Source organism: Ambystoma mexicanum, chromosome 6p, assembly GCF_040938575.1.
Source record: "Ambystoma mexicanum isolate Mex_15411 chromosome 6p, UKY_AmexF1_1, whole genome shotgun sequence".
Classification (NCBI taxonomy): domain Eukaryota; kingdom Metazoa; phylum Chordata; class Amphibia; order Caudata; family Ambystomatidae; genus Ambystoma; species Ambystoma mexicanum.
In genome coordinates this window covers 644,697,511-644,841,689 of record NC_090935.1, presented here as the reverse complement: position 1 = coordinate 644,841,689, position 144,179 = coordinate 644,697,511, and the positions used below count along the sequence as shown (strand labels likewise).

The window sequence follows — 144,179 nt, the reverse complement described above, 5'->3', positions numbered from 1 at the left end:
TGGAGGGTGCCCCTGGATGCTGGGGCTTGGGGGTGATGGGAGACATGAGTGGGGGCCTGGTGGAGGCAGCCCCTGGATGCTGGGGGGTGGGGGTGCTGGGAGACATGAGTGGGGGCCTGGTCGAGGGTGCCCTGCACTGCTGGGGGGTGGGGTGGTGGGAGACATGAGTTGGACATGAGTGGGGGCCTGGTGGAGGGTGCCCTGCACTGCTGGGGGTTGGGGGTGCTGGGAGACATGAGTTGGACATGAGTGGGGGCCTGGTGGAGGGTGCCCCTGGATGCTGGGGGGTGGGGGGGATGGGAGACATGAGTGGGGGCCTGGTGGAGGGTGCCCCTGGATGCTGGGGGGTGGGGTGATGGGAGACATGAGTTGGACATGAGTGGGGGCCTGGTGGAGGCTGCCCCTGGATGCTGGGGGGTGCGGGTGCTGGGAGACATGAGTGTGGGCCTGGTGGAGGGTGCCCTGCACTGCTGGGGGGGTGCTGGGAGACATGAGTTGGACATGAGTGGGGGCCTGGTGGAGGGTGCCCTGCACTGCTGGGGGGGTGCTGGGAGACATGAGTTGGACATGAGTGGGGGCCTGGTGGAGGGTGCCCCTGGCTGCTGGTGGGTGGGGGTGCAGGGGGACATGAGTGGGGGCATGGTGGAGGGTGCCCCTTGCTGCTGGGGGGTGGGGGTGCAGGGAGACATGAGTGGGGGCCTGGTGGAGGGTGCCCCTGGCTGCTGGGGGGTCAGGGTGAAGGGGGACATGAGTGGGGGCCTGGTGGAGGGTGCCCCTGACTGCTGGGGGTTGGGGGTGCAGGGGGACATGAGTGGGGGCCTGGTGGAGGGTGCCCCTGGATGCTGGGGGGTGGGGTGATGGGAGACATGAGTGGGGGCCTGGTGGAGGGTGCCCTGCACTGCTGGGGGGTGGGGTGATGGGAGACATGAGTTGGACATGAGTGGGGGCCTGGTGGGGGCTGCCCCTGGATGCTGGGGGGTGCGGGTACTGGGAGACATGAGTGGGGGCCTGGTGGAGGGTGCCCTGCACTGCTGGGGGGTGGGGGCGATGGGAGACATGAGTGGGGGCCTGGTGGAGGGTGCCCCTGGATGCTGGGGGGTGGGGATGCAGGGGGACATGGGTGGGGGCCTGGTGGAGGGTGCCCTGCACTGCTGGGGGGTGAGGGTGCTGGGAGACATGAGTTGGACATGAGTGGGGGCCTGGTGGAGGGTGCCCCTGGATGCTGGGGGGTGGGGGTGATGGGAGACATGAGTTGGACATGAGTGGGGGCCTGGTTGAGGCTGCCCCTGGATGCTGGGGGGTGAGGGTGCTGGGAGACATGAGTGGGGGCCTGGTGGAGGGTGCCCTGCACTGCTGGGGGGTGGGGGTGATGGGAGACATGAGTGGGGGCCTGGTGGAGGGTGCCCCTGGATGCTGGGGGGCGGGAGTGCAGGGGGACATGAGTGGGGTCCTGATGGAGGGTGCCCTGCACTGCTGGGGGTGGGGGTGCTGGGAGACATGAGTTGGACATGAGTGGGGGCCTGGTGGAGACTGCCCCTGGATGCTGGGGGGTGGGGTGATGGGAGACATGAGTGGGGGCCTGGTGGAGGGTGCCCAGCACTGCTGGGGGGTGGGGGTGATGGGAGACATGAGTTGGACATGAGTGGGGGCCTGGTGGTGGCTGCCCCTGGATGCTGGGGGGTGGGGGTGATGGGAGACATGAGTGGGGGTCTGGTGGAGGGTGCCCTGCACTGCTGGGGGGTGGGGGTGCTGGGAGACATGAGTTGGACATGAGTGGGGGCCTGGTGGAGGGTGCCCTGCACTGCTGGGGGGTGGGGGTGATGGGAGACATGAGTGGGGGCCTGGTGGAGGGTGCCCTGCACTGCCTGGGGGTGGGGGTGCTGGGAGACATGAGTTGGACATGTGTGGGGGCCTGGTGGAGGGTGCCCTGCACTGCTGGGGGGGTGGGGGTGCTGGGAGACATGAGTGGGGGCCTGGTGGAGGGTGCCCTGCATTGCTGGGGGGTGGGGGTGATGGGAGACATGAGTGGGTGCCTGGTGGAGGTTGTCCTTGGATGCTGGGGGGTGGGGGTGCAGAGGGACATGAGTGGGGGCCTGGTGGAGGGTGCCCTGCACTGCTGGTGGGTGGGGGTGCTGGGGGTCATGAGTTGGACATGAGTGGGGGCCTGGTGGAGGGTGCCCCTGGATGCTGGGGGGTGGGGGTGATGGGAGACATGAGTTGGACATGAGTGGGGGCCTGGTGGAGGCTGCCCCTGGATGCTGGGGGGTGGGAATGCTGGGAGACATGAGTGGGGGCCTGGTGGAGGGTGCCCTGCACTGCTGGGGGGTGGGGGTGATGGGAGACATGAGTTGGACATGAGTGGGGGCCTGGTGGAGGGTGCCCTTGGATGCTGGGGGGTGGGGTTGCAGGGGGACATGCGTTGGTGGGCAGTAGTGCAAGGTGACATGTGGGTTGGCTGGGGGGCATGGGCATGGTGGATGAGCTGCCTGCGGGACATGTGCAGAGTAGTCCCCTGTGGTGTGGGCCGCCTGCAGGGGCCGTGGAGGGTGTAGAGGGAACACCTGGGTGGACCCACACGTGCAATTCACGTGTGGTGCTCCCCGCGCACCCCTGGAATACACGTACCCTGATGGAATTGCGTGTGATACTTCCTGCGCACCCCTGAAATGCACGTACCCTGCTGCTTTTGCGTGTGATACTTCCCACGCACCCCTGGAATACACGTACCCTGATGGAATCGCGTGTGATACTTCCCGTGCACCCCTGAAATGCACGTACCCTGCTGTTTTTGCGTGTGATACTTCCTGCGCACCCCTAGAATACACGTACCCTGATGGAATCGCATGTGATACTTCCCGCGCACCCCTGAAATGCACGTACCCTGCTGTTTTTGCGTGTGATACTTCCCGCGCACCCCTGGAATACATGTGCCCTGATGGAATCGCGTTTGTTACTTCCCACGCACCCCTGATGTACACGTACCCAGGACAATCGCGTGTGAAACTTCCCGAGAACCACTGAAATACACGTTCCCCACTTGGTGTTTGCTGTTTGGCAGCCCTGTGAACTGGTCCAGGGTTAGCGCAGCCCTTTGCGATGATTTGGGAATTTTGAAGGCTTTTCCTTGCGCGAGGGCGTTCTTGGAGGCGTAACTGGCGCTGCTGCAGGGTCGCTGCGCCACTCTGCGCCACGGCTGGTTTCGGAGGCTAAAATCCATGAATACGCTGTGCGATGAAAAGGATTTTTTCGCACGCGGCTGGCGCAGTGTATCGCACGGGGACACTGTGCGCCAGCTGCGTGCGCCACTTTTGTGCGAATTTCTATGAATTACCCTCTTAGTCCATTCCCTAGTGCAGCCTATAGTCATTTTCAATTGGGTTTCAGTTTTCTGGTCAATTTACCAGAGTATTTTGCCAATCCTCTTATCATAGCATTGTATCCTTGGTAAACGCATGCTTATGTGTTAAGATACTTCGTTTCTGTGTTCTGTTATTGGAAGATGCTTGCCTATGTTATCTGCACAATTATATTTCTGTTGATTGGTCAAGTGAAGAGCCACAATGTCCTCATTTTTGCAATCCGATTATACTTGGTGTAAATATCATATACATTTGAAAGCAATAGACTGGATATGAAAGAATTCGATATATTATTTACCCTTAATCACACTAAGCAAATGGAATAAGTGTTCCTCTTTGGTTGAATATATCCATCAAGAAGCTGATTTTTATTTTGGATATTATACCGGAATGGGTATAGATATGTTACTATATTGTCATAATATGCAGTATACAAATGGGAGCCACGGGTTCTCTGTTGAGTAGATGATGTAATATCTAATCTTTCCACAATGCAAAGCTTTTTCGCTGGTTAGATGGGCTTACTTTTTATTTATGAATCGCGCATTAATCGCACACAATACCGATACAGCTGAGAATGGCAGGATTAAGAGTTTCTAGGAGCTAAACATTATCCAAACAGGGCTCTGATACTCAAATTACTATTCATGGATTGCTGATACAAGGACTTCATTTCAATTTGGTCAACTTGTCAATTTTGTTTCATTATCTCTCAAATGGTTATCACGCCATAGTTACTAATGTGGTGAGTGGGGGGATCAAGAGCCCTTGAGATATAATTCTATAGATTGAAGACATGTCAACGAATATAGACATAAGCGTTTTCAACCGGGGGCACAAGCTACATGCACGACACGTCAACTATGACTAATTACTTGGGCAATCAGGCTTTGGCTATAGTTATCATATATGCATATAATAGCTCTGGCACTGACAGATACTACAATAGGCGCTTAACAAGTCGTTTTCTAAGGCGTTGTTTGCTGGTGAAACACGCTGCTGGACTTTCCTGGAGACGATTGCATCGGCCTAAGTGTGGGAGATTTTGGAATTTGTTTATTTATTTATTTATTCACATTTGTTTAGCGCACAGGCAGCCCAGAGCCATCGTGGCGCTTGTTTGAAAATGACTTATTAGGCATACAGTGAAGTCATTACTTAGTTACAAGAGGCGTACTGCAGTTGCAGATGAGAAGGAGGGAAAAAGAGCAACCCAAGAGAGGGAAGAAAGTGTTAGTTGAATTGTGGTAAGGACCAGCAGTTACAGTTCATGGACCTTGTGAACTCATTCAAAGTGTATGACTTACGCTATCTTACGATAGCGTCAGCTAACCCCAGCTTTTGCTTCTTGTTTGTTTAGGGCTTGTTCTCTTTGAGCCCGTCTGAGCCCGCCTGTGCTCCCGTCCTCTTTCTGGGCCAGCCCTCATTAACCAAGTGAACACGCTTCAGCGCGCACTTCACAAGTCGCTTTCTAAGGCGCTGTTTGCTGCTCGCGCACAACCACAGCACCTTTATTTTCCAATGTTCTATCTTTTTATTTTTCTGTTGGTGTCGAACTAAGGATGAGCAGGGACTCTGTGCTTGTTCTGTGTTTAGTACGTTTATAAGAGTTTGCTGAATCAGGCGAACTTTGTATCTCATTTTTCACGCATGTACGTAAATTGACTGCATTCTGGTTGTGTACCGGCTCTGTTTACAAACACTTTAGATTGATTGCGAATTGTTTGTGAAGCTAAAGTCCTGTATATTTAACCAAGTTAAATAAAAAGCTATTTTTTTCCGTTTTGGATTTATTATGACGTTTGATACCCTTGTTTGATGCAATTTGGGCCGCATACCTTAGAATCGAACATGCCGTACCCCATTAGTCCTGCAGTATTCCATCCAAAACAGTAACAGATGGACAGCACTCCACCCAAGCGTGGTGCAGCCAGGACTCAGAATACGAAGATGAATCTTTTTAAACAAACCATTCATCATGGAAAAACCAAGTTATTACTAAATAAGGATATCAGACCCTTTTGAAGTCCCTCAGTAGCTGTGGCGTCTGAAACAAACTATAAGCGCCTGAAGCCCGAGACCATATAGTTCACATAAACTCTGCCTGTGTATCTGACATCACCTTGATTAACGGCTGGGGACTGCTGCCGTGTGCACCGAAAAAAGAGGCTTTGGAAAGGTCCGAGGCTGCTGAGGACGGTCCGTCCTTAGAAAAAGATAACTTCTGTCCAGTGTATGTTAGATTCTGCCCCGTCCACAATGAACAACGGACAGTCACCTATTTCTGATGTGGTTGAGAGCCCGTGTGATCTGCCCTCATTGTCCACTCCAGTTGAGATGGAAATAGGGACTTCCCCGCAGGGTTCCTCGATTGAACACGCTATTATAGAACTTGATTCAAATTCTTCCTTTGATCAGAATGATGAGGAGAGACAAAATTCCTTACAATTGCCTGAAGTTTCAAATATATTATCAGACTCTGTGGTCCCAGTGACATCCTCATATGCTGCTCCGACCCCAAGAAAAATTCCCTTGTGTTCCCCCACGTGACCAGACCTCGAAATCTAACATCTCTTCTGAGATTCTTATAGAAACTACGCTGCTTGCCATGCATTTGGCCATTTCATCACTTTTCAAACTTTTTGAAAGCTTGGATTATAAACTGAATATCCAAGCCAAACAGATTGAGAAACTACATACTTGGCAAGCCAGGCTTTCTGAATATATTTCAAGTCAGAAAATTGAGTCTGATAAAGAAGTTGTAACTTGGGGTAAGCTTCTGATTCTAAAGCAACCTAACAACTTAGATCTTACACAAGTTAAAGTTGAACCCTCTATTCCGGTTTTCGAGTGAATAATCTATGCTGACCCCTTGAATTTAGATCAAGGAATAGGAAGCTTATCTTCTTTAAAGGTTGTGAACAGTACAGTTGATTTAACAGCTGTAATTGTTCCGGAAGTTAAGAAACAAGCTTACACAATAGACTCTTACTAAAAAAAAGAAACAGCCATGCATGAATCGAGAGAAAAAACCAAAAATCGTTGTAGTGTCTCAAAAACCGTTGCAGTCGTTGACAAAATGCTTTTTCAAATCTTTAACTCTTTCTAAGAGAAATATCACCATGACCGCTGAAGCAGTTCAGAAAAAATATTTGCACTTTGCACAAAACAAAGCGAATCACCTCAGGGAGGTGATTACACCATATGCCCCATTAGATGAGCTAATTGAAGCTGCAGAGACTATTGAAAACACCCCCAAAAAAGTGATGATTGCTTTATGGACCAGCCCCCTGCCTCCAGACTCGAAGAGGATCCTAATATGACAGCTAGACGATCTGAAATCCAAAAAGAGGTAGATAGGTATATGGCAGCTCAAAGGACTCACTTTCCTCAGACAAACATGAATACAATGCCGTCTCAAACGAGAAAGTGAAGATTATTAAAGAAGTGAAATCTAGCAACTCTGAAAGAGAATGTATTTCCGATTCTGTTGACAAAGGAAAAACTAAAATATATACCACTATGGTCAAACCAACAAGTAATTCTAATACAAATCATATAATGGAGGTTCCAGTTTATCCAAAAGTGACAACTTTCACACTAGAACATGCAGTACAGTTAGCTGTGGAACAATTTATGTTCAGTCAACAATCAAAAAGGCAAACATATCAATCACGAAATGAGGAAACCAAGGGTCCGGTCTCTCTCTTAAGAGAGGTCCACTATCTGTTCCACAGACCTCTGCAGCTCTAACTGACTCCAAGGTGAAACAACCCATACATTCAAATGAGGTAAGTCTAAAACAATCAAATACACATAGCATCCCTCAGCAAACAAATAAGGCAAATCCAATACAAACAGCTCTCTACTCCTTGATCATTAGATATAGACCATTTCCTTATTTAAAATATGACCTTAATAGAAAGAGTGTGCTTGCAATTTTGGATGAAATACTTGCGTTGGAAGATATAGAATCTACCGACCTTGAGCAAATTGAATTCATTGATGGAAAGGATCTATCTAGCGTGAGAATTTGGACGCGATCTAGAGTCATATTAAACACTTGATGGTTCGCAAAAACAGAATTATATGACTTAGGATTCGATCTCCAAATTGATGATAAGGGCTCCTATTGGACTACCTTTTCTTAAAATAATCCATTCTCAGGTAGAACTAATCCATCACTGGACTCGTCGGAAAAAACAATACCTAAAGAACAACAAGTCTGCAAATGCATTTGCTCTCGACCATAACTAATGCAACAATCTCCCAAACTTCAGCTATCTTTGGTGAGTTGCATTACTGAAGGCTTTTCTCATTTAATAAAGAACTCAATAAATGGCCTAGAACGGCAGGATGTAGTTCTTTTACAAGAGACTTGGCTAACGGACAGTCCCTCATGGGGCAATTTCCACATAATTATGAATCCGGCCATTCGCTCTTCTAAAGGCCGGCCAAGGTCTGGCCTGTTGATTGCTCTGAAAACAAGTTCTAATATCAGTCATGAAACTCATTTTGCTCCTAATCCTTACATGCAACTATCGCAGATTAAGATTGAGAATATTGGATTTGCTATTATTAACATTTATTGGAATCCAGTGGAACTCTCAAATGACGCATTTTTCAATGATCTGGAGTCACTGTGGCAGATGATCATAAAGATGTCTATATACCCCCACATTATACTAGCTGCCGATCTAAATCTGCATTGCTTAACTAATTTGAATAATCATACAGATACCAGATTGATGCAGTGGAATAGTTTTATAAAAGCAAAGAATTTGATCATGACAAATGGATCCTTTTGTGAGGACATCCCCCCTCAACACTTGGAAACGAGGACAATCAGGGGCAATTATAGACTACATTTATGTCAGTACAGAATTATTGGTTGCAGTAACACAATTTAAAGTTTTCCCTACCAAGGAGAGCGATCATGAAATGTTGAATCTCAAATGGCAAATGAATAATACCCCAGAGAGAAATGTGTCTACCAGACTTTCAGGATTTGTGGTGATCAATAATGGATACAATAGATTGCAGTGGATTTAAAATAATGTAATTCAATTTGGCTGCTTGTTAAATAAAAACAATACAAATCTCCAAGAATGCTAACACTCATAACTATTTTGAATATAGTGAATTGTTACAATTGTTTCAAACAAAGCATAAACATAAGAGAAATTACATAGTCCCTCATATATTTGATAGTAATGCTCAGAATCAAAAGTCTATGTACAGACGGGAGAAAAAAGGGCACTATAATTGCCAGTAGAGTCAAGGTGGCCTGCTTTGAAATGGAGCAAAACAAGGTATAGAAATTGGAGGAGAGCATATCAATCTGCCCTCTTCCAAAAGGACAGTGAAGGCATGTAAAATGGAATTGTTAAGAAAAATTCTTCGCAAATGTGGGCGCTAATAAACAAGAGTACTGTGGCCTCCCAGAACTCTTTACGAATTAATGATGTTTCGGGAAGTCAATGAGCTACACACTTTTCACAATTGTATGCAAAACAAGAGCCAGATACTCAATCCTGTTCTGAAGAAAGTGATCTGCCTTTTACTTTAAAATTTACTGAGGAGGACATATTGCATTTTATTAACAAATCCAGCCGATCGAGGGCACCAAGCCCTGATGGGTTGTCAAATTTAATCCTCAAACAATTCCCCAAACAATGGGCCTCAATTCTTTTTCAACTTTTTTTACAGATATTACATACTCAAAGAATACCAATTGCTTGGCTTCACTCCATTGTCATCCCTATTTTCAAGAAGGGCGATAGGCAAAATCCGTCTAACTATAGGCCTATTGCCCTTCTTGACACTCTGGGAAAATCTTTACCAGAATACTCTTGAGAGATCTGCGCCAATTAATTGACGCCTCTAAGAATCAGGACATATTTCAAACGGGTTTTGTCACCGAGAAAGGCACAGTTATTAACATTACAACTATTAATGTAATAAAATCACTTTGCCAGCAACAAAAACAACCTTTATTTTTGGCATTCATCGATTTCAGACAGGCTTTCGACTCTATTGACAGAGCCTTATTGTTAACTAAACTCCAGAAGTTGGGCTGCCCCTTTTCTCTACGCAAATTAATTGCCCTTTTGCACACTGACACTTCCATGCAAGTGGGACTTACTTTAGATGGCCATATGACACCGAGTTTCCCCACATTTCGCGGTCTTAAACGTGGGTGTATTCTCGCTTAAACGTTTTTTAATTTATTTATATTGGATATGGGACAAAGATTTGTAAATATTAACTCTGAAGCTCACAAGCCGGGTATACACCAAACGCCATAGATTCTCTATGCTGATGATCTTATTTTATTTTCTAAAATACAAGGGGGCTTCCAAAGACTAATTGATGGTCTATCTGTTTACGTATTGGAGAACCACATGTCTGTTAATTTACAGAGAACACAGATTATGGAATGTGTCAAATCAAAATGCTATAAGCGCAAACTATTTTTGTGGACATTTCAGTAAAAGGTGATGTCAACCACTACATATTACAAGTATTTGGGAGTCAACATTAATGATTCCATGAATGATGCCCCATACATTACTGACATAAAGTGTAAATTACAATCTATGATTTCACAGGCTAAAGTTTTATTGTATAAGTTCGGCAAATTTACATGCTGCCCGTTGATGACGCTTTATCCGCAAAAAGTGGTGCCTATCTTGACTTATGGCACTGAAACAAAAGAATCAAAACAAAGACTGTTCTGGGACCGTATGGAGGGTAAATTTTGGCGCAATGTGCTGAATCTACCTAATTCCTCTCCAATAGCTTTGATTAGTTTTGAGTTAGGGGCTACCTCACTATTTGCCACCTATGCTTGGAAATTGTGCTCATTTTTTAGAAATTGTTTGTTATCTGTACAATATCAGGACCTATCCCATATTTTGGCCATGTATCTGATCCAATCACAACATCGATTTCCAGTATTTTGGAGAAATGTTATATTTAATTTGCTTGCCACGGCAGACATTTCAATATAGACATTGATTGAAAATCCAAGGCGAGCTCAAGTGAAATTGTACCAGCAAGACTGGATTTACACTATAGATTGCTGCCAAAGTTATAAAGATTTTAATGTAACCATCTTTGGTCATAAAAGATTTAGATCTATGACAGCTTATCTAATGAAATATCCATCGCCTCAGTTTAGGAATCTCTTCTTGAGATTTAGACTCAACTTGTGGTTTACAAGGGACATCATGTGTAGACGAGGCACACTGCAAAAGAAAGCCAGTATATGTCGATTCTGTAACTTATTACAATATAAAGAAACTTTAAAACATCTAATTGCGGTCTTCCCGGCATTGATAGAGAGCCGTCATAGATATTTTAGATACCTATTTGATCAAAACATTCCTATGAATATCAATGTTTTTTGGATCAGAATATTTGGTGCTAGGCGGCCAACAATCAGAATTGCTACCATCCAATTTTTGCAAGCATTGTTGCTGAATGAAATAGAATTAATAACTTGTCTTTGTCTTTAAATGCAAAAACAACATGATATGTACTGCTCAAAAACATAATAGATTTAAACTAGAGTAAGTGCACTGATTTTTTTAGATTTAAATATAATTTTGTATTTGTTTGATTCTAAATATGCTCATTTTAATGTTATTCCGTTTAATCAAATGAATTTAACTATTTCTCTTAATGTTGTATGAATACAGTGTTATGCATTTTAAGGATTTGTTTAAAAATGTCAGATTGTAAAAAAAAATGGTATTATTGTCAGAATGATAATGTGAATCATAAATTGAAAGGTTGATTAATCAGCCAAACAATTAATAATAAAAACAAAACAATAGGCGAGAATAGAGGCTGATAGCCGAGGCACAGCAGTAACTGGGGGGTGCGAGGGGGAGAACTATTGTCCATTAAGAGGTGTGAATGGAGAGTGGGAATAATGGAAGGGGAGCATAGCATTGGATTCTGTGTGAAATAAAGACTCTCGCAGATGACATTACATAGCGTTGCATTTTCTTTCACTGCGAATAGTTTTAAAAACTCATACATTTTTTAGTCCTTTACTGCAATCATCTGCGGGATGGGTGATATGAAGCTATAATCCTATTTCCACTCGACATGTTTCTAAAAAGATGTATATAATGTCAGGTTAGTGTCTTATGTAATGTGTGTACTTTTAAATGCATTGCTATAAAACTATTTTTTACTCTTTTGAACCCCAAACACTTATGACAACTACGGATAGGAAGATATGGGGATGTGTGATTAAATCGCCGACCGGGCCCAAATCCTGGTTTCACCACATAAGCAAAGAGTGTGATCCTGGACAAATCGATTCATGGAATAATTAGCGCGGCGCAAGTGGCCAAAAACGTGCGAATCGCAGTGGAATTGCAAAAATCGCAGTGCAAGTGCGAAAATCGCACGAAAAGCAGCGCACATCGATTCATGGAAGGGCGTGCGTGAAAAAACCATCTGATGTGCGCTAAAAAAGTGCGCGGCGCACGTTGCCGCACAGGCCATCTAACGGCGTGCGCCAGGTCACAGCGAAAATCGCACAGGCCACAGCGAAAATCGCACATAGCGCGGCGCACGCAACAATAGTAGGCGGAACACGGGGCGTAACACTCGGAATGGGGATCAACTTGCCAAAATGTGGGCGTCACGGGGGAAGTACATGGTGCAAGTGCGCGGAACGCCCACACGCTCGCCTACAACACGTATTCATGGAATCGAATAGGGCAAAACAGCGCACGGTCAAACCAGCGCACAGGCACAAACACGACCGCCACAAGAAAGCAGGCGGTAGCATCCCTGCGCCTGTAAAAAATGTGCGCCAAAAGGTGCGCCAACAAATAGCACCTATATACAGCTATGATGAATGTCCTATACTGTGGCCCTCCAGGACAAATGACGTGCAAAGGGGTACCCACAAACACGGACACCCGCTGACTGAAAAATAACGTGTGCGTGTATTTCGGGGTGCGTGGGAAGTTTCACACGCAAATTGGCTGGGTACGTGGATTCCAGGGGTGCGCGGGAAGTTCCACACGCGATTTGGCTGGGTACGTGGATTTCAGGGGTGCGCGGGAAGTTCCACACGCGATTTGGCTGGGTACGTGGATTTCAGGGGTGCGTGGAAAGTTCCACACGCGATTTGGCCGGGTACGTGGATTTCAGGGGTGCGCGGGAAGTTCAACACGCGATTTGGCCAGGTACGTGGATTTCAGGGGTGCGCGGGAAGTTCAACACGCGATTTGGCTGGGTACGTGGATTTCAGGGGTGCGCGGGAAGTTCCACACGCGATTTGGCCGGGTACGTGGATTTCAGGGGTGCGCGGGAAGTTCAACACGCGATTTTGCCGGGTACGTGGATTTCAGGGGTGCGCGGGAAGTTCAACACAGGATTTGGCTGGGTACGTGGATTTCAGGGGTGCGCGGGAAGTTCAACACGCGATTTGGCCGGGTACATGGATTTCAGGGGTGCGCAGGAAGTTCAACACGCGATTTGGCTGGGTACGTGGACTTCAGGGGTGCGCGGGAAGTTTCACACGCGATTTGGCTGGTTACGTGGATTCCAGGGGTGCGCGGGAAGTTTCACACGCGATTTGGCTGGGTACGTGTATTTCGGTGTTGCGGGGGAATGCTACACGTGATATGGCCATGTGGGTCCCCCCAGGTGTTCCCTCTACACCCTCCACGTCCCCTGCAGGCAGCCCACACCACAGGGTACTACCCTGCACCGCTGCTCATGTCCCACAGGCAACCCATCCACCATGGCCATGCCCACCAGCCAACCCACATGTCACCTTGCACCACTGATCACCAACACATGTCTCCCACCACCCCCACCCCCCAGCCACCAGGGGCAGCCTCCACCAGGCCCCCACTCATGTCTCCCACCACCCCCACGCCCCAGCCAACAGAGGCAGCCTCCACCAGGCCCCCACTCATGTCCCCTATTACTCCCACCCCCCCGCAATGCAGGGGCAGCCTCCACCAGGCCCCCACCCATGTCTCCCACCACCCCATACCCCCCAGCAGTCAGGGGCAGCCTCCACCAGGCCCCCACTCATGTCTCCCACCACCCCCACCCCCCAGCCACCAGGGGCAGCCTCCACCAGGCCCCCACTCATGTCCCCTATTACCCCCACCCCCCCCGCAGTGCAGGGGCACCCTCCACCAGGCCCCCACTCATGTCTCCCACCACCCCCAACCCCCAGCCACCAGGGGCAGCCTCCACCAGGCCCCCACTCATGTCTCCCACCACCCCCACCCCCCAGCCACCAGGGGCAGCCTCCACCAGGCCCCCACTCATGTCCCCTATTACCCCCACCCCCCGCAGTGCAGGGGCACCCTCCACTAGGCCCCCACTCATGTCTCCCACCACCCCCACCCCCCAGCCACCAGGGGCAGCCTCCACCAGGCCCCCACTCATGTCCCCTATTACCGCCACCCCCCCGCAGTGCAGGGGCACCCTCCACCAGGCCCCCACTCATGTCTCCCACCACCCCCACCCCCCAGCAGTCAGGGGCACCCTCCACCAGGCCCCCACTCATGTCCCCCTGCACCCACACCCCCCAGCAGCCAGGGGCACCCTCCACCAGGCCCCCACACATGTCTCCCACCACCCCCCACCCCCCAGCCACCAGGGGCACCCTCCACCAGGCCCCCACCCATGTCTCCCACCACCCCCACCCCCCGCAGTGCAGGGGCACCCTCCACCAGGCCCCCACTCATGTCTCCCACCACCCCCACCCCCCAGCAGTCAGGGGCAGCCTCCACCAGGCCCCCACTCATGTCTCCCACCACCCCCCACCCCCCAGCCACCAGGGGCACCCTCCACCAGGCCCCCACCCATGTCTCCCACCACCCCCACCCCCCAGCAGTCAGGGGCAGCCTCCACCAGGCCCCCACTCATGTCCCCTATTACCCCCACCCCCCTGCAGTGCAGGGGCACCCTCCACCAGGCCCCCACTCATGCCTCCCACCACCCCCCCCACCCCCCAGCCACCAGGGGCACCCTCCACCAGGCCTCCACCCATGTCTCCCACCACCCCCACCCCCCAGCAGTCAGTGGCAGCCTCCACCAGGCCCCCACTCATGTCTCCCACCACCCCCCACCCCCCAGCCACCAGGGGCACCCTCCACCAGGCCCCCACCCATGTCTCCCACCACCTCCACCCCCCAGCAGTCAGGGGCAGCCTCCACCAGGCCCCCACTCATGTCTCCCACCACCCCCCACCCCCGAGCCACTAGGGGCACCCTCCACCAGGCCCCCACCCATGTCTCCCACCACCCCCACCCCCCAGCAGTCAGGGGCAGCCTCCACCAGGCCCCCACTCATGTCTCCCACCACCCCCCACCCCCCAGCCACGAGGGGCACCCTCCACCAGGCCCCCACCCATGTCTCCCACCACCCCCTACCCCCCAGCAGTGAGGGGCAGCCTCCACCAGGCCCCCACTCATGTCTCCCACCACCCCCACCCCCCAGCCACCAGGGGCACCAACCACCAGGCCCCCACCCATGTCTCCCACCACCCCCACCCCCCAGCAGTCAGGGGCAGCCTCCACCAGGCCCCCACTCATGTCTCCCACCACCCCCCACCCCCCAGCCACCAGGGGCAGCCTCCACCAGGCCCCCACTCATGTCCCCTATTACCCCCACCCCCCCGCAGTGCAGGGGCAGCCTCCACCAGGCCCCCACTCATGTCCCCTATTACCCCCACACCCCAGCCACCAGGGGCAGCCTCCACCAGGCCCCCACTCATGTCCCCTATTACCCCCACCCCCCCGCAGTGCACGGGCAGCCTCCACCAGGCCCCCACTCATGTCCCCTATTACCCCCACCCCCCCGCAGTGCAGGGGCAGCCTGCACCAGGCCCCCACTCATGTCCCCTATTACCCCCACCCCCCAGCCACCAGGGGCAGCCTCCACCAGGCCCCCACTCATGTCCCCTATTACCCCCACCCCCCCGCAGTGCAGGGGCACCCTCCACCAGGCCCCCACTCATGTCCCCTATTACCCCCACCCCCCTGCAGTGCAGGGGCACCCTCCACCAGGCCCCCACTCATGTTTCCCACCACCCCCACCCCCCAGCCACCAGGGGCAGCCTCCACCAGGCCCCCACTCATGTCTCCCACCACCCCCATCCCCCAGCCACCAGGTGTAGCCTCCACCAGGCCCCCTCTCATGTCCCCTATTACCCCCTCCCCCCCGCAGTGCAGGGGCAGCCTCCACCAGGCCCCCACCCATGTCTCCCACCACCCCCACCCCCCAGCAGTCAGGGGCAGCCTCCACCAGGCCCCCACCCATGTCTCCCACCACCCCCACCCCCCAGCAGTCAGGGGCACCCTCCACCAGGCCCCCACCCATGTCTCCCACCACCCCCACGGCGTGCAATTTGCCTGGGTACGTGTACTTCGTAGTGCGTGCGAAGTTCCACACGCGATTGTACGTGTAATTCGGGGTGCGCGTGAACTTCCACATGCGATTTGCCTGGGTACGTGTATTACTGGGGGTGCGCGTGAACTTCCACACGTGATTTGCCTGGGTACGTATACTTCGGGGTGCGCGTGAACTTCCACACGGGATTGGGCCTGTGAGAGTGGGTCACATGTATTCCAGGGGTGGGCGGGAATATTTACCCGCGACTGTGCCTGTGAGAGCGTGCTACGTGTATTCCTTGTGTGGGCGGGAAGATTCACACGTTCGCCTACGACATGCCGAAAAAGTGTCCAATCCTGACACACGTACGCCAGCATGAAGCAGGCGTACGTCGACCCGCGCAGCATAAAAGTGCGCGAAAACCACAAACAAGCTCATACGCCAGGATGAATATACCATTCCTAGCAGCAGTGGCCGTGGGTTACCAAAGGAGGAGGAGGAGGATAGTGAGGGCCCGAATTTTCACTCCCAGAACAAGCCTTTTTGGGATGCCTGATGACCAGGTGTATGGGAGGTACAGGTTTCCCCCACACATAATACTGGACCTGGTCAGTGAGTGGGAGGATGACCTCACATCACCCACCCTGTGCTCCCAAGCACTCAGCCCCCTGGAGAAGGTCCTCAATGTACTGCACTTCTTGGTCAGAGGATCATTTCAGCGGACAAGTGCCATAGTGGGTGGGGTGTCACAGGCCACGCAGTCACGCTGCCTACACCAGGTCTTGAACATCATCACTGCACGCCCATCAGTCCGTAGGCACATATACCTGCCCAGAACACCTGCAGAAAGGCAGGCTGCCACCCTCGATTTCTACAGTGTGGCACAATTTCCAAAAGTGCTAGGTGCCATTGACTGCACCCATGTGGCACTATGTCCCCCCAGGGCATCTGAGCACATCTATAGGAACCGCAAGCACTGGCATTCCATCAACGTGCAGGTAGTATGTAATGCTAAGGGAATCATCACCTCATTATATGCCAACTATCCAGGGTCCACCCACGACAGCTTCATTTACCGAATGTCTACCCTAAACCGGGTGTCATGGGCGCTACTCCCGAGGGGCCAGGACTGGCCCAGCCCCCTCGGAAGCAGACCCGTCTTCCACTACTCCGGACCCAGCAGACCCCTACAGGGGCCCTTTGGACCGTGTCCTGGCGCCTTTGGCGCCAGGCTCATGAAGGGTTACAGTCCCGGCGCCATAGGCGCCGGGCTCATATTGATAAACAGTGTAATAATGCTTGGGTGGACTTACCTGAGGCAGACCATGCTGCATATTTACCCAGAACAATCCAGTCTGGTTGAAGTCCCCAGCCATCAGGGCTGGGAGGAACTATTCCCTCCATTCAGGAACTCTTTTCTTACCTGGGTGGAACCGGTGGAAGAACACACGCTGGAAGCACTTCTCTGCTATTTAAACCACGCCCGATGGAAAACACGTGCTTCGTGTTATTCTGCAGCAGCAGCAGGACGCTCACCGAGTTGGCTCCTGCATTCCAGGTCCAGAGTCATCTTCAGCTTCCGCGCAGCAACCTGTGGATGAAGAAAGACACAGAACAATACTTACCAGATCCCGGAATCCAGTCACCGGCAAAACCTGCAAAGAATAAACATAAGGTTAGAAAAGTGCAACTCGCTCGCAGCTGCGCCCGCTTACCTGATCCATCCGTGATTGCAACGGAGCTAACCACGGCCTTCTCTTCGGCAGCTTCTCTGCACCTGAAAGGCAAAGGACATAATTAAAAAGGGGTTCGGGTGAAGGCAGTCGCATTCATCTTAACTTACCAGTTTTTGCACGCGCAGTAGCGGCCGCATCAACCTCAGCATCCCGGCACCTGAAAAACAGGAAAAAGACATTATTTGAGGTGCCATTAAAAGCGGCCAACGATCATTATACTTCCGTGCATCGGCACGTGCAGTGGCAACGGATATAAAGCCTGCAGCATCCCGGCACCTGAAAACTAGAAAAAGGACATTATTAGAGGTGCCATTAAAAGCGGCCAACGATCATTATACCTACGTGCATCGGCACGTGCAGTGGCAACGGATATAATGCCCGCAGCATTCCGGCACCTGAAAAATAGAAAAAGGACATTATTAGAGGTGCCATTAAAAGCGGCCAACGAACATTATACTTACGTGCATCGGCACGTGCAGCGGCAACGGAAAACTACACCCACAGCATCCGAGGCCTGAAACAAAGGAAAAGGGACATTATTGAGGTGCCCATCTTTTGAAGCCTAAAGACTACAGTATACTTACAGGCATCCGCTCGTGCAGTAACGGCGGCATCGCTCTTCGGCATCCCAGCACCAGTGCCACAACTAAGGCCGCAAAAGACTTGAGCCTCAACACTGAACTCATCCAGTGACGTAACTGAAATCCACGCACCCCTGCACCAGACGCAGGATGGAGAGCTCAGCATTTATACGCCTAAGGTGAGAGCTCGCCGAGACAAGTAGAAGGCTAGGCTGTGGGAGAAACTGGCGATTGGTGGGAGAAGGAATCCCATCAAACGGTGATTAACTCTTTTTCTTCCACCTGCAGAAAACTTACCCTGCAAGTCAGACATTCGATAAGAGGAAACCCAGTCCTGAGAGTCGTCCGAGCTCTACGCTTCTCAATTGAAGAAACGATAGCAGCCCAGCCGGGATCAGCGCCTCCCTGGGAATCAGGTGAGCGTTACAGAACGCAAAGCCCACCAATAACCTCCTACCCAGGCGCTATGGAAACTTCCGACACAGACCAACTGGCCCAGTTATTAGGGGAATTAAGAGCTGAAGTTCATGCTGCCCGCCAGGAAACGAATGCCCTTAGGAGGGAATTGATAATATCAAAAGAACGAACTGATGATCTCGCCAGACAGTTATTACAGACACAAGCGGGGCAAACCCCGCTACCTAATTCAGGAGAGAGCTATATCCCAGCGGCTTCAGCCAATCCTATTCAAATCAACCTACCCGGAAATGTGCCATTGGCACCGCCTGAACGCTTCTCTGGTGACCCTAAAAGGTTTGCGGTGTTTATAAATCAATGCCGATTGCACTTTCTTTGTAGACCTGCAGCCTTTCCGACTGACCAGACTAAGGTAGCCTTTGTGCTTTCGTATCTTAGCGGCAGTGCCGCTGATTGGTCGATCCCTCTGGTTACACAGGATGACCCGATCCTTCGTGATTTCCCGACCTTCCAGGCAAATATGGAAAGACTTTTTGCAAGGCATTCCCAGGGGCAGGCCCTGGACAACAAACTCCTTTCCCTACGACAGGGCAATCAAGATCTTTTGGCCTCCATTGCATCATTCAATAGGCTAATCGTGGAAACCAGATGGCCTGAGGACAAAAGAATCACGCTTTTTCACAGGGGTTTGCGTGGCAAACTCAAAGACGTCCTTGCCCAGGTAGTGAATCCTCCTCAGGATTGTTCAGAGTACATTGATTTGGTGGTCCAATTGGATCACAGACTAGAAAACAGAAAGGCGGATCGATCCAGGTTTGAAACACGAGTGTTCCCTAAGCCTCAAAGTCACACCAAAGGAGTTGAAGCCGTCGAACCTATGCAAATTGGGGTTGTAAAGGGTCCCCTAACCCAGAAAGAACGCAACAGGAGACGACAAATGCAACTATGTCTCTATTGTGGAAATTCAGGACATTTTCTTCGAGATTGCCCGGTGAAACCACCTAAGAAGACAGTGGGAGCTTCTGATAAGAGTTCTGAAAAGCCTGAGCCGGGAAACGACCTCGCCCGACAAGTGTAGAGGTCCGCTTGCTGAGCGTAAAAACCAGTTCTTTGACCATGCACTTCATAATGCCAATGGTCCTCGTAAACCCAGAGCAACTGGATCCTTTACATGCAATTAAGGCATACATTGATAGCGGAGCAGTTGGAAATTATGTGGACCGCGAATTGGCTTCCAGGATGAACTTACCTCTTTGTCCAAAGATGGTTAAAGACGTCATTACCACGGTGGATGGGACGGAAATCGCCTCCGGACCAGTGACCCATACCACTACTGAAGTGACGATACTAGGCCAAGACGGGCATCAGGAGGTAATTGTGTTCCACGTGATCAAGGCTCCTCAATTCCAAGTAATTCTAGGGATTCCTTGGTTGGAGAAACACAATCCTCAGATTGATTGGCGAGCAAAGACGATAAAGTTCCCAGAGTGCACACCAACTTGTTATCCACGACCCAACATTGGCCTAGCGTCAGTAACGGCTGACGGTCCACAATTACCTCTAGAGTTTCGAGAGTTCCAAGATGTTTTTCAAAAGTAACAGGCTAACACCTTGCCACCCCACAGATCATACGATTGTCAGATAGATTTGCTACCCGGTGCAACTCCCCCTTGCAGTAGGATTTACGCCCTTACCGAGCCTGAGAACCTTCATCTGCGACAGTATTTAGACCAGTACCTGGCCAATGGCTTTATCTGTCCGTCGAAGTCCCCTGCATCCTCGGCTCTGTTCTTCGTACCAAAAAAAGAAGGTGACCTCAGAACCTGTATAGATTATCGTGCTCTGAACCAGATAACAGTAAAAAACCGGTACCCCTAACCTCTGATCCCGGAACTCCTTGACCAGGTAAAAAACGCCTGTATTTATACTAAGCTTGATCTCCGGGGAGCTTATCACTTGGTAGGGGTCAAGGAAGGAGATGAATGGAAGACGGCCTTTCGCACCAAGTATGGGCTATTTGAATACCAAGTGATGCCCTTTGGACTATGCAATGCACCGGCCGCCTTCCAATATTTTATGAATGATGTCCTCAGAGAGCTCATTGATGTCTGCGTTGTCGTCTACATAGATGACATTCTTGTGTACTCATCTTCAGAAGCTGACCATCGAAATCATGTTAGGGCGGTCCTTGAAAAACTTCGCCAACTTAAACTTTTTGCCAAGCTCGAAAAATGTGTTTTTCATGTCACTGAGGTCGAATTTTTGGGATTTATTCTGACACCCAAAGGAGTCCACATGGACTCGAGAAAAGTAGACGCTATCCTCAAATGGCCGTCTCCTACTTCCGTGAAAGGCGTTCAAAGCATGCTAGGCTTTGCCAATTTTTACCGTAGATTTATTCCAGAGTTTTCACGAGTGGTACAACACATCACCGCCCTCTTAAGAAAAAATAAACGCTTTGAATGGTCCGCAGAAGCAGAACAAGCCTTCCAAGAGCTAAAGGCTAAATTCACCTCGGCGCCAATACTGAAACACCCACGCCCGGACCTCCTTTACATCGTTGAAACCGACGCCTCCAGCTTAGCAATGGGAGCAGTCCTATCACAAAGAGATCCAGAGACTAACCAACTGCATCCTGTGGCATTCTGGTCTCGGAAGTTCTCGGCGCCTGAGATCAACTACACCATCACAGACAAAGAGCTTATAGCGATTAAATCAGCCTTTAAGGCATGGCAGCATTATCTCCTCGGGGCCAGACACACCGTCACAGTGATCACCAATCATCGAAATCTGCAGTATCTGAAAACCGCCAAGGCTCAATCCTCCAGACAGCTTCGCTGGGCTCTATTCTTTGCTGAATTTGACTTCTTGATCACTTATCGCCCCGGCAACAAGAACGGCAAAGCGGATGCTCTTTCCCGAATTGGAATGGGAGATAACGTTGCCAATCCAGAACCTGTACCAATAATTCCTGAACAAAGGATCGTGGGTCTGATTTCTTCACAATCCATTGAGGATATTGAAGAAAAAACTAAACAACTTGTAACCTCACCAGACTTACTGAACTGGTTACAAAAAGGAAAAGATTTCACCGTAAGCAATGACTTGCCTTATTTCCAAGGACGATTGTTCCTACCACACGCCAATTTACAAAGACAGGTAATCTCCTGCTATCATGATTCATTAATTGAGGGTCACCCTGGCATTGCCAAAACCACAGAAAAGGTGAAGAGACACTTCTGGTGGCCTTCGTGGAGAAAAGACATAAAGGAATTTGTGATGTCCTGCGGTGTGTGCGCTCAAAACAAGGGTCAGAAGAAGAGGCCGGCTGGTCTTCTGCAACCATTAAACATCCCACCGTGTCCTTGGCATACCCTTTCCATGGACTTCATCACAGACTTACCCTCCTGTTCCGGGTACAACACCATTCTTGTTATTGTGGACCTGTTTTCTAAAATGGCCCACTTCATTCCGCTAAAAGGCTTACCTTCAGCAGCAGTCCTAGCCAAAGTATTTCTTGAAAACATCGTCCGGCTACACGGCTTCCCGTCAGTACTAATCTCAGATAGGGGGAGCCAGTTTATTTCCCACTTTTGGCATAGCTGTTGTCGATTAGCTCAAATCGATGTAAGACTTTCGACCAGCCATCATCCCCAGACCGACGGGCAAACCGAGAGAACAAACCAGACTCTCGAGCAATATTTACGACGCATGCTACAACAGTCGGAGAGTAACTGGAAGGACATCCTTTGGATAGCTGAATATGCTTACAACAATTCAGTTCATTCGGGTACCGGGAAGAGTCCCTTCTACATCTTGTATGGGATTCATCCTCGAACCTCCAACCTTGATCCACCTCAAGATCTTGGAACACCCGCCGTGGATCAATTGCACACTGTTATTACCCAAGCTTTTGAGGAAGCGACTGCACATCTACAACAAGCTAAAGAGAGGTACAAAAAAGGAGCAGATCAACACCGAAGCAATGCCCCTCAATACCAGGTTGGGGATTAAGTCTGGCTGTCCACCTAACATTTATCGCTTAAAGGGCCTCGCACCTTCAACCCCAAATACCTGGGACCATATCCAATTACGGCCATAATTAATCCAGTGGCCGTTAAATTAGAATTGCCAACCCATATGAGAATACATCCTGTATTTCACGTATCTCTTTTGAAACCCATGCAACCTGGAACCAGATTGACCAATCCTCCAGAGCCCATTCAAGTGAATGGGGAGCCCGAATTTGAAGTAAAAGACATTTTGGACTCTAAAATCATCAGATCAAAGCTATTCTACCTAATCGACTGGAAAGGCTACGGACCTCAGGAAAGGTCATGGGAACCCTATGACCTTGTCCATGCTCCTCGTCTAGTCCAGAAATTTCACTGAACCTTTCCCGATAAACCAAAACCCCCGGGGAGGACAAGTTTGGGAGGGGCCTTGAGGGGGGGTGCTGTCATGGGCGCTACTCCCGAAGGGCCAGGACTGGCCCAGTGCCCTCGGAAGCAGACCCGTCTTCCACTACTTCGGACTCAGCAGACCCCTACAGGGGCCCTTTGGACCATGTCCTGACGCCTTTGGCGCCAGGCTCATGAAGGGTTTCAGTCCCGGCGCCATAGGCGCCGGGCTCATATTGATAAACAGTGTAATAATGCTTGGGTGGACTTACCTGAGGCAGACCATGCTGCATATTTACCCAGAACAATCCAGTCTGGTTGAAGTCCCCAGCCATCAGGGCTGGGAGGAACTATTCCCTCCATTCAGGAACTCTTTTCTTACCTGGGTGGAACCGGTGGAAGAACACACGCTGGAAGCACTTCTCTGCTATTTAAACCACGCCCGATGGAAAACACGTGCTTCGCGTTATTCTGCAGCAGCAGCAGGACGCTCACCGAGTCGGCTCCTGCATTCCAGGTCCAGAGTCATCTTCAGCTTCCGCACAGCAACCTGTGGATGAAGAAAGACACAGAACAATACTTACCAGATCCCGGAATCCAGTCACCGGCAAAACCTGCAAAGAATAAACATAAGGTTAGAAAAGTGCAACTCGCTCGCAGCCGCGCCCGCTTACCTGATCCATCCGTGATTGCAACGGAGCTAACCGCGGCATTCTCTTCGGCAGCTTCTCTGCACCTGAAAGGCAAAGGACATAATTAAAAAGGGGTTCGGGTGAAGGCAGTCGCATTCATCTTAGCTTACCAGTTGATGCACGCGCAGTAGCGGCCGCATCAACCTCAGCATCCCGGCACCTGAAAAACAGGAAAAAGACATTATTTGAGGTGCCATTAAAAGCGGCCAACGATCATTATACTTACGTGCAGTGGCAACGGATATAAAGGCCACAGCATCCCGGCACCTGAAAACTAGAAAAAGGACATTATTAGAGGTGCCATTAAAAGCGGCCAACGAACATTATACTTACGTGCATCGGCACGTGCAGCGGCAACGGAAAACTACGCCCACAGCATCCCGAGGCCTGAAACAAAGGAAAAGGGACATTTTTGAGGTGCCCATCTTTTAAAGCCTAAAGACTACAGTATACTTACAGGCATCCGCTCGTGCAGTAACGGCGGCATCGCTCTTCGGCATCCCAGCACCAGTGCCACAACTAAGGCCGCAAAAGACTTGAGCCTCAACACTGAACTCATCCAGTGACGTAACTGGAATCCACGCATCCCTGCACCAGGCGCAGGATGGAGAGCTCAGCATTTATACGCCTAAGGTGAGAGCTCGCCGAGACAAGTAGAAAGCTAGGCTGTGGGAGAAACTGGCGATTGGTGGGAGAAGGAATCCCATCAAACGGTGATTAACCCTTTTTCTTCCACCTGCAGAAAACTTACCCTGCAAGTCAGACATTTGATAAGAGGAAGCCCAGTCCTGAGAGTCGTCCGAGCTCTACGCTTCTCAATTGAAGAAACGATAGCAGCCCAGCCGGGATCAGCGCCTCCGTGGGAATCAGGTGAGCGTTACACCGGGACCTCGAAGCTGGGCGGCATGGTGACACATGGCTGCTTGGTGAGTATGAATGCCACTGCACATGCATGCATGTCAGATGCAGAGTTATGTCACTACCCCACTAATGATACCCATCCCCTCCTCACCAGGGGACAGTGCCTACCCTCTGAGCACCCACATGATGACGCCAATTCGGAACCCCATCACGCCTCCAGAGGTAAGATACAACACAGCCCATATTGCAACCCGGGGCATAGTGGAGCGCACATTCGGAGTGCTCAAGTCACGCTTTCGCTCCCTTGACCGGTCTGGCGGGCAGCTGTTATATGCGCCCCCAGTAGTGTGCAGGATCATAGTGGCAGCATGTGTCCTGCACAATGTTGGAACACGCCGGGGCCTGGCCGTGGACATGGTGGTGCCCCCACATCCCCAACCACATGCACGCCCGCTGCGCATGGGAGGGGAGAGGGCACGGGGTGAGGCAGCCCGTACGCAGCTGGTGGCTAATTACTTCACATAGAAATCACACCCCAGTGGAGTGCACACAGGCCTGGCACATACCATCTGATAAGCAATGATGACTCGACCTGACAATTAAGACGAACAAAGGGACTGTCAACTGTCAGAACCATAGCAGCCTGAGATTGTTCATGTGGAAGTGTCACAATGTGTGCATCCCTACCTACACAAACACCACCAATGCAGTATCATGAAAAGACACTTCCATGCTGCAGAAATGAATACCCACTTGCAAAATACTACATGAAAACAGTGCCATGTCACCCACCCCCTCCACGGCACGGCCACACAACACACCATGGCATGTCATGCAATGTGAGAGGAAAGAAATGAATCCCCACAACATGCCCCACGTGTCAGCAGCTACAGTGTCCCTAATGGAAACCTGTCCACACATGAAATGCTCACAGTAATGCAGGACCTACAGCCCACATTACCAAATACTTACCAATAATACCAATCACCTACACAACCTCCAACCCACCTTAAACATGACATTACAGACTTAAAAATTAGCTAGCCTCACCAGCTGATGATGACAGCCCTCCAAACACTTGCAAGTATACAGTGTTAGCGCCACGCAAGAGTGTAGGTGCACTGCTTACAACATGGGCTCCAGTTCCAAGGTGGACCGCATTGTGAAGACATGAGGAATGGACCTGCAAATATGGAGGATGAGATGGATGCAGAGGCACATATAAATACACCACGCAGTGTACAATACAACAACAATATGCACTATGAATGTATACACAGTACTGACTACAGACTGCCCACACAGCTCATGGGAGTCCAATGTCACCATGTACGTCAATGTCACTTGGGCACACCCTTTGCAAGCCCATGGAAACGGGAAGCAGGAGGGGTGTGTGTGACAAAAACCCAAGCATCTGAACCAAATCCATGACAAGCCTGCATGTGCCCAGCCACAATGCAGCGTATGCCCACGGGAGCCACACAAGGCAACACACTGTCCCAAAAAAAATAAAAAAAAAAATAAAAAAAATATCAAAAATGGCCATTAATGGCCCGGGGGGGGGGTTGGGGAGGCCACCCAGGAGGTCCGAGGACAGGGTGAACACCAAAACCCACCTGTGTGGATCTTGCCAAAAAAAAAACACCTCCATGGGCTCATGGCCCACACGGCTACCCTATTGTGGGAGTATCACTGCTGTCGCTATTCTCACCCTGTGCAGCTGCATCCGGAGGTGGTGGCACTATGGGAGGCAGCCCATGCAAGGCCCTAGTCTGTTCCTCCATGGCTGCAAGCATGCGGGTGTGTTAGGTCTCGTTCTGGAGGATGAGTGTGCGGAGGTCCCCATGCAACAACTCACGGGATGACCGGACCTCCGCCCTAGTTGCCTGCATCTCAGCTCAAAGCGTACGGGTGAGATGCTCCAGCTGCTGTTCTATCCTTCGGTCTGTTGAAGCCTCAAGCTCAACAAGAGTTGTCCTGAGGTGAAGGAGTTCCAGCCTCAGGGCTTCCCTGTGGCCCTGGGACTCTATGGAGATGGCTTCCTGCAGAGTCGCCAGTGCCGCCCGACTGTCCCTGTTGGACGCCAACATGTCCTCCCTGTGTGACTGGCAGATGGAGTCGGTTGCCTGCTGTAGTCGCTCCATCAGCCTTTCGGGGGGGACAATGGAAGTGGCCACCCTATCCATGGCCTGAGCCATCATCTCTGATGATGCTGCCTCTTGGGTTGCCATACCGTAAATGGATTGCTCCCATGCGGTATTGCCAGGTGGCGTACGGCCACCACGTCGGCGGGCACCACACCTGTCTGGGGCAAGGCGAACTGCGCCTTGCTGTGCCGGCACTGCCTGAGGCTGCAGGACTGCATTCCCCCTCTGATCTGCTGGCCCAGGAACAGGATCAGATGTCGCGAAGTGTGACCCTGCATCCGTAACCACCAACGGCGTACCTGCCAACACTGACATCCCCATTGAGGGTTCTAACCCTGGTGCAGGTGGGTCAGACAGAACAGAATCCCTCCCAGGAACACTCATCTGCGACGGCACGTAGGTCTCATTATCCGAATCAACACCTGAGTACAGCTCGGGGGAGGTGCAGCCAGAGACACCCCTTGAGAGCACGACCTGCAGCAGTTGTGGGTTCTCACCCACCACCACACCACGTCCCTCACTGGTGGTCGGTCGGCCCTCAGACCCCTTCTGGGTCTGCACCATCTCCACAACCCCAGCAGTATCAGGTGCGTCTTCCCCTGCAAAGACATAAAAGAAAACAAATGGAAAAAGGCATTAGCACCATGGCACACAATGAGGGCTGAGAGGCTACAGAAACAGTACTTGATTGACACATGTCCCACATGACTAAAACACTCCCATGCATGCACCGTCACTGCGTGTGATGGGGAGGCAGATGGCACACATTGATGACACCAAGATGGAAGATGAACACATTTGCTGCATGCTGCCTAGCAGTGCCATCACACATTGGCCAGTGATTGGCAGGTCAAATACACATGCCATCACACAGATGGCATGTATCCTAGCCATGAAGTGAAGAAGGAGAGGAGGTCACCAATTGTTCATTCAGTCCAGTTTGTTCATATGATTGATTATTTTCATTGTAACGGTTCTAATGTTTAACATGCAGCTGCCAGTCAAAAATGGTCCTATAGCACAGGGACATGTCCAAACTAATCATGTCCACGAAACTGAGCCAGTCCACTGTACCATAGCCATGTCAGACATGTGACAATAGGACTGAGAAATCCCGAGTAAAAGTGGTGGTATGCAAACAATCTGCCTGAATAAGCAGAGGTAAATAAGCAACAGTGTAGTGGCAAGATGACACTCCAAGGGCAACTGGCGTGGTGTTGGGCTGGATGTGTAATGTTGGCCGAAGGGATGCTGCTATACCCAAATGCTGGTGCCAAGAATGTTTAGGAAGAGGCACTTCGGTGAGCCGAACCACTCAGGCACATACACCCTTCCCTGGCACACAAACAGAAGCCCTCCCACACACAATATGCACATGGATGACACACACATGCATGTGCACTCACCGGACAATGCCTCGTAATCTGCCACTACTCCCACGCCTTGGATCTGTTCCTCTGTGACGTAGGTCCCAGCAACCTGCTCATGTGGAGTGAGTTCTATGTCGTCTGCTGGAGACCCACCTCCAGTCACTAGAGTTGCGGCATGACTTGAGGCCAGCTTATTCTTTGCCCTGCGCTTCAGGTCATTCCAGCGCTTGTAGCAATCATTAGCTGTGCGCCTCATGATTCCAAGGGCACTTATGATGTCCCAAATGGTCTGCCAGTGTGCCTGACATTGTGCAGGTGTGGTCTTGGATCCTGCAACAATCACCATTTCGCGGTCATGTGCGGACACATACTCTACAAGTGCATTCAGTTCGGCCTCATTGAAGCTGGGCTTCCTTGACGGGCCGGACTGTGTAGCCGTGTCTGGGGCATCAGCCTCTACTGGACGAGCACTCTTCCTCTTCGAAGGTGGTGGGGATCCGGAGTGTCCTGCGCCGCTCTGGACACTAGGGGCAGGAGCGTGGGATTGCACACTCAGCATGGGAGTTGGTGCAGGCATTATCTCAAGTGTGATGGTGTCAGGGGGAATGTCAGCATGATGGACTTGGACCGACACTGTCCTGGCTGGGTGTGTGAGAGGTGGGGTGGATGGAGCCGCAGCTGCCCCTGCAGCCTCCCCAGCCTGCCTACGCGGGGCAGCAGATGACCTAGCTGCCCCTGATCCACGTGGCCTGATGACACCAACGTTCACCGGCGCACGTGGCCTAGACCTGCTGACCTGGAAGTCAGCCATGGAGTCACCCAGTGCCAGGTCTGGTTCCACAGTGGGCTGGTCCAACAAGGGCTGAGCATGGATGGTGTCAGCCACGGTAACCTCAACCAGGGGGGGGGGGCATGGGTGTCCCTGACTGCTCCTCCACACATGGGGGGCTAGGGGCACCCTGCAAGTCACGGCCACGTCCCCTACCGGATCCACCACGGCCACCACTTGGGGCTCGGCCACCTTTGCCACCCTTACGGCTTGTTCGCCTCCCAGCAATGGCACTGATGTTATTGTGCATATGGGAGTTGATGTGAACTATTGTCCTGGGCAATTGGGGGTCAAAGGGCTTGGGTACCAGATGGTAATCGTACCCTAGTGCTCTAGCAAGGCTGTATGTCACCCCTGGGGAAAGATCACGGGTCACGCAACGCACAGGCAGCCCAAAAAAGGGAAGTAAGGTGCACGCAACCCCTCCTAGACCCCGTGCGTGGAAAAAAAAACCTGCACTACGCTGTGGCACCCAGGAACACAAGAATGAACCTATGCGTGTCACACGCAGCCTAGAATGACCTCTGAAGGGGTACGCGACACACGGGGCAAGCACAGATGTTAGATACGTGCGCGACTCACCGTCTGCCAGGAACAAAAGCGTGAAAAATATGCGCGTGTGCGCGTTGGCAACACCCCCGCCAAAAGAAGAATTGTACGCTGTCTGAGGAGACAGGACAACAGTAGTAGGGAAGCTGTTTGAGGAGACAGGCCCAGGAAAAAGAGGAAAAGAGAAAAAACTGTCAGAGGTAACAGGGAGTACGAACTGGAAACGCTGTGAAGTAAATCGCGTGTGAACCGACAAGAAGTACAGATTTCACCCACTCGCTCTCCACGAAAAGCACGTACAAGGAAATGGCGTCCTACACGTACCTTTTATACACACGTCACAGACGCGCATACACAATGAAGCCATTTCCACCAATTACGCGCTTTGACACTCGGACGTGTATCTCTTCATTTTTACACGCGCCATTCTCTACGGCCATGCGCGTGACGTCACAGCTGCGCATGGTGGCCTTTCGGCCAATGAAATGAAACTGCACGTCCGAGTGTCATCGCGTGTAATCAGAGGGAAGTGAGCGTACACGCGATTGGCCTGGGTACGTGTATTTCTGGGGTGCGCAGGAAGTTCCACACGCGATTGGTGGAAATCCACGTGTGCTCTGTCATCACGTGTAATGAGGGAAACACCCGCGCGCCTCACGTCACAGATGCGCTCACACGCTAAGGGCCTTTGGTCCAATGAAATCGCATATGCGTGCTGACGTGCATACGCGCTAAGGGCCTTTCCTCGATTTACACGCAGACGTGCAGGATTTTCACGTGCCAAATCACTCCGTATCAAGCTGGCCACGCGTAAGCACACGGAAGACCACGCTCCTGCCCAAAAGGCCGAATTACTGCCCCCCAGAGCCCCGAGCAGCCTCCCACAAGCCATCTGCTGCTGCCTGCCTGCCTGCCTGCCTGCCTGCTGCCACCGTGCCCTGCCATTTGGTGCCTGCACATCAGCCATCTGCAGGGGTCCGTTTGCTGTGTCCACCCCTGCTGGAACAGAAGACTCCCGACTGGGATACCATTGCCCCACAGCCCAGGACCCAGTTGCCCACCCACTCCTGCCTCTGGGGTTGCCATGTCGGGCACTGCTACATCTGGCACCACTGGCAACCCCCGGCCAGAGAGGCAGAGGGGCACCAGCTTCAGTGCCACCGAAGTTGGTGTCCTGGTGGAGCAAGTCCTGGGGCAGTATGATGCCCTCTTCGGAAGTAAGCGCGCCAACAAGGAAGGACGGACTCGGACCTGGACGGACATCGTGACTGCCATCAACGCGGAGGGGGTGGCAGTCCGCGACTACCAACATGTCAAGAAGCGCTGGGATGACTGCAGGTCCAGGACCCTCTTGAAGGCCCGGCGCCTCGTGGAGGGGGGCCGGGGCCGCATGAGTACCATCCAGATGAGGGTCCTGGAATGCGTAGGCCCAGCGCTCCACGGACAGATCCTTGAGAGGCAGACCCGTCTGGAGTTGAGCGGTAAGTGGCCAAGCATTGCTGTGTGAGACAGGGCATGTCGCAGTGTGCTGGTTGTCTGATACTTGCCTGTATGTGTGACATAGCCCATGTATGCATGTGTGTGTGCAGGGACGTCATGCATGTGAGACCAGTAATGTGTGAACCACACGGTTGGTGCAGGTGTTCAAATGCAACATGGGTTGCCCTATGCGGAATGGCCACATGAAAGCATGCCAGTCTCTGTTCCTGGACATGGGTGAGGGATGGGTGCTGATGCCATGTACATATATGCTGTCCATGTCTGTGTGTCTGACCAGCGTGTCTGTGACTTGTGGATGCCTGGGATGCATGACACATGTCTGTGGCAATGTTCCGGTTCACTGATGCAGCCTAGTCATCCTTGTATCCACTGTGTCTGTGGTGTACGAGGCCAGATGGATGAAACTAGGGTGAAGTGTGTGCATGTGATAGGCATGGCACATGATGCATGTGAGTTCCAAAACAACAGTGCATGTTTAAAGAATAACTTGGACATGTATGCTTATGTCCATAGCATGCGCCATGCCTGTTACTGCATGTGTTTTACCTGCACTGAGCCATGTGTTGTGGAGGGACATGATGAAAGTGATCTTTGACAGTGCCACTCATCTGCTATTGCTTCCTGTCTAGGGGACCATTGTACAGTACCCTGATGCTTGTGTTCTATGTCTCCCTCTACACAGCGCCACATGAAGAAGAGGGCGGAGACGGCTCTGTGGAGCAAAGCGGCAGGGATGCCCCCACGGCTGCAGCGGAAGGGGTGGGTGAGCCCCCACAGGGGCTTGCAACGGCGGAAGACGGGGTGGAGCCATCCAGGTTGGTAGTTTCCACAGAGGAGGAGGAGGCCGCTACTGAGGCGCACATGGGGCCTGGTGGGGCATCCCTGCTGGTGCAAGTGTTGCAGTCCAGGGGCAGGGGCAGGGGCAGGAGGCAGCACAGGTCGCCGTGGAGGGGCCTGTGCATGTCACTGTCCCTGACACTGTGACTGCACCACCATGCACCAGCAGGGATGCCCCATCCCAGGCCCGTCCGCAGGTAGGGGGGATGTCCATGTCATCTGACTCCCCTCCACCTGCGTACGAGGGGACCCCTGGCCGTATGGAGAAGGTCCTGATTGGTGTCGCGTTGCGCACAGGTGCAATTCGTGATGAGGTGCGTGCCTCCCGGGAGGAGCATGCACGTCATCATCGGCCAATCTGGCGACCCTCTCCTCCTCTGTGGAGACTATGCACCAGTCGTTCTCCATGCCGTCTTCCGGCCCAGATGCCACCAGGGCCCCCTGTGGACCTGCCCCGACCAATGCAGCCGGCTCGGTGGGGATCCCATCCCTGCCACAGTCGGGAGTCGGAGGTCCAGCAGGGGTGGACACACCAGCAGATGGAGGATGTGACGGCATCATCGGGCAGGGCACGTGCACGACGGCGTCGGTGGATACCATCAGCCTGGGTGCCGTCGTGCTGGCACAGGCAGTTGCGTCGGAGGCAGCGGCAGGCTCGACGTGGGAGGCATCATGGCTCGGGGCCATCAACATCAGGGGTGCAGGCATCGGCCGGAGGGCAGGAGAACCCTGGAATGGGAGTGGCTTCTGTATGGGAGCGGTTGGGCCAGCGGATAGGTGCGGAGCGGCAGCGGGCAGAGGAGGAACGGCTCACAATGGTCAGGGCGGAGAACTCCATGCGGAGGGCGCTGAGGCAGGCTGAGTGCCTCGAGGGTCTTCGCAGGGAGTTGGAGCTGGACACTGCTTTATCCCTGCGAGACCTCGGGGCCAGGGAACATGCCTGCCTCCAAGCCATTGAACAGGAGTTCGATGATGCCCTGGCCCATGACAACTTCCAGTGAGCCGTTGGACTAGCCCGCTGCCCAAGTAAATAGTTATGTAGTTAGTGTTAGGTTTCCTTTGTTTTTGCTTTTTCTTTGGACCTTTTGGACAATGGGCCACATTTTTGTATATAGTTATTTTTTATTAGGTAGTGTTGTTAGATAGGTTTCATTTCTTTTGTTGGGATCATGGACCCTGGCTTGTTCACCTGTACATAGTTCACTGTTGGATTTTCGTTTCTTTTTACCATTTACCCATGGAGCAATGGCTTTCTATTATAATTTCACATTGGATTTTCTTTTCTGGACTGTGACTTTGGACACCATTCCTTTGGATTCTGATTTTTGGTTTTGCATTTTTTCATGGGCATGCTTCTTTTTACTTTTTTTACATTCCCATTTCTGTTATTTTTGATTCAATTCTTGTTTTCTTTAATACATATTTTTAGATCAAACTTCAATGTGTAGTATCATCTCATTGGTTTCATGCATATCATGATACGGGTTTGGAGATTCAATGACACCCATTGGGTGTATGTGAGGGACATGTGTTCGTTTCCAAACTTGCAATTGCAGTTCTATCATGTTATTTCCATTTCTGAGTGGGTGGATGCAATACTCGGGTGGGTGTTTTGCATTTGGAGGCTGACCATGGGGACCGGGGATCTAGATTGTGATGACATGTTGGCTGGGGAACATGAGTTGGACATGAGTGGGGGCCTGCTGGCAGATGCCCCACGGTGCTGGGGGGTGGGGGTGCAGGGGAACATGAGTTGGACATGAGTGGGGGCCTGCTGGCAGGTGCCCCACGGTGCTGGGGGGTGGGGGTGCATGGGAACATGAGTTGGACATGTGTGGGGGCCTGCTGGCAGGTGCCCCACGGTGCTGGGGGGTGGGGTGCAGGGGAACATGAGTTGGACATGAGTGGGGGCCTGCTGGCAGGTGCCCCACGGTGCTGGGGGGTGGGGGTGCATGGGAACATGAGTTGGACATGTGTGGGGGCCTGCTGGCAGGTGCCCCACGGTGCTGGGGGGTGGGGTGCAGGGGAACATGAGTTGGACATGAGTGGGGGCCTGCTGGCAGGTGCCCCACGGTGCTGGGGGGTGGGGGTGCAGGGGAACATGAGTTGGACATGAGTGGGGGCCTGCTGGCAGGTGCCCCACAGTGCTGGGGGGTGGGGGTGCAGGGGAACATGAGTTGGACATGAGTGGAGGCCTGGTGGAGGCTGCCCCTTCACTGCTGGGGGGGTGGGGTTGCAGGGGGACATGAGTGGGGGCCTGGTGGAATCTGCCCCTGGTGGCTGGGGGGTGGGGGTGGTGGTAGACATGAGTGGGGGCCTGGTGGAATCTGCCCCTGGTGGCTGGGGGGTGGGGGTGGTGGTAGACATGGGTGGGGGCCTGGTGGAGGCTGCCCCTGGTGGCTGGGGGGTGGGGGTGGTGGTGGACATCGGTGGGGGCCTGGTGGTGGCTGCCCCTGCACTGCCGGGGGTGGGGGTGGTGGGAGACATGAGTGGGGGCCTGGTGGAGGCTGCCCCTGGGGGTGGGGGTGGTGGTAGACATGGGTGGGGGCCTGTTGGAGGCTGCCCCTGCACTGCTGGGGGGTGGGGGTGGTGGGAGACATGAGTGGGGGCCTGGTGGAGGCTGCCCCTGGTGGCAGGGGGTGGGGGTGGTGGTAGACATGAGTGGGGACCTGGTGGAATCTGCCCCTGGTGGCTGGGGGGTGGGGGTGGTGGTAGTCATGGGTGGGTGCCTGGTGGAGGCTGCCCCTGGTGGCTGGGGGGTGGGGGTAATAGGGGACATGAGTGGGGGCCTGTTGGAAGCTGCCCCTACACTGCTGGGGGGTGGGGGTGGTGGGAGACATGAGTGGGGGTCTCGTGGAATCTGCCCCTGGTGGCTGGGGGCTGGGGGTGGTGGTAGACATGGGTGGGGGCCTAGTGGAGGCTGCCCCTGGTGGCTGGGGGGTGGGGCTGGTGGTAGACATGGGTGGGGGCCTGGTGGAGGCTGCCCCTGCACTGCTGGTGGGTGGGGGTGGTGGGAGACATGAGTGGGGGCCTGGTGGTATCTGCCCATGGTCGCTGGGGGGTGGGGGTGGTGGGAGACATGAGTGGGGGCCTGGTGGAGGCTGCCCCTGCACCGCTGGGGGTGGGGGTGGTGGGAGACATGAGTGGGGGCCTGGTGGAGGCTGCCGCTGCACTGCTGGGGGATGGGCGTGGTGGGAGACATGAGTGGGGGCCTGGTGGAGGCTGCCCCTGGTGGCTGGGGGGTGGGGGTGGTAGACATGGGTGGGGGCCTGGTGGAGGCTGCCCCTGGTGGCTGGGGGTTGGGGGTGGTGGTAGACATGAGTGGGGGCCTGGTGGAATCTGCCCCTGGTGGCTGGGGGGTGGGGGTGGTGGTAGACATGGGTGGGGGCCTGGTAGAGGCTGCCCTTGGTGGCTGGGGGGTGGGGGTGGTGGTAGACATGGGTGGGGGCCTGGTGGTGGCTGCCCCTGCACTGCTGGGGGGTGGGGGTGGTGGGAGACATGAGTGGGGGCCTGTTGGAGGCTGCCCCTGCACTGCTTGGGGGTGGGGGTAATAGGGGACATGAGTGGGGGCCTGTTGGAGGCTGCCCCTGCACTGCTGGGGGGTGGGGGTGGTGGGAGACATGAGTGGGGGCCTGGTGGAATCTGCCCCTGGTGGCTGGGGGGCGGGGGTGGTGGTCGACATGGGTGGGGGCCTGGTGGAGGCTGCCCCTGGTGGCTGGGGGGTGGGGGTGGTGGTAGACATGGGTGGGGGCCTGGTGGAGGCTGCCCCTGCACTGCTGGGGGATGGGGGTGGTGGGAGACATGAGTGGGGGCCTGGTGGTATCTGCCCCTGGTGGCTGGGGGGTGGGGGTGGTGGTAGACATGGGTGGGGGCCTGGTGGAGGCTGCCCCTGCATTGCTGGGGGGTGGTGGGAGACATGGGTGGGGGCCTGGTGGAGGCTGCCCCTGGTGGCTGGGGGGTGGGGGTGGTGGTAGACATGAGTGGGGGCCTGGTGGAATCTGCCCCTGGTGGCTGGGGGGTGGGGGTGGTGGTAGACATGGGTGGGGGCCTGGTGGAGGCTGCCCCTGGTGGCTGGGGTGGTGGTAGACATGGGTGGGGGCCTGGTGGTGGCTGCCCCTGCACTGCTGGGGGTTGGGGGTAATGGGGACATGAGTGGGGGCCTGTTGGAGGCTGCCCCTGCACTGCTGGGCGGTGGGGGTAATAGGGGTCATGATTGGGGGCCTGTTGGAGGCTGCCCCTGCACTGCTCAGGGGTGGGGTAATAGGGGACATGAGTGGGGGCCTGTTGGAGGCTGCCCCTGCACTGCTGGGGGGTGGGGGTGGTGGGAGACATGAGTGGGGGCCTGGTGGAGGCTGCCCCTGGTGGCTGGGGGGTGGGGGTGGTGGTAGACATGGGTAGGGGCCTGGTGGTGGCTGCCCCTGCACTGCTGGGGGTGGGGGTGGTGGGAGACATGAGTGTGGGCCTGTTGGAGGCTGCCCCTGCACTGCTGGGGGATGGGGGTAATAGGGGACATGAGTGGGGGCCTGTTGGAGGCTGCCCCTGCACTGCTGGGGGGTGGGGGTAATAGGGGACATGAGTGGGGGCCTGTTGGAGGCTGCCCCTGGTGGCTGGGGGGTGGGGGTGGTGGGAGACATGAGTGGGGGCCTGGTGGAATCTGCCCCTGGTGGCTGGGGGGTGGGGGTGGTGGTAGACATGGGTGGGGGCCTGGTGGAGGCTGCCCCTGGTGGCTGGGGGGTGGGGGTGGTGGTAGACATGGGTGGGGGCCTGGTGGTATCTGCCCCTGGTGGCTGGGGGGTGGGGGTGGTGGGAGACATGAGTGGGGGCCTGGTGGAGGCTGCACTGCTGAGGGGTGGGGGTGGTGGGAGACATGAGTGGGGGCATGAGTGGGGGCCTGCTGGCAGATGCCCCACGGTGCTGGGGGGTGGGGGTGCAGGGGAACATGAGTTGGACATGAGTGGGGGCCTGCTGGCAGGTGCCCCACGGTGCTGGGGGGTGGGGGTGCATGGGAACATGAGTTGGACATGTGTGGGGGCCTGCTGGCAGGTGCCCCACGGTGCTGGGGGGTGGGGTGCAGGGGAACATGAGTTGGACATGAGTGGGGGCCTGCTGGCAGGTGCCCCACGGTGCTGGGGGGTGGGGGTGCAGGGGAACATGAGTTGGACATGAGTGGGGGCCTGCTGGCAGGTGCCCCATAGTGCTGGGGGGTGGGGGTGCAGGGGAACATGAGTTGGACATGAGTGGAGGCCTGGTGGAGGCTGCCCCTGCACTGCAGGGAGGTGGGGTTGCAGGGGGACATAAGTGGGGGCCTGGTGGAATCTGCCCCTGGTGGCTGGGGGGTGGGGGTGGTGGTAGACATGGGTGGGGGCCTGGTGGAGGCTGCCCCTGGTGGCTGGGGGGTGGGGGTGGTGGTAGACATGGGTGGGGGCCTGGTGGTATCTGCCCCTGGTGGCTGGGGGGTGGGGGTGGTGGGAGACATGAGTGGGGGCCTGGTGGAGGCTGCACTGCTGAGGGGTGGGGGTGGTGGGAGACATGAGTGGGGGTATGAGTGGGGGCCTGCTGGCAGATGCCCCACGGTGCTGGGGGGTGGGGGTGCAGGGGAACATGAGTTGGACATGAGTGGGGGCCTGCTGGCAGGTGCCCCACGGTGCTGGGGGGTGGGGGTGCATGGGAACATGAGTTGGACATGTGTGGGGGCCTGCTGGCAGGTGCCCCACGGTGCTGGGGGGTGGGGTGCAGGGGAACATGAGTTGGACATGAGTGCGGGCCTGCTGGCAGGTGCCCCACGGTGCTGGGGGGTGGGGGTGCAGGGGAACATGAGTTGGACATGAGTAGGGGCCTGCTGGCAGGTGCCCCACAGTGCTGGGGGGTGGGGGTGCAGGGGAACATGAGTTGGACATGAGTGGAGGCCTGGTGGAGGCTGCCCCTGCACTGCTGGGAGGTGGGGTTGCAGGGGGACATGAGTGGGGGCCTGGTGGAATCTGCCCCTGGTGGCTGGGGGGTGGGGGTGGTGGTAGACATGAGTGGGGGCCTGGTGGAATCTGCCCCTGGTGGCTGGGGGGTGGGGGTGGTGGTAGACATGGGTGGGGGCCTGGTGGAGGCTGCCCCTGGTGGCTGGGGGGTGGGGGTGGTGGTGGACATCGGTGGGGGCCTGGTGGTGGCTGCCCCTGCACTGCCGGGGGGTGGGGGTGGTGGTAGACATGGGTGGGGGCCTAGTGGAGGCTGCCCCTGGTGGCTGGGGGGTGGGGCTGGTGGTAGACATGGGTGGGGGCCTGGTGGAGGCTGCCCCTGCACTGCTGGTGGGTGGGGGTGGTGGGAGACATGAGTGGGGGCCTGGTGGTATCTGCCCCTGGTCGCTGGGGGGTGGGGGTGGTGGGAGACATGAGTGGGGGCCTGGTGGAGGCTGCCCCTGCACCGCTGGGGGTGGGGGTGGTGGGAGACATGAGTGGGGGCCTGGTGGAGGCTGCCGCTGCACTGCTGTGGGGTGGGGGTGGTGGGAGACATGTGTGGGGGCCTGGTGGAGGCTGCCCCTGGTGGCTGGGGGGTGGGGGTGGTGGTAGACATGGGTGGGGGCCTGGTGGAGGCTGCCCCTGCACTGCTGGGGGATGGGGGTGGTGGGAGACATGAGTGGGGGCCTGGTGGTATCTGCCCCTGGTGGCTGGGGGGTGGGGGTGGTGGGAGACATGAGTGGGGGCCTGGTGGAATCTGCCCCTGGTGGCTGGGGGGTGGGGGTGGTGGTAGACATGGGTGGGGGCCTGGTAGAGGCTGCCCCTGGTGGCTGGGGGGTGGGGGTGGTGGTAGACATGGGTGGTGGCCTGGTGGTGGCTGCCCCTGCACTGCTGGGGGGTGGGGGTGGTGGGAGACATGAGTGGGGGCCTGTTGGAGGCTGCCCCTGCACTGCTTGGGGGTGGGGGTAATAGGGGACATGAGTGGGGGCCTTTTGGAGGCTGCCCCTGCACTGCTGGGGGGTGGGGGTAATAGGGGACATGAGTGGGGGCCTGTTGGAGGCTGCCCCTGCACTGCTGGGGGGTGGGGGTGGTGGGAGACATGAGTGGGGGCCTGGTGGAATCTGCCCCTGGTGGCTGGGGGGCGGGGGTGGTGGTAGACATGGGTGGGGGCCTGGTGGAGGCTGCCCCTGGTGGCTGGGGGGTGGGGGTGGTGGTAGACATGGGTGGGGGCCTGGTGGAGGCTGCCCCTGCACTGCTGGGGGATGGGGGTGGTGGGAGACATGAGTGGGGGCCTGGTGGTATCTGCCCCTGGTGGCTGGGGGGTGGGGGTGGTGGGAGACATGAGTGGGGGCCTGGTGGAGGCTGCCCCTGCACTGCTGGGGGGTGGGGGTGGTGGGAGACATGAGTGGGGGCCTGGTGGAGGCTGCCCCTGCACTGCTCGGGGGTGGGGGTGGTGGGAGACATGCGTGGGGGCCTAGTGGAGGCTGCCCCTGGTGGCTGGGGGGTGGGGGTGGTGGTAGACATGGGTGGGGGCCTGGTGGAGGCTGCCCCTGCATTGCTGGGGGGTGGTGGGAGACATGGGTGGGGGCCTGGTGGAGGCTGCCCCTGGTGGCTGGGGGGTGGGGGTGGTGGTAGACATGAGTGGGGGCCTGGTGGAATCTGCCCCTGGTCTTTGGGGGTGGGGGTGGTGGTAGACATGGGTGGGGGCCTGGTGGAGGCTGCCCCTGGTGGCTGGGGTGGTGGTAGACATGGGTGGGGGCCTGGTGGTGGCTGCCCCTGCACTGCTGGGGGGTGGGGGTGGTGGGAGACATGAGTGGGGGCCTGTTGGAGGCTGCCCCTGCACTGCTGGAGGTTGGGGGTAATGGGGGACATGAGTGGGGGCCTGTTGGAGGATGCCCCTGCACTGCTGGGCGGTGGGGGTAATAGGGGTCATGAGTGGGGGCCTGTTGGAGGCTGCCCCTGCACTGCTAAGGGGTGGGGTAATAGGAGACATGAGTGGGGGCCTGTTGGAGGCGGCCCCTGCACTGCTGGGGGGTGGGGGTGGTGGGAGACATGAGTGGGGGCCTGGTGGAGGCTGCCCCTGGTGGCTGGGGGGTGGGGGTGGTGGGAGACATGGGCGGGGGCCTGGTGGTGGCTGCCCCTGCACTGCTGGGGGTGGGGGTGGTGGGAGACATGAGTGGGGGCCTGTTGGAGGCTGCCCCTGCACTGCTGGGGGATGGGGGTAATAGGGGACATGAGTGGGGGCCTGTTGGAGGCTGCCCCTGCACTGCTGGGGGTTGGGGGTAATAGGGGACATGAGTGGGGACCTGTTGGAGGCTGCCCCTGCACTGCTGGGGGGTGGGGGTGGTGGGAGACATGAGTGGGGGCCTGGTGGAATCTGCCCCTGGTGGCTGGGGGGTGGGGGTGGTGGTAGACATGGGTGGGGGCCTGGTGGAGGCTGCCCCTGGTGGCTGGGGGGTGGGGGTAGACATGGGTGGGGGCCTGGTGGAGGCTGCCCCTGCACTGCTGGGGGTTGGGGGTGGTGGGAGACATGAGTGGGGGCCTGGTGGTATCTGCCCCTGGTGGCTGGGGGGGTGGGGGTGGTGGGAGACATGAGTGGGGGCCTGGTGGAGGCTGCACTGCTGAGGGGTGGGGGTGGTGGGAGACATGAGTGGGGCCTGGTGGAGGCTGTCCCTGCACTGCTGGGGGGTGGGGTGGTGGGAGACATGGGTGGGGGCCTGGTGGAGGCTGCCCCTGGTGGCTGGGGGGTGGGGGTGGTGGTAGACATGAGTGGGGGCCTGGTGGAATCTGCCCCTGGTGGCTGGGGGGTGGGGGTGGTGGTAGACATGGATGGGGGCCTGGTGGTGGCTGCCCCTGCACTGCTGGGGGGTGGGGGTGGTGGGAGACATGAGTGGGGGCCTGTTGGAGGCTGCCCCTGCACTGCTGGAGGGTGGGGGTAATAGGGGACATGAGTGGGGGCCTGGTGGAATCTGCCCCTGGTGGCTGGGGGGTGGAGGTGGTGGTAGACATGGATGGGGGCCTGGTGGTGGCTGCCCCTGCACTGCTGGGGGGTGGGGGTAATAGGGGACATGAGTGGGGGCCTGTTGGAGGCTGCCCCTGCACTGCTGCGGGGTGGGGGTAATAGGGGACATGAGTTGGGGCTGTTGGAGGCTGCCCCTGCACTGCTGGGGGTGGGGGTAATAGGGGACATGAGTGGGGGCCTGTTGGAGGCTGCCCCTGCACTGCTGGGGGGTGAGGGTGGTGGGAGACATGAGTGGGGGCCTGGTGGAGGCTGCCCCTGGTGGCTGGGGGGTGGGGGTGGTGGTAGACATGGGTGGGGGCCTGGTGGTGGCTGCCCCTGCACTGCTGGGTGGTGGGGGTGGTGGGAGACATGAGTGGGGGCCTGTTGGAGGCTGCCCCTGCACTGCTGGGGGGTGAGGGTAATAGGGGACATGAGTGGGGGCCTGTTGGAGGCTGCCCCTGCACTCCTGGGGGGTGGGGGTAATAGGGGACATGAGTGGGGGCCTGTTGGAGGCTGCCCCTGGTGGCTGGGGGGTGGGGGTGGTGGTAGACATGGGTGGGGGCCTGGTGGAGGCAGCCCCTGCACTGCTGGGGGGTGGGGGTGGTGGGAGACATGGGTGGGGACCTGGTGGAGGCTGCCCCTGGTGGCTGGGGGGTGGTGGTAGACATGGGTGGGGGCCTGGTGGAGGCTGCCCCTGCACTGCTGGGGGTGGGGGTGGTGGGAGACATGAATTGTTGATCAGTAGTGCAAGGTGACATGTGGGTTGGCTGCGGGGCATGCCCATGGTGGATGGGCTGCGTGCGGGACATGAGCAGGGGTGCAGGGTAGTCCCCCGTGATGTGGGCTGCCTGCAGGGGCCGTGGAGGTTGTAGAGTGAACACCTGGGAGGACCCACACGGCCAATTCACGTGTAGTACTCCCCAGAACCCCTGAAATACACGTACCCTGCTGAAATCGTGTGTGGAACTTCCTGTGCACCCCTGAAATACACGTACCCTGCTCGCACGGGGCCAATCGCGTGTGGAACTTCCCGCGCACCCCTGAAGTACACGTACCCTGCTCGCACGGGGCCAATCGCGTGTGGAACTTCCCTCGCACCCCTGAAATACACGTAACCTGCTGAAATTGCGTGTGGAACTTCCCGCGCACCCCTGGAATACACGTACCCTGCTCGCACGGGGCCAATCGCGTGTGGAACTTCCCGCGCACCCCTGGAATACACGTACCCTGCTCGCACGGGGCCAATCGCGTGTGGAACTTCCCGCGCACCCCTGAAATACACATACCCTGCTGAAATCGCGTGTGGAACTTCCCGCGCACCCCTGAAATACACGTACCCTGCTGGAATCGCGTGTGATACTTCCCACGAACCCCTGTAATACACGTTCCCCGCTTGGCGTTTGCTGTTTGCCAGCCCTGTGAACTGGTCCAGGGTTAGCGCAGCCCTTTGCGATTATTTGGGGATTTTGAAGGCTTTTCCTTGCGCGAGGGCGTTCTTGGGGGCGTAACTGGTGCTGATGCAGGGTCGCTGCGCCACGCTGCGTCACGGCTGGTTTTGGATGTGAAAATCCATGAATACGCTGTGCGCGGAAATCGATTTTAGCGCACGCGGCTGGCGCAGACATTCGCACGGGCATGCCGTGCGCCAGTCGCGTGCGCCACTTTTGTGCGATTTTCTATGAATTACCCTGTCAATCTCACTATGCCTTATCTGCCAACATAGGGAGTCCTGACAAAAAATCCTCTGTGAGAATGGGACAGATTTCGGGAGTCGTTTTCTAATTTCCGAGAACCATAAGAGAAATGTAAATAACCATGTGCAAAACATTTACACTTGGTTTTTGACCTAATTTGCCACGCCAGTGGTTTTCCAAGGTTTTCACTGTCTCGGGAGCGGTCCCAGAAAGAAGCTTATGTGCCCGCCAGCCCATCCGCGCCACCTCTCACTAACAGATGCTCATCTGCCAGCATCCGATTAATGATTCAGGAGTCAAGTCCTAAAAATAAAAGTGGGGGGACTCATCAACAAACGCAATGGGATGTGACGTTGTCAAAAACTAGCATATCAAGGTGAAATGTTCACATTTCATTAAATTGGCTTTGCATAACAACCCAAATTGCTCAGGACGAATGGCATGTGCCTTGCATAAAATGAACACACACTCAAAACCAAGAGAGGATATTTGTTTCTAATTGTGTTTTTGAAAACGTTAAAAGGTGTGCATGTTTTAAACTCCAAGAACCAACAGAAATGTTTTCCCTGGAACTTGCAGTACCAAAATGGGAGATTTCCCCTTTAGTTGTCATTTTCATTGGGTTATATAGTGCAGTGGTGAAGTGTCTGGCCTGCAAACCTGATGACTGTGGTTCAGCTTAAATATAAGAATTCAAAGAGGACATTTACTGGTTCTCATTTTAGCTGGGGGGGCGGGGGGGGCGAGTCCACTCTCTGAAAAAAACGTGTGGACTCTGTCCACCCGCGTGTACTCTTGACTTGAGCCCTGAGATGATGACGGATCTGCATTAGTTGCTTATGGAATGCGCTCGCTTTTAGCAATCTGCGGATTTTACTGATATTTCCCCCCAGTAAAATCTGCAGAGTAACAGATGATCAGTTGTGAAGCGAAGTTCCACCTTACTTGCTCATGGTTTCATTTATGCAGTCACCCAGTGTCTGTCAGCAGCCTTCAATGGAGATTGTTAAGAGTTTATCAGTGACACTTCTCTTTAAGGGCTCTGGTTTATACATGGACAGGCTTGGACTGGGCTATAGGGCAATGCCCGAACCCAAAAACAAAATTCTAGTGTGGACCCGTTTTTTTGGTCAAAGTGGGCTGCTTTTTTTTTACCCATGTGGGCCAGTTTGTTAAGTTACTTCACCATTCGGCTAGTCGTTTTGACTGGTGTTACTGAATAAATATTCTTTAAAATGCACAATTTGCATCACATTTTATTAACCCCACCACCCTGGGGTATACTCAAACAGTCTGCCACACAAGAAGTGAATTGCCATTAGCAACAATGGTCTGCTTTTTCGTTGGTGCACGAGACAATTTGATGCCCCAGTGCGACTCTGCTGACATCCTTTTGAAGTTTCAATTTGAGAAAACAGCCACTCCACCTTGCAAGGCATCTCAACCACTTGATGCAATGTAGCCCAGGACGGTTGGGTGTCAGGCTCATTTTGGTAGCAAAGGAGGTCCTTGCTATGCCACTCCCTGAGGTGACACCTGCCATCATGTTTAGCCTAGGATAGTCATAAGCCAGTTTTGTTTCTAATCACTACCAAGAGTCTGGACCGAGAAATTCCCCAAAAGGCAGTAGAGGATGGTGGGATGGGTTTGAATCACCACAGCAAGATGATGGTACCCAATAACGTACGCGCGCAAAGACTCCAACATTAAGAAGTCGAGTGGTTTACACAGCCCCCATTAAACTGAAGCCCCCTACCCGGATTGCAATCACAGAATCTGAGATTGGATTGGAGGAGTAAAAAGACAAATGACCCTGCACAGCATGGTTTCGACTGCAACACCAAACCCAAAGGATTTAGATACCTCCATACCAGATAGCAGGCCTACTCGCAATAAGTCGGGATGGGAGATTGCACCATTATACCAAGGTCACAGCCCCCCAATTGAAATATCAGTCAGTACAATGGGCCGGGGATCATCTACAATACTACCAGAGATTATTACGCCGTATTAGGCCATATCTCAACGCCAAAAACAGCGCCACCATCGCTAGAGCCACGATTATGTCCCGACTGGATTATGGGAATGCGTTGATGCTTGGTTCAAGCAACTCCTGCATCAAACAATGCCAGATAATCCAGAACAACGCTGTTAGGACTATCACCGGGAAATCCAAGCGCGAGCACATCACCCACGACCAAATAGGTCTCCACTGGCTCGCCATGGAGGAGCCTATTAAATTCAAATTGCTGACTCTTGTCCACCGCTGTCTATTCGGCACGGCCCCATCCTACCTCAAAAGGGAATTTCACTGGTATGAACCAAGCCGTTGCCTAAGATCAGCCAAAAAACGGCTACTTAAAGTTAGCCACCCCAGAATCAAAGCTACTGGACTTGGGAGAGCTTTTCCCACCAAAGCTATTGCACTCTGGAACGAGCTTCCAGATAACCTCAGACTGGAAAGCAGTCACTCTTTATTCAGGAAGCAGCTGAAAATGTTACTTTTCCGGTAATTCGTTAATTTTTCAGCCTGGACTCCCCTGAGTCCTCCTCTTTTCTTTTTACGTAGTCCTGTGACCTCTGTCTTTTTCGTGTTCTTGTCGCGCCCTGATGCTCGCGAGCTGCGGCGCGTTATAAATATATAAATAAAATAAAAAAAATAAATACAGCCTCTGTCAGGGATGGCCAAGTGGGAGGCACAAAAGACTGGACTCAGAAGCATGCCTTTATTCTTTAAACTGTGCACAAAAAATCCAAAGGTCCAAATGAAAGTAATCCTCACGATAACCAAAGAAAGAAAAAAACAAGTCTCTCACCATCTTGTCCCATGCCGTTTTCCCACTTCTTTACCAACTGCCATGTAGCAGAATTTCCCATGTACCATACCCACAGATACCCGGAAGAAGTGTCTCTCTCAAGTCCAAGTTAGGGTCACCTTCTTAGGGCCCATGGTTGATTCACTGTTGCATCCCCTCGACTAGCTGCAGGGAGTACTGAAGCTTTTCAAGGTCTGGACGTTGGAGCCAGCAGTCTTCGTCTGGGCTCCTCTTGACAACTGGCCCCTCCTTCATTTTAGGGGTAGCACCTTCAGTCTCCTTGCATCTAGAGACCAGATTGTTCTGCTCTGCGTACTGGTGCCTCGTGCCTCCTGCTGCCTCTTACCTGCTTTGGCCCAACCCAACCTCCCTGTTCCTTCCTGTCATTGCTATTTCCTCCTCCAGCTGTTACCACATCCTTCTCTGTCTTTCCACTCCAGGGGTTTCCTCCCCTCCTGTCCTTACATTATGACTTCCCTTCACTCTAGTCAAGGTTTGACCTCCTGCTTCCTTTCTTCTGATGTTTCTACCTTCTTCAACCCAACTCCAGATTTTACCACCTCTCCTCTGATGTTACTACCTCCTCCTGGTGCAGATCTTTCCTCCTCCCTCGTATCCACTAATGTTACCAATTGCCTTTGCCCCCACTAGATTTGACCTCCTCCCTCCTTTCCATCTCCTCTAACTCTTCACTACCTCCTTCCCCTCTTCTCTCCGTCAGCCTCCACTCCTTCACCGTCCTTGCATGTGCACCAAAACCCACTACCTTTTAAAACGACCAAAAATGCCCGACTCTGTCATTCGGCTTATATAGGGCTCTCCCTCCTTCTCTTGGGTGGGACTTCCACTAAAGGCCTACAACTGTGAAGGGTTAGGGATTGAGGTCTTTGATTGGTTGTGGCCCTTAACTTCTTGTGGGTCAGAGGGATGCTGGAAGGGCAGTCCCAAGTATATGTAGACCTGGGTGCCATTTTGGAAGCCTCTTGCACCTGTAACGGGCAGGGAGAGCTGCTTTTGAGGTTGTTCTACTAGTAAGGTATGATTGTTCTGGAAGGGCTAAGGGTTTTTGTCTTTGTCGCATACCTCATATGTTTTATATTGGAGCAGCATTTTCGTGGACTTTGTTTAATGTAGACATGGATCTCGTGGGCCAATCCGTGGAGTTGGACGGTACCACAAACCTTATGTGACCGACAAGATTTGTGCCGCTGGTGCTCCAAGATTGGGGGCAGATCGGTTGCCCCTTTTTGCCATTTGGTGCCAGTAGTGGGTTGTTCTATGCTGTTGGTGCGGGAGGTGTGACCCAATAACATTTGGGGTACTTTGGGAAGGAGTGTGTTAGTATCATTGTGGCAGAGACCTGCCAAGCAGCCCAGACAGCAGAGGCAGACTTAACGGTCGCCATTCAGACAAATGGCGAGCGGGCCGCTGTGCTAGGCCACGCTCCTTCCACACAGCACAGGGCCCTTTCCGCTGTGACGTCAGTCCAGCTTCTAACAAGCCGGGATACAAACTTCGCCTTGGGAATGGTTCTGGGCACCTTCACCTCACCTCCTTTTCTCCTTCTCTGCCCCCCTCCCATATCCTACCCCTTTCGGATGCTTCAGCAAAGAGGAGCGGCAATCCACTTCCCCCTCTACTCCCTCCCCCTGTCACGATTCGCTCTCGTAGCTCCCATTCCCGCCACTTGGGGGCATGATATGGGGTTTATTCCCTACTGGATTTTCTGTTCCGAACCTTATGCTACCGTGCTGTGATGAAGTGGGAGCGCGAAATCCTTATTTTCCAAGCTACTTCCCTTCCGGATCCATTCCAGGTTTTTGGCAGCCAGCATGCTGCTTTAATCAATTGACTATGCTTCCCAGAATGCCTGGCCCACTGCTTCATCTCCACCCTTGCAGGACAAGGTTGGGTGGAGGACAGGCAACACCTGTGGCTGCAGGTGCAGCAAGCAGCACACCTGAGGCATGTGCTCGTTAAGCAGCTTTAAGAGCCTCAGTTTGCTTTAGTCCAGCGCTGGTCATTGATGCAGTGTTCCTATTTGTGACTGGTCCCTTGTTCCTAGTTTCTATTTCTTGTTCCTTATCCCTGGATTTCGAATTTAATGTGCTTAATTGATTTCTGCTTCCTAGATTTCTTTTCTGTCTTCCTCTGTTCGCAGGCAGCATTTGTCAGTGCTTTACTTTTGGATGCAACCCAGTTTGCCTGTGTTCTAGATTTCTTTGACTTTGCACTTTGCTGCTGTAAACCTTGATGCTTTAGTCTTTCCTCTTTATAGATTTAGCTTCCTGCCTTTTTCCTTGGATGGGTAGGGGAGGTTTGCCTTTGTAATTACGTTTTCTCTGCTCCTGTCCCTTTACTTTCTCTTGGAATTCATTCCAGGTTTTCCCTTGCACTTCTGCATTTATTTTCCCAATGATTATTAGGTGGGGTGTGCTGTTGTTGCTAGCTCCTGTGTGAATGCCTATGTTTTCCTCACTATTCTGTAATCACTATTCCTACTTGCCCCTTGTCTTGCGTCTTATGTATTTAGTTATCCTCCCATTGCTGTTCTAGCCTTTCTGGGTCCCTGTTTGATCAACAGGGTTTGTGGGCTTGCTGACATTGAAGTGGTATTTCTCGTCCTCGTGAGTACTGTTTTTAAGTTACCTTATTCAATACCATCAAGAATGTTAGCACACAGATATTGTCTTTGCTTGCCCTGTATGTGGGCTTAGCACTGTCAGTACCTGTAACAGCAATTGTGGATAAGGAGCTCGCCGACTTTCCTTGTAACCATGAGGAACTTCTAAGTGCTTACCCCACATCCCTTTTTATTTATTCGTATTGTCACACTATTTGCACTCCTGGGTTTTAGTATATATGTGTCTTGGTTCCTGTGTGCTTGTTATTTGACTGAAGGCTATTCATTGTGTGATCTTGTGCACATTTCCTTTGCCATATTCACTGCCCTTGTACTCATCTGACACCCCAGCCCCCTGCAGGCCCGGTTCTGAGCCCCGGGGGCCCACGAGCCATCGGCCGTTGGTGCTCGGCAGGTGCCCATATGCATGTGTGGACCAACTGTGTGCCAGCGTGCTTTACCAGATTAAGTAGAAGACTGTGGTCCAGGCCAGGGTTGGGCCAAGTATTCACAAAAGAACGCAGAATCGCCAACAAATGCCTAATGTTACACTTCGGCAGATGGGCAATTGTTCTCAGTGTTAGCTGCTTCGGGTCAATGTGTCCTTTGACGCTGTTTTGCCTGACGCAAAAAAACATGAAACGATAAATTTCCCTTGAGGAAAATGCATGAAATTGCTGATTTCACCCACCATTGCAATACCACGTTGCAATATACGTATTTGGTTTCTGTTAGGAGCAGCATGCATGCAAGTTGCTTCAGGGGGCAAAAGAGGTGGGGGAGGAAGAGAGAAAAGGGTAAGTGGAGGGGATGAATCAGCCTTTTGGGAAAGGACATGAACATTAATGTGCTCTTTGAGCGGCACATTTCGGCCTATTTATTTATGTAAGTATGGATGTATGTATGAGCACAATGAGCTCTTTAATGGGTTTATTACAGATGGTTTTGGAATGCCACTGATTCATCCTTCCGCCCACTTTCCTCACCCTCCGTGTTGGATGAGGCAAGTTCCCTGGTCTTTAGGAGGGGAATAGGTGGTGAAAGGAAGGGGGGGTGCTAGGTGTGGGGTGCTAGCACCTATAGGCGTTCTGATTTGCTGCCATTAGATGCAATGAGTGGTGAGCCAGGTAGAGTGTTCCCGCCAGGGGGCATCATGTTTTGCCTGCCGAGAGCCAGCACCTCTGCATGGCTCCCAGTGAGGGAGAGATGGGCGAGCAGATGTATGGGCCAGCCCTTGAGTGGGTGAATGAACACACGGAGGAGCAGAGAGGTTGTAAACGGACTGATGAGAATATTGTAAAGGGCTCTGTAATTCCATACTCTACAGTAGGGCTGTGCCGAATAGCATATTTAGTATTCAGCCGAATACCGAATAGTGTGTCAACTATTCGGCCGAAGCCGAATATGAAGCCGAATAGTTCCTTTATATAATAAATCATGTTCCAAACCTCGAAAAAACACATTCATAAAAAACAAATAAAGCACCATTTTAAATGCATTCAATACTTTTATTTCTCTTCATTGTAATTAATTTAGCATCTTTATTTAAAATATAAAAGCCAGAACAAAAGCAGATTTAACCAACATGAAGGGTACAAGTGTACAGAAGGTTGTTGCATATATATTCAAGACCAGTGCCAGCTAAAGTAGGAGGCTTCACTAATGCAAAGGACTAGGTTGCAATGAACAAAATGGATATTGCAAATTGCAACTGCCTTTGTGAATCGGATGCATCTATCCAGTTGCAAAGTCGATGCAGTTGAGTTTCTAAACTTCTCTGCAGCTCACATAGAAATGTATAAAGTGGTTCATGTCGGCTCATGCAGGACACAAGTCAAGAGTAAATCTGAAATGGGTGAACTTATCTCGCAACTATTCACCCCACCCAAAGAAATGCTGCTCACTGTTCACTTATCCTCACCACTCCTTCTCGCCAATACACAAACATATGCAACTTATGATGCCTGATAAAATATCAGAAAATGTTAAACTCAGAACTCAAGTCCTTAAAAAAAGAAAAGGCAGGGACTATAATGTACACAATGGGAAGTGATATGACAGGAACTGAAAGTATCCTAAAGTGAAATATGCACACTTCTTTCAGTTTGCATATAAACATCCGCCAAAAGAAAAGATTTTCCTGCATTGTTGCACGCTAAGTATAAAATGAGCACCTTTTATGTCTAAGAATCTGTAACAAAACATGCCCTAAAGAGCAGATTACAATATAAGATATTTTACAGCTGTGTGTTAGCAATTTGTCTCGTCTTGTGACTGAGTGTCTGGTCCAATTCTATTCACTTATGCAAACTGAAGTCTATATTTGCCTTTCTGAGTTTCTGTTGCATTGTATTCAAACGAAAATGTCAAAGTATTCGGCAAGAGCCGAATAGCTTTTTTTCAGCCGGAATTCGGCCGAATACTTACTCAAAGCAGAAGTTCGGTACACCCCTACTCTACAGTACACCACCTCTATATAGATCTGAGGTTTTCACTCTCCAACCCGTGCAGCCAAAGCTTAACACCATCATTCTGCCGTTTTGCAATGCATGGCTGCAGCAACGCCCGCACAAATAGAATGACATCACTTTTCTGCTACAAGGACACGTATGTTGTCTAGGTTTAGAATATTTAGCATTGATAGCAAAGCCTGCTGAGGAGGCCCAGCTGTTTCCAGTTAGTCAGATCCCTATGTAACTGTAATAAAGACAACTTAATAAAAAATAGCTTTTGTCCCCAAAATTTGCCATTGTGCACTTGTGGCCACAATTAACTCTGCCCATCCAAAGCTCCGCCTCTATGACCCGCCCACCTAGGGCCCTGTTTGAGGTGCTGCTCAAGGGGCCCTTTGCCTTAAATCTGCCACTGCCAGACAGAGGGAATGTGTCATTGGGATCCTCCCCATTCTGCCCACAGGCTCATCCACTGGCCCAGAGTCGATCTCTCAACTATTGGCAGAGCAAGCAATAGGACTTGGTCACACTCCACATAATCAACAGTTCCTTCCTGCCCCCTTTTCATTATACAGCAAGAGGGGCGGATCTCAGTGCCAAGGGATAGGAGAATAAACAGGTGGGTACTGCGCCTTTAAGACCTTACTGCCGGTTTATACAGACGGGAAACAGTACTCATCCAGCACAACACAGCTGGAGGAGACTTAGGGGCCATGTCTCAAACACTCCACTGCATGGCCTAAAGCATATTTGGGTGCGCAGGGAGGTCCATCACGAGAACTACAGAAACAACATGGCTCCTGGATTCGGTTCTGCAGGTGCAGATCCCGCCACAGCCCACCAACAATACAAGAAACATAAAAACCCCAAAACATGAAACATGCAGAGGGGCAACTGGTCTGCAGGTCAGCATCTGAATCAGAGAAAACAGATGGACATAGATTATGGGTGACTGGTCAAGGACTTTACACCCAGTGTATGGGGATGGTTTGCAAACGTGGCTCTTGCTCTCATTCATGTAACCCAGAGTTACGTTCATAAAACGATTTAAGCGCGCTCTAATACCAGAAGCTCGCTCTAATACCAGAAGTATAATAATTAATATACTGTATTATACTGTAAACTAGGTGACACCACCCTGAGCGCTTGACGTCACGCCACGCACGACGCGAGCTGCGCACGCGGACCTGAGTCTGAACTCTGAAGGCCTATGTGGCAATGTTTTCCCATGCGTCCGGAAGCGAGCAGAATCACAACCTCAGCACTGACGCCCTGCTGTGACACACACACACACCTCTTTTGTCCGTCGCACCCTGCCATGTTATGACTATATGGGGTGTGTTTGCTGTTCATCACCCACGACTCGTTATCTAGATTGTTGCTTATACAGCGGCATTAGAAATAACTGACAATAAATCCATGTGAACAAAACATACGCTGGCATGGAATTGAGAGCAGGTTCGGGTTTTGTAAACAGAACTGTTTCAACGGTTTCACAAGTTAATTCGGGATTTTTCAAGTGACACTACTGTATATTAGTTAAGTCCACGTGCTTTGGCCAAAAAAAAGCTATTTAACCAGGGAGGGTAGTTACTTTCAGCAGCTATTTCTTCATGAATATACGTGTATGATAAGATAGGTTATTTATGACGTGTTTAGAACCGGGGAGCGGGGATCGAACCTGTTTTGCTACGTGTCATCTTGCTTCCAAGGTGAGCACGTTGCCCCTGAGCTATCCTCCCAAGATATATTCATTTCTTGAGCATTGTGCATAAAACAATACGAGTATGTGAATGGCTTCCCCCTCTCAGCCAATCAGAATGCTGAGAATGCAGTCTATCATCTCTGGTATAGACATTATTTCAAACATTCTGGCCTCAGCAGCAGCCTGACCAGCAGCACAGAAACAACTGTCTTCACCCATGCATGGGCCGAAAAGAACATGTATAGTTCAATTCCTCAAACTAACAAACAGCAATGAAACCCAACATGTGTACATCCATTTCATGCACATTGCTTTTCCCAACAATACCACCTTACTTTTTATTTGCACAACTACAGGTGCAATAGCCTTATAGATCTCAAGATCTACATTGGCCAGCCAGACGCTTTGCTTCAATGACTGCAGGTCCTCCAGAATGCGGCAGCCAGGCTGGCTCTCAATGCCCCTCGCCTTACCCATTCTCAAGACCTCCTTCGGCACCTTTATTGGCTGCCCGTCAGAACCCGGATAAAGTTGGTTTTATGCACAGTACATCGTGCTATCCACTCCATGGGCGCTAAGTTCCTACAGGCAAAATTATCTTTTTACCAGCCCAGGAGAGTGCTACGCTCTGTTCCTGTGGACTGTCCCCCCACTTTCAACGCTCTCGTGCGGGGGGCAGATCCTTTTCTGTACTGGCCCCGACTTTGTGGAATGCTCTTCTTTTGCACATCAGGAGCACCCATGTCCTAGCCATCTTTTGTAAGCAGCTAAAAACATTTCTCTTTTAAATGGGTAGATCTCCTCTCCTCTCCGGTGGGTTTCTTCCCCCAGCGCCTTGATGCCTTTTGGTCTTTGTTGTGCTTTATAATTCCTCATACAGTACAATACAAGAGGGGTTATTATCGCATGGGATGATGACGCGTCACCCACTAATAGCCCTTGGCTTTGTCTCTGACAATTAGCTCAGGGTGGTATATGGTATATTATCCCTGAGATATGATATGATTTATAAAACGCCTGAACACAACTGTAGCTATCCCTCAGTCTGTACGTTTTAATAATATCCTCTGCCTGCCACTACATCCTCCGCACTATGACATAGCATATTCAGAGATTGGAACAGGATCTGTGTCTTCTGACTATTGAACGGTTTTACATATTTTGCTTACCTATGTCATTCCAGCTGCTCATAATGCTGGCTATGATTCTCTATTACTGGGACATAGTCTGTATCTCTTTCATTCAAGGAGCAAGCAGGAAGTCCCTTCAATCCCTTCTTGGTCAATCAGCTCTTTTCAACTTCCAACAATATCCGTGATTTTCCAGAGTTGACATCCAACTGGCTTTCCATTGGCAGTGGACCTGCGGGACCCATTAACGGACTTTAGTTGTACAGGTGAGCAATCTTTCTTCCAGGATGAATACACAGGATAGTTGGACTCACTTTCTACTCATAAAATAATGTGCAGAATTCATACAACCTTTGTTCAAGCAAGTGATGGGATGCGCTTGCGGGTACCCCTCTTTACTTGCGTGCAAAAAGCTGCGCCTTCTGATATGCTCATTTTCTGCAAATTTCAAAGCACACTTTCTTTCTGAATCAGGATGTGCATTTGAAATGCGAAGAAAACCTTCATGCTACTACCCACTGGTTGGAACAATAGTGCACAGGCAAGTCAGGAATGACTAAGGCCAGGGTGCGTAGCTGAATAAAAGCATGGTTTCTAGTTTTTTCATTCTTACAGTTCTTTGTTTCCAGTTTGTTGATTTCATGGTTCCTAGTGGAGTTTCCAAATCAAGTAGAGTGGTGCTTTTGTTGTAACTGCTTTGTAGGTGATGTACCCTGTCTTGAACATGGTACATACTTGAAGGGTTAGTCAGTCCAGTTCTGTGATGTGGTCACATTTTATGAGTCCTGTGCGGAGGCTTGCTGCAGCAGGCTGGACTGGTTTTAGAGGGGGCGAGGTGGCATTTGGGACTCCTGCATGTAGGGCATTGCCAACTTTTCAGGTTGGAGAGGACCAGGACTTGAACAACTTCTCTGAAACTCAGGGCAAAGATGAGGTCTGGACTTTCTGGAGGAGCACACACTAGTATCATGCTTTTTGGTCTTCTTAGCAATGCATTAAATGAGAGGTCACATTCGATGATAGGGTAGATATGCTGCACTCGGTGAGAGTTAATTCGTGAACCGTTTGAGCTTCATGTCAATCAGCCATTTACAGAGAATCAAGTCTTTGTCAGGCTGAGCTTCAGGTAGGCACTTGGCATCCAGGTCTATAGGGCATCACACAAAAGTGGAACAGCCTACCCACACAGATTAGACACGAATCAAACTATATAACATTCAGAAAACCCCCGAAAACACACTTATTTAAGTGAAACCGCTAACCTAGTTATATCGCCCTGTCCCTTAGGCAGACCTCAATGTCCCGTTTTATATGTTTGTCCTTTGTCTTTATGTGTGCGCCCCGATACATGCGGGCTTATGGCGCAATATAAACCAATAAATAAATAAATACATAAATGGGAGGAGGACTTGAGTCACTGGATCTCATTAATGCAACTGATCTTAAGGGAAAGCTTCATGCAATCTGTGTATTTATCAACGTCGATGTTGGCCATCTGCAGCACTGCATGTGTTTTGGCCTATTACTCCTGTGATCCTCCACCATTGACTAGTCTGTCTATGGTTGATGGGAGTTGTAGGCCAAAAGATCTGGAGGATTGCAGGTTGCCCGACACTGCCTTAGAGGTTCAATGTGAAGGTTGAAGAGGACAGGGTACAAGGGGCAGGATGGAACTCTCTGGAGCTCCACGGATTACTGGGGAGTGCTGGCATCTGTTGGGACTCTTTTGGACAAATTTGTTTCCAGTGCAAACAGATGAGGCAAACCAGTGCAGAACTGTTGTGTCAAAGCCCATGTGTGTTGCGAGTTTGTTGTGGTCAAAATCATTGTGGTCAACGATACTGAGAAGGAAAACTAAGCAACGGTTCCTTATGTCTATGATATTGAGAGAATCATCAATAGCTTGGCGGTCTCTGTGCTGCACCATGGTCAGAATCTGGATTTGTAGCCTTGTAGGAAATTGTGCTGAGCAATCCTTTCATGTGACTGAAAGGAGTTGGTCTTCTAAATCACTTGAGATGTGTGATGAGGTGGTAATTGGCTAGGCCATCCGGATCAAATGAGGGTTTCTTCAGCGAGGAAAGGATCTCCCCCATTTTGAGTGCATTTGGAAAGGTGTCTTGCATTAGGGATCATTGATGATGATGTGAAATAGTGGACGTTTTTCATCTATGATGACCTTCACTATGGGGGAGGTAGACATATGGTATTTGAAAGTGATGTGTGTGAGTGCTGCAGGAGTGTTGGCCAGGTCTTCTAGCATAATTGTCATGACTTTGGTGCATTTTGGTATGTTGTGGGCTGGTATGGGTGGGATGTCTGGTGTGTTTGCAGCTGTCAATGCTTTGCCTTATCTTTTTATATGCTTGCCTGTGAAGAAGTTGGCGATGATGATGCTTCATTTGTCAGTGTAATACTGTGTTTCAGGGTCTGGCAGGGGATTGACGTAGTGCTTCACTGCTTGGAAAATTGTTCTGCTCTTGGTTGATTCTTCGAATGATTTTGTGTAATAGTTGACTATTGCTGTGGTGATGAGTGTCCTGAGCGCTGTATGGAGGGTTCTCCAGAACTGTCCTGTCTGTGGATGGTGCACTTAATGTCAATGATATTCTGTGTGTACCAAATTATCAGCTTATGTATTTCTGAGTTGGTTTTTCAGTGGTAATCGGGCATTTGTGGTTTTACAGTTTGGTTGAGGGCACCGAGCTGGGCATTGACATTCTCCCAGGGGCCAGACACGCAGGGCAAGGCAATGAGAGTTTCTTCTATCGCATCCATTGGGAAGTTCCTGAAGGAGCTTTGGTATGTCTTGGTTGGCTTTGCTTGGCTCCAGTCGGGGGAGGGTTGTGTCGTGGTGCAGGGTGTGTATGGCTGTGTGTTCTGACCAGCCCAAATGTAGGCATGAATCATTGCCTAGGACTAAATTCAATTTAGACATGACATCAAGAAGGTGAATCCTTGGAGTATGCCAGCCATTTGAAAGACATTAGTTTCTGAAAGAGGCATAATGGCCTGGTCTGTCGAAGTTAAATAGCACAGTGGACAGTGAGGCGGGGGTGGAAGATGAGGGAGAATGATGCATCTAGGTCCTGGACAGGATACACAGCGTAGGAAGTTGCTTGCGTATGGTTCTAAGGCCACCGCAGGAAGTGCCATTGTGGATGTGAACACAAAAAAAAACATTATTTTACAGTTAATAAAAAATAAGTGCTAAATCAGACTGAAGACTACTTTATTTACCAGCCATATAATAAGTAGGGTGCTCCAGGCATAGCATGTTACAGGTGTAGTTATATGCAAAGTACATCCTGACAGACCCAGGTGCTGCATGACATGGCAAGCGCAACCTCAAATACGCCAGTACTGCCATGTTATGCCAGTTAATGCTTTATATGCCTGGTACATACACCATATGGACAATGGAGCCTCACATGACAGTGCTACCATCATACTGTTCAATAAGACGATCACAGCACGACATATGTACATGCCCACCTCAGATGCAAAACTCCTACTACTGTGAGAACTCTGGAGAAAAGCTGTCCTATATGGCCAGTTGGGAAGAGCACGTAGGCATGCTGATTGACCACTGATTGTTGGGTTTGCACTTGGAAGAGAGGTCCAACATCCACGTGCACCACCACTAAAAATGTGCATACAAAATTTGCTTTAGGTTACGTCTTTCTCAGCTTTGACTACGCAAATTTCTGCCAACTTACTATGGCAATAACCGCCGAGCCGGCGGACCATTACCTCCTAAGGTAATGCTCCCGGGGCCTGAAGTTACAGGCCCAGTGTAGCGAGAACTCTGTCTGCTGGCCTGCTCTGTAGCATGCAACATTGCTGCAAACAGAATTCATGTTTGCTCTTAATGTGATGCTTTAAGTGCATGAGAAAAGAGGCTGCCAAAAGATCACAAACTGCATTGCACAAATCTGAAAGGGAACCTACAATTATATAATGGTAGATCTATTTTCTTTTTGTAATTTGCATGTGAACTCTAACAGTGTCAGAGACATATAACAAAATTAAAAGGCCAGTTTCCTAGCAGCATGCACCTCACTTTGTCTCTGTGCAACATATTTGGCTACTAATCCATGCTATGACCGCTGCTGTAACATTCCCAAAATTACTTTTGATAAGAAAGTGCATCATTGTCATGATAATTTGCTCTCTTAACAAGACAGTCATTTTATGTTTTTAATGATAAAAACCAGGGCTCAAGTCATAAAAAAAAAAGTCAGGTGACTCTGTCGAACATTGGGAAGTGACGTCCAAGGACGTCAACATGAAATATTCAAATTTTATTCACAGTTGTCTTTCACGATTGAAGAAAAACACACAACAAAAAGCATTTGCCAAGTGAACAGATTTTCATATTATCTTGTTGCTTAAGTAGAAAATGCACGCACCTTTTAAATGTAAGAACCTGTAACAAAACATTTCCATAAAGAAAAATGTCAAAATGAGAAATGTTGCCTTTTTTACGTCCAGATTACTGTGGTCTTGCGGTTAAGTGTCTCATTTCAGAGGCGCGAAGTCAGGCTTCAATTCCCATCTAGGGTTTGAAACCCGCACGCACTACTGCAGCGTGGTGGTATACTTTAAAAAAAAAAGAAAATTCTTAAAAACACACAGAGGAGCGCGTCTGTCCTCTCAAAAAGTGCCCGGACGCGGACGCCGTCCACCGGCGTGGTCCCTCAAGTTGAGCCCTGATAAAAATTCTATCCATTTAGTTTGTGAGGAATTTGAAGTAAATGAGTTGAAGCAATACAGGTTAGGTGTATTCAAGAACTGCTTGAAAGAGTTAGTGCAGGGAATCATTTCACAGGCTACATATGTACCTGTGGTTCACATACAACAAAACATGGAAAAAGAGGGAAGGCTTCCAGAGCTTACGCTTAGCAGCCCCCAATCCCCCTCACTGCAACTCCTCCCCAACATTACACAATTACTACAAAATAAGCCCAAGTTAGTGCCTTAACGTGTAATTAAAATGCTTAAAAGGACTAAGACTATGTTAAAATAAAATTACTTTCATTATCACATTTATATGTTTATTGTCTAAAGCACAATCTGCTGCAAAAGTGTTTATTGCTGTTGTTAATCTATGAATACAATAATTTTGCTCTCAATTGAATTGATATCTGGAGCGAATATCTCCTCTTTACTCTTTAAATACTGTAAATAGGTTTTTTATCCGATTCACTTTAACGAAACTCCTCTCAACAACCAGCAACATCACCTGCAACCAAGATCTTCAGGGTGGTTCACACATTTCGAGACAAAACATGTTTTTTGGATCATGAATGTGTTGCAACAATGAAATAATTTTCACAAATTTTAAGTCAAGATTGTTGGCTAGTAAATCATGAGTGCGGCTTATTTTCATAGCTCACACTGTGAGCTGAATCCCTTCTAGAGACTACCAATTTTGATAGGCCAGACACAGTGAGAGTAAGGAACAAGTTACTTACCTGTAACTGTTGTTCTCCAGCATGGGTCTGGCATGGATTCACATGCTCATGAATATTCCCCGTCGTCAGGCTGGGAATCCTCGGTAAAGAAAAAATCAGTATCAGTTTCGTTTCTGATCTGTCTTTCGTAGTAATAACCAATCACTGGTCTCTGCGTCATACTGACCACAGCCAATGACTGCCCTCTACCTAAGCACCGCCTCTGGCAGCCATCTTCAGATTTGGAAGCACGTGAAGTGGCAGTATGACCAAGTGAAGAGCCGCAGAGGGGTAGGCGGGAGGGTTCGCATGTGAATCCATGCCAGACCCATGCTGGAGAACAACAGTTACAGGTAAGTAACTTGTTCCTTCTCCAGCATGGGGTCTGGCCTGGATTCACATGCTCATGAATAAAGAATACATAGCAGTACACACATGCACAACCACGGGAAGTGGCAAAGGCTCAACATTAAGCAGTACATCAAACTCAACATTAAGCATCTTACCTCCTCACCAGGCTCACCTCAGGCGAACAGGTTGCGCAGCACTGCTTGGCCGACCCTGGACTCCTCCCTGGAATCCCGGTCGACGCAGTAGAATTTCGTGAAGGTGTGCGTCGACCTCCGCGTAGCAGCCCTGCATATGTCCAGCAGGGGCACACCAGAAAGGAACGCCGTGGTAGCTGCGATCGCTCTGGTGGAATGGGCTCTGGGACGGCCAGGCAGCGGTCGGTTTGCCAACCGATGACAGTACATGATACAGCCGGAGAGCCATCTGGAAATGGAAGCCTTCGAGAGAGCCTTCCCCTGATTGACAGGTCCAAAGTTCACAAAGAGTTGTGACGTCTTCCGAAAACACTTCGTGCGGTCCACGTAGAACTTCAGCGCTCTAGCCACATCCAGCGAGTGCAAAGTCCTCTCAGCCGGAGACGAAGGCGACGGGAAGAACACAGGCAACACCAAGGGTTCGTTGAGATGGAAGTCCGACGGTACCTTGGGCATGAAGGAGGGGTGCGTCCTGAGCACTACCCTCGTGTCGTGAAAAGTCAAGTACGGGGCCTTGCAGGAAAGGGCCTGGATCTCTCCCACCCGTCGTGCGGAGGTGATGGCCACAAGAAACGCTGTTTTCCACGACAGAAACTTCAACGGGGCCGAGTGCAGAGGCTCGAACGGAGGTCCCATGAGCTTGGTCAGCACCACGTTGAGCTCCCACGCCGGGGCCGGAGCCTTCACCGGCGAGAACGATCTGAACAGTCCCTTCATGAACTCTTTCACCAGACGATGAGACCACAAGGACGTCCGGACCGTGGTTCTGGTGTATCGGGAGATCGCAGCAAGATGAATCTTGATGGACGCGTGTGCCAGTCCAGCTTTGGCCAGCGTCAGCAGGTACGGCAGTTCCTGGAGAGCCGTAATCCGTAGAGGGTTAATCTTCTGTGCGTGGCACCAGACAGAGAACCTCTTCCATTTGTGTCCGTAGCATTTAAGAGTCGAGGACTACCTGGCCTTTGCAAGAACCTCTCTGCAGTCGGCCGGTATGTCGTATCCTCCAAACTCTAGCGCTGCAGGAGCCAGGCCCGCAAGTTCAGCGATTTCGGGTCGTGGTGGAGGATGGCGCCTCCTTCCCTGGAGAGTATGATATAATGATATAATAGGTTATTTATAACGCGCTTAATACCCTGAGGTTTCTAAGCGCGGACCCAGGGATCGAACCCGTGTTGCTCCAGATCCGCGTCCACCGGCAGCTTGATTGGCGGGGACGCTGACAAGTCCAGAAGGTCCGGGAACCATATCTGCCTCGGCCACGCAGGTGCGACGAGGATCATCCTGCACCGTGACCTCTTGAGCTGGTTGACGAGCCGGATTAGCAGTGGCAAAGGAGGGAACGCGTAGAGGAACAGGCCCTCCCAGGGGAACGAGAAAGCATCGCCCATGCTCCTCGCCTGGGGAAACCTGCTGGCGAACCTCCGTAACTTGGAGTTCGTCGCCGTCGCGAACAGGTCGATCTGGGGTGTGCCCCACCGTCGGAAGAGGCGATCCACTAGATCCTGCCGTAGTTCCCACTCATGGCACGAGCGCAGCTCCCTGCTGAGTGAGTCGGCGATGGTGTTTTTTATCCCTGCCAGATGAAACGGCACCAGAAACATCCTTTGGGCGACGGCCCAATGCCACAGGTCCTGCGCCTCCTTGGACAGCGCTGGGGACCTGGTTCCGTCCTGATGTAAAACATGGTGGTGGTGTTGTCGGTGAAGATCCTCACCACCTTGCCCTTGAGGGACGGAAGGAAGGACCTGAGGGCCCAGAACACTGCACGGAGCTCCAGGACGTTGATATGGAGGGACTTCTCCGTCGGGAGCCAAAGGCCTCTCGCGTGCAGGTTTTCGGTGTGCGCTCCCCACCCTTCCAGGGAGGCATCCGTGGTCACTGTCTCCTGGTGGTCTGGGGTCTGGAAGTCCATGCCCGCCGTCAGATGCGCGCGGTTGCCCCACCACCGGACCGCTCGGCGGAAACTCTCGTCGAGTGTGATCCTCTCCTCGAAGCCGCCCGTCGTTTGGATCGAGCGCGCATCCAGGAACTCCTGCAACGGGCGCATCCGGAGCCTGCACATGGGAATGAGGTAGATGCAAGAAGACATCATTCCGAGGAGGGACTTGATGGACCTCACCTCGGCCGCGTCGGAAACCAACATCCGCTGTACCTTGCCCAGGATGGACCTGGTCCTTTCCTCCGACGGGGAGGCCAGAAGGGACACTGTGTCGAGCTTCGCTCCCAGAAACAGTGCGTTTTGCGCGGGTACCAGGTGGGACTTGGCGTAGTTCACGGAGAATCCCATGTCCGTGAGAAGTTGGACGGTCCTTGCCGTGTGCTCCACGGCGAGCTCCCTCGTCTTGGCTCGGATGAGCCAGTCGTCCAGGTAGGGGTAGACGTGGATCCCCTCGCGGCGCAGCTGCGCCGCCACCGGTGCAAGGCACTTGGTGAATACCCTGGGTGCCGACCGTAGTCCGAAGGGGAGGGCTTTGAACTGGTAGTGACGCCCTTGGACCACAAACCTGAGGAATTTTCGGTGCCCCTTTAGGATGGGAATATGGAAGTAGGCATCCTCCAAATCCAACGACGACAGGAAGTCTCCTTCCTCCAGCTGCCCCAGGACGTGCTGGAGGGTGACCATCCGGAACTTCTGCGCCTTGATGAACTTGTTCAGACGTCGCAGGTCTAGGATGGGGCGCCATCCTCCCGTCTTCTTCTTCACGAGGAAGTATCTCGAGTAAACTCCGGAGCCCCGAAGCCTCTTTGGGACGAGTTCGATGGCGCCCTTCCTGAGCATCGCCTTTACCTCCAGGAGAAGCTGAGGGACGTGAAGCTCTTTCCTGGCCACGGGGGGGACGCGCGGGCACCTTCTTTGAAACTCGAGCGCGTGGCCCCGGGCTAAGGCGTCCAGCACCCAACGGTCGGTGGAGATCGACTCCCACACGCTGACGAAGCTCGCCAGCCGGCCTCCCACCGGGGTGCTTCGGTGGGGGCCCGACCCCACGGCCGGTTCAATCCTGTTTCGATGAGGCTTTGCCGCCTTGACCTCCTTGGCGACGACGGCGGGGTCCGCCAGACTTGCCTCGTCCTCTGTAGGCCTCCTGAGACGACGAGCGGGCCGCTTGACGGTAGGTGGAGAAACCGCCGCCGGAACCTTTGGAGGCGCCCTTGCCTCCGCTGCTCCGAAAGGGCGTCCGTCGTTGCTGCAGAACCCCAAGGGCCCGGGCCGTCTCAGTGTCCGCTTTAATGGCCTGAAGGGAATCGTCCACTGTTTTCCCAAACAGGTTGTTCCCATCAAACGGCATGTCCAGGACTCTGGTCTGTACGTCTTGACGGAAGTCCGTAGCCTTGAGCCATCCACGCCGCCTAAGGCACACGCCGTTGCCCAACTGGCAGAACCCAGTGTCGGCGATGTCCGTCGCAATAGTGATGGCGTGGTCCGACGCCACCTCACCTTCCTGTAGGATCTCCAGGGCATCCGCCCTCTTGTCGTCCGGTAGGAAGTCCAGCAGGGGAGCCAGTTTGTACCATAGCTCCCTGTCGTAGCGGGCCACGATAGCCAAGGCGTTGGCCGCTTTAATCGTCGTCGCTGCAGACGAGATGACCCTGCGTCCCATAGCGTCCAATTTCTTTCCCTCGCCGTCCGGTGGGGAAGTCGATGTGGAGGCCGCACCCCCCCCCGCTTTCTTCCTGGCCGCCGCGGAGACGACGGAGTCCGGGGTAGGCTGCGCCCGGAGTCACAGGCGGGCCGCGTCCGGGACCCGGTACTTCTTCTCGTACCGGTCTCTTCTAGCTGGCGTCGTGGAAGGGTTCTTGAGGAGGGCGAGGCCCTCATCCCAAATGCCGTCCAGTAGAGGCACCGCGAGGACCGTCTTCCTCTTGGCCTCGCGCCGTTGATAAAGGAATCCTTCCTTTTTCTTCTCCTCAGGGCAGAGTTGGAAAAGCTCGGATGCCCTGGCGATCATGGAGTGGAACGATCCAATCTCGTCGGGCGGAGAAGCCCTGGTGGGAGGTGACGACGGTAGATCCTCGTCGTATACCTCGTCGTCCGTACCCGTCGCTGCCGTGTCAGTCCCCGTATCATCCCCTCGGGTGGACGGGGAGGAGGGCTGGACGGGGCGCGACGGCTGAAAAGGAGGTGGAGGGTGAATCCTTCTTTTCTTGGGCGGGGGAACACCAGAAGGTCCCGGTTCAGGATCCCCCGACGGGAGAGGTTCCTCCGTTGGCAACGGTAGTCTCGTCCTTATCTCTGAGCATAAGGACTGTATAGCCAACAAAATGGCCGCCGAGTTGTCTTGCAGCGCTGGCAGAGGGGAATCCGACGGGCGATCAGGGGCCCCGTCGGCACCCTCGACGATGTCGTCGTCACCTGCGTCGGGACCCATCCCGACGGGCCGGTCTTCTTCCACGCCAAGGCCGTGGTTTAAGACCTCGATCAGCTCTTCCTCCGAGGTTGAGGCCGAATCTACGACGACGCCCTGCCTCCCCTTTTTCTTCCCCGCCGGGGATTTCACGGGGGTCCTATCGATGGGCACAAAAGAGGACTCCCTCCGAGGTGGCAGGGAGACTCTGAGCCCCGAGGTCGCCACCACTGGTGTAGCCTCCACAGGCTGAGCCAGGGCCGCCGCGACAGTATCGATAGAGGGCTTGGCCGGATGGATTAAGGCCTTCACCACCTTAGGTGCGCTCACCGCCTTATCCTTGAGGGGGGGGACACTGCCTCGCTCCCCCTCCGATGGGGCCTTCGAGCTCGACCGGGGCCTCTCCAGGAGCTTCGCCGGGTGCTCGCCTTTCCTCTTACCCGACCCAGAGCGTTGGCTCGTGGTTGATGGTGCCGGGGAGGGTGCGCCCTGCCTGGCGCCCGTAGAGCCCGACCGTTCGGCGCTCCCGGTGCCAGCGGACTCGCGGTGCTTGGCCTTGTGTTGGACCCCCGTCGCCGGGGCGTCCTCAAAGGTCTTAGAAGACCGCTCGGATTTCTTCCTCTTCTTCTCGCCTGACGGGCTCTTCCCTTCCAGCCAGTTGGCGAGACGTTGATGGCGGTCCTTCATGGTCCGCTCCGACATATTGCCGCAAAACGCACAGTCCTTCTCCACGTGCGTCTTGTCCTCATGTAAGCAGTAGAGACAAAAGGAGTGTTCGTCCTCCTTAAAGATGTTCTGCAGCTGGCATCCAGGGCAGATCCTGAACAGCTTTCCGGGCGTCGAGCTTCCCTTCTCCTGGGCCATGTCCGGGCCTGAGAAGCTTCTGGAGTCCTCCAAAAGCGTAGCTCGACGAAATCTTCACCCTTGAGGGGCGCAGACGAATCCGACACGGGTCCCCGTTGATCGGATGGAGAGTCGGTGGAGCTTGAGGCTCTTTTGACCGAAAAAACGAAGTTTTTGAGAAAAAACTTGAAAAAATAGCACTAACGCTCGAGAGCAATAGCACGAGGATCCCAACACATGAACGTGCGGTAAAAATCTGAAGATGGCTGCCAGAGGCGATGCTTAGGTAGAGGGCAGTCATTGGCTGTGGTCAGTATGACGCAGAGACCAGTGATTGGTTATTACTACGAAAGACAGATCAGAAACGAAACTGATACTGATTTTTTCTTTAACGAGGATTCCCAGCCTGACGACGGGGAATATTCATGAGCATGTGAATCCATGCCAGACCCCATGCTGGAGAAATGACTTCCAAAAGATCACACACTTGGTTAAGCGGTGAAGTCTACATGTAAGCCCTGTCTCAACCACATATCTTCCCAGCATGACTTGGTACAGAAATGTGGTAATGGGAGTGTGAAGAAATGTTCTCTTGGTTTTTCAGCTGTACTATGGAGACTTAAAGTCACCAGTGAAAGAAATGTATAATAAGGCCACCTGCTTGTAGTCATTGTTTTACACAGCACAGAGCTGGCTATGAAACCCTGTCTATCTCTAATAATTCAATATTTGCACTTCTTAAGGAACACGTCACTAACAATAGTGACTATTTGTTAGCCACTCACAGCTGTGTCTGCAGGCATCTACCACTAATCGCTCCATGCTGAAAATGACCTACCAACAACAAAGTTATCTCTAAAACATACATCACAAACTCTGAATTCAAAGATAAAGAAACCTGACAAATAGGCACAGAGCTAGATAAATCTCTGAACGGTGATTGGGAACAGCTGATCCTGTGCCTTGAGAGTGCCTGCGCCCTGGGCAGCCACCCACAAGAAGGCCCACCACAGGAAACAGCCCTGGGTCTCCATTTGTAGCACACATGCATAGAGACGGGGGCGTGGCTAAATGGCTGCGAGGTAAGAAGTGCACCGAGCAGGCTCCTGCCAATCCGACTCGAATCTTGGGGAAAAAAGATGGTCAAAGGCGACCAGGAGAAGAGAAACTGAAGCTACGGCCATGCGAATGGAATGGGCATGCTCCGGTATGAAGCGCGGAGATAATGGATGTAGATAAGCGAGATTCAGAGCTGTTACAATCTGGGGTGCAACGAGGACGGGAGGAAGAAAATGGTGCCCGCCTGAGAACCACACAAAGGCTCACTACAGAAGAGCTGGAGGCAGCACTCTGAGCCCCCGTCTTTGCTACAATGAGCAGACGCACCATATGAAGCGAAACGGGAAAAGAAAAAGAACGCGGATATATTTGTAATTGACACTCGAGCAGGGGCTGGAGCCCGGAGAAACACGTCGCATCGAGGGATACATTGTGGCACCCGACAAAGGCAGGCTCATAAGCAGATGGCTGCAGAGAGTAAACACACGCCTGCACATGAGGAGACAGCCAAGCCGCTGTGTGTTGACACTGATAGAGGGAGGGTGCAGGGGAGGCTGGAAACAGGCCCATAGATGAAACGAAATCACCCACGGAACGGAAGGTGGCCGCGAGACGCACACGGACCGGCAGAACTACAACAGAAGGAGGGGCAGGGGCTCCCGAAGCCGCACTAACACCCATCGTAAAGGCCAGTAAACAGAGCACCTCCAGTGCAGGGGACTGCAGCCCACGTGGATATGCGACCAAGAGATAGCCCATGAAGACTACGGCGTAAGGGGAAGCCTGTAGTGGCTACAGAAGGACCCAAATCGTATCCCGCTGGGACAGAACTCTACAAATACCAGACAATGGGGAAATAAGGGAGGAGCCACATGGGGAGACGACAAGCCCAGCAAGCACTCCGGAGTCCAGAGCAGAGTCCAGTCTGCCCCAGTCTCTTTGTGTTGGTCACTGTCAGAGGAGCTGCACGACGTGTCATAGTCCGCTTAGTACCTCTGTGGATTCTTCCTTTAAAAACCTTTTTGGCGCGCGGCGTGGAGTCCGGAGCAGAGTCCAGTCTGCCCCAGTCTGCCCCCGGGCGCTCCTGAGACCCTGCACCGATCCACCGACTCAGCACAATGACGCTGACAGCCGAAGTAGCAGGCCCCTTGACGCGAAAGAAAACTCTCCAGCATCGGTGCATGCTTAATCCCTGGACGACGATGAAAGCCTCAGCTAGCAAGAAGGTAAGCAAAACTGCAAGTCGAACTCTACTAGCTTCACTTACCTTACCTGTAGCGCTTTTGCTGGCTACACCGGTCCGACCCTCTGCTTCACAAACATTCAATCCTAGCCCAGAAGCTCCGAACAGTGAATGTATCAGTGAAGATCAATCACTTACATGCCTTCGTTTTAATGATAGCCAGTTTCACGAAAACATTGTAACTGATACTGCCACTGACATTGCGGTCGATGTTCTCGTGAACCAAATACACCAAGGCAAATACACGAATCCTACACCACTGCTAATCCATGAGCAACTAGATGCTATTTAGGGAGATGGCTACGCAGACGGTCGCGCAGACCCCGTGCCTGCGATACCCTCCCATGTTGCTCTAGCTAATTTGTTGCCACCACACATGGCCACCGACCTACACGAAGATCCGGCTCCTCCGACTGCCAACTCTTCAACCGCCATGATTGCTTTCCATCTAACTAACAACTCGGAAACCGCAATGCAATCGAGTGCGGATGTGATCTGCGACTATTTACAACAGCCAGACCTACTAGGTCACGATGCGGGTCACGATGCAACAGCTGCAACGATTTCAAAATCCATTCAATTTACGCACTTCATCAAAAACGTTGCGTCGCCTTTTACGGTGAGCGACGATGAACTATTAAATATGCCAAATGACATGACCTCTCATCTTTTTCCAGAGCGTGTTAACCCTGCGCATCAAACACCTCCACCTTCACAGGCGAACCTACCTGTAGTGGTACCATCTAAAAATCGAGGCTCCCGCGCCACACTTTCTCGAACAAAATCACAAGATCCCTCCGCTATCGGCAAGACTGTTTGCAAAGACAAAGGAGAGCCAGCTGTTAATGACTAATACGCCTGATTCCCTTGTCACGGTGGATATGCTTGCCAGGCGCCAGAGGAAACAGGTGCTCCTCCCAGTGCCCATATGGACGCCCTCTGGATCCGCCCATGCAAACAGTGATACTAAAATCTTCTGACTTGGAATCAAGTTCCATTGCAAGGGCGCGCCGCCTACAACGAATTGCGGAATTAAAATCTAATGCGCACATCTTCAAAAACCAGAAGATCACCAAGCCAGTCAAGCAAACACTCCCCACCCGCTGAACGAGACTGTCTATGGTGATCCTCAATTGTCCAATTTAACAAGAATTCTCTCTCCCATCAATTCAAAGTTTCATTTGGACTGCTCAAACGCGTCTTTAATTGAGGAAGAAGCATCTTCCGTTAAAGCTCTGCAAGCTAACATCTCATTGGAAGCTTTAACGCAAATTCATAACAATGTTCTTGCGGCATCAGCGGTGGCTCTCGCACCGTTTACAAAATTATACGAAACTCTACACAGCCAATTAAATGACCAAGGGGCGATCATTCAAAATTTGGTTAAAAAAATTGATCATTTCACGGATTTTGTTCACACACAAATCGAAAAAAATGCCGACCTATCAACAAGATGGCAAGAGCGCCTAGGCTACCTGGCTGCAAGACATCATTGTCAAAATGATACACTATCAGAAGGCCTTCTAGACGCCGTGAAATGGATGAGAAAAAATGTCACTCAGCACAAACAGACTCATGATCCCCCATTAATGACACCAAGGAACATAGATACTTTAAATGTGGATGCACGATTAACAAATGTGACAACCCTTGTTCCAAATCGTGCAGTCTCCGCTTCAATTGGTGATCACCCTGTCTTACCACAAACTCAATTTTCTCAAGCAGTATCTGAGCTTTCTAGCGTAGTCGAAAGCAACTTCGTAAGTACTGATTTACCAAGATATGATGTCCCTCTCATGACGGACATCCATGAGATCCAGGAGGAACCCACTGGGTCAGTGATATTCCAACCAACTTCATTTAACATCTTTAGCGGCCCAGCAAAAACCCTAGTTACAACCAAACCTCATAAGAACGGTCCAAAAATTGATGGAAAAATCTCAACTAAATCTGGACAAAAAGATGCACAACAAAAAAATAACCGTCAAAATGTTAAAAAATTCATACAAATTTTGACAACTCCAAAAAAACCAGCCTGTTTGATCAGAAAAACGGCCAATCACAAGTTGAATTGCCACAATCTCAAAGGCCTGTCCAGGCAATTAGACAAAACAAAGCATTGACCAAACTACCAGCCAAATGCTGACGCTTGAATTCGGACTCCCAAAGTTCAGAATGTGCCGATGAAGATAGCTCCATTGACTTATGTAACTTATCTACGTATTCAATCAGAAGTGTAACTAATAATGACCTTTCTTCTGAAGCCCCTGAACTAAATGTCCTTGATAATTCGGCAAGGAGGAAAATCTCTCTGAAAGATAATGCGATCAGACGTCACACCAGTGAAGCCTCAAAAAAGGATTGTCCTAACGCTTCAAAGGTCTTGCTTTCACCTGTCAGCTCAAAATTAAACCCGAAGCTAACAACAAACCAGAGGAAAAATGACTCACACTTCTGCTCAAGAGTACACGGCGGCTCAAGCCTAAAACCTGCAACAAGCTCATGGAAACTTTGTCTCCAGAATATCCAATCTGATGGAAACAAAGTAAACCTGAATAGAGCTAATGTTTTAAAACTATTCGCCTGTGTTCCTCAACTTAGGACAATAATGACAGATGACATCAAGATTGTTGAGTATGCATTGGAAAAAACTACAGATCAAGTATTATTACATATAACATTGTCTGCGGTGAAAAATATCTTATTACAAGCAGTCGAAGACCTGCTGGTATTTGGATTCGATATCACCCTTGAACCTGATGAGTCAAAAAACAAGCTCAGACCAGGAATACAACTTCAGACAAATTTCAAAGTTTAGTTTGTCGGACGACCTTACGGAAATCATTATCGTACTCACATAGAACACAAAATGATTCAGATTGCAAAGCTAGAAACGGAGGACCCAGATGCAATACTCGTCCTACAAATAACAATAATCAATAACAATGAGTGACAAGGACAAAGCTAAGGCTGCTTTCCTGGAATACTCGCGGATTCTCTCATCTGTTTAACAACTTTACAGAACCGCTCGACGAAGTCTTTGTAATTTGTCTTCAGGAAACTTGGCTTCGTGATGTTCCTAATCGAGATGGCTTCACTATTCACTTGAACCCAGCAAAAAAAAATATTAAAGGCTGCCCTTATTCAGGTCTAATTACTTTATTAAAAATACAAAATTGGATGACTCCCCTTGAAGCTGTTAACCCAAATCCGTTTGTACAGGGTACGATAATACGAATCGGGACAATGCACTCTAAATACAGTCATCTACTCGTAATTAACGGCTATTGGAACCCGGCAATGATCTCAACTATAGAATTCATTACATCGGTAACAACTCTAATTGACGATGCTTTCCTCAATTACACAGATTTATCATTGATTATATGTGGTGACCTAAACTGTAGCTGGTATCGATTTAATCATTGAACGATGGAAAACAATGTAATCCCTGAAGTCGAAGTACCAGAATGAGGTAAACTCTGGTCACATGCCCTTACCTCACGAAATTGTCAGATGATCAATGGCAATACAAAAGGAGACCAACCTTGTAAGACAACCTGGAAGCGACTCCAATGTAGAAATACCCTAGACTATTTTTGGGTCTCTCGAAATCTATTTGAAAGAGTGGTGTCACTCGAAGTAGTTCAGAAGGACGTAAGTGATCATGACATGCTTCGTCTATCACTGGATTTCGAAATTTACACACAACTGGACACTTACAAAATGTCATTGGCAATAAACGCAGCTGGAAATCGGCTAAAAACCAACGGTTTGCTAATCCAGAAATTAGCTTTGCATCTTGAAGACTCAAATGACGTGGAATACGTCCCTTTGTTAGCCTCGTGTTCGTCACAATACGTTAACTCAAAATCATACGGCTTTATTCCGAAACATCTTTTCAGCTCTGAAATAGCCGCGGCCAAAAAGATATTGAGGAAAGACCTACGCACGTTAAGAAAGTCTCATTGCGATCAAAATGATATACAAAGAAACATAAAGGCTCGACGTCAGGCATACAGAAATTGGCTTAAATCTCACTCTGTAATAATCGATCAAAGCAGAGCTGAAATTATGTTAAAGCTAATTATTACGAAGAACTCTCGTGAAATCTGGGCAATTCTAAATGAAGGAAATACAAAAACTAGTTCAAATATGTCAAACAAAATCTCAAGCTCTCAATGGGTGAATTACTTCACAAAGACCTATGAACGACCTGTTCTAGATTCACAGGTTCATTGTCAGAATTCCACCAAAGCCTGGGATATAACCCCATCAAACGAAGACTTAGAATTAGCAATTCAAAAGCTAAAAAACTCGAGAGCCGCTGGCCCTGATCAAATAACTAACATCATGCTAAAAAAACACAAGCATCACTGGGCCAAATTTATGGAATCCTTGTTCCGTCAAATTTCAACCTCGAGGAAAACACCTGAGTCGTGGGCCAAGGCAATAGTGGTACCGATATATAAGAAGGGTAACCGGGACGATCCATCGAACTATCGTCCCATTGCCTTGCTCGATACTATGGGAAAAGTATTCGGCTCGTTTCTACGAACCAAGCTGACGGCTTGGGCATCTAATGTAAAACAAATGGATTGTCGACAAACAGGCTTCACAAAAGAAGTAGGTGTTGACGTAAATCTGACCATACTAACCATTCTAAAACTTGAAGCCCTAAGAGCGAAAAACATTTTTTTTTCGCATTTGTTGATTTGAGACAAGCGTTTGACGCAATACACCGGGGAAAATTATGGTCTAAACTACGTGAGTGGAATTGCCCAACTCAGATACTTGACCCCCTCATAGCGCTACATTCCAACACCTCAGTACAAGTAAGAGTGAATTCTCAAGGTGACCTAACAGAACCAATTCCAACGTAGAAAGGTGTTAAGCAAGGGTGTCCACTAGCTGCCGACTTGTTTAAATTATTCATTTCCGATTTACCGCAGTGGTTAGAAGCTGCTCACTGTTTCCCTCCAAAGATAATCGGAAGACCACTCAACTGTCTCGTTTACGCAGATGACCTTGTGCTGATCGATCGAACTCAGATAGGTTTGCAAAACCTGCTGCTCAAGTTGAATGAATATCTGCAAGCAAATGACCTGCACCTAAACACGGCAAAAACGAAGATCATGTGCATTGGCAAAAGTGTATCGAGGAAGGATAAAAACTTTCAATGGGCAATTGGAAAAACTCTGCTTAGTATCGTGACATCTATACGATATCTGGGAATTATGGTTAATAACTCTGTGAATCGGCCTGGACCAACGACCTACTGGAAAGAACGAACACTCTTGGATTACAAGGAGCGAAAATCAATAAAGACTACGGAAAATGTTCAATTGATCCACTAATAACATTCTACCTGCAGAAGTTTATTCCCACCATAACTTTTGGAGGAGAGACAGGATGGAACCTTGATCATCGCCTTTGGCAGAAGCTTGAAGGCAGGTTCTGGAAACGTGCACTGGGGCTCACCAAAGACATTTCGATGGTGGCCCTGAGATATGAACTGGCCTTGAATTCGCTTTATATGACAATACTATGGAAATCTTTATCGTCTCTGAGGAAAATGATGCTTGGATTACAAATCCCAGCATATGAAATCTTTATTAATGATAACGCAAGAACACAATCGATCTTACTACAATCTTGGCAATCTGACCTGACAAATATCATGGAAGCCGCCAACATTCGCATGGACAAATTGATTGATCGACCTCAGCATGCAAGAAAAACTAGAATTATGGGATTGGACTTCAACTTATGAGCATCGTACATCTCTCAAATCCACCCTTTCTGGTTCAATGTGCATGTTGAAATTACACTCTCGTCCGAAATATCTAACATCTTGCCCTTCTCGTTATCATCGGAACCAATTTTTGAAATTCAGATTGAACGCCCTAACCACAAGAGAAACACTCTGGCCACGTCGAGACAAAACCATCGACTCTGACGAATGCAGGTTCTGTATGACAGGAGAAATCAAGTCATTAAAACATCTTATAACTGCATGTACAATGCTCAATATTCCTCGAGAATTACAACTCGGTTCCTTTAAACCCATTCTCTACGATGCTGATGATTGGTGGGATTTTGTCTCAGTTGGGAGAAACATCATGCTCACATGTAGCATAATCACCTTTCTGGACATGATCTTGGTCACAGACCAAAAAGAAAAGAAAATCAAATTAGTAAATTAAAGTGTTTAGATTTCTGGAATATCTGAACATATTTCAACGACAAGTGGCCGGGTGTCGTACAATTATTCAGCTCTCACTGGAATCTAAAAGCTGAATGTTGTGATACTGTAATGTAACAAAAGTTTGATTTTCATATTGAACTGTAGTTTTACAATAAAATAAAAAATAAATAAATAATGGAAATGAAGGCATGGGGCAGTGCTTGATACTGGCTGGAGGAACAGCGAGCGGAGGAGCTGAGGGAAAAAGAACAGACCCACTTGGCGTGACTGTAAACCACAGGAGCCCATCTCACATTAGCAAACACGTCGGCTCAGTTGAAGCAGCGTATGAACACGCCTCAAGATCCCTATAAAGGGCAAAGTCAAGGAGCTGCCTACAGCCTGCATGGCCACAGAGCAGAGGAGTTCATAACAAACAAGACGCTTGGGGACAAAACAGAACCCCAAACACAAGGGTGCTAGAGGGTGTCATGCACCAAGTATCGACCAAAGGAACTCCACCGATGTGCTTCCTAGGCAGTCCCTCAAATGTGCTGCGAAACATGATGGGCCGAAAATAAAAGAACAAAGCTTGCAGAACCACACTGCAAAAGAACCCAAGAAGCAGACTTCAACTGCACTATCTGACAATAGCAAGATGGATGGGGGCACACCGAGCAGCCACTCAAATTACCCACAACCAAGCACCCTGCACCAGGAAAGCCCTAACGGTAGCCAACAGCTAACTCGAACACCATATAGGCTGAGACTGGACAGAGAGCCTGATAAACCAACCCAGGCAACGGTGAACAGACACAGGGAGGTAACAGGATGGCGTCTAAGCTACCTAAAACAAAAGGGAAACAACAGACCATGGACAAATTCGCCAAAACAACCCAATCATCTGACAGAGCCAGAAACAAGGACAAGAACTTACAAGCAGACGCACCAGGGTGGAATGATCAACAAATCCTTGACGCAATCGTGGACCTGAAAATCGCATGGGAAACCAAACTGGAGGCAGCTATGAGCGAAATAAGAACATCATTGGACCTTAAAATAGGCGCACTACAAGAGGACGTCAATCTATTAAGACAAGATGCAAATAAAATAGCGGAACGCACAGGAGAACTGGAAAAGGAAGCACACGTGAATACAGCTACCTGCTCGGCACACACTTTGGAGATCCATCTGCTGAGGCGACATGTGAGTAACTTGGAAAACAGAGCAGAGGAGGCGGAATGGCGGGCCCGAAGGAATAACATACGCATTGTAGGACTCCCCGAAGGAGAAGAAGGATCTAACCCCACGGACTACATCGAGTCCATGCTACTTCAAGAAATAGAGGGTGGGGCACGCACTCAGGGATTTGCTGTGGAGAGAGCACCCAGGGCTCTGACAAGGAAACCTCTGGCTGGAACACCCCCGATGCCGATAATAGCCAAGATCCTGAACTACCGAGACAGGGAGAATATCCTGGAGTTCTTCCGAAAAGGAGGTACAATACACCGAGCATCAGCTTCTATCACAGCATACCCAGACTACACTCTACTCGTGCAGAGGAAGCGGCTGAACTATGGATCAGTGAAAAAAAGGTTGCGCACGGTGGGCTTCAAGTACATGCTGATGTACCCGGCGAAGCTGAAAGTGTTCCACAGAAATAGAGCTTTGTTTTTTGATACCCCAGAGGATGCGACAGAGTGGCTAGACGTACAGAATTGCCCCACCGGGAGTGACACACAGAAGGAGGACAGCTTGGAGAAGTGATATGGAGGCTCCAGATGCTGAGGTGCTGTATGACTAAGACATTGAGACTAGAATATAGTATAATGCACACAGACTGGGAAATAGCCAGGCTTTGGACAGAAGAAGTTGAATGCATGTAACATGTTGAGGTTAACACACAGTAGCTACAAGAGTTGCACCCTTACACCCCAAGAGTTAGTTTAGATAGGCTACCGATAGAGTGGTAACCTCCTGCTGAGTTCCTAGGGTCGGTAACCCGGGCCAGGACTAAATGCGGGATCACCTGAGATCCAGGGATGGAGCTGGGCAAAAGTTGGGTAAGGGAAGGGCGGTTGGGGAGTTGTGGAGTTGTTGGGTAGGGGTAGTTCATATAGTGGGAAACGAGCTTACACAAAAGCGAGCATGAAGCTGGAGGAGGTGGGAAATTAGTGGAGATCGGGCAAGACAATTAGCTGGAGGGCTTGTGGTGGAAATAAATGGAATACTGGGAGACCTTAGAATAGTAACCTGGAATATCGGAAGACTCAACAGCTTTGTGAAAAGAAATAAGGTAATGATGTATCTAAGACGGCAAAAAGTGGACATAGCCTTATTGCAGGAAACCCACCTCACCAAAGAGAAGCAAGAGGTGGTAAAGAAAAAGTGGAAAGGGACCACTATAGGAGCAACATATTCGGCGTACGCTAGAGGGGTAATCATTTGGGTGGCACCACATGTGCCCTTCCAGATACTGCAGGCCACGGTGGAGCCGATGGGAGGATGGCAGTGATCCGGGCCTGCTACAGAATAGAGAACTGTGCATCATAAATACATACGCCCCCAACCAAGACACAGTAGCCTACTTTAAGACGCTATATAGCAAAATCAGTCCTCACATACGAAACACAGTCACATAGGGAGGGGACTTCAATTGCATGCTGAACCCCAAAATGGACAGATCAGTCACGAAACTAGATAAACCCACCCCCGCAGCGAAAACGCTACAAACCTTGCTGAGAGACTTTAGGCTGGAGGATATATGGAGGCAACAACACCCGAACGATAGGCACTACTCACACTATGCCGCCCCACAAAACCTGTACACGAGACTGGATGATATGTTCGCCACTCCGGAACTTGTTGGGGAAATGACAAGCTCAGAATGTAAGGCAAGACTACTATCGGACCACTCCCCTCTGGTCCTGGCATGGCGACATCAGCCCCTCAAGGCCAGAATCCCAACATGGAGGCTCAGAGCCGAGGCACTGAAGGATACCGCATTCCGAGAGGACCTTAGGGAAGAGATAATTGGGTACTTTGAAAATAATACCTGAAGTGTGGAGTCAGAGGGTACCCTATGGGAGGCCTTTAAGGTGGTGTTGAGAGGGGCGGCCATATCTAAATCTAGAGGGCTCCAAGGGGGTATAGTGCGGGAGCTACAAGAGACAGAAAAGAAAATAGAAGTAATTGTGAAAAGAGAAGGCACCTCACAGTAGGACGCCGAAAGTGTGAGCCAGTTACAACAGAATTGTAGGGAGCTCGGGGAGAGATTGTGCAACCTGAATTACAAAAAAAAACATCGAAAGACAACACATGGGAGGAGACAAACTGGGGAGGCTGCTTGCATGGCTATACAAGAATGTGACACCAAGATTAGCAATTAGAGAGATAACAGGAGAAGCGGGCCAAGTTTGCAACACCCAGGAGAGTGTGAACGAGGGATTCCTTAGATTCTACAAACACATCTATGAAGATGCAGGATATATGGCAGAACAGGAGATTCAGGAGACGCTAGAAGACATAGGATTTCCTGAAGTGTCTGAAGAAGACAGGGAGAACCTAGATGCCCCAATAACAATAGAGGAATTAGAAACAGTGGTAATACACCTACCCATGAGCAAAGCCCCTGGGACAGACGGGCTCCCTAGCGAATTCTATAAAACGTATAGACAAGAAGTGCTCCCCCCATTATTGGCAATGCTAAACGAGGCCTTCAAGAAAGGAAAACTGACGGAATCTTGAAGGGGGGCTGTAATCATTCCACTCCTAAAACCAGACAAGCCAAGCACAGACTGTGGGTCGTACAGACCACTATCTATGCCAAACCAGGACAGTAAAATCCTCACAGCTGTGCTGGCGAACAGACTTAAGCGGGCGATAAATAAACGTATACACCCCGATCAAACTGGATATGTCCCAGGCAGATGCATATCCGATAACCTCAGGAGGCTTCACCACATCATAGAACAGGCAGAGGGCGACGCAAGTGAAATAGCAGTAGTCTCCCTGGATGCAGTGAAAGCCTTCGATTTTGTAAGGTGGCGTTGGATGACGGTGGCCTTGAAAGAATACGGGATGGGACCAGGGCACCTGCCGTGGGTGAAAATGGTGTATACCTCCCCAACAGCCAGGGTCAAAACAGGAGCGATAATTTCAGATAAGTGGCAATTTAGCAGAGGCACGAGACAGGGTTGTCCATGGTCCCCGATGCTGTACATTCTTGCATTAGAACCCCTAGCGATTTACCTGAGACAGCAGTATGATGAAATAGGGGTTCACACTAAGGGGGGACCGCACCTGATATTATTTATGCGGATGATATGCTGCTATACTTGCAGTACCCAGAGGAAAATTTACAGTACATCTTGGAGGTGATGGGACGTTACGTGGCTCTCTTGGGCATAGCGGTTAACCCCAAGAAATCATGCATGTTCCCCTTCGGGAGGTACAGAGGGGTCCCACACGAGAACATACCTATTTTGCAGATAGCCTGGCAGAACAGAACATTCCGATACCTAGGGATTAACATATACCACACGATTGCAGATGAGCACAAATATAACACAGAGAGGGCAGTGGAAGGTATCAAGAACAGCATGGGGTTCTGGGCAAAGCTCCCCCTAGCTATGGTGGGGAGGGCGACCTTGCTCAAGATGATGGTCCTGCCAAGGCTACTACATTTTTTTGTAAATATCCCACACATGTTGCCCAAACGCTTTTTTATTAAACTCCAGAGCTTATGTAGAGTCTTCCTGTGGCACAACTCTAGAAACAGAGTGGCCCTATGGAAATTACAGAATACGTATGACAGAGGGGGTATAAACCTACCGAACTTTGAGATATACCACTTGGCAGGGCAGCTTCATTATGTCTACAGGTGGCTGTCAGAAGAGGAGACAGCCGAATCCAGAGTGCTAAGGGGTGAATGCAACCCTTATTTTTTGAAAGAACTGATATGGCTACCCAAACCAGAGTTGCAGGGGCAATCGAGATTGCTGGAGCTGGGCTGGAAGACATGGCGCAAAGCATGCCAAGCTATGGGGAACCCGACCCCATACTGCCCGCAGGCGCCACATGTGGCGCTATGCGGGGGGGATGAGCAACTGAGGAAAAGGATCCGCAGGCACTGGGAGTCGGTGGGCCTAGCAACCTTGGGAGATATATGGCAAGAGGGGAAGGCATTAGACTTCCAAACGATAGTGGACGAAACCGGGGTACATACGGGACAATATATCACATAAACTAGAATAGTCAGATGGGTGAAGGAAACGTGGTCCGAAATAGCACTAGCAGAACCACCTGATACTGCTATAGAAACGATGTATGATAGCTCGGAGGGAGGGCACAAAATATCTCGGATTTATAAACTAGTGATGTCTAGAGTGGGTAAGTAGTTGCTCCAACTGAGACGGGACTGGGAGGAGGAAGTAGGAGTACCCATGCATGACGGGCAGTGGGAAAGAGCACAGACATACCATAAAAAGATGTCCAGGAATGCGAGGCTGCAACAGATTCAGCTATATGTCACCCATAGGGCGTACATGACCCCCGGATGATCGCCAGATTTGGGGGGAACAGAAGTACAAAAATGCCCCAAGTGCGGGGAGGTGGATGCTGGAATTATCTATATGTTCTGGGCGTGCCTGGAGGTGGGAAAATTCTGGGAGAAAATCAAGCTACGACTATCCGAAAAGGGCCTCAAGCTAGATGTAGTATCTGTGTGGGCATGTATGTTAGGGGGATTCACCAGACCACGCAACCTGGAACACGTGTGCAAACTCAAGAATCAGGCCTACATTCTGGCCAAAAGGAGAATAGCAATGTGCTGGAAGGCTGGCCACAGACCCAGATTAGAAACGTGGTGGGGTGATCTCCTGAAATGGGCAGATCCTGAGACAGTAGCATGGTATGAGGCAGCTAACAAAGGGGAGGAAAACAAAGTGGGACCTCTGATAGCGTGGAGACAAATGGTAGCCACATTGTCGGGATCCTCCCATGCCAATTCCAGTGAATATGACACACCCGAGAATGACGAAGGGGATTGACCCTAAGAGAAGGGAAGCCCGAAGAATGAAGTGTAAGCTTGAGTTAAGAAGGGGGGGGACAAAAACAAATAAAATGCAAATGTACGTTAAGAAGTTGGTAACCAAAATGTCAGGTGTGATGGTTATATATTGTTTGTTGGAAAGACTAATCAAAATATATTTTTTTTAAAAACCCATGCATAGAGACAGAAAGCTGTAAAGGCCTTATCTAACTGTTAATATCTGTTTGTTCATTTTGAACTTTGGTTTTGAGTTGCTATCAAAAACAAGTCAACAAAGCATTCTTAAGAGATTATTGTACTGTGAAACCACTTTCTGGGTTGCTTGCAGCACTTCCCTTTAGCTGCAGGGTACCATGACAGATCATGTTGCCATATGAAGAGTTGCTATTGCCGCAGGCACGCATAGCAATGTCTTATTGGGTGTGTGCCTCGTGTTGCACGGGCTAGTGAATGGCAGTGAGCTCCAAAGAGACAGCGTGGGCGTGAAGGTGACACCATTCAAATGCAATACAAAGACAAGAGCTCTGCAGTGTTGGACCCACTATGCAGTACTACACCCAACTTTGTTTTTTTTGTTAGGCATTACAATTACAATATGTCTTAAGTTTTTTCCAAACCTATCACAAATCCCATTTCCCAAGGTTCACTTGTCAGCCGTTCATACTTTAAAGGGTGGTAGAATTAGTGCCATCTAGTGGTTAATTTCACCTTTTTGCTATGGTCTCCAGAAGGTCAGTTCAAAGGTACTTAAATTCTATGTCATCTCACTACCCCAGTGCTCCCATGTAGCACTGCACAGAATACCGGTAAACAGCATCCGTCAAACCCCAACATAAAATGGTGGACTGAGCACCTAATGAAAATCACCTAGGATTAGCTTGTGAGACAGCAGAGCACTTAAATATTCCACTCCCTTTGACATAGCTCTCGTGTTATAGTGCATGTTGCAGAGATCGTTGTACAGCCTGCATGTTACAAGTTCCAATCCTAGTACGATGGCTCGGCTGGCTAATGTGTTTGCTGCAGATCTGCTCTCAATCTCCTAAACCACCCGACAGATTGCAGAGCGGGCCACCTGGAACCTTAATTCTGTCCTGCTTCTACATATGTGTTGCAGGACAATTAGTGACTCCATTGAAAGAGCTTTTTAACTCGTGTGAGAAGAAGGACAAAGTTACTGATTGAACGGAAGAAGCTGGCCCTTAATTCAGCTCCCCCTATTGACCAATAACTTGGAGAACTATAAATGCAAACTGTTTACTGGGGTCTTGGCTGCCAGAATAGAACATATGCTTCCCCAGCTGACAGAAGCTGCTGTATTGGGATCTGTACAAGCGAGGCAAGCTTGTTACACAAATTATAGAAACGCTGGAGAGAAAAGAAGGCACTCAACAGGTTTAGATTGGAGTTTATGTGTAAAGCGCTCGAAGTCAGTGGTCTGGGGGACACTGGAAAATTGTAGTAGCTAAATGTCAAGCACCATTCTCTAGGACACAAATGAAAAACTATGTGCGTCTCAGGGTGAATATCCATGAGAGGAAAGAGACAAGGCTGCCTGTTGTCACACCCTCTGTTTGCCTTATCGAGAGGACCACTTCAACAGAGAACCAGGGAGAGTGCGAACATTTAGGAGTCAATTTTTCTGGGAAGAACGGGAATTTATGTTGTTTTGAGTCAAGTTCCTAGGAGCCATAAACAATCCTTCATAGTTTATGGCCAGGTGTTCCAGCTAGCACCTCTTGCGTTTTGCTATAGTCCCCCTGAGTGGGATGGGTATGCCCCGACCTGGGTCCCGTGCCTGCTGGGCCTAGAGACCCAAGCTACTCCTCACTGATGAGGCCCAACAAGGCCGAAACATGTCTGGGGATGCTTGTGATCTCCTGCAGAAGGGATGTGACATACTAGTTTGGGCTGGACTGCCCCTTTTGGGGTGGGACCAAGCTTGATTTGCATGTGGGATTTCCACTTCCCTAATGGCTTGGCAGGCTGAAGAATGGGGGCCTGGAGGCTTGTCCAGAGCAATGCCAGAGGTTAAGATTATTCTAAACCTTCCAGCTCACACCCCTTGTGTTTAGCCTAGGTGTTGCGCACATGTAAAGAGGCAGTACATTTCAAAATGAACATGAGTAAACTGAGGGTTTGGACCTATCGCAGGGTCCATAAAAAAGGAAGGAGTAAAAAGACAGCTGCAATGCGGGTGGGTGTAAACGAGCAAAACCTATAGGCACTGTCACAAAAAGGGAGGATCAGAACACCTGGGGACTGGATGGAGTTTAGAAAAAGCGTGCGTTTGAGTTTGCAACTTAACATGTAGAATGCTACATTCGCACATGCTTCCACCAACAGAAACAAATCGCAAAATAGAGATTTTATAAAGTACATACCTTTCCCTTAGCAGCTAAACTTCCTCCTCCCCTTCATCTCTGTTCCGCTTATCTTGCAGGCTCTCAGTCTCAGAGAGAAAGTAAGCCAGCGAGTGCCATAAAAGAAACTAATAACATACCTGTGACAAAGCAAGGAATTGCCTCTCTTTTAAATGTTCTGTGGAGCTTACTTTCAGCCTCGCCCCTCCCCAACCCCACATTTCCTCAGCAACTCATGTTGAGGCCTTGTTGTTGGTGTTGCAGCACACAAATAATACATTTGTGTCAACTCAACCTTTATAATATTTAAATAAGAGAAGAAGGAAGGGAGTTCTTCTTATAAACAATGCCACTCAGCATCTGATAATTTATGGGGGAACCAAGGATTTCTGTAGCCGTTGTGGGATTTGGTCTTCCGAGGCCCTGCTGCAGCTCTCGCCGCCTACTGGGGTGGTAGATGGCTTTGGTCGTTGGAACCAGTCTGTCTTCAGGGGTCTGTAATGGGCAGCCTCCTGCCCTAGGGGAAGCATGAGCTTAGTGGCATTTCCTGGGACAATTCAAGTAGGTACCTCACCCTACTTGGGTTGGTATGGGTAAAATGTACTCTCCCTCTACCTGGATACTAACTCCATAGCTTTAGTGTAGGGCTCAAGGCCTGCTCACTTACACTCTAGTCTGGACTCCAACATGTATATCTGCTATTTCTAGTTCAGATGATATGGTACCCAGCTGACTCTGAATATCTTTAGGGCATGTAGCACCACTGACTTGCTCAGGAGAAGTAGTGGCCCTCACTCACTTCAGCACCCTTTATGCACCCTTCAGCACTCTGTCTGGCCCCTGTCAGCTTGTACCCAGTGTAACGCCTGGCAGCTGCCACAGTAGCTTACCATTCAGGGATTGGCGCCTGTATCCTGGCTTGCATTCTTCTCTCCCTTTCCGACGCTCTGATGTTCTATGGTCTTCTGGGTTAGAGAGGCAGTAGATCGATCACAATAGCCGGTCTAACACGGCACGCTGTGGAGCATGTTCTGAGCTCTGGGTACGCCGACGATGCTCTTGTGATGTTGCCATGGCAACCGAAGGCTATGCCATGGGACTCCATAAAAGGCTGATTTGCACGGAACACGATGCGTCTTAATGCTTGCTCCGTCAAAGCTGCTGCTTTGTTGTCTCCTGGACGTGCTGCCTTTGCCTGTTCAGGCTTCCTACCTGTCCACTCTGCTCCTTCCTTGATCCTGTTCTACCTTCCTGTCTCCATTCTACCTGGCCTTGCCTGCTCTGGTTCGTTGCATTCCTTCCCTGTTCCTTCTCATTACCCTTTTTCTCTGGCCTTTTAGTGTATCCGTTCTTGGCTTGATTGGATACACTACCCGAGTCCTCTATGCCTTCTGGTTCAGTGTCCGCACGGTCTTCGCACCATAGAAATACGAGAAGATGATCCTGTAGTGTGGGGAGCTGGTCTCCAGTCATTCCTGAGTACCAAATCCTCAGGGTTGCGGGGGGCTGGTTTCTCCTGCTGCACAGTCGTCATTACAAAACCTTGCCTCACATCGTACCAGCTCGTCAGTCAAGACTTCACGGTCATGCCGTCCAAGCAATCAGGTATTTGACAGATTAAGAAGCCAATCAGTCGGGCCTGACATGGAAGCCATACAGGAGATCTGCGATGAGTTACAGGCCTTGCGCCTTCAGGTCACTATTTTGAGACAGGAGGGCCCCACATTGCGTGCCGCATTATCCCAAGATCTCACATCTTCCACCGCTGAACATGCTGTAGCCCATACATATTCAATGAAGTATGATGGTGACCCTCACAAGCTGCGAGAGTTTTGCAACCATTGTAAGATCCCGTTCATGTTCCGTCCAGTCCATTTCACCCAAGATAAAGGCAGGATTAGATGTATCTTAAGTGACCTGGTCGGAAACACCCTGTCGTGGGCAGCCTCTTATGTCTCTGCAAACAATCCAGTTCTGAACAACTGCCAGGATTTTTAGAAGGCCTTTTTAGAGAGCTTTCAGTCTCCAAATCTTGTATCAAAAGCTCAGTATCAGTTGGTGGATATCAAACAATGACCACAGTATTGGTTCAATACATCAGCCAGTTTTGCCAATTAGCAGCAGACGCTCAATGGCCTGAGGTTACACAACGGACTGCAGGAAGAATACAAGGAGGAACTGGTATACCTTCCTTAATAGATCTAGTCATCTGCATTGATCACCGCCTGGCGGAACGCAAGGGAGAAAAGAAACAGTATGCATGAAACCATCCCACATACAAGACCCCGACTACTGTACCAACTGTTCCCGTTGCGATTTTGTAGTTAGGACCTGAGCCCATGAAGTTGGTGCTATCTCAGGACTGCTGTCTGAGGATGGGAAATGCTGAAGACGTGCTCAGAGTCTGTCTGTACTGTGGGATATAGGTCATTTATTTTTTGGGGAACCTATCGGGTATGTCCACCAAACCAGTGGAAAACTAACAGGCTTGGTGCCCGGAGGGAAGAAGACAACAGGCCTATTGGGGATATCTATTCTTCCCACAAGCACCTCACGACCCCTGGCCGCCACTCATTTTTTGGTATTGGAAATCCAGTTGTGCCATCCTGTTTCACGCACCTGCATCTCTACCTTAGCATTGTTGGACTCAGGAGCTTCAGGTAACTATATGGATAGTTCTTTCGCCTTTCAACATGCTATACCTCTGGCTACGAAAGATGTTCCAGCCAAATTGGAGCTCATCAACGGGACCAACTTGGCTTCTGGTCCCATCAAACAACACTCAGTCGCACTGGATATAGCCATTAATCAACACACCGAACAGCTGGCATTTGATGTTATTGAAACCCCTTCATATCCATTGGTGTTGGGGCTTCCGTGGCTGAAACATCACAGTGTGATGATCAATTGGGCTACCCAGACATTAACATTCGGTTCCCTCTTTTGCACCACTCACTGTTGTGCACACGACACCAGTATGTCCTTTTTACCAGTGGTTAATACCAGCCCCGAATTACGAGCCTGTTCCATGCAAGGAGTATCTCCTGAATACTCCATCTTCTAGAAGGCATTTTCTGATCCCGAGGATATTCTGCTTACCCTGCACCATCCTTTGAATTGCGGCATTGATCTAGTGCCTGACAAACCGATTCCCCATGAACCCATTTAATCACTTTCTCCTATGGAACGCACTACACTGCAAACATATCTACAGGACAGTCTCCATAAAGACTACATAGTGCCCTCACAAATCCCGGCAGGGGCTCTGCTGTTCTTTGTGCCAAAAAAGGAGGACACCTTAATGCCTTGTGTGGATTGACAGATCAAGAACATAACTATTGAAAAAGACGTTAAGTAAAGGATCCATGCCTGGGTGGTATGCAGTGGCACACCTGTGATGATTTTTTACTGTTTTCTTTCCTTTATTCATTTTTTAATTTTTTTGATCTTTTTTCAAATTTTTTGATTTTTCAATTTTTGAAGGTCTAGAACCCAGTCGGCCCTGGTGGGAAAAGGGTCTCTTTCTTTCTCTCTCTCTCTCTCTCCCTCTATCACTCTCTCGATATTTCTCTATCTCTCTTCCTCTTTCTCCATTTTTTGGTAATCTTTTTTCCCCTCTCCAGGGATAAGTAAGGATGCTTGAGCGACGTGTTCAAACCTGTCTGTTATGTAGGGATAATGATAAACTGAATGAAATTTGTTGTAGGAATTCTGCATTATGCTTTCTTGAGAGACCGATAATTATATTGTTTTGTGTGACACTGGTCGTGGTTGTCGGAGTGTATGAAGGTATGTCTGTTATACGGGGTGACAATATAAAGTTGACAGTTACATATGAAGGAAAATAATGTTAGTAGATTCATAAGCAATGGTATGAATATGTCTATGGTGAATAAGAATCAAACAATGTCTCACTTTTTGCCGGCCACCACCACAGATTTTCTTAGACAAATAAAATGAGAAGTACGAATGACGTATGATTTATGTAAGGGTTTGGGCTTTGACACCATTTCTGACATTCAGCATTCAGAGTCCGCTAATAGCTGGTACTCCGATACGCGTACTGTGGAAAGGGATGTGATGAATAAAAGCTGTTACGTGTGTCTAATCAACCAGCACGCGTCAGGGGCTCCTAAGGTTTCAGTTCCACGATCAGTCCCAATTATAGAGGCACAATGCCTGGTACATCTTGCCCTATGTAGGATAAAGGACACATTCCAGGCACACAGAGGGCAGTTCAGGAGCATCGATCTAGACCCAGCGCTATGCAATGGCAGTACAAAAGCAAGTGTCTACAAGCACCATATTTTTCCTTGAGATGTCACTCACATGTCAACAACAAATGGCAGGGAACCACAGTGACGTACCCGGCAGATGGACTGATCGAGTATGGGCAAAGAAATAATAGCCAGAGTAGAGACTATGTGTGTGCAAATATGGTCCCAATACATCACAAGGCTGACATGGATTGCAATAATGGAGAAGCCAGTGCGAATATATAGAGACAAGGACTATGAACTTTCTTTTAGCAATGAAGGAACAGTTCCTGTTGGCGCAAACACACAGTGCAACCACACTTTTGTGATCCCTGATATGACGAAAGGTACGGCAGCGGTGATGGATTACTACGGGTTTGTGGCTGAAAAGCCTACTTGAAACTCCCATCATCCTGGAGGGGCAAGTGTTCACTGGCCACCCTGCACTCAATACTACTAATAATCCCGGAAGAACACCTGAAGGGAAAAGAACTGCTGTGAAGGTGCCAACAGCCACTCCAACACCTACAGAAGCAGAGAGAGACTTTCAGATCACACAAGAATTTCGTATGCTGCCAGATAAAGAACAATTTCAACAGTTGAAAAGAAAGAAGAGATCAAACTATATCTCAAAAGACTATCGCAATGCTCAGAGGAATACCTGACAATTATCGATTTTTTAGCTCAGCAGAGACTTTCTTTTCATCTTTTTTGGCTCCTGGGTACAAGCAGCTGCTAACGCTAAGTGGGTTAAAATAGTCTGATGGGAGCTAGTCCTGCTCGCCAATGATACACTTTTTGTACCCCTTGGAGGATGCTGAGAATGGGTCATTATCCAACATCATCGAGGCGGTGCACAATCTAGGGGTTCAAATGAAGAAAGAAGGTGAAGTTCAGAACACGGATTGGCTATTGCTTGCCTTTGTTTGGGGCTGTCATGGCTGGGGGCAGCAGTAAAAATACTGGTGCCTGTTATCGTTTTCTTCTTGGTTCTCTTCTGCATGTGCCAGTTGGGTCTCTGATGTTGTGTCAATGTAGTACGTAGTAGTGCAAAGATGATGGTATCAATTGGGGGTTCTGGGATTGTAGATATGTCAGGCGGGGTTGAGTTTGTTACTGTACAAGTAACAAAAGGGGGGGAATGTTGGGAAGGAACCAGGGTCCTTCCGAACCCCCAAGCGCTTTAGGGTTGGGCAAGACCTCTTTAAGGCACTATAATGGACATGGGGGGATGAGGGGCACTGGGAAGGCTCTGTCATGAAAACAATCACATACACAGACATAGGCAAGCACTGAAGAAGGTAGTTCTTGTCTAAATACAAGGCACAATGAACTATTGCTGGATAGATTTGTAATGTCATGTTAAAAGCTTTTTTTAAAGCTTAGCTAGTACTGTAGATGTGTCATGATCCATCGATCATGCCCCTTCTGGTCTTCCTGGGCCCTGGCACGTCGGGGGTTACTCGCTGTAGTACACCCAACATGGCTGTATACACGGAACGCAGTCTATCGACCTTTACGTCCTATGCAGCACGTTCTATAAATTAGCCACTCCCCTGCGGTTCCGCGCGTCTCAACGCTACCGATAGCTGTGGCCTGACATGCTCCGTAATTCGTTCTCCTGAACTGTGTTGCTTCCTGGTTCCCAGACCTTCCTCCTTTCCTACTACCTTCCTTGATCCTGTCTCTTCCGCGTTCCGCGCAGACCGCCTCCGTGTGCTGCCTCCATTCCAAGCTTCCTGGAGTTTCCTAGATCCCGGACGAAGAAGCTGAATGAATCCTGGAATCCGAAGACGGACGAGCGGGCTTGTACAAGACCCGAACTGCTCGAATGAAAACCCCAACAAAGGACTCCGCAAAACAGAGAAAACAGGTGAGAAAAGGGGAAACTTGTGACAGATTGAGACGCCACCTGAACGATCTCGATACAGACATGGAAGCGGCCATCCAGGATCTTATGCGTGGCATGCAAGAGCTGACGACCGAAGTGCAAAACTTAAAGGCGGAAAACACTGCGTTAAAACAATTGGTGTTATCCCGTGATTCCGCCACGAAGGAGAGTGTAATTCTAGGCGGTGTTGTTGATAAGTTCGACGGTTCAGCAAAGAGCCTTTGTGGATTCCTAGATTCTTGTTTGGTCCAGTTTACATTTAAGCCTTATTGTTTTCTACGGCCATGGCTAAAGTGGGCTTTATAATCTTGCATCTTTCCGGGAATGCCTTGACCTGGGCCCCCCCATTGGTTAACTATGGTGATGCTCTCCTGGATGACTACAACGGCTTTATAGAGGCCCTCAAGACCATGTTCGAACGCCCGGAACAAGTTTACAGTGCCCAGGAACGTCTACTCAACTTTCATCAGGGTACCCAGGACTTGCTCACGTATGTCACACGCTTCAAACAGCTGGCTAAGGAAGCGGATTGGTCCTCTGAAGCTTGTTTTACTTTATTTTGAAGAGGGCTATACGAAGAGATCAAGGACGAACTAGCCAGAGTGGCACGCCCGGGTTCCTTTCAAGCCCTAATGGATCTCGCTCTACAGATTGACTTTCGCATTCAGGAGAGAAAGGCAGAAAAGAAGAAAACCAAGTTACCACTCCAGAAAAACCCCATTGGAACCCCTTCGAGCTCAGAAGGCATTTCTACTCCAAGCAATGAGCCTGAACCTATACAATTAGGGGCCTTCCGTGGACCCATTACACCACAAGAGAGGATGCAAAGGATTCATACTGGATTATGTATGTATTGTGCATCTGACAAACATTTAGTAAGAGAATGTCCGATTGCCCCCCACAGCGCTCAGGAAACGCCAGCTCCCGATCCTAAACGGAGCGCAGGTTCGGGAGAGAGATGTCTGCTCCACCTCTATTCCATCCTTGAACTCTCCTGGACAAAATTCCTTGGTAATCTTACAGGCCTTCTTGACAACATCCAAGAAAGAAATATACCCCATCCTGGCACTGGTCGACTGTGGGGTTATGGGGGTATTCATAGAGCATGCTCTTACAAAACCGCTGACAACGAAGAAAGGCGCCTTTGGAGCATCCCTATTATGGAAAAGGGACAGATTGGGATGAAGGCATGATCCAGCTCCAGTGACATCACCATGGCAAGCTAGACCTATATAAACCCCTGCTTTAGACCACTCTGGCAGGAAAAGAACGAGAAGAGGGACAGGAGAAGACCATCCACACCGCAGAGTCCTTTGCTACATCCTCATTTTGTAAGATTAAACTTCTTATCCTTACAAGATAGCCTTTTTGCCTTATTTCCCTAGAGGGATGTATTGATTTTGGTGTGAGCATAATTAGGGACACCCTTACACCTCACTTATCTCCCCTTCTCCTGCCCTCCCGCACTCTTCATTTCTCCCTGGCTCTTTAGACCTTCATTATTCCCCATTCTCCTTACACTCCTGAATCAATGCACTCTACTTCCCCCTCACTTTAATCCTCTTTACTATGCTTTCCCCCCCACTCTTGTGCATCATTAACTATTGACCCATTCTCCTGCCCTCCTTCATTCTCCTCTGTACCCATTCACTATTTAACCCTCACCTGGCTCCTTTTAATCCCCTTATCTCCTGCCTTCCCTCACTCTCAATCTCTGCCTCACGCTTCTGCCCTCCTCCACTCTCATAGCCCATCAGAGTTTGTTTGTTTGTTTGTTTGTTTGTTAATGCGCGCCAAACCCATGGGTAGCCGCGCGCAACAGTTTACATGAAGACTTAAGCTTGTTACAATGTTTGGCATTAGTATATACAACAGTGGCAAAAGAGAGCAAATATATGTGAGACTATATACAATCATAAGCATATAAAACACAGCTGCAAAAAGCAAATATATACACGAATATATACAAGCATGTACTCAGAGGCGGGGCATGTCTTGGGATGTCCAGGCAATAGGTAGGTGGCTAGGTAGGAGGCTAGGTGAAAGTTATGTGTCATTGGCACGCAACCAGTTGATTATCTTGTGCCTGAATTTCGGGCACGGTTGTTCCGTTCTGAGTTCAAGTGGTAGTTTGTTCCAGCAGTAAGCAGCTTTGACAGGAAAGCTGGATCCTTCCGCGGTGGAGCGTTTAAACCTTGGAATCTCTAGTTTGGAGGTGTTAGCATATCACGTGGGTCGCGTGGAAATTTTCAAGTTGATTATTTCCATAAGATACGGGGGGGCTAGGTTGTTTAGACATTTAGATGTGAGGGATGCTGTTGTAAGTAGGATTCTGTCTGTTATTTTTAACCAGTTAACCTCTTTCCTGGAATTAGTGATGTGCTCTCTGTAGGGGATATTTAGTGCTGCTCTTAAGGCATTGTTCTGTGGTCTTTGGAGTTTATCGGTGATAAATTTGTTGGTTCCAGAATACAGGGCATTACAGTAGTCTAACCTAGACATGATAAGGGTGTTAGGTAAGGTAATGCAGCTGGCGTTAGAGAGGTAAGGTGTAGCTGCACGGATGAGTTTGCAGGTGTAGGTAGTGGAGGAGGCGAGGGAGTTGACCTGCTTCTTGAGAGTAAGGGAGGAGTCCAGATAGAATCCAAGGGTTTTAACCACAGACATCACCTTGATAGGGTTGTTATCAATGCTGAAGGATTTGTAGTTTGGGCATAGTTTTTGGATGTTGACTTCAGAGCCTAGGATTAGTAGTTCTGTTTTATCGTCATTCAGGCAGAGGCCGTGTGCGGCCATCCATGCCTGAATGATAGTGTATATCTTGTTCACCAAGACAAAGTCTGTCTCGTAGTCACCCAAAAGGGGTATAAGGATCTGGGTGCCATCTGCGTAGTTCGTGTAGATGACACCCAAACCTTCCAACTTGTCAAACAAAGGCTTGGTGAAGATATTGTACTTGGAGGGGGAGACGCAGGATCCTTGTGGGACACCGCAGGTTATTTTGATAGGGTCAGCTGAGTTGGTGGTGGAGAAGACTTGCATGGTGCGATTTGCTAAGAAGGATTGGACCCAGGCTATAGCATCTCCGGTGAAGTTGGCGACAGATTCAAGGTGGTTGCATAAGACTGCATGGTCCACCAGGTCAAACACAGCCGACAAGTCCAGTAGGAGGAGCAGGGCTGTTCTCCCGTTATCCTTAAGTTCCTCAATTTGTGTCTTGAGGTCTAACAAAGCTGTTTCTGTGCCGTGGAGAGGGCGGAAGCCAGATTGCCGTGAGCCAAGCAGGCGGTTAGCCTCCAGGTAGTCCTGGATTTGTATGAAGGCGGCTCTGTGTAAGATTTTTAGTAGAAAAGGCACTGTGGTGATGGGTCTGTAGTTGGTGGGAATGGTGGGGTCCAGAGTTTGTTTTTTCAATAGTGGGAGGACCCATGATTCTTTGAGGTTGGTGGGTATCGTGTTGGATTTAAAGGAAGAGTTTATAAGCTTGGAAATGAAGGGAGCTAGATCCCTAGCTGCGTCCTTTATTAATTGTGCAGGGCAGAACTCGCCCTTACAGTTTGAGGGTTTGAGGGAGAGTATTATTTTTTCTGTGTCGATTATGTAGATAGATTTGAATCTAAATGGAGCAGTGGTCTTATTCTCCTGGGATTGGGGTATTTGTTGGGGCAGAGGTGGAAGTGTGTCCTTTTTTTATAGCAATTTTACATTGAAGCAGGGAGATTTTGTTAGCAAGGACATTTTGTATATTTGTGCACCAAGCTTTGTTTTTGGGGGCATTGTCTATTGGTTGAATGGGGGATTCCAGCTCACGGAGGATGGTAAAGAGCTCTTTAGTATTAGAGTTAGCTTTTGCGGTCCTGTCATTAAAGGTATTCTTCTTGGTTTTGATAATTTCTTTTTTGTACAATTTGGCAAATTCGGTTAGGTTGTTTTTGTTGTGTTCAGTGGGAGAGTGGCGCCAGATAGATAGGAGCTTTCTTTTTTGTAGTCTTAGCGATTTGAGGTGGGGCGTGAACCAGACATTTAAGTGGGCTTCCTGTTTAGCTTTACATAGTTTGGCTGGAGCAGCTGCGTCTAATGCTTTAGTCATAGCATCATTGAAAGTATTTACCAGGGAGTCCGGGTTGTTACTTTCCAGGCCAGATATGGCTGGAAGGAGGCGAGGGATAATGTTTTCAACAGTAATGTCCTTCTTACTTCTGGTCAGGAGAGAGGGAACCATGTTGTTGATTTTGGGGCTAAGGAGATCCAGAGTGGCGGAGAAGGTTATTAGGTAGTGATCCGTCCATGTTTGTGGAGCAATATCGGTGATACTGATGTTACAGTTCAGTTCCGATACCCAATCGAGGGTCGATACCCAATCGAGGGTCCTTCCTTTAATGTGGGTAGGGGAGAGGACTTTTTGATCAAGGCCGTGGTCCTGGAGCAAGGCTGCAACTGACTCTGCGTGTTTATTGTCAGTTTCATTAAAGCCATGGTTAAAGTCTCCCAGTAGTAGGGTTTGTGAATGGTCTTTAGTGTTATTGGCTATAAGGTTAGTTAAGTCATCTTCAAAGGTGCCTATGGGCCCTGGGGGTCTGTAGATGAAATGGATTGAGAGCGTGCGGTTGTTAGAGAGAGGCATTTTGGCTGTTAGTGCCTCGCAAGATGAGTAGGAGACTGATGTAGCTGGTCCGATGGGAAGGGTAGATTTGCAGATGATGGCTAGTCCACCGCCTCTGGCATTGGGCATGTCTGCTCTGAGAATTTGGTAGTTATCGGGCACTGCTAGCATCAGTGTTGGGCCTGCCGCCTCGTGGAGCCAAGTCTCAGTTATGGCCAGTAGGTCCAGGTTGTCCTTATTTAGGATGTCCGCAATTTCTGTGGCATGGGCCACCATTGATCTCGCATTAATGAGAGATTCTAGTAGTGTTAGAGAGCTATTGGGTTTGGTGGTTTGACAGGTTTTAAGTAATCGGGTATCCAAAGTTGTGCCAGTTATGGTAGGAATTTGATCATTTGTGTAATTGGATTGTTTGGGTGAGCGGTGCAGGTTTTTGGTTGGGTGGTAGTACGTCTGTTGGCGTTATTCTGGTGGTTTCCTACAGGTTCATAGATACTAGGTAGTCTGGCCCTGAGTCATAAGTTTCTATCCTTGGGAGGGCTGGTTTTGGGAGTGACGGTCATTGTACTGGATATAGCGGTGAATAGACGTACTGTGAGCTGGCGTCTAGATATTAAGTTTGGCCGTAGATACTTCAGTGATATGCCTGCATCATTCGTGTCTGGAGGTTCAGTGGACTAGTATTTAGTACATTAGCCTTGTGTAGAGGCAACAGGGGTATTCAAGCAAACTGACATCTAGATGTGATTTTAACACAAAGACTTGATACACTGGTGACTGGAGAGTAGCAGTTGGTACATTTCAGTTCATTTAGGTTGTGGAGATGCTTGAGGGTTTTCGAGTGACATGTGTAGGCAGGTCCAGTTGACCAGAGGGGTTCACCTAAATGCAGAATTCACAGGTAAGGATAAAGTGGCATGTGCAGCTAAATGCACTAAATACAGTTGACCAGAGGGGTTCACCTAAATGCAGAATTCACAGGTAAGGCTAAGGTGGCATGTGCAAGCAGGTGCAGTTGACCAGAGGGGTTCACCTAAATGCAGAATTCACAGGTCAGGCTAAAGTGGCATGTGCAGCTAAATGCACTAAATACAGTTGACTAGAGGGGTTCACCTAAATGCAGAATTCACAGGTAAGGCTAAGGTGGCATGTGCAAGCAGGTGCAGTTGACCAGAGGGGTTCACCTAAATGCAGAATTCACCGGTAAGGCTAAAGGTGGCATGTGCAAGCAGGTGCAGTTGACCAGAGGGGTTCACCTAAATGCAGAATTCACAGGTCAGGCTAAAGTGGCATGTGCAGCTAAATGCACTAAATACAGTTGACCAGAGGGGTTCACCTAAATGCAAAATTCACAGGTAAGGCTAAATGTGGCATGTGCAAGCAGGTACAGTTGACCGGAGGGGTTCACCTAAATGCAAAATTCACCGGTAAGGCTAAAGGTGGCATGTGGAAGCAGGTACAGTTGACCAGAGGGGGTTCACCTAAATGCAGAATTCACAGGTAAGGCTAAAGGTGGCATGTGCAGCTAAATGCACTAAATACAGTTGACCAGAGGGGTTTACCTAAATGCAAAATTCACAGGTAAGGCTAAAGGTGGCATGTGCAAGCAGGTACAGTTGACCAGAGGGGTTCACCTGGATGCAAAGTATACAGGTTGCAGAGATGGCATACGCAGAGCAGGTACAGGTTAGTTATGATAGCGAATCAGCAGGTAGAGGCGAACATATAGGTGATTGGCTACCGTGTTTTTAGCACTAGCGCTCAGCATATCGGGCGGCTGCACAGTTAAAGTCATGGTCAGCAATTAGAGGTAGTGTGGAGAGTCTTACAGTTAGTGTTGCAGAGGTCTAGGGGTCCGGGCTCTCGGCTCTTCCGGCTCCTGACAGGCTCCGTTCAGGAGGAGCCTTATGGTGTGTGCCTTAGGGGTGGGCCGGCTTATCGCCTGCCGGCGCGGGATTGGTGGGATAAGGGCAAAGGTGCAGAATCAGGCGAGGGGGCAGATCTTGGCCAAGTCCTAGGCCAAATCAGACAAAGAAGCAAAGTGGAAATCACTCGCGCCCATCTTGGAGCGGCAGATGCCTTGTGGCATTCAATGCTGGCTCTGCTCGAGGTGCAGATAAAGCTGTAAAAAAAGTGCAGAGCAGCAATTCGATTCAATGCCTGGAATCGGGTTGCGCACGTCGGAAATGTCGTGCAGCTAGAGCGATCCGTGTCACCATGCACTTTCAGTGCAGGACCGGCTCCTAAATATTGGGCCGATTGCCCGGGGCCCTACCTTACATCCGGATGATGCCCAGGTCCTTCTGGTGGCAAGGGGACTGCTCCAGCAGTCGAGGGGCTCCTGCTCCTCCAGCGTGAAGACGAAATGGAGTTCATGTCACGGCCACTTCTCTCCTTCACTAGCCTGCCCTTATTCCAATCTAATTCCCATTCACTGACCTGCATCAAGGCCCTGTGGAAGTGGGGGAGATATGGAGGTGGTGAGTTGGGGTTAAGGAGTCTTCCAAGTGCCACAAATAACACCCACAAAAAGGTCATCCCTGGAATGTTTTCAGATTTAAAGGTGCACTATTTTAAGTGTGTGATGGTCAATGTCATTTCAAGTGTGTGGGGGTAAGAACCCCGGGGACATGCACAAAATGGATCTGCATGCTGTAAGAATTATCCTGTGATAGCACATTCTAAAATGAACCTTCCCATGGCCCATGTTATTGCCCATTGCCTTGGACCCTATAATTTATAACATTAGTTGCAGGCCATATCATCATTCAATATTACCATCATCGACAGCAAAACCTGCCAAGAATGCCCAGCTGTCTCCAGCTCGAGTCAGACCTCTAAACACCGAAAACTGCAAAAAACACAACTTTGAAAAAAGGAAGCATTGTCCCTAAAGTTCAGCATTGTGCAACTCTGTCCACTCTAGACTTCGCCTTCATGACCAGCCCACCTGGGGCCCATCTATCAAGTTTGCCCATGGGGCCCTTTGCCTCAAATCTGCCAATGACCTCCTCGTATATAATTTCTCCCCATCTGTACTCTAATGCAAGAGTAATGGGTTATAGGTGATGCGAAAGCGCCACCTAATAGGCTAAGCTAAAAATGGCTGCTCTCCTGACATGGCTACTGCATTATTCATAATGTGATTGGGTATTGCATTAGGAGACTTGATCCGTTTGTGCGGTCTGTGGTGTTACATTACAGTTATGTGATATCCCACCGGCTCCCTCACCCACTTGTAAAGAACTACTTCGAGGGACACATGAAGCACGTGAGCGCTGCATAATTATAGAAGGTCAAGTGTTTAAGTGCTTGTATGTTCGGGGGTGGATTGTTTTAAACATGGACGTTTTCCGTTTCGTAGAAGCATTTTCATTTGTCAGGCTAAATTATGTGGTATATGTGTATCAGTAATGACACGGGGCTGGTTGTGGGAGACTCCTGTGCGTTATTAATGCCCTAATTCTCAAGGAGAGCAGGTAGGCTAGAGGACAGGCGACATGTAGTCTCGACCCGCTTTACTTTCCCATCAGACGCACACATGACAGGGGGCATTGTCATCTCCGACCCCAACTGTGACCATATAGATCCAGGCTCGCGCCACTAGCCGGGTGTGCACGTACACACAATGCCTCACAACATGAAGGAACAGTGACTAACTCCCCTTACTATGGTGAGTGGGGGGAAGGGCGCGATTCTGTTAAATACACGCAAGCGAGCTTTACGCAAAACAACTTGAATACGTCACATCCAAACAGGACTGGAAAGACAACATCTGCCAACACGCTGTGCTGTGTAAAGACCATCAGGAGCCTTTGAATTCCTTCGTATCCCACCAGCCAATGGTATCCGAGTAAAGATACAGGGTGGCTAGGCGGCACTCATGACGCCATACTCTTTATTATCATGGCCTCAAACTACCACAATACGTAACGATAGAAAAATACCAGCCTTTTGTAAGACCCTGGGGAACCTTAAAAGAGAGGAAAAACAGAAATATTTATTGTAGTTCACTGAAGTCGAGGGGATTCTCATGAAGCACCGCTACCCAGTAACAGACATGGCTAAAACCACTAGTGGAACGGTCGTACAGAGTGTATTTGACAATGACAACACCTTTGGATGCTTGGAGAAACGTCAAGTCCTTATCCTGCTGCCATTAAGTAAGAAAAGGTTATTTTGGAGTTAGAAGTTGCAATAAAAAAATGTCAAAACAACTTACTGACAAGAAATGTGCATCATGGGTTGTGAAGGCAAAGTTATGTCAGACATGTACTATATTTCCCTGTTTTAGGGAAACAGTATCACAGTAAGCAGACCTGCCAAGTGACCCACATCTAGTGCAACACACACGTGTATGCCCTCTACGCTCGAGCGCATTCTAGCACATTGGAGAGGTGCTAGAGCAGACGTGATAGAATACCTGAATGCATAGCCCATACTCAAGCTAACTGCTGCTCATCAGCAATGCTTCTGTCTACATGACGCCTGTAATGGGTATCTCCCAGGCTCGTGCTCCTGCCTTGTGGCAGTGACCACGTGGCCGTGACCGTATTGAATAAAAAGAATGAGCGGCCTCATCGAGAATACTCAGCAGAAGGTAACCGGAAAGATGGCAGCGCTGTACCCACTCCTGAAGACCAAGTCCATGCCCCTCCGGACAAAGATCAACGTCTACAAGGCGATCATCAGACCAACCCTGACGTATGCCTCCCAGCATGGATGACCTGCCATTAGCGACAACGGAAGAGTCTTCAGATAGTCCAGAACAAGGCCCTGCGGATATCGTCTGGAGCTCCAATCTTCACAAGGATAGCAGACCTTCACTGAGACCTCGACAACGAGATGTTGGATGAACATCTGGCGAGGCTGAGTAAGAACTTCTGCCAAGGACTGGATCAGAACCCGAACCCTCTGATCAGAAGACTCACTGCCACCACTGCATACCCCTTCGACCGCTACCTGCGGCCCATCACTGCGAAGACCCTGTGAAACCAGCCCTACTGTGACAAGACCACACAGACCAAGAAGAATACAAACCCACGACTACACACTCGACCCGAGAAGATGGCTCGGTATCCAAAAATCACTGCTGATGGATACAAATCTAAGAAGAAGAAGAAGAAGAAGAAGAAGAAGAAGAAGAAGAAGAAGAAGAAGAAGCGCCGCACCTGCTATTTTAGTCTTCAGAGTAACCTACCATGTTGTGCTGTGTCGTTATTGTGCAGCACCATGCTGGTGCTGCGTAGCTGGCAGAGGGCCTGCGCTGCAGGGCCCTCCACCAGGACAGAGCCCTGCCGGGCAATGCTGTCCCTCATGGCTGCCTGCCATGTCTGTAGAGCCCCTGCTGGGCAACTCTACCCCTGGAAACTGGTGGTCCTGCTGGGCAACACCAGCGTTGGGATGAGCCTGTGTACTCACGACAGAAGCAGGGTGATCCCTGCCCGTAATCCTACTGTGTGGACGCAGCCTATGCGTCTGCTGAGTGCCCCCTGCATGTTGGCTGTGTGGCCCCAGCCTTGGTCTGCCTGGCCTGCGTCTCCGCAGGCCAGGACACAACATTGCCCTTCCCTGCCCCGTCTCTACACCCAGAAACCCAGCTGCCCTCTGCTGTCCAGCACATTGGGTTCAGCGTTTGCTTCGTTCTTCTTCGGTGCAAGCCCCTTCGTGTGCGACTCAAAACCTCATACAAAATGCCATTACAAGCCCATTGGTCACACGCAATTGCCAAACATGAACAAGCTGAACGCCTGGCTGCTCTGCACACCTTTGCAATGTTGTCAGTTACTGCCCACTACTCAGCATTTGTAGTATTGACAATTACCTGTCTGCCCAAGGGAGGGCTTTTCCATTTAAGTGAGGCGCCAGGGTCCTCCTGCGAGCCATTTTCTGCAGGCCCTGTGCATTAATGGGTGGTGCTTCTCAACATGTGTCCCTCATTCCCTGAGGTCAAAATATCACATTCTTTCTGCCACAGTTTTTGCTGACTGTGAGCTGATCGAGGGGCACTAGGTAAGAGGGCAAGTTGCTTGTCACGCAACAGTCAATTGCCACACCTTTAGAATTTGTGTAACCCTCAAATATGCCACATTCCAGCAAGCCAAGGAAAATGCCACACAGGGGAGGTGCCGGAGCACGGGTACAAGAATGCCCTGATGCAGCGCTTATACTTAAGACCCCTGCTGCTCATCAGTACATTTCATTCTCCAAGGCGTCCTTTCAGAGTTTTTTTTAATCACATCCACTCCCAAAAACCCATCAACCAATAAACACATAAACCTGCTCTCTGCCACATTCTGTTCGGCTGTCGGCATCATGGTGCTACCTCCCAAGCCCCTAAGTGTCACTCAACAATGGCACGAAATAAAATCTAAATGTCACACATTAGTACATTGTAAACATGTAAATGTAGCACATACACAAACTGAACACCTGGCAGTTCTGAGTAGACTGAATACCTTGAAGGTGTCTAGTACACAAGATGACAGAGGCATGACTGGCCTTTCCTTTCATTAGGGAAAGGGGATCCTTCCAGGTCGTAAAGTAAGAGTTGTACTTCCCTAGCGAGCCCTTTCCATGTTAGGAACGGGCTGTCCCCCCGAACCCCCCTCCGCTTCCCCCACCCCAATGTTGATGCCCTGCGATGATCCATGGTTATTATAAGCCGCAGTACACGTTTAGCCCTTCCTTTTAATCGTAAGCGCTAAGATGCATATATTAAAAATTGGATAAGATGCATATATTACATTGGATACTATGAGGGCCAATACACTCCCAAGATATAGACATAAGCATACTCTGAAGTATTCAGGCGAGAGATCCTTAACCCCAGTTAAGCCAGGCAAAGGATGTGAATGGTTACCCAAAGGAAAACACTAGGAGGCTGTATACCGCCGGAGGAGGTGACCATCCAAATCCATGAGGACGGCCACGAGAATCCTGTAATTGGAATATATAGTCAACAAACTCCTTTACCTTGGATGCCCTCTTGGACACACCACAATGCTGAAATAAATGATGGCAGAAAAACCCAATGTTGAAAGAGTCTTGGTGATGTCCAGCCTTGTTTATGGGATGGATGAAATTGAAATCCACTACTAAAACTATTGAGGTAAGCGGACAGTCCTTGCAAGGACAATGGGCCTCATTACACGGAAGGCGGTAATGGTTAACGGTCACCGTTAATGGTAACGGTGACCGTTAACCATTACCGCCTTACTACGAGGTCCCTTAGCCGGTTGGTACTTTAACGCCTGCTTTTTGCAGGCGTTAAAAACCAACCCGCTAAGGGACCTTGGTGCTAATTACGGCACCGCAAAATTGCGGTGCCGTAATTAGCACCTTCCTCATTCCCATTATGCCCTATGGGGCAAAAATGGGAATGGGGAAGGGCAGTGGTGGAACGGGGAATTACCGCCCGGCCAACCTTGGAATGGGGCAGTAATTCCCCTTTCCACCACTGCCCTTCCCCATTCCCATTTTTGCCCCATAGGGCATAATGGGAATGAGGAAGGTGCTAATAGCACCTTGGTCCTCCACCTTCCGTGTAATGAGGCCCAATGAACATTATGGATTGAAAAACAGATAAGCTAAAAACTATACAATCCATGTTCCACCTTAGCATTTCCTGACTGTGATAAAAATCGCAGCATTTATCCTCAAAGGAAAGAAACATCTTTGGGCCTCATTAGAGCCCAGTGGTAATTCAACATTACCATTACCATCGTGGTGTACGGCAGAATTACCACCACATTACAAGTGAATGGGTGCACGCACAAACCATCGGAGGTAATGGTAATTCCACTGAAAACCAGCACCGGAATATCGGCAGAATTACCATTCGTGCCATGAAAACGACAGAAAATCCACCAACAGAATTACTGAATGATAATTAAACCGTCAGAATGAGCTCCGGACGAAAATAACATCATGCAGCAAATGGGAAGTGCAGCGGCGGCCATCTCCTGTAGCCACGCGAAGTCAGAACACATGCCACATTTGTCTCAGGAGAATGCAAGTGCAAAGTCCCCGAAATGCAGCAGCAAAAGCAGAAATTTAGTGAGGCAGAGCTGCAGGTCCTCCCTGATGAGTTAGACAGCCAGGCAGAGGAGCTGTTAGGGTAAAGCCAAAGAAAAAACACAGGGCAGAAGAAGAATACCACCTGAGGTGCAATAAGGGACAAGACGGGGGCACTGGACACCGTATCATGTAACAGCGAGGATTGCCAGAAGAGGTGGAATGACCACGGTCCACAGCCTCTAGCAGAGGGAGACAGCTGCCATAGGAGGCAGGATGGTTCAGCCACTTGCCCTCATGCAATAAGAGAAAAAGGCAAGCAGCATCGTTCACATGGAAGGCATCGGGTGAGGAGGTACCGAAATTGGAGCAACCACTGAATCTGAGGCTGCTGAGAATGAATATCACCTCTCCTATGACAATTGTGATGAATCCTGCTGAATCATCACTAATTCCCCAGTGGCAGTCTCCTCCTCCATGGCCAGGGTCAGGCAGACGCTTCCGGATCCCGACCCTGGGAGTGGTGTTAAGGGGGAGGATCGTGGTGGAGGGGAAGAATATCGGGGAGAGGTGGTGGCTCCAACAGGAGAGACATGGTAATCTCCCCATTTTGATGATGAGGATACCTTAAGTTCAGAATCTTTAATGGCATATTGTTGTGAAACATCTGATGTTTATGGTAATTGGAATGTTTTTGCATCTGTTCAACCATGTAATGTCAAATTCATTGAAACATCCTTGGACTCAAAGTCCCAGAGATCCTCAAGTACTGTGACGAGGAAGAGGATCCAAGAGTTCATGTGGAGGTAATGTGACTTTGAGAATACTGTAAGGTCTAGTTGTCACAAATATAATCAGCTGTGCAGGACTTTTAAATCCCCAAATCACATACAGCTGACGGAACGTGAATGGAGAGAGAAGGCAGGTTACAGAGTGTGTCGGAGCGGGAAGCGTGACCGGTGGCAGAGGAAATCCTAAGGACTGTGGAAAGAGAAGCTTGCCAGAAGTCAGCTGGTTGCATTTGAATCCGGGGGAGAGGAGTTCTGGGCGAGAGAAAGCAGATGACGTGCAGCAGAGCAGTGTACAGAAACGCAGCCCTGCAAAGCTGAGCTGGTCTTGGCAGCGAGGCTGGAAGAGCCGATGTGATGACCTAGCAAGACTCTACCAATAAGGGAAGCGGCACAACAAATATCCAAGAATCTGTGCTTGAACACTGGTAGGAAAGATTTATATTGCAAGTGAACGTTTGCATGTGGCACTGAGCGTTAGGCTACCTTAATCAGTGTTCTATGTCGGCACAATGCGCGAGTGAAGGATTGACTGTAGAAAAAAAGAGGTTTGTAAATTATTGTAACAATTAATAGTTTGTTTAAAGAAAAGGGGCTTCTGATGTCCCGATGTCATCATTCCAGGTGGGCCAAGATTCCATATGATAAATTAGCCCAAGCCTGGGCACGTGGTGCAGGCTAAAGTGAATCTTGGGATGCGCGCTTAGGAGAAGCAAGTCCTGCAGAAGTAGTGTTTTGTTTACAGCAGGTTTTAGTCGAGAAGGGTTTGTAATGTGCCACTTTAGGTAGAAGAGGGGGGTCCTCTTACATGCTTATAGAAAGCTACATCAGAGGAATATGGAGTTGAAAGAGGATATTTTAGTGATGGAAAAAGAGTTGGCTGCAGAAAGACAGATTGCGCTAATGCAGCAATTACAAATGAAGCTTTTTAAGGCCAAGGCTGATAGATATTAGACTGTAGCAGAGAGGGCATCAGTGAGGGTGGCCGATATAAATATTGAAAGAGATGGAGGGGGGGTCAACCAAAGGAAAGTAGCAGCTGTAATCGCCACAGCAGGTGTAGACTGGTACCCTGACACATGGAATGGAGACATCTTTAATTCAACTGGCTCCGAGAGCCCCTCGGAGGGGGGACAGTCAGAACTTAATCAAAAGACAGTGACGGCTTAGCCCATTATGAGACCTTGCGCCACAATCCACAAAATCCTGGGGAGGAGTGGTAGATTTAACCACACTGGAAGATTACACTCAACAGGAGGTTGGGGAAATCATTACTCATCTGAAGCAAATGTCAGGGGAACCTTTGCTGGCATGGATGGTGAGGCTGTTTGACAGAGGGGCAGCAGGGTTATTGGTAGATGCAACGGCATCCTGCCTTTGTCAAATGGCACCACTGTACAGGAGGTATTATGAGCAGGGCTGCCCCTGAAGCTAAAGGTCAAGCTTCACAGGTGTCTTTGTTGCACGTAGCAGCCCAAGGGCGTAACCCAAGTATCCCATTACTGTAGACTGGCCTAGTGAGGAAAAGATGTGGTATACTTTGAAACAAGTGATTCAAAAGATCAGAGAGCATGCCAGGAATGAGGCAATTCATGTAGAGGAGCAAGGACACATGGGGGTAGTGCCACTTTCAGTTTCAACCAGGAATATGGTGATAAGAACTGCCCCACCTGCACACAAATGTGTCATGACATTGGTCATAGCTAAGACGGGCAAACCCATTGATGAAGTAGTGGATGCCATCTGGCAACTGGCAGACTTGGGGGAATGGGACAAAAGTGAAGATAAGTGTCATGACCCCTACCCCTGATCCCCACTGGCAAGTCAGCCTGCCACGTAGGGCCAGGTTTCTGGGTTCCATTATGGCCTTAAAGGCCTTAAAACCTCACCCGAGACTCTCTTGGAGCCAGTCCTGGCACCTTTGGCACTAGGCTCATAATCACTATTGAGAACACCTTTAGGTTGGGACTATTTTACGTGGAACTACTTTCTTGGGGGCTGCAGTCAACAGGAGGCACTCACATAGCTCAGTTACCAAGAACTGAGCTATGCGGTATAGTGTTTAGGGTGTGGCTGGCCTGGGACTACTTTACCTGGACTACTTTACTTGAAGACTATTTAAACCACACCCAAACAGCAGAACATGCTTCACGTTATTCTGCTGTTTGCAGCGTAACGCTCACTGTGTCCAGTCGTGTCTCCACTGTTGTTGATGCCAGCTATTCTTGGAACAGCGTGCCTGCAGAGAGAAAAAGAACATCGTTATTGGAATCTTACCTGTGAGTAGCATCCTGTCTTCAGCCCATCGTCAGCTCCTGATTCTGCTTACCTGGGAACAGCCGAGCCAACGAACTACATCATCTGGGCACGCCATGCTTCCCGGAACGCAGCAACCTGAAAAGGAGAGAGAGAAGAACAGCATTAGCGAGCGCATACTCACGGTTCCACACGAACAATGAAAATCACAAGAGCCTTACCTGGTTAGTCGCCTCTTGGTCAGCTTCGTTCCGAAACATCACTCCAACCCGCGAAGAGAACCGCGGCCTACGAAAGAAGGGGCAAGACACAGGTTAGCATATACAAGACAAAACAGTGCCGCTCATCGTGCATTACTTACCGGACAGCATCGCGCACACCGTGCCTTCATTTAACAGCTCGTGCTCAGCTTCAGTCCGCACGAAAATGCCAAAAACTCTTGCACACCTAAAGAGAAGAAATAAGACGTTAATAACAATAGGAGGAAGGAAGGAAAGAATGGAATCGAGTACAAAGACTGTAAAGCAGCAAGACCTACCTTAGAGACACTCAAAAGGGCTCACACCAGTGAAGTAACTTGGTCTCTCACGCCCACACGAGACTACGCACCCCTGGCATGAAGAGCAGGACGGAGAGCACGCCTTCCAAAGAATTAAGGTGAGGAGAGGGCCAAGGGAAGGTTTCGAATCCAAGGGTGGTGGGAAGAGACCCTACCAGAGACAGCTAAGTCTTGAATCCGGCCCTCCTGTATTTCAGGCTCAACTTCCATCGGAGGCACTATCCAGGGATCGGGGAGAGGTTCAAGGCGCATATCATCCAACCAGGGCTTAGTGGCGTCCCCGTGGATACCAGGTGAGCGTAACAGAACGCAAAGCCTAAATAACATAATCCACCTGGGCATCATGGACACATCAGAAATTGACCAATTGGCTCAGTTATTGGGACAGTTACGTGCCGAAGTACATTCAGCCAGGCAAGAAACCAATGCTTTCAGGAGGGATTTGATTGTTACTAAAGCTCGTACCGATGTAATCAGTAGACGATTACTCCAATCACAGGCAGGACAAGCCCCATTGCCTGGAAACATTCCGCCGGCACAAGCACCAACCTCATCAACCAGTCCAGTACAAATAACTCTTCCTGGAGCAGTTCCTTTAGCTCCACCTGAACGATTCACAGGTGATCCCAGGAAGTATGCTACGTTCATGAATCAGTGTCGTCTTCATTTCCTTCGAGGACCTGGTGCATTCCCCAACGACCAGGCGCAGGTTGCTCTTGTGTTGCCATATCTAAGCGGTAGTGCTGCGGATTGGTCAGTACCTTTAGTAAGTCAAGATGATCCACTGTTACATGACTTTGGGGGGTTTCAGAGGGAAATGGAGAAACTCTTTGTTCGTCAAACCCAGGAACAAGCATTAGACAACAAACTTTTATCACTCCGTCAAGGAAATCAAGACTTGTTAACGTATATAGCAACCTTTAACAGATTAGTCTTTGAAGCTGGGTGGCCGCAAAACAAAAGAACCACACAATTTCATCGAGGTCTACGGGGAGTATTGAAGGACGTCCTAGCTCAGGTGGTTGACCCACCTAAAGACTGTAGTGAATTCATCAATCTGGTTGTGCAACTAGATCACAGATTACAAGACTGAAAGGCAGACCGGACTAGATCAGACACACATGCTATGTATGTTCGGTCAAAGGATAATGTCTCACGTGTATCGGAGAACACTGTAGAACCCATGCAAATCAGAGGTGTGCGACCCCCATTAACAAAAACCGAAAGAAACAAGAGAAGGCAACAGCAACTATGTTTATACTGCAGAAAATCAGGCCACTTCCTCAAAGATTGCCCAGTGAAACCTCCAAGAAGAATTGTAGGGGCCACAGAGAAAAAAGATAATAAGGAGTCAGAAAACTACCAAGCTCTGCAAGCGTAGAGGTCAGTTTGTCGAGTGTGAAGAATGAGCCACCAACCTCACACTTTGCAATACCAGTGATCTTAATCAATCACCAACAACCATCTTGGATGCATGCCGTCGAGGCATACATAGACAGAGGAACAGTTGGGAATTATATAGATCAAGAAATGCCAGCAGAGATGGGGCTTCCCTTTTGTTCAAAGTCAACCACTGAAAAGGTTACCACTGTGGATGGGAAAAGAATAGCTTCTGGACCAGTAACCCAATGTACAGCAGCACTCACCCTACTGTGCCAGGACGGACACCGAGAATCTATTGCCTTTGATCTCAACAAGGCGATCAGTTCCGACTAATATTGGGGATGCCATGGTTAGTAGCTCACAATCCTCAAATAGATTGGCGTGCAAAGAAGCTGGTCTTTTCTGATGACTGTGCTCCTACCTGCTATTACCAAGAAAAGGAGGAACCTGACTTATGCACATGTGCAACTCCCAGAACGGCAGCATTAGTACTGGGCGCGACTAGTACTTTACCAAGTGAATACCAAGATTTCCAGGATGTGTTCCAGAAAGAACAAGCTAATACGCTACCACCACACAGGCCCTACGACTGTCAAATTGACCTCATACCTGGTGCACACATTAATTATGTCAGAATCTATGCACTCACAGAACCAGAAAACCTCCATTTGAAATCCTATCTAGACCAGTACCTGGCAAATGGGTTTATCCGCCCGTCTAAATCACCAGCAGCGAGTCCCTTATTCTTTGTACCAAAGAAGGAAGGAGATTTGAGGACTTGCATCGACTATCGTGCATTAAACCAGATCACCATAAAGAACCATTATCCACTGCCCCTCATTCCCAAATTATTAGACAAGGATGCCCATATTTATACCAAACTAGACTATAGAGGGGGTAATCACCTGGTTCGAATAAAGAAAGGGGATGAATGGTAAACCGTCTTTCGTACCAAATATGGCTTGTATGAATACCAGGTAATGCCTTTTGGACATTGCAAAGCTCCTGCTGAATTCCAGTACTTCATGAACAATGTCTTGCATGAATTAATCGATGTTGGTGCCTTGGTTTACATAGATGACATCTTAGTATATACTGCCTCAAACCAGGACCATGTCAAGTACGTCCGCTCTGTTCTTACCAAGCTCGGCCAACATCCACTCTAGGCTAAGCTCGAAAAATGCTTTTTTTCATGTAAACGAAGTTGAATTCCTTGGTTTCATCCTCACTCCAAAAGGCATCAGAATGGACATTCACAAGGTAGATGCCATTCTAATTGGCCATCACCAACTTCGCTAAAAGGAATTCAGAGTATGCTGGGTTTTGCAAACTTTTACCGCCGATTCATCACAGACTTCTCTCAAATTGTACATCCGATTACATCACTATTACGAAAAAAAACAATAAGAAGTTCATTTGGACCGAAGAAGCAGAGAAGACTTTCGAAGAGCTTAAGAAAAAATTTACTTCAGCCCCAGTTTTACGAGACCCTCGTCCAGACCTCCCTTACATCGTAGAAACAGATGCCTCCAGTATGGCTTTGGGAGCTGTTCTCTCACAAAGGGACCCTGAAATTGGCCAGCTACATCCTGTGGCCTTCTGGTCACAAAAATGTTCACCTCCAGAGCTGAACTATGCTATCACAGACAAAGAACTTTTGGCTATTAAATCCGCGTTTAAGGCAAGGCGACATTATCTCCTTGGAGCCAGACATACAGTCACTGTAATAACAGATCATCAAAACCTGCAATACCTAAAAACAGCAAAGGCTCAATCTTCACGTCAACTGGTGGGAAGAGACCGTACCAGAGACAGCTAAGTCTTGAATCCAGCCCTCCTGTATTTCAGGCTCAACTTCCATCGGAGGCACTATCCAGGGATTGGGGAGAGGGTTTGAGGCCCATATCATCCAACTAGGGCTGAGTGGCGTGCACTTGGATACCAGGTGAGCGTAACAATAAGCCACGAGAGAGAGAGGGGCATTGTTAGAGAAGAACGGAAGGTAGGCGGCAAGATAGTATAGACTCCTGAGTTTCTAGAAAGGATATGTTTTTGGCCTTGTTGAAAGATGGTGTGCCACAAGAAGTAATTGATGGCACTGTAACAAGGGCAATGTACGAGTTATACAAAAAGAGAGGGCAGGTTAAGAGACAGGTGGTGACTAAGCCACAGAGGGACACCTCACCTTCAGCTCCTCCTGAGGAGGAATAGGAAGAAGGGTTGATGGGGATCCCTTCCCCATACCAGCCAACATATGCTGATTTGAGGAAGGTGGGGGTGCCATGTTAAAGTCAGAGTCGGGATACACTCATTCAAAATTTGATCAGGATTACTGCCAAGCTCTGGCTGCTGCTGCTCGTATCAACCTCATGTTAATGTTAAGACTTTTTGGGGGCCAGGAAAAATACACAAGAGGTGCGAGCATCGATTGATACCGGGGAAGAGGCCTCTTTGATTCATGGAAATTCCACATGATTTAAAAGTAGACACTTTACTTAGGGGGGAAGGAAACCCCTACACTACAAACAGGGGTGGAGATGAAAATAGGCAATTTGACAAGACAGAAATACCAAGTGTTGTTTGTCCCGATACCAGAGTACATAACTGAGTTTGATATTTTGGAAGGATTAACTCTGGGACTTGGAGGTAAACCTTATCAGTTTGGAGTGAGTGTTTTGACTTGTACACCAGTTACCGTAGGCCAATTGCAAATGTGGCCGGTGCATGTGCCTTTGGCAACCAAGTGGGTAGTGATGAAGCAATACCACATTCCCGGTGGTATAAGGAACATTCAGACACCATCAAAGGGTATGTTGAGGCAGGAGTGTTACTACAGTGTGGGACAATCCACTTTGGCCTTTGTAAAATGGGGGATGAAAGCTGTAGGATGACTGTGGATTATCGCAAATTGAATAAACACACTCCTCCTTTAGTGCCTGCAGTCCCAGACACCATTACTTTGATTGAGAATGTCCAAAGGTTTGAGGGAACCTGGTATGCAGTGGTAGACTTAGCCAATGCATTCTTCTCTGTGGCAATTGCTGAGGAGTTCCAAGAGCAGTTCGAATTTTCTTGGAACGGGTGTCAGTACATCTTAACAAGATTGCCTATGGGGTACATACATAGCTCGACCATCTGTCACCGGCTGGTGGCAGAACATTTAAACAAGATACCATGTAAACCAAACCTGACATACAAGTCTCTCACTACATAGACAATATTTTGATTTAGGGGAAAGATGAGCAAAACGTGCAAACTCAGTTAGAAGTCATCATGGAAGGGTTGAAGAAAGCAGGGTGGTGATTGACCCTAACAAAATTCAAGGGCCAGCTGAGACAGTAGTATTCTTAGGAATTCAGTGGCATAATGGGCATCGAGAGATGGTGCCAAAGGCCCGACAGAAAATACTGGAGTTCACCACTCCGATGAACCAAAAACAAGCTCAGCAGTTCATAGGGCTGTTTGGGTTTTGGAGACAGCACATACCAAATCTAGGGCAGATTCTGGCTCCCCTCTATAAAGTGACACAAAAGAAATATGAGTTTCAGTTGGGGAGGACACCGTGCAGAAGGTGCTTGATATGCGGCCATTGAAGGAAGGCGAAGTTGAGTTAAATGTGTCTGTACAAGACAATTATAATAACTGGAGTGTGTGGCTGAAACAGGACAGAAAACGTTTTCCATTGGGATTCTGGAGTCATAAATTGCCCGAGGCTGGTAACACATACACTCCGTTTGAGAAGCAGTTGCTGGCATGTTATTGGGCCCTTGTTGATACGGAGCAAATGACAGTGGGGCATGATGTATTGATGAGGCCCAAAATCCCGATTATGCAATGAGTGTTGAACTCTCCTAAGACTCACAGAATAGGACACGCTCAAGAAGCCAGTATGTTCAAGTGGAAATGGTACATTCAAGACAGAGCTAAATCAGGAAAGGGAGCAGCTGCAAAATTACATGAGCAAGTGGGCAACATACCACTCACAGATTACAAACCACAGGAAGTGACTGAAATACGTGAATCTCCCGTAAAATGGGGAGTACAATATAGTGAGCTGACAGTAGCGCAGACAGAGCATGCCTGGTTTACGGATGGCTCGGCTCGCTATGTGGGAACCGAGTGATACTGGAAAGCGGTGTCATACAATCCCAAGACAAAAAAGATTTTCACATCAGGGAAAGGAAAGAGCAGTCAAGTTTGCAGAACTCTACGCAATTTACCAAGCGTTAAAACAAGGGACTCCTGGTCATTGTCATTTGTACACAGATTCATGGTCGGTGGCAAATGGGTTGGCTTTGTGGCTGCCAACATGGCAAAAGAATGGATGGGAAATTCATTCAAAAGAGTTGTGGGGAAAGGAACTGTGGCAAGATATTGTGGAAATGTTATCACAAAGACCACTCGTGGCTGCCCAGTAAGTAGTATTGTGCTGAGTTGGCTTAATTTGCAGTAAAGGTATTGTTTTGTGAGCCCCTAAACCCCCTGTCTGTGCTCCTCACTCCCTCCCCGCACCCGCTTCCTGGTTTGCCACCCTCCCGCCTCCCGGACCGCCCCCCGCTCTGGTTGGTGTGTAGTTCCTGCTTCACAAGGTCTAATGACCTGCATGTGCCCTCGAGCCCCACTTCCACTCGTGGCTGCCCAGTAAGTAGTATTGTGCTGATTTGGCTTAATTTGCAGTAAAAGTAGTGATTTGTGAGCCCCCAGGCTCCAAAACCCCCATTCCGTGCTCCCCGCTCCCTCCCCGCACCCGCTTCCTGGTTTGCCGCCCTCCCGCCTCCCGGACCACCCCCCCCGCTCTGATTGGTCCTGACAAGAAGATCCCCACTCATTGCCGGTCCTCCCAGAGCAGCCCACTGCCCGGCAGCCCATCGGCTACAGACCCAAGGCAAAGGACGGCTCCACTTTGACAGCTCCTGATCGTATCTGCAGGTATCCGCAGGAGAAGCAAGAAGCCAACAATAAGTAAGTGTGGCAAGGGCGGGGACAGAAGCAATTACTTCACGCCCTACTACCCTACCACTCAACCCTTGAAGCTAAACCATTGTAAAAATCTTCATGTTGCGGTAGCATTGCCTTTAGTAGTTCGCATTTACAAGATGACTGTGGTATAGTTGCATTTATAAAGCGGGAATTCACAGTTGAATTTAGAAGTGTCTGATAGCGTCTTTAGAAGTTGCTGACTTTAGAAGTGTGCCTAGTATCCTCTCTGTGCAAAGTTGAAAGTAGAAGTGTGTCTAGTAGCGCCCCCTTGTTGAAATGTGCCTAATATTCTCTATGTGCAAAGTTGACCTTAGAAGTGTGCCTAGTTTCCTCTCTGTGCAAAGTTGCATTTAGAAGGGTGCCTAATATTCTCTCTGTGCAAAGTTAAATTTAGAAGTGTGTCTAGTTTCCTCTCAGTGCAAAGTTGAATTTAGAAGTGTGTCTAGTTTCCTCTCAGTGCAAAGCTGAATTTAGAAATGTGTCTAGTTTCCTCTCTGCGCAAAGTCCAATTTAGAAGTGTGCCTAATACCCTCTCAGTCAAAGTTGAATTTAGAAGTGTGCCTAATATCGTCTCTGTGCAAAGTTGAATTTAGAAGTGTGTCTAGTTTCCTCTCAGTGCAAAGTTGAATTTAGAAGTGTGTCTAGTTTCCTCTCAGTGCAAAGTTGAATTTAGAAATGTGTCTAGTTTCCTGTCTTTGTAAAGTCGAATTTAGAAGTGTGCCTAATACCCTCTCAGCGCAACGTTGAATTTAGAAGTGTGCCTAATATCATCTCTGTGCAAAGTAGCATTGAGAAATGCATCTAGTTTCCTCTCAGTGCAAAGTTGAATTTAGAAGGGTGCCCAGTATCCTCTCAGTGCAAAGTTGAATTTAGAAGTGTGTCTAGTTCCTCTCAGTGCAAAGTTGAATTTAGAAGTGTGTCTAGTTTCCTCTCAGTGCAAAGTTGAATTTAGAAGTGTGCCTAGAAGCGTCCCCTTGTTGAAATGTGCCTAATATTCTCTCTGTGCAAAGTTGACTTTAGAAGTGTGCCTAGTTTCCTCTCTGTGCAAAGTTGAATTTAGAAGGGTGCCTAATATTCTCTCTGTGCAAAATTGAATCCGGTCCCTAATATCCTCTCCGTGCAAAGCTGAATTTAGAAGTGTGTCTAATTTCCTCTCTGTGCAAAGTTGAATTTAGAAGTGTGCCTAATATCCTCTCCGTGCAAAGTCAAATTTAGAAGTGGACCTAATAGCTTGCCCTGGTAGAATTTAAAAGTGTGCCCAATAGGGGGCGTGGCTTGGAGCGCCATGGATGTGGTCGCTCCTCTGAGGCCGCCCGTGGGATGTCCGCCGCCGCCGTCGAAATCTGGCGGTTCTAGGCGGGGTTTCGTGTCGCTAATGCCATCTACAGCGACCGGAACCGACATGGCATAGCCTGGCTAAACACCGTCTTCTACTAGAAATTTGAAGCTGAACTTCTCTCCCGTACCCGACGGACGAAACTAAGAGGGCCGCCATACCGGGGCTCAGCAGCACGCTCCGCACCTGTCGGTAGCGGGACCTTGGGAGGCAGAAGAACCGGAGAGGGGGAGCGGTACCTAATATAGAATCCCCTGATTTCGGTTGGGCAGCCTGGATTCCTCCTGGGTTGCTACCGAGAGCAGGTCCCCACTCCTCTCTCTACTTTGCAGATCAAGTCGGGACCACTGCGGCCATCTTGGATCAGCCCTACCGAAGTCCTTCTCCCCGTTCCACCCTTCCTGGGGTGCCCCTGCCCACCCACCTACACCTGACCCAGAGCGGAGGCCAGGGTGACGGAGTTCTCCAGCTGCCATCTCCCACCGTCCTGGGCCTTGCCGCTAGTCTCCCGACTGGAACTGTTTGGCGTGAGCAACATGTCGAGACAAACAAAAGTGAGCAAAGGCACGGATATCTCCGCCATGTTTACGGCTACAGAGAAACCCAAGAAACAGGAACCTCCCAAACTGACCCCACAGAAGCAGCAAGAGGACAGGGGCGAGCTTGCCACTAAAGGAGACCTAATAGCCTTCATGGCAGACATCAAATTTGAGTTCCGCGCTTGCCTCTCGGAACTCGCCACCAAAGTTGACCAAACAGATCAGAGAGTCACAGAACTCGAGCAGAGGTTTGGAGAGATCGAAGATCATGCCCAGGAGCACACCACCGCTCTGGGGGAAATGCAAAAATCGATCGATTCCCTGCATCACAAATGCGAGATCATGGAATTTAAACAGGAAGATCTCGAAAATAGGGCCCGGCGCAATAATCTCCGCATCCGGGGCATCCCATCCTCCATCCCCGATAACAAGCTAGCGGACTACGTGGCAAATTTCTTTGAGGCTCTACTTCCGGATCTGGACAAATCTCGGCTCATATTGGACGGCACCCACAGGCTTCGCCAGCGCCGCGGGACAGATTCGGACCCCCTTCCAGACGTGATCACTAGGGTCCACTTCTTTACAACGAAAGAAGCGATATCAGCGATCAGCCGCCAAGATGAAGAGATCACTTTCCAGGGCACCCCTCTTCAAATTTACCAGGACCTTTCGGCACTCACGCTCCAGAAAAGAAGAGCACTTCGGCCTCTGACATTATTCCTCCAGGAGCAACAGATCCGTTACAGATGGCTGTTCCCGACAGCTCTTCAATTCACATATAATGGCACCCTACGCCGAATCAGCCACCTGGAAGACGCAGAGAAAATCTTGCATTCGACCGCTCCCCGGGACCCTCCCACGCCACTCTTAGAAGGGACTGAGAACCCTGGTCCGCCTCCCTCCCCAAAAGCTAAACGCACGCCTTGGTCGTCGATACAACGAAACAACAAGAAGTGATGAACGTGGACGCCTCCACGGTCCCAGGCTCCGTCAACGAGCTAGCCGGGACACAGATATGCTCGTCTGAATTAGAACCCGCTACCTACTTGCCAACCTCTTTTAAGTACACGACGACGGCGGGGCATTCCCATGGCTCATACCCACCCCAAGGATACTTTCCATCTTCTGTTCCTTGGGAACCCACAGTATGGGACAATTGGCCCTGTTGGCCTTAGGTACGACCGTACTGACAAAGTCGGTCTACCGCCCTGTTAAAGTTGCGATCCCCCGTTGGGATTTCGCGTTAAAACCTCAAGTGCAGAATGATTTTGTGGGTGCTTCCATCAGTCATGGCAGTTGAACCTCCACCCCAGGACCCCCACCCCTAACGCAGGGAACGGAGAGTGAGCCTTCAGAGGACTTTCAGTCGCTTCGGATCCTCTCCCTGAATGTTAATGGCTTGAATTCTCCCAACAAGCGAAAGGCAATTCTATTAAAACTCTGCGACGAGGAGGCCGCGATTGCCATGCTTCAAGAGACCCATCTGTTGCCCGCTGATGTATCCCGCCTTCGGTCTCGGCTATTTCCGCTTCAATTCTTTGCCTCCGGCACAAGCAAAAAAGGAGGCACGGCGATTCTCTTCAGGAAAGACTTGAACCCACAGATTCTGGAAACAAAGACATGCCCAGAAGGCCGATTTATAGCGATCAAATGTCTCCTGTTGGGAGACTTGTATACCCTCGTTTCAGTATACGCCCCCAACTCTGGACAATCACATTTTTATGACGCTTTGGGCACATCGCTCGCCAACTTCGTGGAGGGCCAAACGATCGTCGGTGGGGACTTCAACGGGGTCCCTGACCCCACTAAAGACCGATCACACCCACCGACCCCAGGTGACTTCGCCCAAGCACTCAGCCTCCTTCGTCTCTTTAGGACCCTGGAGATAATAGACTCATGGCGGGTGTTTCACCCTGATGATAAGGACTTCTCCTTTTACTCGTATGTCCACCGCACCTTCTCAAGGATTGACCTATTCCTGATTTCACCTCACTCGTTCCCTTCAGTTAAGAAGGTCACTATCGGCACAAGAGCGATCTCCGACCACACCCCAGTGCTCCTGGAGCTTTGGGTTCAGAACCCTGACCCCACCACCCCGCGCAAATGGATGCTATACGGCCCAATCCTCAACGACATGGCCACCAGAGACAAGATCGCAACGGAAATAAAGAACTTCTTTGTGGAAAACCCGGCCTCAGACACCTCATTAGCAAACAACTGGGACGCCATGAAGGCAGTAATCAGGGGCTCCCTGATAGCCCAGGGTGCGGCCTACCATCGAGATAGACGACGAACCCGGACGGCCCTGGAGCTTGAATTGAGAGAGGCCGAGGCACTCCACAAGGAGAAAGGCTGGTCCCCCAGAACACAACGGGCCATTCGCACGGCACGGAAAAGACTGGAAGCCCATTACGCGGAACAAACCGCCCAACTAATGGCGAAGGTCAAACAGTCGTATTATGCGAAGGGCAACAAAGCGAACAGGTTCCTGGTGGCCAAATTAGCCAAGCAGAGACGCAGCATCGCGATCATGGGCCTGCGAGACACCAACGGGGTCATACTATACTCAGAACCCGAGAAGCAACGCCTCGCGATTGAGCACTTGGCCCAAACCGTGAAGGCAGCCCCACGAAACCCAGCACAACAGAAGGAATACCTTCGGCAGGCAGAGGTGCCCCAGCTCTCCGACGCAATGAGAGATGAACTGGAGGAGCCCATCACGGGGGAGGAAATTGAGGACGCCATCAAATCTCTCAAAACACGGGCCCCTGGCCCGGATGGCTTCTCAACCAGGTTCTACAAGCTATTCAGGTCGCAACTGACCCCCCATCTCACCACCCTATTCAACTCCTTCAGGGAAACGGGGGCGGTGACCCCATCGATGCAGGAATCGACCACCATCCTTCTGCCCAAACCTGGAAAAGACCCAAGAAGCATAACTTCTTATAGACCCATCGCACTCTTGAACATAGATGCGAACATTTACTCGAAAATTTTGGCGACCCGCTTGAATCGCATCCTGCCGAACATCATTCATCCAGACCAGGCTGGGTTTATCCGGCACCGGACCGCAGGCGATAATATCCGGAGAACCCTGAACCTGGTGGACCTCCCTCCCGGAACTCCCAAAAACTAATCCTGGTGGCCCTCGATGCAGCCAAGGCGTTTGATAGGGTGGATTGGACGTTTATGGGACACACTTTAGGGGCCTTCGGCTTCGGACCGGCGTTCCGAACGATGGTGCTGGCCAACTATGATCGACCTACAACAAGCCTGAGGATCAACGGCCACTTCTCGGCTCCAATCCCCTTGTCATGCGGGACTCGGCAGGGCTGTCCGCTGTCGCCCTTACTTTTTGCACTCACCATGGAGCCCTTCGCACAAAAAATTAGGCGGAATGACCAAATCAAGGGCATAACAAGCGGCCCTTCACATCATAAACTTGCCCTATATGCGGATGACATTTTACTTACGATCTCGGAGCCCCCTCATCGCTTGAACATGCGATTCGCGAAATCACCAGCTATGGCGAAGTCTCGGGCTTCACCATAAACTTCGATAAATCTTCCGCCTTGGGCATTGGCCTCACCCCAGCAGAGCGAGAACCGCTGACTAGGATGTGCCCGATAGTATGGGAAAGGAGCGCCACCCCCTATTTGGGGGTTTACATTCCGGCTGATCCAAAGGAGACGTACAAATCCAATTTTCCCCGATTTCTCAAGGAACTGGAGGGCGACTTGAAGCGATGGGGGACCCAGGAGATTTCGCTGCTTGGACGCATCACGGCATGCAAGATGAACCTTCTCCCGAGATTTTTGTACATATGCGCCTCACTGCCAGTGGCAATCCCCACTCCGATTCTCAGATGGATCCAGAGGAAAATGCTGAACTTTATCTGGAGAGGTAAGAAAGTGAGAATCCCTCTCAGAACTATGTTGGGGAGTCCCAAACTGGGGGGCTGGGGGTTCCAGACCTTCAGGCCTACAGAGTGGCAGCCCAACTGGCCCGGGTCCAGGCCTGGCAAAATACGACAGACCGCCCGAGATGGGTGGAGCTGGAACAGTCGCGGACCCCCCTGCCTCTGCGATTTCTGCCACACATCCCGCCCCCCCTCAGGTCCCCTGGGGGAGAGCTCCTGCTGTCGACCAAACACACCCTTAGCACTTGGGACTGGGCGCTGAAACGAAAGGGAGTGCCAAGAGGACTGAGCCCACACTCCCCGGTCTTTCTCAACCCAATGTTCGCACCGGGCATGCATCCCCGCAATTTCCAAAATTGGACCAAGGGTGGGCTAGAAACCATAGACCAGCTGTATACTGGGGAGAAACCGCTCACTTTCGCCCAATGTAAGGAGAAGTTCCAACTTCGGGAATGTGACAGATTTACTTACATCCAACTACGCCACTGGTGCTCACACCCCCAAACCTTGCAAGCAGCGACCCGTCCTCCCACTGCCCTGGAACTCACCCTAGGAGACCTTCCGACTCGCGGCAGCGTATCCACCCTCTACAGACGCTTCTTAAGCGACTTCCTAACCACAAGAACCCGATGTATGGCTCAATGGGAAGCGGACCTAGGACACCCGATAGAGGATCAAACCTGGGTGGACATATGGACCCAAACACATACCGCATCCACCTGCATCACCAACAGAGAATGCGCATACAAAATCATGCTGCGATGGTACTATTCGCTCCTCAGACTCCACCATATGAACCCCCAGATAGACCACGCTTGCTGGAGAGGATGCGGCCTCCCTGGCTCTTTCTTCCATATGTGGTGGGACTGCCCGAATATCCGACCATTCTGGAAAGCTTGTCTAGAGTCTATTTCGCTGATTACCGGAACAATGATTCCCTCGAAACCGGAACCGATCCTGTTAGGAGCTCCAATTCCCGGGATCTACCTGCGCTCCGGACCCAGAGCGAAACTACTGACTCACTGCCTACTGGCAGGGAAAACGGTGGTGGCCCGAACCTGGAAATCCCCGGAAGGCCCCCACATTGCCCAATGGTGGACCAAAGTATGGGACATTCTGATAGCGGAGAAGGTAACGGCAGCACGAGCGGGGATGCTACACCGCTTTCAGAACATCTGGGCCCCAGTCCTGGAATTCGACCAGCGCTTCCCCGCCCTGACCTATAGGCCCGCCAGAGCCCTCTGGATCTTGACGAACCAGGCAAGCCCGGAGGAAGATTCCTGACCGCTGAGGCTCCAGCCGGACCGCCCGGGCGGGAGGAGCCCGCTCGCAGAGCCTGTGGGACTGATAACCCAGGGAGGAGGATAGAGAGAGAAGACACAGAGGGGGTCTAAAGACTGGGGGTCAACTTGCTGAGATAACCCTTGCATATAATGTCTGCATTTATCATTCTGCCTTGATTTAAAATAAACAAAGTTAAAAAAAGAAAAGTGTGCCCAATATCATACCCTGGTTGACTTTAGAAGTGTACCTAATGACGTGACCTGGTTGACTTCGAAGAGTGCCTATTATCCTCTCTGTGCAAAGTCGAATTTAGAAGTGTGCCTAATAGCGTCCCCTGGCTGACTTTAGAAGTGTGCCTTGTATCCTCTGTGTGCGAAGCTGAACTTAGAACTGTGCCTAATAGTGTGCACTGGTTGAATTTAGTAGTGTGCCTAATATCCTCTCTGTGCAAAACTGATCCTAGAAGTACGCCTAATATCCTCTCTGTGCAGAGTTGAATTTGGAAGTGTGCCTAATATCCTCTATGTGCAAAGTCAAATTTAGAAGTGTGCCTAATAGTGTCCCCTGGCTGACTTTAGAAGTGTGCCTTGTATCCTCTGTGTGCAAAGCTGAACTTAGAACTGTGCCTGATAGTGTGCCCTGGTTGAATTTAGTACTGTGCCTAATATCCTCTCTGTGCAAAACTGATCCTAGAAGTACGCATAATATCCTCTCTGTGCAGAGTTGAATTTGGAAGTGTGCCTAATATTCCTCTCTGCAAAGTTGAATTTGGTTGCCTAATACCCTCTCTTGTCCCTAATATCCCTAATAGCGTGCCTTGCTTGAACTTAGAACTGTGCCCAATATCTTCTCGGTCCAAAGTTCAATTTAAAGTGTATATAACACCACCACTTTGGCATAGCGGAATAAGACAGTGTCCCTAATAGCGTCACTGTACCAAAGTCTAGAAAGTCCGTTCTATAGCTTATCTGTATCATAATTGCATTTAGAATGTCTACCCTAGAGCTTATCTGTGGCATAATTGCATTTACAAAGTCTGCCCTATAGCTTATCTATGTCATAATTGCAATCAAAACTCTGCCCTATAGCATATCTGTGTCATAATTGCATTGGAAAACTGGATTTAGAAAATTCAGCCTATAGCATACCTGTATCATAACTGCATTTAAAAGTCCTCCTAAATTCCACTTATAAGAAGCACCTAAAAACTATATGTGGGGTGTTGTTACATTTGAAACTCTGCCTAATAGCATACCTGTATTCCAAGCTCGCTAGAAGAAAGTCTACCTAACAGCGCAACTGGGGCTGTAGTTGCAACTAGATAGTCTGACTAATAGCATATTCTATGGTCGAGCTCCTTTTCAAAACTACCTAAAGGCATACGTGCCACCTAGTTTGCAATTAGGACATTAAGGGCCTCATTACACGGTAGGCGGTGAGCCATGGCGCTATTAGCGGCATGGCTCATGCCAGTAAAATACCGGCACCACCTTGGCGGAAAGGGGATTTACCGCCCCATTCCAAGGTTGGAGGGGCGGTAAATCCCCCTTCCACCATTGCCCTTCCCCATTCCCATTTCTGCCCCATAGGGCTCTATGGGAATGGGGAAGGCGCTAATTACGGCACCGCAATTTTGCGGTGCCGTAATTAGCTCCGAGGTCCCTTAGTGGATTGGATTTTAACGCCTGCAAAAAGCAGGCGTTAAATCCCCCAACCCGCAAAGGGACCTCGTAGTAAGGCAGTAAGGATTTACCGGTACCGGTATTTTACCGGTACCGGTAAATCCCTACCGCCATCCGTGTAATGAGGCCCTAAAACTTAGTCTACGTAAAATAATATATCCCTGTTTAGTTGAACCCAGAAACCTTGAATAATCTTCACCCAGTGGTACCACACTTACTAACCATGAGTGCACCCATTCCACAAAGGTTTACCGGAAACGACCGCTGTGCACTCCCCCCCCCCCCCTTCCTGACAGCCTACCCCCTGTCCACCCTCCCCAAATCATCCCACCCTCCACCACATCCCCTACCCATCCCTTTCCAAACACCAAGCCAGAGGGGCACGATGGCGAGCCAACCACCCTAAGACCACTACTCCTCTGAACCCCCCACCTGATCAGCCTACTATGATCATACCCGCTCCCCTCACCAGCCGCCCAAGCACACCCTGCCCAGCAATCATGCACCCTGCGCTTTCCCCATCAACACCCACCATCATCCCCCGACCACACTCCTTCCGCTCCCTAAAAACTGCACGCCTAGCCCTAGCAAGAATTGATGCCTCATCCCTCTCCCCCTTTCACCCCCCTACCCTCTCGCACACACCAATCGTAACAAAGACACTAAAGAGGAAATGTACCTGGTCCCCCTCAATCTCTCATCACTCATCGCCTCCCCTGTCTCGAACCACCACCTCATCACCCCCCTTTGCCAACCTCACCCATGCCTCACCCTACCTGAAACCCCTCTCCCTCAATTTCTCACCCACTACAGCTGAAACTCCTAACCTAACACACCCCACCTTCAAATCCCCCGGTCCAAACCAAATCATCCCCACTCACGCATCTATCCACTCCCACCCAAAACCCATCAACTTCTCTCCTCGCCCACTCTTTCCATCGACCATCAACCACCCCACACCTCTCGCTCCCCCGTTTCCACCCTCCCCCCCTCCACCCATCTCTGTGGCTCCGACATCAACCTCTTCTACCAAAGTGAATTGCATCCTATTTAATGCCCGATCCGTAGCAAAAAACAGACACAGCATCTTTGACCTCCTCGCCTCTGACAAACCAGACCTGGTCTTCATCACCGAAACCTGGTTCTCTGATGACTCCCCCCCCAGACTACTCCCTCATCCCACTAAACCGTCCCTCTAGAGGAGGAGGAATAGCATTCGCCTTCAAATCTCACTTCCATGCCTCAATCATCGACAACCAACCATCCATTCCTTCCTGCAAATCACTCCTCGTTAAACTATCATTTTCCCCTTCGTTCTCCCACAGTTTCCTAATAATCTACAGACCCCCTGGCTACGACAGACAATTCTCAAACAACCTCTGCGACACTATTGCCACCCTTCAACTAAACCATCCCAACCTCAACCTTCTAGGAGATTTCAACATATGGCTCGACATTCCCACCAACCATATGACACACTCTCTGGTTGACGGCCTAGATGCGATTAACCTCCAATCCAACAGAAACGGCTCAACTCACTATAAAGGACACACTCTTGATGCCATCTTCCACTCCCACAACCAGATACATCTAAACCCCCCACCGCTATCATCTCGTCCGATCACTTCATTGTTTCTTTCACCACTCGCTATCCCAACCCGCTTTCCGTACCCGAACCTGAACCTCCGACCCTACGCAAATGCCGGAAAAAAACTAATAATCCTTCCTGACCTAGCCAACGCACTCCTCCAGTCTCCCCCGCCTATCTGCCTACCCAATAATCAACTAACCCCCGACGCCTCTCTAAAGCGACTCACTCCCTCCTGCAAACCATCAGCCCGCCGTGGCCTCTTTCCTAGATGGTTCACACCTGAATTGAAGACCAGTAAACAACTATATAAATACCTAGAACACAAATGGCGGAAAGACAGAACTCCCCTGAGCAGATCCACCCTGGCCCAGCACCTTCATCAGTACAAGGCCGAAATCCGAAACGCAAAAAAAGCCCATTACAACTCCCAAATCCTAAACTATAAAAACCCCAGCAAAGAACTTCACAAAATCATCACCGAATTCACCAAACCATCATGCACCACCACCGCCTGACACCCTCACAATCGCTGTGCAACTCACTCTCTCTCCACTTATACACCACAGCTCTCAAAAGAACAAACGCTCTAACCAACAAGCTAGCTCTCTTACACCCACCAGGCAACCCACCCTCCATACCACCCATCCCACCGCCTGCGACCACTACCTAACCAATGTTCGACTCCTTTAATCCAATATCAGCTGACCAATTTCTCAAACTTCTCTCTGCCAGCAAACCACCCGGCTCACCGCTGGACCCTTGCCCGGGCACAACCCTCAAAGAAATGTTCGCATCTACCTGAGCAAGAAAAATCGCAAGAACCATCATAAATGACTCCCTTTCCTCGGGAATTTTTCCCGACGCATTCAAAACGGTTCACGTCAAACCTCTAATAAAAAAAAAACCTTCCCTCGACCCTCTCGAGCCCAAAAACTACCGCCCCATCTCAAAAACAAGTTTCCTTGCAAAACTCATCAACCGAACCGCCTACTCCCAACTAAATGCTTTTGTCGAAGCCAACAATCTCCTAGACCCTGCTCAATCAGGTTTCAGAGCCCGACACGGAACTGAAACCACCCTAGCCTCAATCTGGGATGACCTTAAAAACACAGCAGACTCTGCCGGATGCGCCACATTAATCCTTCTTGACCTATCCGCCGTCTTCGAAACAATTAACCACTCAATCCTCCTCGACTGCCTCCACTCCCTAGGAATTCGTGGAACGGCTCTCAAATGGATAGCATCATTCCTCAAATATAGGAACCAAATAACCCTACTCTCCACCTATTCCTCGCACCCCCGGCCAGTTGGCACAGGAGTTCCACAAGGAGCAGACCTATCAGCCTTCCTGTTGAATCTCAACATGGCCACCCTCCCACGAATAATTTGTCCTCACAACATCCTGTGCTACAACTACGCCGATGACACTCCACTAATTCTAAAACTCCTGAACTCAAAACCCAACTGCCGACCTGACCTTGTTTCCTGCCTCCTCGACATAGAACTCTGGATGACCACAAACCACATCTTGCTAAACCCCTCCAAAACCGAAATCATGGTATGTGGCAACACCAAACTTCTTCTACACCCACTACCCTGGCCATCTGCCATGGGCAACTCACCGACCCCCTCTAATTCAGTAAAAAACCTTGGTTGCACCCTGGACTCTGACCTTACACTCTCGCGCCAAGTCAACAACGTCTCAAAGTCCTGCCACTACCACCTTAAAACTCTTAGACGCATTTTCCCATACCGCTCCTTTCCCAACAGACTCTCTTCGGTCCAATCAATTGTTATATCAAGACTGGACTACACTAACCCCCTCTACCTCAGAGTCCACGCTTACCAACTGACTAAACTACAAAGAGCACAAAACGCTGCAGCCAAACTGCTACTATTGCTTGGCCCGAGAGACCACATCTCCCCAGCCCTCAAAACCCTGCACTCGCTTCCGGTTGCCCGTAGGGTGACTTTGAAAACCTTAATTATTTCTCACCGAGCCCTGCATAAAACCAGACCTCAATATCTTCAAGACAAACTAAAACCCTATCACCCTGCACGTACTCTAAGATCAAGCTCAGCCGGCCTCCTAGTCATACCAAAAACAAATTCAGTCAGGTTAGGCGTATTATCATTCTCTGCCTTGGCCCCCACGCTGTGGAACGCATTCCGACCCCACATCCGACTCACTGAAGACCTAATGGCCCTCATTAGGACTCCGGCGGAAAACCATGGTGCTATTAGCACCATCGTCGATGCCAGAGTCCGCCATGGCAGAATGGGGAATTACCACCCCATTCCAAGGTTGGCGGGGTGGTAATTCCCCATGCCACCATGGCCCTTCCCCATTCCCATTTTTGCCCCATCTGGCATAATGGGAATGGGGAAGGCAGTAAGTACGGTACCGCAAATTGCGGTACCGTACTTACCTCGAGAGTCCCTTTGCGGGCCCCTACTTTAACGGCTGGTCTAGACCGGCAAAGGGACACCTTTTACGGCGCCGTTAAACCCTTAACGCCAGGGTCCTAATGAGGGCCCATGTCTTTCCGCAAGTTACTGAAAACTTGGCTCTTCCCCTAAAACCGACCCGAACTCAAACTAACTCAAACTGGATAACAGCATCGCAATGACTCTGCCAAAATGCTTGATCATAAATTGCAATGCAGCATCATGACCCGAGCGAAATAGATAAAAGGAATATGTTGTGCGAGAGCAGTAAAGTGGACGAAATTAACAAAATTGACGAAATAAATGTTATAGGCAAGAGGATCAATGTGGACATGAGGAATAAAGTCGATATCAACAATCCAACTAAACCAAACTACTAGACCTTAAATAACAATAAAACAAATAACAATACTACATCAAGACCCAACCGAGAAATCAAAGTAGTAACCTACAATGCAAACTAAAAAGGACAAACAGAATAGATTAAATAAAGTAGATCAAAGCAGTGAAGAGGATAAAAGAATAAGTTGTACGAAAGCAGTATAGCGGTTGAAATAAATGAAATGGGTTGCAATCGAAGAAAGGAACAAAAAGGGATGAAAGGAATAAAATGAAGAAGATGGAAGGATGAATACAGGAGACGGATGAGTGCACAGACAGATGGCATGGAATGTATAAGTGCATGCTGTAAACGGAAAGTACAGAACACACGATTCAAGTACATGAGACAGGGGTAGTGCATGGGACAGATGGGGAGCACGGAACAGATCGATGCATGCGACAAGTGACATAGGCTGAACCAATAATGCAGAATGAATGAACAAAGTGAGTGGAGCGGATGAAGTCGGTGGAGCGGATGAAACGCGTAGAGCGGATGAGTACGCTGAGCAAATGAGTGCGAAAAGCGGATGAGTGCGCAGAGCGGATGTGTGCGCAGCACGGATGTGTGCATAGAGCGAATGTGTGCGTAGAGCGTGTGAGTGCGTAGAGCGGGTGAGTGCGTAGAGCGGGTGAGTGCGTAGAGCGGGTGAGTGCGTAGAGTGGGTGAGTGCGTAGAGTGGGTGAGTGCGTAGAGCAGATGAGGGCGTGGTGCAGATGAGGGTGTGGCACAGATGAGGCCGTGGAGCTGATATGAGTGTAATGCGAATGTGAGTGGATCTGGGATGTTGAGTAGATGTAGGGCGTGATGATGTTGAGCAGATGTAGAGTGTTGAGCACATTTAGGGTGTTGAGCAGATGTAAGGTATGGTGGTGTTGAGCAAATTTAGGGTGTTGAGCAGATGTAAGGTATGGTGGTGTTGAGCCAATGTAGTGTGTTGAGCGGATGTACGATATGGTGCGGGTGTGGAGTGCGGATCGGATATAGAATGCAGAGCGAGGAGCAGGTGTAGAATGCGGAGCAACGAGCGGGTGTAGAATGCGGAGAGAGTGTAGAGAGCAGAGCAGGTGTAGAGAGCGGAGCTGGTGTAAAGAACGGATGAGTGCGCAGAGCGAATGTGTGCGTAGAGCGGGTGAGTGCGTAGAGCGGATGAGTGCATAGAGCGGAGAAGGGCGTGGCACAGATGAGACCGTGGAGCGAATGAGGCAGTGGAGCTGATATGAGAGTGGTGCGGATGTAGGATGCGAGTGGATGATAGAATAGAGCGGATGAAGGGTGCTGAGCAGATCCAGGGTGTTGAGTAGATGAAGGGCGAGATGGTGTTGCGCCAGTGTAGAGTGTTGAGCAAATTTAAGGTGTTGAGCGGATGTACGATATGATGCGGTTGCGGAGCTGTGTGGAGTGCAGATCAGATGTAGAATGCGGAGCAAAGAGCGGGTGTAGAGTGCGGAGCGGGTGTAGAGAGCGGAGCAGGTGTAGAGAGCGAAGAGGGTGTAGAGAGCGGAGTGGGTGTAGAGAGCGGAGTGGGTGTTGAGTACGGAGTGGGTGTCGAGTGTGGAGCAAACGGGTGATGTAGTTGGAATGAATGGGTGTAAGAAGGCAAAGAAACGGGTGAAGTGGGTGGTAAGAACGGATGATGGATCTGGAAGAATGGGTGATGTATATGGACGAGACGGGTAAAGTATATGGACGAGACGGGTAAAGTATGAGGAAGGAACGGATGAAGTATGTGGACAAAATGGGTCAAATATACTGAATAGATCGATTGAAGTATGTGGATGGAACGGGTGAAGTGGGTGGGTCAAATGGAAAATGTGCTTGGAACGGAGGAAGTATGAGGTTGGAACAGGTGAGGTATGCGAGTGGAACGGAGGAACTGGATGGAACGGATGAAATGGATGGAACGGAGGAAGTATGAGGTTGAAACAGACGAGGTATGTGAGTGGAATGGAAGAACTGGGTGGAACGGATGAAGTGGATGGAACGGATGAACTGGGTGGAACGGACGAACTGGGTGTAACGGACGAACGGGGTGTAACGAACGAACAGGGTGGAATGGGTGAACAGAGTGGAACGGGTGAACAGGATGGAACGGGTGAACAGGGTGGACGGAAAGGGTGAAGTATGTGGATGGAGCGGGTGAAGCATGTATATGAAATGGGTGAAGCATGTATATGGAATGGGTGAAGCATGTCGATGAAATCGGGTGAAGTATGTGGATGGAATCGGGTGAAGTATGTGGATCGAACGGTTGAAGTATGTGGATCGAACAGGTGAAATATGTGGATCGAACGGGTAAAGTGGGTGTAACCAGTGAAGTGGGTGAAACGGGTTAAGTAAATTGATCGTGCAAAATGGATGGAACCAGTTAAGTGGATGGAACGTGTGAAGATGATGTATGTGGATGAATAATGCATGGAGAAAGGATAACGTGGCTAGAACGAATGAAAGGAGCAGTGCATAAATTGGTTGGAGTGCTTGAAACGGTTGAATGCACGGATGCGAATGCACGAAACGGATGCGAATGCATGGAATGATGCGAGTGCTTGGACGAAATTGGAATACATGAAGCAGATTGGAATGCACAGAATGGCGTGACTTACATGGAACTTTTAAAAGAGCATTGAAAGGAACGGTCTGGAGTGCTTGAAATGGTCGGAGTACTTGGAACGAATGGAGTACATGCAGCTATTGGGAGTGATTCACCTAATGTAAACCACCATATTCACACCTCCACGCTTACTCTCTTCTTTACACCACCAGTCAAATAGAACACAGCGATACTATGACACCATTCGGTATAGCTGTTCTCATACCATCATTTGCCTTATACTCCCCATCAGTCTAACTAAACACTGCTGGTTACACACCCTCCAGCCTAGGCATTTCTCCTCAGGCCTAACGCAGCCAAAATCGGTCTGGATAACAACCTGCCAGAATGAACACATATTCTTGATCTCTCAACCTCCACACCGACCGCTAAGAAGCAGCTATCATACGAATGCCACACCAGCTGCACACATATTCAGTGCTCACATGCACCTTTTGACTCTCTCTATCCTCTCTACTGACCCGAACTTCGGTTCCCGAGGGCGTTCAATCTACCAGCGCCTTGAGACCATACCAATGGTACATAAGGCACTATATAAATGCAAAGTAACATAACATAAGTCACTATGTTATCATGTAGATGCACATTGTGCTACAGATTCATTAGAACATTGGTTTCATTCTGTAGCAGATGAACACACCAAGATTTCATCTGTGGATGCATAGGCTTAGGAGTAGGATTTGGAGGGTCTGGCAAAGTGGGCTCACCAAAAATGTGGGCAACTTGGAGAAAAAGATACTGTCATGTGGGTACAAGCTTGAGGGATCAGTATCCCTTTAGAGGTAGTGAAAACAATCATTTTTCAATGTACAGTGTGTCAACACCAACAGCATAGACCCATCCCTCAAATTGTCCAGGGTACGTGGCAAAGAGGAAGGTTACCAGGCAAATTCTGGCAGATTGATTATAATGGTCCTATGCCAATCAGCAAAGGCTGTCAGTATGCATGCACCATTGTGGACACATACTCTGGATATTTGAGGGTATTGCTGTGTAAACACGCTACAAAACTGAAAACCATTAAGTTGTTAGATCAGATTCCGATGTATTGGGGTATACCGATGCAAATTCAAAGTGACAATGGGTCACACTTTAAAGGCAAACTGATTCAGGAATATTGTCAGGAAAGGAGCTTTGAGTGGGTGTACCACGTCCCTTACCACCCAGAGGCATCAGGTGTGATTGAGAGAATGAATGGGTTGTTGAAAGAACAGCTGCACAAATCTGGCAATGGAAGTTTAGCAGGCTGGCAGGATCGCGTGTTTGATGTGGTACAGGTGTTGAATAATAGACCAGTGAATAACCATGGGACCCCATTGCTGCGATTAATGACTCTTGCTTTACAGATTCAACCCAATTCAGCTAGAGAGACTTTAATGTACTAGGAAATTACACCGGGTTCTTTAGCTCCCTACCGAGCAACCCCAGAATCATTAGGGGTAGACTTGCATTCTCATGAAGAGATCAGGTTACACCCAAGAGGGATCATTGTGATTGAAACAGGGATTGGAGCACACATTCCACCAGAATATATGGGATGGATTGCCCCCAAATCAGGATTAGCATTGAAAGTCATTCAAGTGCTAGGAGGGGCCATAGATGCCAATTACCAAGGAGAAATCAAAGACATTTTAATGAACAGTGGAGACCAAGCGTTACCAATTCATAAGGGCGATCGAGCAGCCCAACTGATTATTGTCCCAGTTAAGTTGTCCATGATCAAAAACTGGGAGCCCCCCACAGTGTTAACTACTTGTGATTATCGTGGTTTTGGCTCTTCAGACAGCATGGTACCGGGTGCCAAAGTGTGGGTCAAAAGACCAAGTGGCCCACCTGTGCCCGCGGATGTAACTGCTTCAGGCAAGAACCACGTAGCCTTAGTAAAGGAACCTTGCATGGAAAAATTGCAGTATGTGCCACAGAGAAATGTTACTTCGGAGAGTGATTATCAACACTAATATCTCATTTCTGGGTTTGCTCTGTAGATCCTGTGTTGGGCTGGTGTAATTGTGGAACTAAATGGACTCCGTTCGGGAGAGTTAAATGGCATGCTGCAACCGAAGCGAAATGTCACATCTGTGCCAGTGATCCATTGGAGTCTGATGATGATGATAAATGATTTCCAAAAGCAGCCCAATGCCGATGCCAAGAAAACAGCCAGACCCAAGAACGGGATTCGTTGAATGGGAAGCACACGTCAGGTGCGACCACAAACAACATTGATGTTGGCTGTGCAAGAGATGTCCTTAGGGCAGCAAAAATGTTCACGGATGATTGCCCAAACGGAGAACATGTGGAGATATCTAGCACGGCAAGTTTTAAACATTTCACATTTCTGACTAACTGACGTGCATCATGCAGAAGCTTTGCTAACTACCTGTTTAGAAGCAGTGCCAAGAAACAAATCGCAAATGGAGAAATCTGTCACAAATTTTAACCTATAATCTCAATGATCTCAGACGCTTAGTAGGACCACACGTACCCCGACTGCAATTGTAGTAGGTTGGGCGCACCGCCATCTGGCTGGACTTTACCTAGGCATCTGAGAAGACTAGAGTGGGCTTGAGAACAAGAGAGATCCTAATTGGAATTCGATATTAAGTCCGTTAAGGCTCTAGAAGAAGAGGAGTCTGTCCTCGAAACGTGTCAGCCACAGAAAACGGACTGCTAATTCTACTTCGCTTTGAATACAAAATATACACCGTTTTGTTTATAAATCAAAAATACAATATTTTACAAAAATCAACTTGATATGTCGTTTTTTGATTCGATAGTGTGCAGGGGACAGTAGGATGCCAATTTTGGACAGTCATTTCTTCTCTGTATTATGTGGTGGTTTTGTGCCAGGATCACAATTCCTCCCCTGCACCTCTAATCTCATTTCTAATAACAGCTAAAATATTATATATCCACTTTTTCTAACATTTGGTTTGCACCAATACTCCTTTCTCTAGCTGAACATAACTGAACAGAAAAATCAAACAGCGTTTGAGAAGAAATTGTGTGCCTTTACACAGTGGTAGCTGCCAGTCATCTAAATCATGTGAAACTTCCAACGGAATGGCTTTTTTCATGTGGCAACATCACATACACATACATTCCGGCTAACATTCCTCGATGTCCATGTGCCTTAACCCGATTAGGATTAATGATGCTTCCTTTACACCCAGCAGTATATTGAAGCAAAAGATCAATTTTCGAATCTGCAGGGCTATCCCCAAATTGTGATGTGCACTTGTTATCAGAGGCCGAGGTATTAGCGCTGGCCTATTCATTAGTGGGAGTTTGGGGTTTAGCTGCTGTGGGCTATACATCTTTCATCAAATTAGCATGATTAGTAGTGAAAGGACTCAATCACACTTCTCAGGCGTTAGAGGAGTGGCTTCTTGATAGCAAAATGATTAGAAAGGCAGCTTTGCAAACCCAGCTGCCATTGATTATTTGTTGCTGAAACATAACCTGGGTTGTAACGCAGTTGAAGGGTATGCGTTGTATTAATCTAAGTGATCATTCACAATCCATTGAAAGCCATGTTCAAGGTTTGACAGACTTGATATCCCAAGTGTCTCAAGATCATACTGGTAATTGGTGGGACTGGCTAATTTTGTGGATTCCGGATATTGGGGGTACCCTGCGTTACGCCTTTGCTTCCATTTGTGTATTGCTAGCTATTATAGTTGCTGGTTTCTTTTTTAGTTAATGCGTTCACAACTTAGTTATGATGTTTCATCAGTTTTAGAGACCGACTCCAATGCCACTGGGCTATAGTAGTCAAATATCTAAGGGTGGAATGTAATGTTTGAGCTATAATATGGCACTATAAGCCATAATGGATATTTTACACAGATTTTCAGCATCATTGGCAGCATTTTACTGGAAAAACATGTTTTCGACGATATTCATTGCTTATGTTGGTCTGCACGGCTCATCCAAGGACACAATGCTCAAAAGAACTGGGATTCGCAGGTGCAGGCTGGTACCGGATGGTTGTTGTGGGCACTGTCAAAGTTGAGGATGAGTTACTAGCCCACTTTTGATGTTTTCTCTGCTGTTTTCAGAAAGGGAAGAGTGCTGCTGCTTGAGGTTACCGTAGGTCCCTCCTGTCAGGGACTAGCGGTTAGCCGCCAATGCACAGATGCTCTGTCTGTCCGTGCACTTTTTGGCAGGCAAAACAGATGTCAGTTGAGGGAAACCTGGGACCAGCATTGCCTAAGCCAAAGGACATTGCCAAAACAACAACAGGGGCAAATGTGGTACAATTCACCTAACATGAGTTGTCAATTGGCGGAAACCTGGAACAAGCATAGCCAAGAGAGATTGTTGAAAGAAAAAGCTTGAATTGGCTCTCAGATATTGGATGTCAGTTTGGGGAAATTGGTACAAGTAACCGTTGAAATAAAAAAAGGGGGAATAGTTGTGATGAATCCCGCAGAGTCATCAATGAACCCCAGCCTAGGATCTCCTCCCATGTGGCCAGGGCAAGGCATCACCACCTGATCCTAACCCTGGGGGAGGTAACATGAGGGAGGATCACATGGGAGGAGATGGTTGTCAGGAGGAAGTGGTGACTCATTTGGAAGAAACACAGTATTCATCTTCTTGTGAGGCTGAGGGTCCCATAAATTCCAAATTCCTAATGGCATGCTGTCATTGCACAAGTCCCTCCCATTAAACTACCCAAAGAACATGCTATGAAAAGTCATCTAAAAAGAATAAGGTGTGTACCTTTGGAGTTCAGTAATTAAATAGGACATCCTCAAATTGTCATAATTCTGCCTTAGGTAGAGGTTCTCACTCCAATGTTAAATTGTCTTTTTATCACGGAAACATGGTTCCAGGCTAATTCTATGACAAGACAGGAGGCTCATATTATGCATTACAATCTTTACTCTGAAACCACAGCAGCAAAGAAAATACTTTTACAAACAAAAAGTTTCCACAACAGAACTAGATAGAGTTCAATGTCAATGTATGGGTAACTCCCCAAACCATCATGGAGGACAGGTCATGCCCTGGAGGGGACCAATGAGCAGGGACCCTCCTCTACATATGTCCATTACTCTAACCCCAACCCCTCTTTCTTTGCTGCTGAAATCCACAAGCTAAGTCACTCCTCCTAGTTCTTGACTTCGTGTTGAATTTATGGAGTTTAATATTGAAAGTGATTTATTGCACTGTACCAGTGAAAGAGTGTTGTATTTTCTTGTACTATGAGCAATTGGCGGAGTACAGTGAGCGGCGTTTTCGCCGTGTTCAGTGTAATCACAGTCACCTGCCTCATAAATCTCAGGCGGCGACACGTGGGATTCTTTCCCTTCAGGGGAGGTTTGTTTATTTTAGCGCGGCTGCCTCCAGTCTCCGGAGCCAGCGCGCCCTGCCCACGTGTGTTTTAACATTCTTTCCCCTCAGGGGAAGTGTGGGTTCTCTCACATAGCTCACTGCACTAGGATCCAGCTTGGGGTAATAACATGGCCTGTTACACAGGTTCGTATCCTACCTTCGGTGTTTAACTTGTGTAATAATAACATGTCAAGTCCAGTGCGCATTGCCCATATGTTTTTCACGGTGGCAATACAGCTCCCTGTAGTTTCATTTCTCTTCACACGCATCGCGTGTGTGTGTGGTTTTCTTTTATACGCTGCTCGCGTTTGAAACCAAATGCACACAGGTCAGGTATGTTCTTGGGACCCGGTTGGGAGGCAGTTCGCTAGGCCCTCATTGCGTTGGTGTAGCTCGTTAATGAGCATTTCTATTATATTCCTTAGTATATATATATATATATGAAGGCTTCTGTTTCAGCACACAAGCGACATAGCTCAAGGGGAAGGTTGCCGGTTTACCATGCTGAGGCAGCTGGGTTCGCTGCCCGCCATTGCAAGTGTACACATATGGATGTGTATTTATATGTATATGTAGTTACATGTGTTTATATATATATTTCTATATATATATATATATATATATATATATATATATATATATATATATATATATATATATATTTAAAAGTGGATATTTTATGTCATGTTTTAATTTGATATTTTCGGCTTATATTTACACCAGTTCGCCTACGGAAGAGCCTCATACGCTGCCATTCTGCTGGTTTTATTTATTTATTTATTTAAGTGCGGCTCACGGCATGGGTGATTTGCCTTCACTGTAGGTGCCATACCCTGTTTCGGTTTCAGGTTCTGCCCGAGTTCTATTGCGAGGTTAACCCCTCGTCTGCTGCTGATTTCCACACCCTGCTGGGGTGAGCAGTTTCAGGTACATTGGCTCAGTGTATTCCTCCCTTAAACTTGGCAGTTTTGTTTAAGGGCGGCTGGTGGCAGATGTCTCTTTCTCCCAGGTTAAGTACCGTCACCTGCTCGGGGGCGGGTCTTGCCTGTGTTTTTTGCTGCGAGGTGGCCCCTCGTATACGCCTGGTTCCACACCCTGCTAGGGTGAGCAGTTTGCGGTACACTTCTCAGTGTTTCCTCCCTTAAAGTTGGCAACTTTGATGATTACAGTAACTGGTATGTGCCATACCCTGCTCGAGTTCAGGTTTTGCCTGATTTCTAATGCGAGGTTACCCCTCGTGTACTGCTGGTTATCACGCACTGCTCGGGCGAGCAGTTGGAGGTGCACTTGTTCAGTGTTTTTCCTCCCTTAAGGTTGGCAACTTTGTTTAAGTGCTGCATATGGCGGATGTCATTGTTTTTTTCTGTAAACATTCCATAACCTGCTCGGTTTCAGGTTTTGCCTGAGTTTTACTGCGAGGTGCCCCCTCATGTACTGCTCGTTGCCACACCCTGCTAGGGTGAGCAGTTGAGATGCACTAACTTAGTGTACTTTGATAAACACTATGTTTAAGTGATGACTGGAACACATTGGCATCTTCAGAAAGGTCTGTAGCCTGCATAGCTCAGTAGGTATCAGCTTCTATAAAGGCCGGGGGTCCGGACCCCTGTGAGGGCGCAACCCCTCTTCTTTGGATATCTTATATATATATTTTATATATTTTATATTATTTATTGAGTACTTTAAAGAAAAGAGTGTATAAAGGTTGTTGTAAACAGACCCATAATGGGGGGTCTTACCTTCCTCTCTAGCCATCACTCTGGTGATAACCTTCGTATTTTAGTTAAAATTCTGTCGCCCTTTACCTTAGTTAGATGCAGGACACCTCAGACCTTTCCTTAGGTTTGCTTTCCCCGATATCAATTGCTCCACCCATTACCGGGGCTGGTTAAGCTGCAGTATTTTTCTCCCAACATAAGGATGAAGAGATGATGCGATTTGCCTCTATTGAGGTCTGTAGGGCTCGAGGCTCTCTTTAGTGGGGACGTGTTTCCCTTACTATGTGTCCCATGGACATTCATTATTCTATTGGACTATTGGTGGAGACAGGGTCAGCTCGAGGGTAACTGTTCAGTTTGTTGCATGGCAACTTGAGCAACCATGTTCTACTTGGAGGAAGTGTTTGGAAACACTTGATGGTTTTGGATAGCCGAATGGCTAAATAATAACTTTATGGCACCTGCCCATGTTTCCTCCCAAAGCTTGGCCTATGGTTCAGCTAACCGTCTAACAGTGTGTTGCAATTTCTCCTCTGCTCGAGGAGTTTAAGCAGGTTTCTGTACCCTCTAGAGCGTTGCTTGACCTCTTTCGGTGTGTATATATATATATATATATATATATATAATTTTCTACAGTGCAGCGAATAGAGTGCTGTTTTTCATATTAGTGCTGACCCTACTGATACAGATTCCTAATTTTGGAAAGGTTTGAATAAGTCTTTATCCTGCTGAGATCGATAAGTGAACACCTCTCTCCACACCCTTCATAGTAGTGATAAGCACCACTCGTATACCTGTGGGTTCGTAGTACTATATATGTACTGTTTTGCTATGGACAATGTGTTTAATTTTTTCCTTCACCTGATTCCCTTAGTGGCCAGTCACCCTCACAGGAATACAGCAACTCAGACCTCAGGGTTTGTGGGGACAATGTCCCTGATTTTCTTTCACAGCCCTACATTTGCGGGGCATTAATAATTATACAGGAGTCTTTTTCCCCCTCATTCCCCTTCTCGCCATCCCTGGGGGACATTGCATCATGATATACACCTCTTGTTGCTCCCGATGGTTTCTGTTTCCTTTTTACAGGAGTTCTGGCTCGTGACCTGTGCAAACTCGCACTGTGCATTTCCCTCTCGCCAGTTCTTTTCCTTTGCGCAAATTCCTGGTATTTCAATAAGTTAAGCGGAGCCTGTCCACGGTCAGGGGATTGGTTAGAGGGGTTAGAATGTATTTATTTCTCTTAAGGATGTAAAGTGGGGCCTTAATGGTCCTCAGGATAGCCTTCTTCTAGGTTGCAAGGTTTTCCCTTGGATAAGTGAGTGGAGGGTTCTCCTCATTTGTGAAGGCTTAATATCCCTGGGTGGGATAGAGGGGTCTGGGAGTGATACTAATCTCCCATCCAAGTTATTAAGACCCTCTATCACGATGCGTTCCAGCGTCTCTACATTAACTATCAGAAGGTGTCTGCCAGTAAAATTCTCAAAGGGCTGGGATATGTATGTTTACTTAGTGACTTGGTTCTCCTAGTCACCTGCTTTTTTCACAAGAGTTTGTTTTTGCAATAAGGTGCCAGCTCAGGGTGCTGTGAGCTTCATGGATCTTCAAAATTGGCTGATATAGAGGTTAGACTTCTTCTGGTGGGCAACTTCAGTTTAACTGTTTAGTGCTCAGAGCTTTACAGTTTAGAGTCTGGCTAAGACTTTGGCATTTAGGTGTCCTCCTTCGGTTAGTTTTTGATCCTATGGGGATCTTTTCACCCAGGGAGGGAGAACAAGGTTCAAGCACCAGGTATATCTACAAGGGGGTTTAGATATCACTATAATGGTGGCGATTGGATGTAAGATACATTTTTTCTCCTTGCCAAGTTTGGCCTCTTAAGGATCAGGTTTGTAAATATCTGCCTTTTGTCATGGTAGCTAGGTCCTCCTTCAACAGTTCGGGCGGTCGGTAGGTCTCCGTGTTGGCGTTTTGACAGCTTTAGCTTCCCAGGCGGGCCCCTCTCTTCGATTCTGTTCCAGGAGTCATCCCCCTCCTTAGTATACACATATGTCTGAAGACAATTGTGGGTTAAGTCTATTGCTTTTCAGCTCCGCTCAGGATGGGTTGACCTATTACAAGTTAACAAAATGTCTTTTTACTCTCATTTTACCTTTTGAAGATTTGTCTTTCCCACTTGGTTCCCCAGTGTAGTGATGTGACATGCCCTGTTTCCAATGCGATATCTTCCTTTAATGCATGGGGTGGATCCTACAAGTCTTTCACCCCTATGGGGTACTTTTCTTTATCTCTAGAAGTGTTAGGTGCTTATTATTTTTTTCTTCGGTACACTATCCAGGTTCCCAAAGATGGTATGAATTTAAGTGTTTTAAATGTTTGACTGGACAAAGGAGGCGTTTATTTCAGATGAGTTTTGTCCTAACCTATTAGTATAGGAGAACTTTGTTCAATGTTTTTTCCCCTCTTTTAACCAGTTGGTTTTGGTGCCCTGTAAGGAACGCTGGAATTGGCACTTTTCTTGTTTTCTTGCAGGATTTGACTGCCTTATAAGTTTTTCGAGCAGCCTAGTCTTAGGCAATCCTCTTGCGGTCAGCTGATTAATTTAATAAAGGCTTTTAAAAGGTTTCCTTTCCTATTATTTATTTTATTTATTATTGGCTCTATTGTATGGATCATGTTGTACTAATGAGATGCAAGGGCTTTGAACTTGCATAATATGAGCCTCCTGTCTTGTCATAGAATAACTAATCCCCCACACTACCGTGAGATGGGGGTTTAGATTCTATTAAAGACAAGGAGGCAATTATTTTCCCACCCTCCCACCCTGTATATGATATGATATATGTCAATTGTGATACGCATGTACACAGGTGGTTCAAGTAAGAACATTCTATGGTCTGTTGTTCTTCCCAACCACCCACCCTTCTTGCTTGTTCTTACAGCTACGAGTTGAGGTTCTGATTAGGAGTGTGGCTCGCAGTTACAAGTTGTGGAGTGCGTGATTAAGTCCTCTCCAGAAGAACTTCGGCATAGATTCAGGCTGCGGGAAGGTGGAGATCTCCAGTTTCGATGGATCCTTTCTCCGCGCTACGCAGTTCAACCGTTTCATTGGACTTCTGGTGCAAGACAGCTGCAGAAAGAGGGGTTGGGGTTAGAGTAATGGACATATGTAGAGGAGGGTCCCTGCTCATTGGTCCCCTCCAGGGCATGACCTGTCCTCTATGATGGTTTGGGGAGTTCCCCATACATTGACATTGAACTCTATCTAGTTCTGTTGTGGAAACTTTTTGTTTGTAAAAGTATTTTCTTTGCTGCTGTGGTTTCAGAGTAAAGATTGTAATGCATAATAATCGCCTCCTTGTCTTTAATAGAATCTAAACCCCCATCTCACGTTAGTGTGGGGGATTAGTTATTCTGTCTCACACTTTCATCTACTTGTCCCTACTGGGTTCTCGACTGCTATCATTTTTAAATCGACTTTACAAATATCAAACTTTCAGGCCCTAAAATGGGATCTATACAGGACGAAGCTTTACAATGCAATAAATTGATGGTTCATTAGGACTTCAATGTTTGGTGTAATGTTTTCACAAATGCTGATTGACTAAGACTGAACAAACTACTTGTAGTGCATGATCTATCACTATTAACTACCTCAGCTTCTCATAATCTGGGACATTGTCTAGATCTTGTTTTGATAAGAGGTCTGAATATATTACTCACAATGAAAACATGCCAACTACATTGTCAAACCACCTGGTCGTAGCATTCTCTGTTGCCACTGAACATGCTTGTGGATTAAAAAATGTTCCTTCAAATCCGGTCTGCAATCACAGGGCCACAATTAACCGAAGAACTAGCATCTTTTTCTGCGGATAAAGAATGCAAAACATTTCATCAGTCCAATATGTCATTCCTGAAGAAGTGCTGTGACGAAAATGCTCCCATGAAAGCAAAAAATCTAAGTAAAAGTAGAAACAATCCTTGGTTCTCCCAGTCCTTGAAAGAACTTCAACAAAACTAAACTATCGAAGGAAAGAAAAAAGTCTGGAATCTCAATTTATACCCTCTCATCAAAACGCCAAATGGGCACTGGGGGCATACAAACATGGAACAGTATTGGCAAAATCACAGTTTTTCAAAAATCGAATCGAATCCTCCAAAAATCAATCTACGGAATCATTTACAATAATTAAAAATTTGACATTGCCCGTGTGTGCGCTACCTACGTTATCCCCTTCCTGCACCTTGGCAATTCGTTCAATGCTTTCTTCAGTGAAAAGGTTAATTCTGTTCGATTTAACATTGATTCACAAATTATTAATTTATCCATCCCTATCCAGGCCCAGGATCCACCAACAATGTCGACCTCTTCAGTGCTTCACTTTTCCTTCTCACCTGTAGATTTGAATGATATTGAAGCTATGATTCAAAAACTCAAACCTATGAATCACGATTATGACCCTATCCCAGCGTATCTGGCAGCGAAGCATGCCTATGCCCTCATCCCCTTTATAACAGATTTTGTTAATGCAGCATTGGATCAGGGAACTGTGCCAGCAGTACTTAATACAAAACACACATTGGATCACCAGACTTTGGCTAATTATCATTCAAATGCTGGTCTTCCTTGGCCTTCTAAGATGTTGGAAAAGATAGTCACCATACAGCTGCAGAATCATCTGGAGGAAAGTCCGCCTTCAGGCCTGGACACATGACTGAAACAGCCTTGGTGGCTGTATCGGACAATATCTCAAGGGCCACTGATGAAGGTGATTTGAGCATGTTAATCATGCTCGATTTGTCAGCGGCCTTTTGTCTCGGAAGGAGCCTTGAAATGGTTCTCCTCTTTTCTTGACAACTGCTCCCAAGCAGTCAAACTCTGAGGCTTCAATTCTGATGGCTGTCATGTGCGGAGTGCCTCAGGGGTCATCCTCATCTCCAATTTTGTTTAATATCTATCCGAGCCCTCCGATGGATATCTTTTCGAAGTTTAAATTGAAATATCATTCCTACGCAGAGGACACGCAGATCTACGTAAGAATGTAAGTAGCACCAGAAGCGACTGAATGTATGTTACACTATGCTAATGCAATTAAACTGGATGATTGAATATAAGCTTCAGCTCAATCCCTCTAAAACAGAGGTTATCGTTTTCGCTTCAATACACCGTGTAAACAACTTTTATGAAACCACTCCCAACCCAGCCATTTTTGACACAGCAACATCCTTTTCAAGTAAAGTTAAAAATCTCGGCTGCATCTGGAAAGCATTTCTGGGATGCAATGCATGCGTTTCAGAGGTGGTTAAACCTGTGTTTGTCATGACCCTTACCCTAGACCCCCACTGGCAAGTCCCCTTGCCAGGTAAGGTAAGGGTTCGGGGGTCCATTAAGACCTTGGAGGCCTTGCATCCACTCCCAAGACTCTCTTGGAGTCAGTCCTGGCGCATCTGGCGCCAGGCTCATATTCATTGTGGAAACATGTTTGAAGGGGAACTACTTTTCATGGGCCTGCAGTTTTAACATGGAGGCATTCCCATAGCCTGGTTCCCAAGAACTAAGCTATGCAGTATTGTGTTTTGGGTGTGGTGGCCTGGGACTACTTTACCTGGACGACTTTGCTGGGTGGCTATTTAAAACACACCCAAGCAACAGAGCACGCTTCGCGTTGCTTTGCAGACTGCAACGTAATGCTCGCCGTGTCCAGTAATACCCGCGAGCCTCAGAGCAACAAGCCTGCAGAGGAGACAAAAGGAACATTATTAATAGAATCTTACCTGCAATCTTTATCCTGTCATCCACTCTCCAGTGAACAGCTTCTTCTTTAGCACCGCATACCTACCGGAACGAAGCGACCTGAAAAGGAGAAAGACAACATTAGAAAAGGCATACTCCGGCATTGCTTAAGCCACGAACATCACAAGAAGCTTACCTGGCTTGTCACCTCCCGGCCGGCATCATACCAGAGTTCCACACCCGCTGGAGAAGGACAGCGCAACCTGTAAGGAAGCGAGGAGACACAGGTTAGCAAAGGCAAGACAAAGCAGCGCAGCACATAGTGCATTACTTACCGCATTGCAGCGCACATCTCGCGCCAATATTTGCTGCCGGTGCTCAAACCAACGAGCACGCCACGCCGAATGTCCCGCACGCCTAGGGAGAAAGAAAGGACTTTATTAATCACAAAAGAAAGGCAGGCAAGAACAAACAGCGCTATACAAAAACTGCTGCAATAAGACCTACCTTAAAGACACTTGAACGGGCACGCGCCAGTGAAGTAACTCAGTCGCTCATGCCCACTGAAGACTACGCACCCTGCTAAGAAAGCAGGACGCAGAACACGCCTAATACCGCAACAAGGAGAGGAGAGGGCCTAAGGGCTGAACCCAAAGGGGTGGTGGGAGGATACTTTACCTGAGTCGGCCAGTCTTGAACCCAGCCCTCCTGTGTTTTCAGGCTAGATTTACTCTGAAGACACCGTCCGGAAATCAGGGAGAAGGTTCCGCCAACCAACCAGGGCTGAGTGGCGTCCCCGTGGATACCAGGTGAGCGTAACAGTGTTTTACCAACTCATGCTTCTAAAACCTATGCTGCTACTTATTCCTGAATCAGATCGGGCCGCTGTAACTAAACTAGACTACTGTGGGAACAAATGAGAGGCAACTTCAACGACTACCCAAAATGCCGCTGTCAGCTTGATGTACAACCTACCAAAAATAGCTCCTATCTCTGCCTATCGAATGAGATTGCATTGGCTGCCGGTTCAAAAGAGAATCAAATTCAAAATCACTGTGTCTTATACATAGGTGTATCCATAGAGCAGCATCCGAGTACCTGATCTCAAAAATAAAGCCTTATCTGCCCTCACAAGCTCTGCACTCATCTGGTAACAATATGCTGTTTATTCCGTTTTCTCATTACGTTTCCCAGGGTGATTGCTGCTTCTCCATCAGGGGCCCCCGCCTCTGGAACTTACTTCCAGAGGACTTGCGGAACATTAGCTCTAGCGCCCATTTTTGGAAAAACCAGAAGACCCATTTGTTCCAGTGAATCTTTATCATGTCTGAGTCTTGAAGGAATTTTAACACCAGCGCCTAGATGCAGGTTTCTGCTTGGTTCCAAAAGTATTTGCGCTCTATAAATTCTAAATTAAAATCAAATGAAATCAAATCACAAACCTTTTTCATAATATCCCCTAACTCCAACACCTTTCAGTTCACAAAGCAATTAAACCTACCAAAATATCAAGGGACCAAAACCACTATGGACTTCAGGATCCATAATTAATTTAATACTAGGACGAGGAAGAAGGGAGTTAGTACGGATCAAAGGAGCTATTGACCGAAATGTGCAGCCTAGTTGTTGTAGAGCAAAGCCGCTGAGCAGGACATTTAAACTCAGGAATGAGTTGCAGCTGCGGAGAGATGTGGGAGGAGAAGCAGAGGTAGTCCTGTGTGCTGTGATTGCTGCAGAAGCATAAGGAAGAGAGCCAGCTGATGCCGACACGGGAAGTGAAGGCATGCAACATTGCAGAGTGCGCGCTGCAGGAAGCAGCATCAGGAGGAGAAGGCCAGCTGAAGGGGAGACATGCTCCCAGCACGACGTGTGGCCCTTTGGTATGCAAGAGGACATGGAGGACCAATGGAGCTGACAGAGTGCTGGAGAAGAGCCACGCAGTCCACTGAACTTACGAAGGAGCTGGCAGCAGAGCTGGCAGGATGCAGGAGGTCGGCTGCAGCAGCGAGCGGGGAAGCAGAGATGCCAAAGAAAACTGTTGAGTTGGCCTGAAGCTAGGGTTGACCCTGGGGCGCTCCGAGTAGAACAATTGATAGCAAATAATAATTTTGAATATCAAACAAAGAAAGTACTCAGGCAACAAGGGCGCAATTCCCCTTTCATGGTATACCAACTGGGGGAAACCTGTAATCCGCATAGCCAACAGCCAAGAGGCTGTAAAGAAGTAATACAAAGGCAACAAGGGCACAACTCCCTTTCCATAGGACACCAATTGGGGGACACCAGTAACCTGCATTGCCAACAGCCAAGAGGCTGTAAAGAAGCAGTCGAGAGGCAACTTGGGAGCAATTCTCCTTTCTGGAGTTTCCAGTTTGGAGAAACCTGTAACCCACATTGCCAAGAGTCAAGAGAATATAAAAAGAGGCAGCCATTGTTTAGCCCTCCACACTGGTGTGGAGAATCTTTTTAAACACCTTTTGCAACTAAGATCAATTGTAGTTGTAGGAGTTTTTCTTCCTGTCTGACAAGTATACCAGGAAAGAAGAAGATGTTTTGAAGAAGTTTGTTTGTGGCAAAATGTATGGTGGAAAGAACTTGTTAACTCTATTAGCATTTTGATAAACTGCTGTTTTACCAAAGGTAGTTGCTGTGCTATCCTGATAAAAGTATTCCACTGGAAGAATGAGTGTGATATGCTAATAACTGCTTTACATCCTAAGAAGAACAATTGCTTTGGTTTATAAACTTGTGCTTTGTGAGACATTTTCCTTACCAAGACGGATATTGTGGAAAACAGAAATTGCTTTGATTTTTTAACAAGTATTTGTGGAAGAGACATTTAGTGCCTGATTCATGGAATTATTTGCGCCGAAAACGGGGATTTGTGCGCCTTTCTTCCCGCAAATCCCCATTTCTCAAACAGGGATTTGCAGGCAGAATGGCGCACAAATCCCAGTTTTCGGCGCAAATAATTCCATGAATCAGGCACTTAGTTTACCAAGTGGTAGGACACAGTGAAGAGGAACATTTTGTATTCTACTGGACCGAACTTTGTTGAATCAGAACTTTTCCAAGGGTATTCCTGAATGGATCCAGGGGAAGGGAGTCCAACACTGGGCACACAAAGTACTTTCTTTTACACAGTTTTGTTGAATTGAAGACAGCCAAATATTTCTTGTATACTTTTGTTGTTTGTATTAGTGTGAGGGTCAGAGACTTTTTGGACACTAGGTCATCTTTCTTTAGTTTGCTAGGATAGGGAAAGATAGACGTTTATCTCACCCTTTTTCATTTATTAAATGACAAACATTGACAAAACTATTCCTTTGTGTTTGTCTCGCATTTCTGTCCCCTCATATATAGCGTTAGGAATGAGATCGGATTCAGCTGAAAAACTGGGATCCCACATGAGTATGGTAGACACTAACCCAACATACGTTAGGTCAGAGGAAGAATGGTATGGACACATTCCACATTACCCCCATTGTACAATGGTGTAAGTCCCCATTTTTGGAGTCTATATGACTCCATGGGGATTTCAGCAGAATTAGCCCTGGAGGTAAATTTGCTGATTTTTGGCAGTAAAGTGGCAGATTCACCTCCTGCTTTTTGATGTTATAAGTTATGAATCAACCTATACTTCCCTGGTTCCTTTTTTGGAACAATGCCCAAAGGGGAACAAACCAGCCCCATTAGTGGTGGTGATGAGAATGGACCCGCAAACTTACCCAATTTAATCTCCATGGCTACCTTGTCCATCAGTTTTATTGGTTGCGCCCGGGCCGATCTCTGGTTTTCGGGCACCGGGGGACGTGAACTGTGAAAATCCTTCCACAATCTCACTCCCCCCATGCAAGTTGGGTACCCATTTGCCATGGCCCTCAACACATTCACATGCACGGGCGAGAGTAGGCCAGCCGGTGGCACCCCGATCCCCCCAATCTTATTTGTGCTCCTTGCTGCGTTTGATGCATTTGGCTTGCCTGTGCCCCGACATCCCACAGAATGAGCACACATGCTTAAGTTTACAGACCGGCATTGCACAAGAGGATTTGTTGTATGCCCAACATGCACCACTTTTGTCCCCACTTCCCAGCTGTTCCAAAAGAGCCAAGCCACCTCCCAGTAGAGAGATTTTTGCTGCTCGAAGGTCGTGCTGCTGTGTAACTTGCCGACAAATCCATTGCCCTACAACCACAGTCCAATGTAACATTTCCTGCTTTTGCACTCCTAAATCTCGCATCATATACCAACCAAGCACTAAATATACAATCATGATACATAGTTAAAACCAAATGGTGGTATGACCACGGTTTTTGATGCAGACCAAGACATTTTTCCAGCAATATGGCTGAAAATATTGTGAACCCAGTTACCCAGTTGGCAAGAGAGCTTTCCACAAGAATCTTTTCTCTTTCCCTTCACTCTTCCCCTCTTTACTTTCTTCTACCCTTCTAAAATCCAGGAGTGAGAATATGTCAATATATTTCACTTTCCATATTTTTTCCTGTGATTCCAGAGGCACATGCCTGGTAAGCATACCCGGCGCTGCCGCCTGAATTGGGGCAGAAGCTTGCCCTGCCTGCCTGCCCCCACCCCCAGCATGGGCGAGGGCCCAGCGCTTGCAGCTGTTGTATCTGCTGTCTTTTCTCCCCGTCTGTTAATTTTTACAATCCCCCCAACCAGTGGGCTCGGATACGACAGCCCTGTGGCACGCTCACCCTGGGCGTGCCCCCCCCTCAGGTGTGGGGTTGCCTGCCCAACCAATCCCCACCTCCTTGAGGACCAATTGATGAGTTTCCCCACCCGAAGCCCGTACCCTGACAATTTTTTCGCCCCCCCAGGAGCCTGCTTGTCCTGCTATACCAGACCCACAAGGAGCCCCTGAAGTGCCCCCATTTATATTCCCCCCCTGGGCATGACCCCTGCACTGGCTGTAGCTGGCAGAGGTGAACTGGCTATCTCAGCCTCCTGTCCCTCCCCTTCCTCTGCTCCGGTAATGCAGGCACTAGCTGCCCTGCTCCTGCCCCCTGCTGCCTGCATGGGGGTAGGTGGCTCACTCGCTATGCTCAGTGTGGGGGGAGCTGCCATCCTACCCCCCTACTCTTTTTAGCAGGGGGAAACGTTGCTCTGGGTGCTACATTTTTTGACGTAGGTCTTGATGGATGGGGCTCTGGTGAGTCCCTCTCCTCCCCCTCCCCCTGTGTCGCCCCGTTTGTTGTTTTCCACTGCCACTGATGAGGGACCTTAACACTGCCCCAAACTCCTTGCCTTGTAATAGAGCAATGATCGCTGCCAAGGAGCTGGGTGCATTCCCCCACTCCTGTATAGCAGTCCCTCGTTTCCCATTCCCTTTAGTGACTCACACAATCTGCAGCACTCTTTTCCTGTTCCCTTGCCCACAAATGCATGCAATCCCCACCCTACAATCAAGAATTCTACAGGCGTTCTTCCTATTTTTGTAAATGCGACCACAACTCTCAATCTCCCCCTGTAACGCTCCCCCTGTAAAATACAGTTCAACGTATTCTCCTTTCCACTTTTTATTTGAGCAGAAAAACAATTCAAGCCACTCCTCCCTTGCCCATGAATGAGTTTCCTAGGCTGATCCGTGTTGCTAAGGCAACCTTTCTATTTCACACTCGGCGGTGACTCAAGTCTGTCTTGGCCAGTTGCTACAGTTCTGCCCCACCCCGTGCACCCTTCCGTATGAAAACCACTCCCCCAGGTCCTTCGGCGC

General features: G+C 49.6%; 1 long non-coding RNA gene across 1 annotated transcript; it reads left to right on the top strand.

Annotated features, from left to right (window-relative positions):
* The first annotated feature begins 65,302 nt into the window (after positions 1-65,302).
* On the top strand, positions 65,303-128,390 carry LOC138510956 (uncharacterized). Its single transcript, XR_011280494.1, has 2 exons — positions 65,303-66,504; positions 127,630-128,390. It is a non-coding gene; the product is annotated as an uncharacterized lncRNA (long non-coding RNA).
* Positions 128,391-144,179: the final 15,789 nt, after the last annotated feature.